The sequence below is a fragment of the Podarcis filfolensis genome (assembly GCF_964270895.1).
Source record: "Podarcis filfolensis genome assembly, chromosome: 6".
Taxonomy (NCBI): domain Eukaryota; kingdom Metazoa; phylum Chordata; class Lepidosauria; order Squamata; family Lacertidae; genus Podarcis; species Podarcis filfolensis.
In genome coordinates this window covers 19,443,590-19,555,786 of record NC_139609.1, presented here as the reverse complement: position 1 = coordinate 19,555,786, position 112,197 = coordinate 19,443,590, and the positions used below count along the sequence as shown (strand labels likewise).

At 43.5% G+C, this 112,197-nt stretch overlaps 3 protein-coding genes across 5 annotated transcripts in view; 1 reads left to right on the top strand and 2 right to left on the bottom strand.

The window, feature by feature from the left end:
- Positions 1-32,134, bottom strand: part of LOC310765435 (receptor-type tyrosine-protein phosphatase C-like) — an 86,514-nt gene extending 54,380 nt beyond the window's left edge. Inside the window, 2 exon segments of the mRNA XM_083620372.1 lie at positions 31,790-31,908; positions 31,995-32,134. Coding sequence (XP_083476498.1) covers positions 31,790-31,853 — 64 coding nt within the window. The 5' untranslated portion in view covers positions 31,854-31,908; positions 31,995-32,134.
- An 11,542-nt stretch (positions 32,135-43,676) lies between these two features.
- On the bottom strand, positions 43,677-61,973 carry LOC310765419 (receptor-type tyrosine-protein phosphatase C-like). Of its 2 annotated transcripts, none has more exons than XM_083620344.1 (11): positions 61,877-61,973; positions 61,679-61,797; positions 53,864-54,210; positions 52,842-52,967; positions 51,924-52,070; positions 48,104-48,312; positions 45,970-46,030; positions 45,669-45,786; positions 45,392-45,426; positions 44,328-44,466; positions 43,677-44,210 (listed from the first exon to the last, which is right to left on the bottom strand). In XM_083620344.1, the coding sequence occupies exons 3-11, from the start codon at positions 54,024-54,026 to the stop codon at positions 44,198-44,200; spliced, it is 1,011 nt and encodes a 336-aa protein (XP_083476470.1). In that variant the 5' UTR covers positions 54,027-54,210; positions 61,679-61,797; positions 61,877-61,973; the 3' UTR covers positions 43,677-44,197. The 2 variants fall into 2 exon arrangements, with proteins under 2 accessions (XP_083476470.1, XP_083476469.1); XM_083620343.1 differs by having other exon boundaries at positions 45,365-45,426; positions 61,877-61,936.
- Positions 61,974-77,812: 15,839 nt separating this feature from the next.
- Positions 77,813-110,748, top strand: ATP6V1G3 (ATPase H+ transporting V1 subunit G3). Of its 2 annotated transcripts, XM_083620368.1 has the most exons (4): positions 77,813-77,905; positions 90,588-90,704; positions 108,807-108,907; positions 110,107-110,748. In XM_083620368.1, the coding sequence occupies exons 2-4, from the start codon at positions 90,623-90,625 to the stop codon at positions 110,278-110,280; spliced, it is 357 nt and encodes a 118-aa protein (XP_083476494.1). In that variant the 5' UTR covers positions 77,813-77,905; positions 90,588-90,622; the 3' UTR covers positions 110,281-110,748. The 2 variants fall into 2 exon arrangements, with proteins under 2 accessions (XP_083476494.1, XP_083476493.1); XM_083620367.1 differs by lacking the exon at positions 77,813-77,905 and having other exon boundaries at positions 90,308-90,704.
- Positions 110,749-112,197: the final 1,449 nt, after the last annotated feature.

Below are 112,197 nucleotides of genomic sequence, written 5' to 3'. Positions count from 1 at the left end.
CAGTTTCAGGTTAAGTACGGACCTCCGGAACGAATTAAGTACTCAACCTGAGGTACCACTGAATTTAATTCATTCTGGAGGTCCGTTCTTAACCTGAAACTGTTCTTAACCTGAAGCACCACTTTAGCTAATGGGGCCTCCTGCTGCCGCCGCGCTGCCGGAGCGCGATTTCTGTTCTCATCCTGAAGCAAAGTTCTTTTTTTTTTTAATTATAAATTTTTATTCATATTTGCACATATATCCAGGAAAAACATAAACAAAAAATCCACCACATACCTTATACAAATTATATCCACTTCACAAATCATAAATAAAATACATAACTGAACTAGTCTCAACTGAGCCTTGGACTTCCCTCCACTCCTTTGGTAAGTATCTAATAAGTTATATAGTCGCGTACTTTTTAACTCTTTTACATAGGCCTTTCCCGCTGTTAGAGTTATTTCAACCCCGCCAGTGTCACCTGAGATTTAGATTCCATATACATTAAATATTTCTTCCAATTATCATGAAATTTCTGTTCGTCTTGGTCCCTTACTCTTCCTGATATTCTGTCAAGCTCAGCATAATTCATCATTTTAACCTGCCAATCACTTATGTTAGGTATTACTTCTAATTTCCAATTTTGTGCTAACATAATTCTTGCAGCTGTCGTAGCATATAGAAACAAGGTCTTGTCTTCTTTTTTAATTTCTTTACCGACCATTCCTAACAAAAAAGCTTCTGGCTTTTTGGGAAATGTATATTTCAAGATTTTTTTAAGTTCATTATAAACCAATTCCCAAAAGCCTCTCACTTTGCAACACGACCACCACATATGGTAGAGGTCACCTTCTACCTCTCTACATTTCCAGCATCTTTTATCCTTCAACTTATAAATCTTCGCTAATTTCACTGGTGTGTGATACCACCTGTAGATCATTTTCCACAGGTTTTCCTTTAGTGCCGTGCATGCCGTAAATCTCATATTCTTGTTCCATAGTTCCAACCACCTCTCAAAGTCGATGTTATATCCAATATCTATCGCCCACTTAGTCATAGCCTCCTTCACCTCCTCATCTTTTGTATACCACTCCAGCAAAATATCATACATCCTTGACAGTGTTTTGTTCTTACCTTCTATAACTTCTACATTAAATTTAGATTTTTTATCTTCAAATCCTACTTTCTTTTTGTCTTCTTTTAGCAGATCATTTACTTGGTGGTATTGCAACCACCCTGTAAATAAATTTTTGATCTCTTCATATGGTCTAAGTTTAATCCCTTTATCTGTCTTCCAAGTTAGTTCTTCATAGGTGGCATTCTTCCCTTCCATGTTTATTTTTTTTATAGTTAACACCTCTATTGGTGAAATCCACCAAGGTGTCTTCCTTTCCAATATATTTTTATTTCTTTCCCATACTTGGAATAGTGGTCCCCTAAAAATATGATTTAGAAAGCCTCTATGAACTTTCACCTTTTCGTACCACAGGTACGAGTGCCACCCGTACCTGTTATCGAAACCTTCCAAGTCCAAGATGTCCCTATTTTCCAATCTTATCCAATCCTTCAGCCACAATAAACACGCCGCTTCATAATATAAACTTAGATCCGGTAGAGAGAATCCCCCTCTTTCTTTTTTGTCCACCAATATTTTCATTTTTATTCGTGGTCTTTTGCCTTGCCAGATGTATCTCGCTAAGGCTCTTTGCCACTCTTTACACTGCTTTAGACCTTTTAGTACCGGAATGGTTTGGAACAAAAATAACATTCTGGGGAGAACGTTCATTTTGATAACTGCTATCCTCCCCAGAAAAGATAACCTCAATCTCTCCCAGATTTCAAGATCTTTCTTAATATTCTTCCAAGTGACTTCATAATTATCCTTATATAGGTTAATATTTTTCGCTGATATCCACACTCCAAGATATTTCACTTTCTTTGCTGTCATAATTCCCAACTTTTGTTCTAGTTCTACAATATCTTCCTTAGTTAGATTTTTAGTCAACATTTTAGTCTTATTTTTATTAATCTTGAGGCCTGATACCGCTCCAAACTCTTCAAATTTTTGCAAGGCTTCTTTCATACTATTTTTTGGGTCTTCTAGAGTTAATACAATATCATCCGCGATAGCTTTTATCTTATGTTCTTTAATCCCTACCTTAATCCCTTTCACTTCCACTGCCTCTCTCAGTCTCTTAATAAGTACTTCAAGTACTGTTATAAATAACAGAGGAGACAGGGGGCAGCCTTGTCTAGTCCCTTTAGATATGTCAAAAAATTCTGATGTTGAGTTATTTATTATTAGCTTAGCTTTTTGTTCATTATAGATAGCTTCTATACCTTTTCTAAACCTTTCACCCAGCCCCATCGTTTTTAGATTTTCTGTCAGGAAGCACCAAGAAACGTTATCAAAGGCCTTTTCGGCATCAATGAAAATCAAAGCGGCTTGTTTGTCTATTCTAGTTTCCAAATATTCAATGATATCTATCACATTTCTTACGTTGTCCTTCAATTGTCTCCCTGGAAGGAAGCCCGTTTGATCTTTATGGATTCTGTTATTTAATACTTTTTTTAATCTTTCTGCCATTACATCCGCAAACAGTTTATAGTCGTTATTTAATAATGAAATTGGCCTATAGTTTTTCACCTCTAAGGCATCCACATCTTTTTTAGGAATTAATGTAATATAGGCTTCCTTCCAGGTATTCGGGGTCTTCCCTTCTTTTAAAGTATTGTTCATCACTTCACATAGGGTTGGGCTTATTTGATCACTTAGTACTTTATAATATTTGGCTGACAGACCATCTGGCCCCGGCGCTTTACCGATTTTCATCTTTGATATTGCCTTCCTTACCTCCTCCTCTGTAATCAGCTGATTTAATAATTCTTTTTCTTCGGTTGATATCTGTTGTAAATGATGTTCTTTCAGATAGCGTTCTATATCATAGCCTGTCTCCTTACCTCTTTTATATAAATCCTTATAGTATTTCTGAAACAACCTTTTTATTTCATTTGGGTCTTCCACTATCTTATCTCCATCCCTTATCCTACAGATCATATTTTGTTTTTTCCTTTCTCTTAGTTGCCAGGCCAAATATTTCCCTATTTTATTCTGAAGCAAAGTTCTTAACCTTTGGGGCCGTTTATTTGTTCTGGCTTTGAGCATTTGATCTTAACAGCATTGTTTGCTTCGTTTGATAAGTCCGCTTTGAGATCTCTCACACCTGTTGGTTCTGTTTGAAAGACAAATAGTTGAGGCATAATAATAATAATAATACAGTGGTACCTCAGGTTAAGTACTTAATTCGTTCTGGAGAACTGCTCTTAACCTGAAGCACCACTTTAGCTAATGGGGCCTCCTGCTGCCGCTGCGCCACAGAAGCACAATTTCTATTCTTATCCTGAAGCAAAGTTCTTAACCTGAAGCACTATTTCTGGGTTAGCGGAGTCTGTAACCTGAAGCGTATGTAACCTGAAGCGTATGTAACCCGAGGTACCACTGTACACTGCAGCATCCAGTTGCGTGCAGTGAAATTTCCCGTAGGGGAACGGTTAGGGCCAGAGGTCCCAGTATGCGAGGGCAATTGGGGGAGGGGGACGTTGCGTGCGTGACATCCTGATGTCGCACACCTGAGCATGTCAGAGCATTGCACCTCCCTCCCTAAGCTGGGAAGAAGCTTCCAGGGCTTTGGGAAGGAGGCACCAAGGGAATATTAAAGGGGACTAGCCTAATTCCCCTAGTTCACTGATTGCACACCACTGCCAGTAATCTGTTGTGTTACGGAACAATGGCTTTTTGATCAGTAAAGAAACGTGTGCCAGTATATCACCCCAAATTTGATCACATGAAAACACTGCAATTTTCTGAGTTAATGGGGTTGCAAACACGTTCCTCTCCCCACCCCCACCCCCCGGAAACAACACAGAAATGAGTGCTAAACTTTCACTAAATTTTCAGAAGCGGCTGTCATGTTGCGTGAAAGATTGCACAAAATTCAGAAATTATCAGGTAAGGAAAAGGTATTTTCCAAATGCAGCCTGCCTTTGGCTTAGTTGATTTTATGTATTGATTTAGTTCATTTACATATTTGCAATCTACGCTTTCATAAAAAAATATATCCTGGTGGTCTCTAACATAGAAGGATGAAATTGGCAAAAATGTATCCAGGAAACCTTACTTTAAGAAATCAATAAAACGTCAATAAATACGGATTCATTAAAAAGAGAAAAGTTATGTTGCAAGGCCTTTTCTGAATGATATGGTTTTCCAAAAAGTTGTATGGAGAAAGGGACAATAGAGGTTCCTGCTGAACCTCTATTGGCAGGGAGTTCCACAGGCCTTCTCACCAATGCTGAACACTCCACTCCCTCATCTGTCTATTTTGGTCCTGGTATTCGGCTGGGTGTTCTGGGTGCTGATGGGGAATGCCATCAAAATTCAGTACAAAACAATTAAAAAGCAGACAAGCAAATGGCTTCAAGTTAAATAAGTGTAATCAAACAAATATTTCAATTCAGTGCCAGGCACAGAGCAATTTGAAGTATCTTTCCCGAAGGATACTTGCCTATATATTTCCTTTTCCAACTCCACAAGTAAGAGGGTTAGCAGTATAGACTACAATGTAGCCAATGTTCTTGTCTAAATCCCATTCATTTCAATGGGTTGGCTATGCCTTCTTTCTTTGAAATCAGTGGACCTTACAAGTGCTTAACTTTGGTTGGATTGCCCCTCCTCTTCTTCTTCTTCTTCTTCTTCTTCTTCTTCTTCTTCTTCTTCTTCTTCTTAGCTCAAAATTGAGAGAAGGAACAACCAAAAAATTGCCAAAGGGGCCCAGTCCCTACTCCTACTGAGATGAGTCACCTTGAGAGTTAGTCTCTTCCTCTGCCGATTAAGCTTACTAAAGAGGACAATCAAGCATTACTCAAACTTTTTAAGTTTTCAGGAAGATATTTTAAATTTTCAGTTGTCTGCTCTGCAAAGCTCTGGCCTTGCTTTGCAGAAGGAGGAGGAGAAGGAGAAGAAAGAATTCCATTGGCACGTCACCAGTGCACAAACCACTTTGCAGCTTTTGCAAATAGTTCCCGCTTGAGCACAGTACAAGGAAGTCCTGCTCCGCTGCCCAGATGTAAATAAACAGGGGAAAGGTTATGCATTTCGGTAAAAAGCAATGGGGGGGGGGAATATATCACCTGCAGGTGGGTTCTATAATCATTTAGACAACAGAAGATACACACACATTCTTACAGCTTACTTAGATTACTGTAGATATGAAATGAAAAAAATATTTGGGTAAAATATAAAGTGGGACACTCTAAAAAAAATGAAATGAGGAGCTCAAATGGAGGAATATTTCATTTTCACTGAACACCGCACCGAAGAAACAACTGTAGCTTCATATGTGTGTATGTGGTTCTTCGCATGTGAATTGGTTTTGTTTCCTGACACATGACTTCTAGCTCAAACGGCGAAGGGCTGCCGGATGTGGCTATGTTAATTTTATCTGCCGCTTGCAGACCCTACGCAGTCGTAAAGAGCATGTGTCAGCTTGCAGTCCTTAGCAAGCCGTTGTCTCATTCCCACGTTGTGCTGCTTGTAAGCTCACAAATGAATAAATATATTTGACAGCGAGACGGGTGAATTGTTGCAGTGCGCCAGCACTTTAAGGTTTCATGAGAAGGGTGTCCAGGAATAAAACAGCATGAAGCTTACAAGCTATTCACGCCATGTGATGGTTGGTATAAACACAGTGGAATTCCTGATCAATTGCACCTTCTCAACCCCTGTCCATGCAATGAAATACATAGTTCTTCTAAGAAGTGCAACACCAGAGATGGTTACATATGTAACTTAACAGTTAATTTTGAATGTGTTAAAGTCAACTAGCTAAGAGCAGAATGGCTGCTGCTTAGCAACCACGCTGAGTGGCGTGATGCTTTCTGAAGTGGCACATGCCCTGATTGGCTGCATAGTTCTGGGGGCTTCTTCCTCTCTGTGTGTTTGGCTGAATGACTTCCTGCTACGTACAAGGCCTGAAGAAAGAAAGACAAAACCTCTGTGTTCCTGTCACCTCAAATTATATACCGTTTTTGTTCAATTTACCCAATAATGTATAATCAGGTTCTTTTCTCTCTGGACTCCATCAAGTGACCATGCTAACAATTCTGACGATGTATAGTTCCTCCCTAACACAATTACCATTTTTATGGCAACCTGATACAGAAAGTAAAAAAAAGCAAAGAGGAGGAGGGGGGAGAAAGCAAAAGAAAATGTGGAAATAATGGGTGATTTTTTGGGTTCCTGGGGGCTCTAGGCATGATAAAGCAACAACTCAGGCATGCCATCAAGCTGCAAGAAAGCCCAATACAGTGGTACCTCTGGTTATGAACGCTTTTGGTTACGAACGCTTTGGGTAACGAGCTCCGCTAACCCGGAAGTAGCTGCTCCTGGTTGCGAACTTTGCCCCAGGATGTGAATGGAAATCGTGCGCTGGAGGTGCATGCGCAATGGGAGGCCCCATTAGCGAAAGTGCGCCTCAGGATAAGAATGGTTTCAGCTTAAGAATGGACCTCCAGAATGAATTAAGTTCGTAACCAGAGCTATCACTGTACTAAAATCTAAAGGGGAAGCTTTTGAAAATTGGGAAAGAAAGACAGTTTAGTTAAAGCTAAATGTTACAATTTAGGAGGGTTTATACGATGGTTTACACTGCATTTCAAGCAGAATGTGAGGGGTATTTTATAATAATATCATGAACAACTTCAGGATGTGCCATAGGCCCATTTTCACAAATGGGAGCTGAGATGGAAAACCTGTATATTGATGGTACCACTTCATATTCTAAGCGGGAGCTCACATGATTGAATCTTCCAGCATTTCAAAACAAACAAAGCTCTATCACAGGTTTCATAAATTGTATGAAATAAATAAAATAAATTCAACTAGGTGGTCTTAGGGAGACAGCTTTCTCTCAGTCTGAGCCCAGATCTTCAATATGACCCCCTTAGAGGAGTTGATGTAGCATTACAAATAAAACACTTCATGTTGTGAAGCCATTATATAAAATACTGTATTCATTTAAGTTCTCGCATGGCTTAGTTAACAAACAAATTGGCTCCCGAACGCTGAAAACCTGGAAGTAAATGTTCTGGTTTTTGAACGTTTTTCGGAAGCCAAACGTCCAACACAGCTTCCACCTGAGTGCAGGAATGGATTACGTTCGAGAACCAAGGTACCACTGTATTTTATCATTATCGTGGGATGATCACACAGTTCTGACCCTTGACAGTTCTCTAATCTGTCGCAGGAAGGATGTACTAAGAAAGGAGGAACTTCTAGGTCAGAGATCATTCTATAGTCCCTCCCTAATATAGTTGTACTTCTGGTTATGTACTTAATTTGTTCCAGAGGCCCGTTCTTAACCTGAAACCGTTCTTAACCTAAAGCACCACTTTAGCTAATGCGGCCTCCTGCTGCCGCCGCACCACCGGTGCACAATTTCTGTTCTCATCCTGAGGTAAAGTTATTAACCCGAGGTACTACTTCTGAGTTAGCGGAGTCTATAACCCAAAGTGTTTGTAACCCGAGGTACCACTGTATCATGGCGGGTGGGTGTCCCTCTTTCTAAACATTGCAGTTACTGCTTATCTGCTGAAATACTCCATCTGTGGAGACTTGCATTATGACATCTTTTCAAATGTGCCTTTTCACCAAAATAGCTCTTGTTGGACAAAGGTCGAAACTTCCAAATGTTTGCTGCATTAAAGTACATTATTGATGATTTGGGCATTGTATGGCATGTCGAAGCAGCAGCACTATGGCACATTTTGCTGAAAAGTTAAGCACAGTTGCCATGCAGAGGTCTCAGAAGGTTTCTAGATGTGCCACCTACATCCTTCCTGTATGAAAATCATAGGTGCAGGATTGTTCTACCCACACTTTCTTGAAAGCAATCATAGCTTTATTTGTCTGACATTATCACAGTATCTATCAAGTGACAAAAACAACAACCCATTATCATTCAGGTCCAAAAAAGTGCCTGACTTGATAAACCAGAGGAAGACTTTTTGATCGCAAAGTACTCAAATAGTCATGCGGGCAAACTTTTGTTATGTTTGTTGTTTTGTTAGTTTCTTGTTATTATTCACACTTCTATACTACCTAAATTGTTCTGGAATTGAGAATGGGCTCCCTCTTGTCTTTTGCTTCAGGAAGCAAAATGCCACGGACCAGTTCTGAATAAAAGATCAAATTGGTAACGATACAAAAGGAAAGAGGAATGGGGAGGGGAAAGGAGTGCAAGCCCTGTAGCAACAGCTCCTTCACTTCTCCCACTTACATCACAATATTTGAATTTTAAAACAGGTAAATGTGTTGTTGAAACAAGTTGAGAGTTAAAACAAAAATTTTTTTTCCTTCCAGTAGCACCTTAAAGACCAACTAAGTTAGTTCTTGGTGTGAGTTTTCGTGTGCATGCACACTTCTTCAGATACAACAACAAGTTGAGAGTTGTTGTTGTTGGTTTAGACACACATTCAAGGCAAATCTAGGAAAATGTGGCGTTAAGGAAGTATCTACATGAAGATGCAGCTGTCACTGCTATTTGGCAGTCCTGAGGCCATTTCAGACTCAAACACCAGGTCTGGGAAGTATTGGAGGGAGAAAAAAACATGAGGCCCTTCACGGAAGTGAATCATGAGACCCATTCATACATTGGCCGCCTGATTTTTATGTATTTATTTCCTTCTTTTATGCACTGTCATTGTCTTCTCTTGGATCCTGTGCATGTTACCATTTCTGCCTTTCCAATATTCAGTGCCACATTCCCTTCCCAGAATTCATATGGCTTCTTGGGTTTCAACTACTGAAACCAGATAATTTTGGTTGATGTATGGTCTAGAAATAGAATGTATGAATAAATGGTCCCCATACAATAAACTAGCATGTAGTGGAAACGAACCTTCCAGCCTTCATACTAGGTTTTGTTTTGTGGGGAATAATGGCTATATGGAACAGCAGTTCCCTTCTCCTACCCACTCATTGTCATCTGAAAAGATTACACCCAAGAAAAACTGTAGATCAAGATTCTGCACCGCGTGTAGTTCAGCTCTGAATTGCCAGAACTAAGAATTTTTCTAGGCCTAAATCTGCATGTTTCACCAAATAATGTATTTTTAGTTTTGCTATTTCATATTTAATACGAAACAGCCTGATTTTGAATCACTTGGCAATGGTTCAGTCTCAGATATATGCTAACAAACCATACAGATTCTTTAAGGTTTTTCCCCTCGCCTGATCTGTGTGACAAATACATCCCAATAAATCACAGTTGCTTGCTGCTTGCTTTTACGGTTACTTATGATTATCTTATGTTTTTCTTAACAGATACAGCTATGAGGAACCACACAGAAAACATTTTAAAGCCGTTTTTAGAGTTACACCACATTCCTAGGCATGTCTACTTGTAAGTAATTTCCACTGTGTTAAATGGGGGTTCTTTCCAGGCAAGTCTGCCTAGGACAGAGCCCATACATTTAAAGCATCTCTAATGCACATTTAAGGCACACAACTTCCCCAAAGAATCGTGGGAATTGTAGTTTCCCCTCACACATAATTCCTAGCACCTTTCAGAAACTACAGTTCCCATGATTCTTTGGGGGAAGCAACATGTTTTAAAAGCAAGGTGCAATGCTTTTCTCCTTTGTAAGAAAGCCAATTACATTGTATAGCTGTTGTCATATGCCAAAGACGGTGGATGGGGCAGAAATTTGATTTCACTTCAAACGTAAAGGCAAATCTACTTAATTCATACTTTCTGAAACACTCTGTGAAGCAACCTTAGAAATTTGCACTTTTATAAATTTTGCAGTGCAGATCTCCAGTCAAGTAATGTGCACATGGAAGCATATGCTAAGTTGAACTGTGCATTAAAAATCATGTATGAGTGAAAGTTAATATACACAATTGCATTATATTAGGGAAAATAGAAATATTCGGGGAAATATGCAATGTTGCGTACAAAATGTGTATATTCGGAAATTTCAGTGGATGAATTTTCATGAGGATTTATTTTTTTAAAATCACAAAGGGATGTGGAAATGTGATCTGAACTAAAGATGGGGGGGACCCCAGAAACTTAAAAGAAGCAAAAATCGACAGATTTGTCCTTCCTTGCTGAAGATGTACCTTTTACACCTGAGAGAGAAAGAGAGATTTTAGGACCAACCCTAGTCTTTTGGTTGCAAATTGTTTTCACTGTTTTAAATAATGTGTTTTTATGAACTATTGTTACCTGCTCTGAGACCCTGTACTTAAGGGTGGGTAAGAAATCTTAACAACAACATTTTTTGTGAGTAAAAAAAATAAATTAAATTTGGTGTGAGTACTTGATGAAAGCTTCATGGGCAGCAGCAGAAAATGACTGCCACAGACAACAAAAATGGAGCTGGCAGTATTCTGTACTGTTACAAAAAAGCACTGACATCACAGAGGCTGAGGCACTGCAGTTAAAGCAAGTGGGCCAAAGTTGGCAGTGCCCTCAAAATCAGGAACCTAAGGTGGAGCCGTGTTGCAGAAAGCTGAGGAGGAAGTAGGGCCCAAACGAAACTGAGCATAGGACTCAGAGACAGCAGAAGCTTGGTGCTATTTTCAGAAAGGGAAGTTTACAAAACTGAACACTGGAGCCCAGGTAGGGAACAGGGCATAGGTATGTTATATATACGTTCTATACAGAAATATTTTGCCGGTTGTTGCTTCTACTGTCCATACAACGCTACTCACAATACCGTGAGCCTGTTCTAAGGGGTCGGTGAGGGGAAAAACAATATGAGTTGTCCCACTAATCCTTTGGTTGAAAGCTTCCAGAAGCTCCTTTAGGACAATGATTCTCAAACTCTTTTGGTATGGACCCACAAGCCCAAATTTACTTCATGCAATGACCCATCGGATTTTAGTCATGTGAATTTTGGGCCTTAGGTCTTCTCTCCTGCCAACCACTGGAGAACATTCTATGGTTTTTAAAAGCTAAGGCTCGAGCCTTTCTGAGATTCGGTTACAAGTGGCAACGCAGCTTTATAATATGCCAACAAAACAAACAGTTGTAAGAGGCATTCATCCTACCGGTTTAAGATTATAGGCAATAATTATTTGGGTTTGCTTGTGACCTACAGGTTGGGAAACACTTTTTTGGGGGGGAGGGAGGAAATGGTTTTTTGCTAGTGGTGGGGATTGGGTCTGTCTGGTTACCTGGAATATTTTCCCACTTACTCCAGGTGACCAGGCAAGTGACTAATTGCATACCTGCCATATAGTTAACCCACTCAAATATGAAATATGGGCTTTTTTCATTGGGTTGTTATTAGTGCAGTATTATGTGCCCTGTAGAGGGACGCGGGTAGCACTGTGTGTTAAACCACAGAGCCTAGGACTTGCCAATCAGAAGGTCGGCGGTTCGAATCCCCGCAACGGGGCGAGCTCCCGTTGCTCGGTCCCTGCTCCTGCCAACCTAGCAGTTTGAAAGCATGTCAAAGTGCAAGTAGATAAATAGGTACTGCTCCAGCGGGAAGGTAAACGGCGTTTCCGTGCACTGTTCTGGTTCGCCAGAAGCGGCTTAGTCATGCTGGCCACATGACCCGGAAGCTGTACGCCGGCTCCCTCGGCCAATAAAGCAAGATGAGTGCTGCAACCCCAGAGTCGGTCACGACTGGACCTAATGGTCAGGGGTCCCTTTATCTATACCTATGTACCCTGTATCCCTGAGGTTATTATTGGTAGGATGAGGGCAGGAGATCCATTTGGGGTATGGTATATCGTGGTCTTCTTGAATAGATGAATAGTGCAGGGCAGAGACTTAGGAGCACAATGTGATGATAGTGGGTACTTTCCGGGGCTGCAAAAATTTCCAAAATCTAGATTTAGTACAGAAATGTCATGCCCTTAGTACTGGATAAATATATGTCTATAAGGGAAGTATGATACTCATAGGGCTGTCACCATGTTATATTAAAATAGGGGACATGGTTGAGCTGTGACAGCTCATCATTTTCTATGGAATGGTGGATTCTTTTAAATTATGGACATCTCTTAATACAGGGGGTCAGGCTGACAAAAAGGGAGACATTAGCACACGAAGCAGAAATGTGAGCGCTAAAATGGTTTCATAATACCCAGTGCAATTCATTTCTTCTTTAAAAATTCAAAGTAGCACCCTCAGCCACGAATGAGTCATTCTTTTGCATTTTAAAAATCTTAAAATGAGGACCCTTGGATGCAAAAATCACACTAGTCAGAGTGCCCTAATATGTGGGCCACTCTACTGTCAAATTAATTACTAGGCAAAAATATCTATGGAAGGTCTACCATTGCTTGGCTCTTGGCGATATCGCTCTAGTGCAGACTTTGGCAAAGTGGCAGTAGTTTTATTTCAGGAGAAGATGGGAGAGACTGGGCTTTCCCCATCTTCTCTTTGGAACATTCAGAAACAGGAAGGAACGGAAAAGAACAGGAAGTAGCATGACGTTAAAGCAGGAACAGGAAGCTCACTAGTCTGTAAGTGGGACTCTTTCGGGTTGCGTTCAGTCAGACTCACCTGATTCAGTGCTCTTATCCCATGCAAAAACCAAAAGAAACCCCTGCTTTACTATGAGCCAACTGATTTATGCAAGTCATAACTCTGTGAGGGAATTCCACAACTTAGGGGCTGCCACAGAGGATGCCATCTCCTGGGCCGCCGCCACCCCAAGTTCCTGAGGAAGGTGGAACTACCAAGAGGGTCCCCTCTACCATTCATAAAACCTAGGAAAGAAGGTGGTCTTTCCGATATTTTGGGCTTAATTGATTTAGGCTTTAAACCCTAGTGTGAACTAGATGTCAGGGAGAAGGGTTCTAGGAAGATATCGGAGGGGGGACTATGCTAATTAGGGTCAGGGAAACGAAGCGAGGGGTCATGGGCAACGGAGCATTGTCACATAGGCCAGATTACAGAAATACAGATGTTCTTTTCCTGACAAACGTATGGAAAGTTGAAAAGCTAAACCCGATAGTTGTGATACGAAAGATGGAGTCAATCCAAGCTATGCAGCTAAGTAGTGTAGATACAGTAGTTTTCTAAGGTCAGCACCGCTTTGGGGTGTTATGTAAAGCCCTACACACCCTTGCACATTACGCTTTCTCGATGTGGCTGAGGTGAAGGGTCTGGGAAGATCAGTCAGGCATGGGATGCAAAATGTTAAGCATGCCTCCTGTAAAAATAGATAGATAACACCCTGGTACCCCATCAATGACTAGACACAACTGATGGAGGCAGGCTGCTGCATGCACACCATGTCATTGAAAGCACATTTCCCCTCAAGGAATCCTGGGAACTCCAGGCTATGCTTCTCTGGGAAGCTAAAATCCTCAGCACCATTACCAAATGACATTTCCCATGATTCTTTGGGAGTGAGTGGGGATGTGCTTTGAAAGCATGGGGTGAATATAGCCAATATGACAATTGTCAAAGAAACGTATGTTATCTTGAAGAATCATTTCTGAAAGTGCTCTGCTCATGGAAACAGAAGTGAGAGTACATCTGTGGGAGTTCTAGGCAGCAAGCACACCATTCGTTTAAATCACATTCTCCCCTCCAAAACAAGAATAATGGGAGCGGTAGTTTGTTACGGGTGCTGGGAATTGTAGTACTGTGAGGGGCAAACTACTTGAGCCAGGATTCTGTTATTTAAATGTGCTTTGAATGTATGGTGAATGTATTGTTCACACAAGTCACTTCTCAATCTGATCCTTGTACATGGTAGTGATCAGGCAGGATCAAATATTATAACATTGATTTTGTAAATATTTGCTTATAAAAAGCAACACTGCAATAGCTTATTATAGAATTATAAAGCTTTATTTTCTGTATTGCTTAATTTTTGCTGGTACTATATAGATAAATTTATTCACTTATCTATTTATTTTTGGATCGATTAGTTCTATAGCAGGGCAGATAATGAAGATTCTCCTTTGCATGGACTAGATGACCCCGGGGTCTCTTCTAACTGTACAATTCTGTGATTCTATTATATACTGTACAATAGAGCATATACTGTCTCACTACCAGAGCAATCTTGAAGTCAACAATTAATCATGAAAAGAAGACAAATGGAGCTTCAGCATTTTTATTCCTTTTCTTTATTGTTTAAGAATAAAGACCTCCTGACTCTTGTAGCATTGTCTGTATCGATGTAAATGAATTTCCTGATTCTAATGCAAAGTTCCAGTGGGTTTGATATGTCCTCTGCTGCACTCAAAAGGGATGTCTGGGCCATTTTTCATTACTCAGTAAAACTGCCAACTTCCGTACCTTGAAAACAACACAATGTACATACCTCGTATAAATTCACCAAACAAGAACCTTCCCTCATTAGACTGTGTGACTGGTTGACCTGAATGTCCAAAACACTATTTTCCCTACAAAGCCATTTCGTCTTTCCTGTTGTCCATTTCAATATAAAATCATTAGATCCCCACTGCCTTGCACATATATGCTAAATCCTTATTTAAAATGTTGACATATTGTGGAGTCTATTGTGCCATGACTCTCTGTCGGGACAGCAACACTTCTCCTTCTGCGGTGCTCATCTCAAATAGCTTGAGAAGTTTACAGGAAGTGCATTAAAGGACTCAGAAGCTGGGAAGCCCACAAAGAATGACCTCATCCGAGCTCAGCAGACACTCAGCAAGTCTGAAACCACAAAGGCCTAACCTTATGGAGGCTGAGCTGGACTCAAAAATGTCTTGGTGCAAGGTCAGTTAAGACTTAACCAGCTCAAAACAACCAAGTGCTATCTATGCAATCAGTAGGCAGAGAAAAGCAAAGGAAGAAACTAAAAGACCTAAAGCTCAGAGGAAGCTATGAAGCTGTGAGTCTCCTGTGATACTATAATTAACTGCCGGGTAGCAACTTGCCCTTGGAGGAACTGAGATTACCAAACCAATCATGTGATAAGTATAGAGGGAATGCAGTTTCTCAGCAGTTGCAGTAATGGGTGGCTCCACCACACTTGATGACTTGATGGCCGTACAAAATTGCCTCCAATGATCACACAAAGTGCAAGGTTTTCTGGCTATGAGACATTATTTGATTATGCCCTCCTTGAGTCCGGTCATGCAAGTTGTTAGAGACGCAGCAACCACACACCATAACACCAGGTGTCTTCAGGCCCTGCTGAACTAGCAACGGAGGAGAAATTTCATTCAGTTCACAGGTGAATCTGCCAAATCCACGCTTTTTGAAACAGTTTGTGAGCCAAAGCACAGCCATGCCTTGAAATTTGTACTTCTCCGAATTTGGCAGTGTGCTTCTCCAGCCAAGCAGTTGTGCATAAAAATGCATATATTTGTGAAAATAGCTGCATACAAAAGTGTTTTTATGAGGAGAAATTAGCACTAAAGTGCTGGTGAATTTTCATGGGGATTTTTTTTTTAATCCACTAATTGTTACAGAATGTGAGGAACTGAAATTATGACTGGGAAAATGTGAAATTTGGGGAACCAAAATTGATGGATTAGTACACCCCATGGGAACATCAGGGACTGAGCATCCTGGACAAAACACATGAGGATTGTTGGGGAAAGTTTGCAGGCATATCCCTAGCTTCCATCCACTAGATGCAGGTACCTAAAGATAGCTTTACACACAGTTTGGCCTGGTTCTCCATATCCCCTCATATGGCTGGGAGGAAAGGAAAATCTAAAGAGACAGTCTGTGGTCTCTTCCGGCATACTCCATCCAAAATGACCATCTATTCCTTGCTTTCTATGGCCCCTTTGGACATTATCCATGCCACGCTAATCCTATGTTGGAACCAAAGGGAACAATTTTCAAATTTTGGTTTTGCGAGTGGGCTCTTGCTTCTTACAAAAGATCAGACCGAACTTGGAAGAGCCCTAAACAGAGAGCATGACACCATATCCTTCTGCGCTTCAATTTATTGACAACCCAACCAATCTCCTTCCCCCTAATTACTTCAAAACACACTTCACTACTGATGTCCATCAAAATACAACCTCCCAGAAACAGCATCATTAATATCTGTGTTCTTCTTACAAACCCATCTTGGTAGGAGCAAATTGTGTTCCCAGCATAAATTTCCCTAATAACATTTTGCTTTGTGATCCATCTAGTTCATTTAATGAACTTTAGTTGCTATAGGTAATACAGAACGTGGCTTTGATCTGCTGGCCTTCTCTCCTCACCTACCAGTTCTTCGGATGTTAGTCTGGGTTTTTTTCTTTCCCCTCCACTATTTGTCAAATAAAGCATATTTCAAAGGCGATTTAAAAAATTGCTCTGCGGAATCTATCTTTTTGTGAGAGGTTTTTTTGGTGTGGTTTTTTTTTTTTTTTTGAAAAAGAGAAGAATTCATGCCCCCTACATACAATAAAAGATATGGCTGACGCTAATAACTTTCTCTGTAGAGTTGTGAATGAGGAGCAAAAGGATTATAAGTCTTTGAATCTACAAAATAGAAGCCAAGCAAGCATTCCAACCGAGGACATGTTGACACAGAGGGAATAATGGCAACCACAGAACACTGAAAGAGGGAATTATCAAAAGGAAAGCTAGAAAATAGCTCCTTTTTCAGTATAACATTATGTACATTGTGGACTGGTCTGAAACACTCACAGCAAGTTTTTTTATTAAATCCTGATACCCAGGGCCGCAATTGGCTTTTATTTCAAAGACTGGAGAAAATGTCTGAAAATAGATAAATGGTTTAGCAGTTCTTGAAAGACCAGCAAGCATGACCTGTTTGCAAGGGTTCTGTTTTATTGATATATGCAGTTGGAACTCAGCAGACGGCACCTCTCGCTAGAAATTTATTATCCAGCTGTGCTTTCCCGTTTGTATCTTATGACAGCCTTTTCTCTTGGACTCAGAAAACCCCTTTAAAGTTAATAAACAGGATGATTTTTTAAAATGATATGGAAATCTGAGAGATACACAGGAAATCTGCCTGCATCTCCCCAACACCACCCTGCCCTTCTCCACATTTGCAAACAGTGGGCTTTTTCTGGGGGGACGCAGGGGGACGCATACCCCTAAAGATTTTGTTAATCTTTGTACTTTTGTTCATTTACTGTATTTATTTTTCCCAATTTGAAATATAAAATGGTGCGGTTTTTTATTGACTTAAGAAAATTATACAGACAGCAAAACGAAGAAGCCTAAATTAACATTGCCTTCTACCAATAAGAAATAATAATAACTATTACAATAATGAAAATACTAAAAATACATTCACTTCCCCTTTTGAACTTCTATTCAGGTTACAATAAATTACTATTCAATAAGAATCTATCATATCCTATGCTGTCCCATATATTATTTTATTTCCCAAATTCAACCTAAACCTCCCCTCCTCTTGAGTCAAAATGAGAGTACCCCTAAACATTTTTTTTAAGAAAAAAAGCACTAGTTGCAAATATAAAATTCCTAAAGCCAGAAAGGGCAGCTTTCCCATCATTTAATAATATAGATATATACACATATGCACACACCTTCTAGCAATTCTATATTTTGCTATTCCTGAGTTTCGCACCACTGCACAAAGGCGTGTGACTTTGGCATTGAAATTTGTATATTAAAAAAGAAGAAAAAGTTCTAGCTATAGGCTATTCCCCTTATTTAAGAGAAGCAAAATGTCTGAAAGTCAAATATTTCTGCTGCACATCAGAGGCAAATGCAGTAATGCAGCTCTTACCATCATAAACCCTGACAATGGTGGAGATAAGAAGGGCATTTGGTTTACTCCTTGTGATGTCATCAGGTGGTTAAGTCTGTAATCCTATGCCCATGTACCTGGGAGTAAACCCCATTGAACTGAATGGGACTCACTGGTTGAGTAGGCATGTGGAGGATTCTGCTGTAATAAAAAATGGGTGTTGGAAGTGCAAAACTTAAGCAGTGTCTACTACTTGTATATATTCTGTTCAAGTGTGTGTGTGTATGCGCGCGCATGTTAACCATTAAGATGGAAGGGTATTGGTTCCAATTTCATCTCAGCCATTGGGTTCAAAGCAAGCCGTTAGGTTTCAAAGTCCTATGTTACATCCTCAGCCACTGCTATACAATGTAGGACTAGAGAATAATGGTATAAGGACTGGTGTTAGCATTGCCATAAGATAATAATTTGAGACAAATTGTATTTCGTGTCAAGCAGGACTCCCTAAGTCTCCACTCCAGGACCTGCTTTCAGTGCCAGGGAACTAGAACAATACAGCAAATCTCTGTCTCTCATAGGGAAGAGCTTTTTGATCATAAATCACTGTTTCCAGAAACAGTGTATCTGAAGAAGTGTGCATGCACACGAAAGCTCATACCAAGAACTAACTTAGTTGGTCTTTAAGGTGCTACTGGAAAGAAATTTGTTTGTTTGTTTGTTTCCAGAAAGATTTGACCTTCTGACCCAACACTTATTTTTCTAAACGTGGATTTTGGGACTTAAACTCACGGCATGGCAACAGACATTCCAGCCTGTGCACCACAACCAAGTTAGAGGAGGGGGCCACCAGGGAAGGAGCCGGACCACCAAGGAAACCTTTTAACATCACTAGACCAGAGCAGGTATCATGCAGGGCCCCACAAATTCTAGAGGAATTGAAAGCTGGCCATTGACTCTAGGGGTTAGTCAGGCTCAGCTAACAGCAGCCAATGAAGTGGCATGGATGCAGCCCAATTGCTTTCCAAGACACTGGGTTGCTTGAGCTTACCAAGAGGGCTAGGGGCGGGGCAAGGAAAGTGATGGACTCTCCTTCATTGGAGGTTTTTAGGCAGAGGTGGGATGGCCACCTGTCATGGATGCTTTTGTTGAGATTCCTGCATTGGACTAGATGAACCTCAGGGTCCCTTGAAGCTCTACAATTCTGTTATTCTATGAGGAGCTTTGCCCTCAGGTGAGCCAATCCAATGCTCCCGCTTTCAGCTTTCTCTCTTCATGCTCCACAGAAGAGGCAAAGTATTGGGTATCTCAGTGATGCACCTATGGATCAGGAGGTGCGATACCAAGAGCAGAGGTGGCAGTAGTGTGTTTAGTTACAACTGTGGGTTAAACCACAGAGCCTAGGACTTGCCGATCAGAAGGTCAGCGGTTCGAATCACCACAACGGGGTGAGCTCCCATTGCTCGGTCCCTGCTCCTGCCAACCTAGCAGTTCAAAAGCACATCAAAGTGCAAGTAGATCAATAGGTACCACTTCGGTGGGAAGGTAAACGGCGTTTCTGTGCGCTGCTCTGGTTCGCCAGAAGCGGCTTAGTCATGCTGGCCACATGACCCGGAAGCTGTACACCGGCTCCCTCGGCCAGTAAAGCGAGATGAGTGCCACAACCCCAGAGTTGGCTACGACTGGACCTAATGGTCAGGGGTGCCTTTACCCTTTACTTTACACACCCCGACACCATTTTGAAGGATCACTTTCTTCCTTCTGCTTTTGAAAAACACATTCTTTTGGTGGAATCTGCTAGAAATATTTGTCAGAACTGCATTCCCGGTCACTATTAGTGGCTATATTTGTGGCCCTCTGATCACGAGGTCCTGTTTTGCTGTATTTGTGGCCCTCAGATTATGCCTGGTGTCTGTTTTACTCAGTATCCTGAACAATGAGGTTTCTCTCCCACTATTTCTTGTGGGACAAATGGCCTCGGCTTCTCCCTGACATAGCTCTTGTTCTCTGGTTCTCTTTTCCCCTTATTCTCTCTTGCTCTCTCACACACACACTTTACAGAAACTAGGTATGATATATAAATATTATTGCACCAGGCCCTATAGCTGCTTCAGTAGTTCTCAAGTATGCAAGCCATGAAACACAGCAAAGGGGAAGGAAATTATGCTCGACTTCCGTTTCTTCACACCCACTGCTCTTGCACCCCCCTTACCAAGGTAACCACCAATGTGGCTCAAGGGACTCTTCATTCTTTTACTGTAAACGTTCAAAAGTTCAGATCCTGCTTTTTGGCTTTCCATTGGCATCTGAGTGGCCATTGTGAGAACTGGCTCTCAGACTAGATGGGTTCTTGGACCGACCCGGCAGGCTCATACCATATTCTTATTTGAGGCCATGCTCTACTCACCCCCCTTGCCAGCCCCCTCCAACTTCCCCCTATTAACCCTCAAGTGTTTCCCCTTCCCACCCTGTGTGACAGCTAAGCTCGCTTTTCACCAACCCAACCCCATTTCTGAAGCCTCTTGTCTCGTCTATTCTACAGCCCTGTTTTCATTTCCTTTTTTTAATAATAATTTTTATTAAGTTTTCCATTTTAACAATCCAATCAAATCACATTAAATATTCCAAATTATACAAATATATATCATAAAGTCCAAATATTTTGCCAAATTATAATTTTTTTGTTGGGGGTTCCCATGCTTCAGGTTCAGTGGGGTCCAATCATCTCATATTTCTACTGCTTTGAGTGTCCACTAGTCCCTTCTTTAAATCTTCTTTGTTATTATCCTGCCATGTTTTCGCTTTCAAGCCCGTGCCCATGCCTTCGACTCACCTTCCACACAAACCACCCTCATGGAAATCTACATGTTCCTCCTCTCACAGATTGCAACTGCTAAGCAAACTTTTCACCTTCTGTCCAGTTGTGAAGCCACCATCCCCTCCTGTTCTTCAGATCCTTTGCCCCTGGTTTCCCTCTTCAACCCCCATCCCAGTGCCTCCTGCTCCCTCTTCCACAACCCCCTTTGCACTCACATTTTCACCTTTGCTCCTTCCCTCCCCCTCCGCCTGCTTTCAGCTGCCCCTTGTGCACAGACCACCTGGTTTCCATGCCTTTTCAGCACTCCTATTCTTCAGCCCCCTTTACGCACACACACACACATACACAACCCATGCTGATGTATGCAACATCATTTAAGATGAATAGACCCTTGAGAGAAAGCATGGCAGTTGGCTTGTTCAGTTAGAGAAGGTGGAGTTCAGTTAATGGACATTGTGCACGTATGTGTGCTTGGTTGTTAACAAAACATCTCTTCTAAATTACTACACTGAATCTAGAACTTCAGGTTGAAGACAAAACATGGTAACAGGAATTAAATACATTCTGAGAAGGCACTATGGACTATTTGAGGGCTCTTATCTCTCACACATGAGGCAGCTGAAGAACGAAAGGGAAAAGTTTAAAACAGTCGTTTCAGTGTGCCCCTTTTCTTGCTGTACTCAAACAACAACAGAAGTGTGAATAAAGTGAGAAGGGAGTAATACTGAGACAAAAATTGTGGCTTTAAACACCTTAAAGGTTTGAGATAAGCAGGGGTGGAGAGACACCGAGAAATTGTTTTTTTAAAAAAACAAAACACAAACCAGTTTTAACAAGGAGAAAAGCAGATATGGGTACAATGGGACTGGCAAACGATCAGTGTGTAACTGGTGTATGTGTGTGAGTGCGAGTGTGTGTATGTGAGGTATACAGAGGTATCTCACCTCCTCAATTAACTCCCTTTCCTCCATCTACACAGTGCACAGAGCTCTATAGCTGCTTCAAAAGTTCTCAAGTATGCAGGCTTTTCCCAATTCCCCTCTCACTGTATTTGGCAATTGTCGCTTCTTCATATGTCAACCCCTGCTCATTCTCTGCTCCAGCCTCTGACATTGTTTCAAATCACCACTTTTAAAATAGTAATTCATTTATAGTAGTAATTATTATAAATGTTTTCACCCACTCTGTTTAACCCACCCAAGAAAGCAAAATAGAAGGAAAGAACACAGGGCAGAATAAGTTCAGAGAGTGTGCAACTAATCTTGATTGATCTTGATTTGATTCACTTTAATTTCCAGAAAGAATTGCAGATTGACAATAAATCTCTGGCACAACCTGAAATATCTTTGATCAGGCCCAGGGAGATGTAGAATTTGTTTTACTTTCATTCGAGGATTCTGGAGATATTATCCACATTTATGCATGGATTTGGGGTGTTCTGGTACCCTGAAGTCCAGCCCAGAATGACCTCCACCGGCTTATACTGTATTCTTCTTCAATCTTCTTGGTGAATTAGTGAAAAGGAAACTTTTTTCTCCCCACATAAGGGAATGTGGCACATTATTTACATAACGAAAGAAACTGATCTGACCATGGATGGTGTAAATTCCTCCCCTTCTAGGGACTTTAATCTTAAGAGCTATAAAATTGCAGAGGTGGATGGGATTGGTTGATGCATTAAAAAAGAAAGAGAGAGGGGTTCACGAGTCTTAGCAGAACATACAAAAAGCCCTTGTGGATCAAGCCAAGGACAGATCTGGACCTCTTTCCCTACTTCTGATTCTTGGCAGCAGATTCTTAGACAGAGGCCTGCTGCTTTGGACAGTGGAAGAAGAATGTGGTTATCATGACCAGTAGCCATTGAAAGCCTTATCGTCCATGAATTTGTCCAATCCTTGTTTAAAGCTAAAGTTGGTGGTCAGTGCTACATCTTGGACTCCACAGTGTGGAGGTGCCTTGCTGGTGCATCTCAACCATAACAACACTCTATCTGTGCAGCACCCACAAGATTCTGCAACTGTGTAGCATTTTCTTTCTTTTTTTAAGGGGTTAAAGGGTCTCAGCAAATAAGCCTCTTTGTGTAATATGCTGACAATACTGCTTTCAAATGACGTTATCTCTGACCATTGTGTCTGCAAATCACTTGTACCTGACCAACCCTTCAGTTAGGTTTGCGACAAGACATCTACTGAACAAAACAAATTGGTGATCCACTCAATGAAATGTTATCTACTTAACTAAATAAACAGGATGCGGAACATCCTTTATATAATGAACGTGTCTAAATGTTAAAGAAATGAACAGCACAAAAACAATGTATGGGCAGGGCAGGGCAGGGACGGGACAGGAACAATTTTACTTTCATATATGGGACTGGACAAATTGGGAGGTTCGGGAAGGAATCCAGACTACACACAGGATGACGAAGTATGGATTTGCTCATCACTAATTGTGCATAGTTAAGCGGCTACTAAAACTGGTGGATGGGCATGGAGGATGGTGAATGATCTAGCATTGTAGCTTGATGCCTGCCTCTCTTCCCCAAACTTTCTGCTACTTTCCCCCTCACAGCTCTTCCCGCCACACACACCTCTCCATAGTCCTAACTCTTTCATCTATTCAAGGCACATCTTCTCAAATCTCACCTTCTGGATGCAGCTTCTAGAGCTGCGAACATGCTGGGTCCACCTTGCCACTTTTGGGAGAGGTTTACAATGCTAGACCACACAGTGGCCAGGAAGCCTTCATTCTCCCCTCCCAAAAGAGAGAGAGAGAGAGAGAGAGCGCAAAGGAAGGAGGAGAGTACAGAAACAAGAGAATGCCACGAATTCACACTTAGGTTCCTACTTAGGATTGCACCCTACATCAGGGAGATTCCTTAAGGGATCACTAAAGTGTTTACGAAGGTAGGCATGCTTTTGGTGTTACTTTCCATCTCTGGAAACAGTTGTGTCAGGCCCTTTTCTAAAAATAAAACCAATTTTCCCCAGCACCTTTGTATATTTTCCTTGTGGTTTTGTCAGGAAGAGAAAGTGAGGTAGCTGTGTTTGCCTTCTCCACTTCCGCCATATTTGTTGGGTTTGGAACGCAGCGTGGAGAGAGAGAAATGCAACTGGACAAGGTGAAATGACTCAGTGAAGGGCACAATACGTCTTTATCTCCCTTCCCCTCCCCTGCATCACATCTGCCACCCTAAGCACACAGAGCTTTGTGTGCTGTGTAGATGGAGGAAAGGAGTTAATTGAGGAAGTGAGATACCTCTGTAGGCCTCACTCGCACACTTACACAGATACACACTGATCATTTGCCAGTCCCATTGTGCTAAACCTGAAGCATATCAGAGTGTTTGAAGTGAGGTGCTGGCTGATATATCTATATGTATACCAGCTCCTCCACGTGTCCCTATTTTCCAGGAACGGTCCCAGATTTACAGAAGCCATCCCAGTTTCTGATTTGATCCCGGAATGTCCTTTGATCCCTTAGGGTGTCCTTATTTTCATCGGAGAACTGTTAGAGGGGATGGAGTCATGCGATCCCCCGAGCCAAGGAGATAAGTAACTATACAACCTTTAGAAGACATCTGAAGTCAGCCCTGTATAGGGACTTTTTTTAAAGGGTTTAATGTTTTATTATGTTTTTATATATGTTGGAAGCTGCCCACAGTGCCTGGGGCAACCCAGTCAGATGAGTGAGGTATAAGCAACAAAATTATTATTATTATGGAATAGGAAGTCCCTGTGTTCATCGGCGAAATGCTGGAGAGTATGATATACATGGTGAGGTGTGTGCAAATGTCCTCTTGATATAAAGGTAAAGGTAAAGGGACCCCTGACCGTTAGGTCCAGTCGTGACCTACTCTGGGGTTGTGGCGCTCATCTCGCTTTTTTGGCCGAGGGAGCTGGCATACAGCTTCCGGGTCATGTGGCCAGCATGACTAAGCCGCTTCTGGTGAACCAGAGCAGCACACGGAAACACCGTTTACCTTCCCGCCGGAGCGGTACCTATTTATTTACTTGCACTTTGACATGCTTTTGAACTGCTAGGTTGGCAGGAGCAGGGACCGAGCAATGGGAGCTCACCCTGTCGCAGGGCTTTGAACTGCCGACCTTCTGATCAGCAAGTCCTAGGCTCTGTGGTTTAACCCACAGTGCCACCCGCATCCCTTCCTCTTGATATAGGTAAAGGTAAAGGTTCCCCTGCCCGTACGGGCCAGTCGTGTCCGACTCTAGGGTTGTGCGCCCATCTCACTTAAGAGGCCGGGGGCCAGTGCTGTCCGGAGACACTTCCGGGTCACGTGGCCAGCGTGACGAAGCTGCTCTGGCGAGCCGGCACCAGCGCAGCACACGGAAACGCCGTTTACCTTCCTGCTATAAAGCGGTACCTATTTATCTACTTGCACTTAGGGGTGCTTTCGAACTGCTAGGTGGGCAGGAGCTGGGACCGAAAGATGGGAGCTCACCCCTTCGCGGGGATTCGAACCGCCGACCATACGATCAGCAAGTCCTAGGCACTGAGGTTTTACCCACAGCGCCACCCGTGTCCCTTCCTCTTGATATACTCCACCCTAATTTGTAGGCAGAGTCGCTGGCGGCACCATTTCACCAAAGCTCTCCAAGGAGAGGAGGAATTCTCCAACAGCTTATTCCCCACCACCACCTTTCTTCTTCTTTTGCTGCTGCTTCAATTGGCAACTGCAGCGAGATTTTGGGCGGCCTTTGTGCATTTTTTCCAAGGCCCCTGATCTCACGTTGCTCTGAGGCTTGGTGAGGGGTGGTGAGCTGGGAAATGGCAGCCGCCACAAAACAAATGGTGGAGAATACCTAGAGAAAATTGGCAGGTGGAAGAGTAGAAGTATCTCTCTTTTTTCTATTTCTGCTTTTTCTTCTTATTTCGTTTTTGATACTTGTAATTAATGTTCAATAATATTACTTGTAAGTATGATACGAATGACATGATATGAAGATACATATATAGAGAGAAGACTGATAGAAGAGATCTGTGTGAGAGACAAAATAGAGTGGTATTTCTCAGGGTATGAGGCTGAGAAAGATGGAAGCTGTCCCAGGTGGGAGCTGGGAAGATGGGGATCTCTGTTTGTGAATTGAAGATTAAGATAGGAGGTTGATAGAATATAAAATTGTGTGTTTGTGTAGGTGTGTTTCTTTTTCTCCTTCCCTGCCCCACTCTCTCTTTGTTTTATTATTTTCCTCTCTTTAGATATTACCTTTGTTTGGGTTTTTATTGTATTATATGTTGGAAACTTGAGTTTAAAAAGAGAATACATAAAGAAAATACTGCAAAACGGACTTCTTTTTTCTAGTTGGGGAAGTGGGGGAGGGAGATAAATCTCAGAATTTTGCTCAGGGCAGAGTCGGGGGATTGAGCTCAGCACTAATATATGATTTAGCTGAGTAATTTAGCCTGCAGTCCTAACCCCGCTTCTCTGGATGAGCTTCTACAGAATTCAGTAGGCAATCCTCTGAGTAGACCTGGTTAGGATTGAGCTGTACATCTGCAATCCTATGCAGACTGGGCTGGGAATAAGCCCTTGTGAGCGCTGTGGTGTTTACTTCTGAGTAAACACGCATAGGGTTCTGCTGTGCCAATAATTTCACACACAAGCCTCTTTTACATGAAGCTGTCTGACTGCCTGGGAAGAGGTACGAAGGGCATTATTTTTAGAGAATAAAACACACACACAGTCCCTGAAAAAAAGGCAGGTTGACCTGCTTAAGAACAAGCACACTAGGTAAAAATATTCCCTTCAAAAAAGGACTGGTAACAAAGGGGGAAAGTTACCTTCTTATCTGCTTCACAGTTGTGAAATAATGTAATGCTCTTTCAGCGCCGCAACGTTTCCTAAATCTTGGTAACTCTTAGGATTTCTATAGCAACAATTAGTTAGGATAGCACATGCCCCAGGCATCTACCTCATGCAGGCAAAGGAGATGAAAATCTGTCTTTTGAAGAAAACTATTGTCGCACACTCTCCCTTCCAGCCCCCTTCTATGCCTTCTCTGTTAGACATTGCATAAAGTAACAAAAGAGGTGAGTTGCCGAGACAGAACCTAGCCTACTCTTTCTAAAGAAAGGAGAACAGCAGTCAACTGTAGGAAGTCAGTTATAAAAATGAAGAACAGCCACAAAAAAATTCACAAGAAAAGAATCCTGTTCTTTAGCAGCTTCGCTGTTGTTTTTTATCATATGCAAGAGTTACCTACCATTTGCCGCTATTTATTGCTCTTCTAATTTTAAAAAAAGGGAGGAAATGTATGTGCATAAATCGAAGTGAGCACCCTAACTGAGAATGTGCATCCTAAGTCTGAACTTCCACTTTGCATAAATGCTCAAAAGAATAAATCCTGAGTATGAAAACGGTGACAAACCATTCCCCCCCCCGCTCACATTTGGTCTCTACGCTATTGTGGATTTCAAAAAATAAATAAATGAGAACCTTTGTTTTAAATGGATGCTGGTTCAGAGACCGCTGTAAGATTTGGCGGAGACGCAACATTTTAAAATCCGGAAAATCTAAAATATACTGCGAGTGACAGCTTCGGAAAGATAAAGCATTCCTTCTTTGTTGATAAAGGGAAAGCTGTTGCTCTGTATAGTCCTGAGCACGAATGGCAGAACCTCTTTAGTGTCTGTATGTTTTTAATATGCATATGAAACACTAAATTCTACTGCGTTTGGCAGTAGCTGCTGGACAGAACTGGGCAAAGCCTCCAGGCCAGTGTTTTCTCCATAATGTTAACTTTGGAGGCAGAGGGTAGACACGGACTTACCGGGGAGAATCCATAAGCAGAAATGCTGTGCTTAACCCTTCCTCTGCCTTGCAAACTGCCTCCCCCCCCCCCCCACAGCTAAGCTTCAAAACTGGAAGTGAACCACACTGGGGTGGGTGGGGGAAACCAGATTCAGGAAAACTAGCAGATTGTTTGCATTCTGTGCCCACTCACTGTCACTTCCCTACAAGTTGCCTTCTTGAGTTTCATTATATTAGCAAAATGCAGAATCAGGCCCATGTGTACTAATTTCCACCAGTGTTAGAAATCTCAGACTTAGAATTAGTTTCTGGACCCAATTCAAACTGCTGGTTTTGACCTATAAAGCCTTAGGTGGCTCAGGGCCACGATACCTCAAGGATTGCCTCTTCCCATATGAAGCAAACCAGACCCTGCGATCATCTTCTGAGGCCCTTCTTCATGTGCTTCCTCAGAGAGAGGTCCAGAGGGTAGCAACATGAGCATGGGCCTTTTCTGCAGTGGCTCCCCATTTGCAGAAAGCTCTCCCCAGGGAAGTTCAGCTGGCACCTTCATTATACAACTTTTGTTTTTTTTTTACATAATAGAAATATTTATTAAGATTTTACAAAAACAAGTATACAAAAACACATAATAATAAAAATTAAAATTAAAAAAATAAGTAAAACATACAGAAGAAACAAGGAAAATTAAAAACAATTATTTTTCATAACTTAAAACTCATTTGCTTGTTTCATTGACTTCCTCACACCTCCCCTTCTTGTATTCCCATTCAACTAATCAAATCAGCAAATCCTTACCCTCTTTCATTTATCTTATATATATAATATAACCTTCATTATACAACTTTAGGCACCAGGCAAAAATGCTCCTCTTCAACCAGGCCTTGGGCTGATTAATATTCTATGTCTATTTAATTGTGTTTGTGTGTGTGGGGGGGGGTGCTATTGGTTTGCTTTGTTTTTGCTCGTTTTTATTATGTAGTTCGTTTTGTATTTTTATGCTGCACACTGTCCTGAGATCTTTGGATGAAGGACGGTATACAAATTTAATTAATTAATAATAATAATAATAATAATAATAATAATAATAATAATAATACATCTCTACTACTTCCCTGCCATATATTTTGTGGTAAGCTGTGAAGGTATTTCCTAAATATCAGTATCTTTTGCCCCAGCAGAAATATCACAATCCCTTCAGGTTGGGGGGGGCAGGTGGCCTAGATGTTGAGAGACTATGAGGTCCAGTGCCGAGGGCCTTCTGGTGGTTCCCTCACTGCAAGAAGTGAGGTTACAGGGAACCAGGCAGAGGGCCTTATCGGTAGTGGTGCCTGCCCTGTGGAATGCCCTCCCAGCAGATGTCAAGGAAATAAGCAACTATCTGACTTTTAGAAGACATTTGAAGGCAGCTCTGTTTAAGGAAGTTTTAATGTTTTATTCTGTTTTTAATCTGTTGTGAGCCGCCCAGAGTGGCTGGGGAAACCCAGCCTGATGGGTGGGGTATAAATAACAAATGATGATGATGATGATGTCCCAGCCAACATGGTCAGTGATGCAGGGATGATGGAAATTGTAGTCCAGCAACATCTGGACAACCCGGAGTGGAAGGGAAAGCAATTTTGTCTCCCTTACTGGCCATTGGCTCACCAACTATGGAGGCTTAAGCATCCCCAAAGAATCACAACTCCATAGGCATTTCTGAAAGCAAAGAATAGTTTCGACATCGCCAACTATTGCAAGGCCCCTGTTGTCAAGACTAAACTATGCACTCAGCAGCAACCCAGGTCTGGAAACCTGGGCTACCATTTTTCTGCTGCAAAGCAGAGCACCGTTTCCAGGGGAGACACTTAATACATACTCCCCGCCCCCCATTGCTTTCCTCTTGCAAGCCCATCCATCAGGTAGGCATCTCCGCAGCGAAAGTTCCCCAGTGCATGTTTATTTACTTCTTCTGAATCACCCTGGGGTATTTTTGCATGGAAGACCTTAAACATCCATTAATAAAGTAGGCGAAAGAGACTGTTACTTGAACCTTGCAAATCATGCCCCTCCAACAGCTTTGCAGCAAAGAAGCAGTGCCCTGGGTTCCAGATCTGCGTTTACAAATAATTTGGTGCAGTGGAAAGGGACTAGGTAGCAAGTAATGTTGAGAAAGGTAGTGTGCATGGAGGACCATGAAAGGGGGGAAATAAGCAGCACAGGGAATATAAAGGGAGTGGGGGTTCTGTTTTGGAAAGGCACAAGGCGGAAGGTCATAAATGGAGAAAGAGGGTGCAAGACATGTCAATGATTACGAAGCTGATGATTGAATGAGGTTCCTTGAGCTCTGGGCAGCAGTACTGTTAGGACCCGACTTTAGGACAGAGGTAGTCATAGCTTTTTCCATATAGTAAAAGCTATGGTTTTCCCAGTAGTGATGTATGGAAGTGAGAGCTGGACCATAAAGAAGGCTGATCACCGAAGAATTGATGCTTTTGAATTATGGTGCTGGAGGAGACTCTTGAGAGTCCCATGGACTGCAAGAAGATCAAACCTATCCATTCTTAAGGCCTGAGTGCTCACTGGAAGGACAGATCCTGAAGCTGAGGCTCCAATACTTTGGCCACCTCATGAGAAGAGAAGACTCCCTGGAAAAGACCCTGATGTTGGGAAAGATGGAGGGCACAAGGAGAAGGGGACGACAGAGGACGAGATGGTTGGATAGTGTTCTCGAAGCTACCAGCATGAGTTTGACCAAACTGCGGGAGGCAGTGGAAGACAGGAGTGCCTGGCGTGCTCTGGTCCATGGGGTTACGAAGAGTCGGACACGACTAAACGACTAAACAACAACAACAACAAGTCATAGCTTAGTGGAAAAGCACATCGTTCGATCCACAGCATCTCTAGGTAGGGCTGTGGAAGATGCTTTGCTGAAACACTGGAGAGCTGCTGTCCATGTTCAATGTACAGTGGTACCTCGGGTTAAGAACTTAATTCGTTCTGGAGGTCCGTTCTTAACCTGAAACTGTTCTTATCCCTCTTTAGCTAATGGGGCCTCCCGCTGCCGCCGCTCAATTTCTGTTCTCACCCTGAAGCAAAGTTCTTAACCTGAGGTACTATTTCTGGGTTAGCACAGTCTGTAACCTGAAGTGTCTGTAACCTGAAGCGTCTGTAACCCGAGGTACCACTGTACCAAGCTAGATGGATGAGTGTTTTGGCTTGGGATAAGGCAGCTTCCTATGGTCCTAAGTCCAGGGCCCCACTCAGCAGAATAAGCAGGAGTCATCTTCCCGCCCTGACCGGCACACACACAAATGCAGCGTGATTGCATTACCACCATTTGAAGCACACTGTCATCTAAAAAGGGGGAACATTAAAACAATTAAATCCAGGGACTGAAATTACCTAACTGGACCACTGGCTCTGGGAATCTGCAATTATATCCAATATCGCACACCTACAATCTGATAGTATCAGTTAAACACATTAAAAAAGAAACTTTGATGCAGTAGAGCTTGAAATTTGAGGAACTGAATACAGGATCTGAGATCAGGGAGTGGCTCAGAAGTCAGTGGAGAAGTCCATTTTAAAGGGGAGGAGAGACAAACCCAGCTGTAATATCATTGCTTTAGAAAGTCTGAGAAAATTAAAAGAAAGTGTTTCCTTACGTAACGTTAAAATGCAATCCTGTTGAGTGGTATGTATTATTTGAAAGAAGTGACTTAGTGCTACGATCCTAAGCGTTCTTTATAAAGTTGTACCAGTTCTAAACATTTCCAGACTAGGGTGCTAAATGCATCTATTTATTTATTTTTTTAGATAAAAAACTATATATTGAGGCTGCAATTGTATACCCACGCACCTGGGTGCAAATCTCATTGAACTCAGTGGGACTTCTGAAATGTGAAGCATTTCAGAATTTGCATCATGGGGAATCCTTGCTCGCCACCTTCAAAAGGAGCGTTGCCTTGATTCATTGTGAATATTTTCACAACGCAGACAACCCAAACTCCAAATGAAGAGGGACACTTGGTATTACTACTTGCTTGACAACCCAAGATTCAGGATGGAAGGGAATCTGGCAATGAAAAACCAAACAGCGTGTTTGAGATTACCGTTGAGCAGGTTATCTTAAAGCAGTCATTTTCAAAGAGCTAACTCCTAACAAACTATTTCTGTGTTGAATTGTTAACCCAAGTAACTACAGAGGATTCTGTAGCCGTACTACAGGAGCTGTCAATAAGTGCTGGACAGACCTGAAGGTCTTGTCTCAATTACTCCATCCCAACTGAGTGTGGGCAAGAAACTTCTTCCTACCCAGTGGTAATGATGACTAGGTCACCATTCAGATAAATTAGTTTGCTGTAACTGATATTCTTAAGACCCTGACACACCTCAATCATCATAGGCACTCAGGCATATGAAATACACAGACCTAAGACGTTAGACCCAACCCTTAGATCTTGTCAAGATGGGTTTAGGATAGTTCTTTTAAATAAGTTTCCACGATAAGCAAAGTGAACAAACAAGGAGCGGCCACCTACCTGAGTCCTGTCCATCCACAACGAGGGCCAAGCCAAACGCCAAGAGTTTAAGCCACAAAAACATGGTTACATCCAGAGCTCATGTGTATCCTCACAAAACAGCATGTGTGTGTCAGTCTCTGGAAAGCAAAATAATGGTTATCGCCCTGTGCAAAATGACTTGCCAAGGTCCAAATCAAATGTAGAATAGGCTATGCGCACGTACATTGCAATGCGTCCTTATCATTCAGGGAGCAGCTTCCTCTGACACCCAGAGACTAAGTGCACACACACACACTTCACAGCAAAGTGATGTCACAGACAATTTTTACCGACTTCTCTAAAACCACTCTTCTCTCTCTTTCTCTCTTGACTTCAGTTTCCAGGAAGTCAGAGGTTTTTCTGAAGCTGTTGCACTTGTTGTGACTTCCTGGTTGAAAAGCAGATGCCACCAGAATTTCTGAGGAACTGAGACGGGTTTCTCTGTCAAATGCTGAAAGAGTTAAAATGCTCGTGGCTGTGGAGAAAGTCCCACCCCTACAACGATGTCGGGTAATGTTAAGAAAATTGCATGCCAGTATGCTTAACTGACGAGGCCACCGTTGATCATAGCTAATATCTCAAGTGTCCGCTGCTTTAAAACAGACCTGGAGAAGTCCCAGATGATGCAAAATGTTCTCCTTCTCCAAAAATGGCTTCATTTAAGGTTTGATCCATTGAAGTGTGATTGCAACACCAGCACACAGAGGGATGGCCATCACAGTGTACTTCCTCCACCAAGGTGCTCATGCACACACCCATGCAAAGCACTATGGGGATGGGAAGGTCCATGTGTATCTGCCATATCATGATGCAACCTTCCCTCTGCCTAGGTACAAGTGTCTTATAGTGCAATCTTATATATGCATTTTGGCTGGTAGGCATGGAACTGTAGACTTAAGCTTGGAGCATGTGTACCCAGCCTGAATGGGGAAGGCTGAATGGGGGTACAGAGAAGGCAACTATAGACCTCTCATCACCATAATGACCCATTGACCCAGCCTGCATGTAACACTAAGCCAAACTATGGCTCAAGGCAAAAAGGTAAAGGACCGCTGGACAGTTAAGTCCAGTCAAAGGTGACTATGGCGTTACGGCGCTCACCTCGCTTTCAGGATGAGGGAGCTGGTGTTTGTCCTCAGACAGTTTTCCGGGTCATCTGGCCAGCATGACTAAACTGCTTCTGGCGCAACGGAACACCGTGATGGAAATCAGAGCACATGGAAACGCCTTTACCTTCCCACTGCAGTGGTACCTATTTACCTACTTGCACTGGTGTGCTTTTGAACTGCTAGCTTGGCAGGAGCTGAGACAGAGCAACAGGAGCTCATGCTGTCACGGGGATTCAAACAGCCAACCTTCCGATTGGCAAGCCCAAGACGCTCAGTGGTTTAGACCATAGCGCCACCCGCGTCTAAACATGAATGAGCAAGTGTAACCAGAGCTACCCAGAGGGAAACCAGCCCCAACCCTAAGAAAAAAATATTGACTAGTTTCTGGTTTTTTTGGAGTGAGACAAACAGTGAGTCTGGGTGCATGTATGTAATGCTAACCCAAAACGTGGCTGAGCTCTGAGAAGTTTGGCAGCAACAGATTGGTGAGAAATGAAGCAACTGATTTTCACACCTGCTTGCCCAAACCCTTGCTCATCCATGCTTAGCCACAGTTTGGTTTAGTGTTGTGAGGAAACCTAGCCACTAGGCCATCAAAATGTGGTGAAGGAATTAGAGGTTTATTGCTTGTAAGCCACCTTGGGATTCATTTGAATGAAAAGCATTAAACTAATCAAGTGTTTTTCCAAGAAGAAAATGCAGACATATGGTATTGTAAATGAGGTATAATCCAAACAGGAGGGTTTTTTGTGTATGAAGCATCCTCGGAACATATGTGAATAAATTGATAGATTTCTGTCAGACAGGCAAAGGGAGGTGCCATTTGATACAGAAAATTCTATAGAATCAGAATTTCAGTGGTGGTACCCTCTGTGGTAAAGGTAAAGGGACCCCTGATCAGTAGGTCCAGTCGTGGCCGACTCTGGGGTTACAGTGCTCATCTCACTTTACTGGCCGAGGGAGCTGGTGTGCAGCTTCCGGGTCATGTGGCTAGCATGACTAAGCCACTGCTGGTGAACCAGAGCAGCGCACGGAAACGCCGTTTACCTTCCCGCTGGAGCGGTACCTATTTAACTACTTGCACTTTGATGTGCTTTTGAACTGCTAGGTTGGCAGGAGCTGGAACCGAGCAACGGGAGCTCACCCCGTTGTGCAGATTCGAACCGCCGACCTTCTGATCAGCAAGTCCTAGGCTCTGTGGTTTAACACACAGCGCCACCCGCTTCCCTTACCCTCTGTGGTAAAGGTAAAGGTACCCCTGCCCGTACGGGCCAGTCGTGTCCGACTCTAGGGTTGTGCGCCCATCTCACTTAAGAGGCTGGGGGCCAGCGCTGTCCGGAGACAGTTCCGGGTTACGTGGCCTGCGTGACGAAGCTGCTCTGGCGAGCCGGCACCAGCGCAGCACACGGAAACGCCGTTTACCTTCCCGCTATAAAGCGGTACCTATTTATCTACTTGCACTTAAGAGTGCTTTCGAACAGCTAGGTGGGCAGGAGCTGGGACCGAACGACGGGAGCTCACCCTGCCGCGGGGATTCGAACTGCCGACCATGCGATCGGCAAGTCCTAGGCGCTGAGGTTTTACCCACAGCGCCACCCGCGTCCCACCCTCTGTGGTAGATGTCACCAAATCAAACGGCACTTTTCTCGCCTTTCTTCCAGACACCTCCCCGCATCATGAGATTCTTACAGTGTTTAGCACACCCACAGCATTGAGTTGAGTCACAACCAGGGTTGCAAATCCAGTAAATGCTTTGCAATCCTCATTTGGACAGCAAGTGCTAACTGTAGTTGGCAGGTTCAGAAGCAATTGCAAACTGTGGTTTATGGATGGGATCCAATTAAGTTGTTGTTTGCATGACACAAGGTTCACTTCCACCATGGGACTTCCCTCTCCGCTTCCCCTGTGCCCCATCCCCTAAATTTCATTCCCAGTGCACATAGCCCACTTGGAGCTACACTGAATTCCACCCCATGGTTTGGGCCTTTGAAGCAATCCTTAACACCCACTTGGGGGTTGTGGGACCTGTAGAGGGAGTGGAACATCTCCCTGCTGACTTGAAATGGTGGCGCTTAGCTAGGGAAGAGCTACAGTGGTACCTCAGGTTACATACGCTTCAGGTTACATACGCTTCAGGTTACAGACTCCGCTAACCCAGAAATAGTGCTTCAGGTTAAGAACTTTGCTTCAGGGTGAGAACAGATATCATGCTACGGTGGCGCAGCAGCAGCAGGAGGCCCCATTAGCTAAAGTGGTGCTTCAGGTTAAGAACAGTTTCAGGTAAAGTCCAGACCTCTGGAACGAATTAAATACTTAACCCAAGGTACCACTGTATATGAAAAGTTATCCCTCACACTTGACAGAGTTGGCTCACCCACAGTTAATTATGCATCCCTCACCAGGGTTCCCTACTGAGGATCTGTTGTGTTAAATTAAAGATCGCCCAGTTCATCCAGCCTTGTGTCTTGCTTTCGCATTTCCCTGTGTGGTTGCGACAGACACTTCCAGACTCCGCTTTTTGTTTGCTTTTCAACAATTCCTATGAATTTTTACGAGTTTATTCAGCCAACAAATTGTCCACATTGGCATGTTTGGTTGCAGTTATTGTGTACGCATAGCAGCTTTATGAGTTTAGAGCATGTTGTTGATTTTCTAATCTGGAATTTTCCTTTCCTTTCCCTTTTTTTGCACTCAAAGCATCTTCTTGTAAAAGTCACAGAAAGTAACTCAGGAAGGATGGAAACAAAACTTCAAACTCTCTAGAGTTCATCCTAAACCGATCACATTCTCCTGAACAAACCCTGAAGTTCTGTAAACCAAATTTATGGAAGTACCTTCCAAGCATCATTCGAGAGAGCAAGGCTGAATTTCTATCCACACTTACTGGGCAGTAAATCCCAATGAACTGTATTCGTCAGTAGACATGTATAGGATCACACAATTAAATTATGGAATAGTGGAAAACTTCCCTCCCTCCCTCCTTCCTCGCTTCCAGTTATCAGGTGCCTCAGGAAAAGGTAGATTGCTTGATGCTGTCAACTATTCTGTTATTGACATATCTCCTGCATTTCTTCAGTGGATGTGTGTGAACAAGCTCACTACAAAAGATTACAAGCTTCCACACGTACACATTTCTTCAGCCAGCAAGTGAAACTTGAAGAACAGTATATGTCCATGCTGATTTGTTCCACCCAGAATGCTCTTTGTGGCTGCCGGAAAAGAAACTATACATTTTATATTTATATTTATATTTTAAATTTATTTATTTGGTTTTTCAGATTAAAAATTTACAGTCACATATCCAACATACAACATAAAAACAAGATTCCAATGAATCTCTTGGACTTCCCTCCTCCCCTTTGTGGGTCCTATTGTTAATCATTTCCTCCTGCATCTTCTATGATCATCCAAATCTTTTACCTCTCCATTGTGTCCAAAATTCATCCTTAAACTACAAGTGATATTCCAATCCTACTAACATTTTTAACTGTTTACAATGGTCTTTAAGATAAGTTATAAATTTTCCCCATTCCTTATTAAAATTTTGGTCTTCCTGATTTCTGATTCTTCCAGTCATTTTAGCCATTTTGGCATAATCCAGGCATAGGCAAACTCAGCCCTCCAGATGTTTTGGGACTACAACTCCCATCATCCCTAGCTAATAGGACCAGTGGTCAGGGATGATGGGAGTTGTAGTCCGAAAACATCTGGAGGGCTGAGTTTGGCATAATCCATCAACTTGATCTGCCATTCTTCTCTGGTAGGGACTTTTCCTTCTTTCCATCTCTGGGCCAATAACATCCACGCAGCCGTGGTCACATACATAAATAGTCTTTTCTGCTCCCTTGGGATTTTGACACCTGGAATTCCTTAAAGGAAGGCTTCGGTTTTTTAAAGAAAGGTTCTTCAACTCATTATATATCATTTCCCAAAATTCTTTTACTACCTTACATTTCCAACACATATGATAAAAGGTGTCTTCTTTTTCCTTACATTTCCAGCCACCTTTCAACCACCAGTCTGCTTCCATGTTGGCTCAAATAATCCATCAAATGTAAGTCAGGTTGCTATCATTCCAAAGGGGGAAGGGGCATAGCTCAGCAGTAACGCACCTGCATTGGGTTCAGTCCCATGTGTCTCCAGCTAGGCTAGGAATGCCAGTCAATGTGGAAAATACTGAACTAGGTGTACCAATGGTCTGACCTGGGGCTAATCTACACTGGTTAGTTACCGTATTTTTCCGTGTATAAGACAAGCTTTTTTGACCCAAAAATGAGGTTCAAAATTTAGGCTCCTTTTATACACGGGTAGTGCTGAGGGTTTTATACACAGGTAGTGCCTGAGTGCTCACTGGAAGGACAGATCGTGAAGCTGAGGCTCCAATACTTTGGCCACCTCATGAGAAGAGAAGACTCCCTGGAAAAGACTCTGATGCTGGGAAAGATGGAGGGCACAAGGAGAAGGGGACGACAGAGGACGAGATGGTTGGACAGTGTTCTCGAAGCTACAAACATGAGTCTGACCAAACTGCGGGAGACAGTGGAAGACAGGAGTGCCTGGCGTGCTCTGGTCCATGGGGTCACAAAGAGTCGGACACGACTAAACGACTAAACAACAACAACAGTGCTGAGGGGGGACGCATGAATGGTTTTTTGGCACGAGACCAAGACTGTAAGGGGCAATTGGCTACTTGATTGGGGGGGGGGCGATGCCCAAAATTGCTCACCCGCTGGAACGCAGCACACAACCGCTCGCATCGCAGCTGCCTGATCGTCGCCATTGGCCCTGCTATTTGCCGCTGCGGCAGCCAATAGACAACTGCCCTTGTCGCACCAAGTGGGAGTGTGATTGGTGGCCGCTAGTGGCGATTGGGGAGCTGGTAGGTGGTTTCCATTTGCCAGCAGCCACCAATCACACTCCTGCTTGCTTCAACAAGAGCAGCTGTCTATTGGCTGCCGCAGCGGCAAACAGGAGGGCCAATGGTGGCGATCAGCAGCTGTGACGCAAGCAGTTGTGTGCTGCGTTCTGGCAGGTGAGCAATTTTCGGCATTCCCCCCAAATAATCCTCCCCAAAAGCTACACCCCCTATTTTCTAAATGTTGAGGCCCCCAAAATAGGGGGCGTCTTATAGACAGGGGCGTCTTATAAATGGAAAAATACGGTATAACATCAAAAATGTGTTATGAAAATGTGACACCAAAGGCCGCTGTAGAGCAGTGATCCACCATCAATGGGAAATTACATTGAGAGCTATATTACGTTTGGGGTTTTCTTAAAGCATTTTTTTCCCACTTCAGTGTAGATCCAGCCTTCATGTGATGCAGATTCCTATGTTCCACCCTGAATCCTCTTTCTAAGACACACCGAGAGAAGACAGCTGCAGATTTAAGGAAGATGGGGAGATATCTTAGAAGAGAAGGCAAGGAGAGGAGATGGGCAGGCCAATAAGGGTCTGGAAACCAAGCCTTATGAGGAATGGTTAAAGGAGCTGGGTATATTGAGCATGGGAAAGAGGTATGATAGCCATCTTCAAACATCTCGAGGGCTGTCACATGGAAGATGGAGCAAGCTTGTTTTCTCCTGCTCCAGAGGTTAGGATTCAAAACAATGGTTTCAGTTTCCAAGAAATGAGATTCTGACTAAACATCAGGGAAAAACTTTCTGACAATAAGAGCTGTTTGACAGTGGAGTGGACTCCCTCAGGGGGTTGTGGACTCTCCTTCCTTGGAGTTTTTTAAGTAGAGGTTAGATGGCCATGGGACTCTTGAGAGTCCCATGGACTGCAAGAAGATCAAACCTATCCATTCTTAAGGAAATCAGCCCTGAGCGCTCACTGGAAGGACAGATCCTGAAGCTGAGGTTCCAATACTTTGGCCACCTCATGAGAAGAGAAGACTCCCTGGAAAAGACCCTGATGTTGGGAAGGATGGAGGGCACAAGGAGAAGGGGACGACAGAGGACGAGATGGTTGGACAGTGTTCTCGAAGCTACAAACATGAGTCTGACCAAACTGCGGGAGACAGTGGAAGACAGAAGTGCCTGGCGTGCTCTGGTCCATGGGGTCACGAAGAGTCGGACACGACTAAATGACTAAACAACAACAACAACAACAAACAGATGGCCATCTGTCAGGGATGCTTTAGCTGAGATTCCTGCATTGGAGTGGACTAGATGGCCCTTGTGGTCCCTTCCAACGATTCTGTAAGGAACTCTTGCCTGGAAAGATATTCTTTGACACGCAGTGCTCATGCCTCCTTGTCAACAACCCTCAAAGATTCTTTCTTTCCTTACTGCCTACACTTGTTCAAGGGCATAGCTGACAAGCAAGGGTAGGAAGGATATGCCGTGCCCCAGATGCCATTTCCTTTCTGCAGAAATCCTTCCCGTAATAAAATTACAGCCACCGAGGTTGCATTTCCCTTTGAATTTCACTTGGGGGAAGGAACAGATCTCTGATGCGTTCGGCAAAAGGAACGGCTGCCTTGAACAGTGAGGAAGCGGAAGATGCCAAGTTCATGCGCTCTTTGCTGTCAAGTTAGATAGATTTTGGCTCCTAATCGTTGCCAAGGGAACCCTTTTATACATATGAAAATGCACTGGAAATTTGTGTGTCGCCTCGCTAATAATGCCTCCCACACAAAACTCAAGAGGGCTAAGACAACAGAGGTCATCGCAGGTGAGATTTTAAGAGACAAAGAAATTTGACGCCACGAAGGAGTGGGGGAGATAAGGCTTTCGACTGACTAAATTCATCCTAAAGAGAGAGGCATGAGTGCAATGGAAAGTAAACATAAAAAACAGGGGGGGGGGAGACACAGAAATGAGAAACAATTCAAGGAACTAATGAGAGGGGAGCTGAAAAGAAGTGGTATCGCACACCAGTTCCAGATTTTGGGGGGCTCCTAGCAAGATGCCCTTAGCAAGCTTCCTCCCTCTCCAGGGCACTGCTGTCTACTTCCCTGTGCTCCCACTCTGCGCAAGGGATGGCAGAGAAATTCAGTTCAGTTTGCACTTAAAGGCAAACCTGCCTTCTATGCACTTTTCAAAACAGTACACAAATTTGCAACCAAGTATGTGCGGGTGGCACTGTGGGTTAAACCACAGAGCCTAGGGCTTGCAGATCAGAAGGTCGGCGGTTCGAATCCCCACGATGGGGTGAGCTCCCGTTGCTCGGTCCCAGCTCCTGCCCACCTAGCAGTTCGAAAGCATGTCAAAGTGCAAGTAGATAAATAGGTACCGCTCCGGCGGGAAGGTAAATGGCGTTTCCGTATGCTGCTCTGGTTTGCCAGAAGCAGCTTAGTCATGCTGGCCACATGACCCGGAAGCTGCACGCTGGCTTCCTCAGCCAATAAAGCGAGATGAGCGCCGCAACCCCAGAGTCGGTCACAACTGGACCTAATAGTCAGGGGTCCCTTTACCTTTATGTGTACCAAAAATGCATGTATTAGGGAAAGGTGTACACAAAAACATACGTTAGTGAAAAAAATATTTAAAAATGCATTATATTAGAGAAAGCTGCTTTGGAAAAACATATATATTAGGCCAAAGTGCGCAAAAACAATGTGTGTATTGGAATAAATTTGCACTATGACGGAGATAAAGAGCGTGGCGGTGGGCCCTCTGTAGGAGTGTGGGGCTCAGCAGATGCCTTAAAGTGCTTGCTTCTTTCTTTTTTCCGTTTTATATGCTTTATTGAAATTAAAGAAAAGTATGATGCGGGTGGCACTGTGGTCTAAACCACAGAACCTAGAGCTTGTTGATCAGAAGGTCGGCGGTTTGAATCCCTGCAACGGGGTGAGCTCTTGTTGCTCGCTCCCTGCTCCTGCCAACCTAGCAGTTCGAAAGCACGTCAAAGTGCAAGGAGATAAATAGGTATGGCTCCAACGGGAAGGTAAACGGCGTTTCTGTGCGCTGCTCTGGTTCGCCAGAAGCGGCTTAGTCATGCTGGCCACATGACCCGGAAGCTGTACGCCGGCTCCCTCAGCCAATAAAGCGAGATGAGCGCCGCAACCGCAGAGTCGGTCACAACTGGACCTAATGGTCAGGGGTCTCTTTACCTTTTTATAACAAAACAAATGTATGAAAAATCCAAGTGAAAATACAAAAGAATATTGATATTTGCTCATTCATATCACCATACATTCTTGTTAAAATTCCTATGACTTCCCGCCACCCCACCATGTATTTACCATTTTACTTATCTGATACACTATTAATCTCTATCTCTTTTTATTAATATTCGTCACTGTTATATTCTCTTATTTTTGTTCATTGTAACACAGAAGTCATTCAAATGCTGCCACTGACGTCACATTATTGCAATAGGTATTTTCTGTACATGTCCCATTTTCGAATAAAGGTCTGCTCAATATTATCTCTCAGCTTTTCTGTCATTTTTGCCATTTCGGCATACTCTAGCAGCTTATTTTGCCACTCCAGCTTTGTTGGGATTTTCTCTCCCTTCCAATTCATTGCAATCAATATTCTTGCTGCTACTGTCACATACAAGAATATTTCTTTTTAAACATAATTTTTTTATTAACAGGCCAATCATATCACATTATTTCAATTCACATTAGTTCCAAATTATACAGCCAAATTTTTCAATTTTGTTGGGGGTACCCATACATCAAGCTCCGAACGAGGATCCAAACATCACTTCTATTACTGCTTTAATTAAACAGTTCTATCCAGTTCTATCCAGATAGTCTCTTTATTACTTTCTTCATCTTCTTGTTGTTGTCATATATTCCTTTCTTTGCGATCTCTGATAATCTTCACAAGCAGGTTGGAGCAAACATCATCTGTGTGGGTTTTACACACTCCACAAGTCATATCTCATAGGGACAGCCACCATTCCCCTCCTCCTTCAAAGATTTATCTTCGGTCTGCCCTTTAGTTTTCCCAGGCTTGTAAAATATCTCATAGAGGGCTCTGCCAGGTTAAAATCAAATTCCAATCATCATTCACATTCCAATAGTCCTGGTTCTCCTCCCCCCGTCTTTCTTAAACAAGCCTGTCTTGCGAGACGCCATTTTAAACTGCGTCATAGAATTTTCCATTCTCCGATATTTACCAATCCTCTCTTCATTCATCATTAATTCATCCCACACAGTTTTTAAATTCCTGCTTATGATTAATAAAATACGGCGATTCTTCTTTCTTTGGGGTGGAGGATTATTAATACTCACATAGGGCAAAGAAAAGAAAAGTTTTTTCCTCCACCCCCCTTCTTCTTCTCTCCAGACATACCAGTCTCTTAATGGCACTTCATCGCTTGATTTATTTGTCCTCTCCCGCCGCTCTGATCCCAGAGATCCATTAATCAGCAGTCTTATTTCTCGAACTTTGCTTGATGTATGTGCTTCAGCTCCTTTCCACTTATATATTTCCAATTATATTTCCGAGCTAAAGCGAACCAGCACGCGCAGATTGGAGACAGCGTCCGGGAAGAGCCAACTTCACCGAGGGCTGTGCCAAGTGACCCATACAAGAATATTTCTTTTGCATTTTTTTGGTATGTCTGGGCCCAGAATCCCAAGGAGGAAAGCCTCTGTTTTTTTTTAGAAATGATACTTTGGTCGTTTTTTAAAGTTCATCATAAATAACATTCCAGAATTCCTTGATTGTCTTGCAGTTCCACCACATGTGTAGCATGAAACCTTCCACTTCCCCACACCTCCAAAATTTACTTGAGACATTTTTGTACATTTTAGATAATTTTAGTGGTGTCAGGTACCATCGAAATTGCATCTTCACAAAGTTTTCTTTTAGGGTATAACATGCAGTAAATTTCATATGAAATGAAATGAAAAATACAGTGCTTACTTCTGACACTGGCTCTGTTTGTATCCTTGGGCAAAGATTGGGAGGGATGCTCTAAAGGGTACAGACAGAAAACAGGATACGTACAAAGAAAAATAACCCCCAACCCGGAAAAAATTCTCATTCAGAACAAAGCTTCTGTACATGGACCTGGTGCGTATCCTCATGCTAAATGTCATAACCATCAATATATTTTGTTATAAAAGTGTTTGTAGCACTTTGGCAAGGTCTTAGACAGACAGACAGATCTCCCTGCCCACCAAGGGGATAACAATTTCAACATCAGGTGTTATGTACTGAGTTGAATAGGATCCAAACTGCAGCAGTCTGATTGGTCCTAGAACAATAGGATTCAGAATGCAGCAGTCTGATTGGTCCTAGAACAATGCAGCAGTATGATTGGTTGGCAGGAACCACCCAATCATGCTCCAGATAGAAGTGAATCCACAACCTGATTGGCTTACAGTAGAATTCCGGAATTAGCCAATCATGTGCAGCCCATTGTGTAAATAATGTATATAAAGCAGATACTTTGAGGGGACTTTCATTCATTCCTCCTCACCACTATGAGCTGAATAAAGAGCATGAAATCACTTTGCGACTCTGAGTATATTTCATCAGGGATAACAAGAGACATTGGGAATGAAAGGAAGAGGGAAGAGTAACAAATGGAGAGGTGAAGGGGGCAAGGGAGCCAAGGGGATAGAATAACAGAAGCATAGAAGGGATCACAGTGGTCTTCTAATCCGACCTTCTGCAACGTAGGTATCTTTTGCCCAACGTGGGGCTCAAATGCCTGACTCTCAAATTAAGTCTCACACAGAGTTACAGAAGCAGGGTTTGTTAGAGGTGGGAACGTGCAGGAGGACAGTATTTCCTGTGATAGCAAAGTTTACAAGGTTCTGTAACAGGAATCTGAGGCGTGAAGCCAATGAACTTTGCACGTCTCTTTGCTACTGTTTCTACAACTGATCTCAAAGCGGTTTGCAACCGACATTAAAGCATCCAGTAAAACAATCCAGAATAAATCATTACTCAAAAGTAAAGCAAGCGTTCAAAGCAACATAATCGAAATTAAACATTGCAAAATTGGTCAATGACGGAATGCACATTTACAAACCCTCCAACGTTCCACAGAAGAAAAATGAGAATAATAACGGCTAACATGCCATTCCAAACAACAACATTTACCATTTAAAAAACAACAACGTTGCACACATGTGAAAGAGGTGATGAAAAGTATCAACAATTTGTATAATATTAAAGCTGTGCTGTAGTACATTATATGGGGGGGGGGGGTGTTAGCATAAAAATGGCAGCAGATTTGGAAGCCGACTATTGCTCTTCAACTCCAGCTTGCATCCTCAAGTGGTTTATCTCTTTGTGCAACTCCAATATGTCCTCATGCAAAGAATGATAGACTTGTAGAGTTGTAAGGAATCCCGAGGGTCATCTAGTCCAACCCCCTGCAACACATGAAAAAACTCGGTAACATTGGTAACCTTCATCACTGCTGTACAATTAAAGGTGGTTATTTATTTATTTTAATGGTAAGGGTACATCTGTGGTCATTTCTCACTTACACGTTTAATTCATTTTCCTCTCTATGGTCAATACTCTTGTCTGGACTTCTTATTGATGTGCACATCTGGCTTCCTGTTAGAGGTTCTGTCTGCTCAGCCACATCCATTGTCATGTTCTGTGGCCCATAGTTTTCATAATCTAGAAATAAGTCAAAATACTTAGCATGGAGCAGTCTTATTTATTTATTTTTATTTCATAAAATTTATATGCCGCTTGGTTGTAAAAATAAAAAATAAATTCTCAAAGCAGTTTCCAAAAAGAATAAAAGAAATTAAACACAAATAATTGAAACATTCAAAAGATAATTAAAATCAATGATAAACTAAAGACAGATTAAAGCACTCTGTAAATGTGGGTAGGCTTGTCTAAAGAAAAATGTTTTCAGCAGGCACTAAAGAGTCCAGTGAAGGCGCCTGCTAATGTCAGTAGGCAGGGTTTGAAAAATCAATTTCATACAAATACATAACAAGTATTAAATGGCATCTGTAACAATGGATGGACCTACACTCGTTGTTTATAACGTTAAAGAGGCGTTATTAAAATGTGACACAAGGGGGTGCTGCAGAGCAGTGAGCCATCGGCAATGGGAAACAGCAGTGAGCTTTATATAACGTTATATTTAATAACGTTTTACAGGTCAATGTGAAATGCTGACAAAGAAGTCCATGAAAGAGCATACCGCCCAATCAAAATCTTTCAAATTACATTCAAACAATTCAAATTACTAAAATCAATACCACAATAAAAGTGATCAAACGTAAAATCAGGAAGACAGAACCTTAAGTTGCACTAAAAGAGGGGGGAGTTTCAGCAGCTCTTCCTGAAGCTTAGGAGTGAAGTCAGTGGCATATTAGCCACTTGGCAGCACAGAAGTAGCTATGGGAGGTTCATCAGGCCAATTCCCTGATTCTGCAGTGCCTGCATGGGTCTATGAGGAAAGTTTCTACCTTACGACTCCAAGAAGCATGCTTCAGGGTTCGGTACTGCTACCAAGGCATTGTCATGAGCTAGGCAGAAACATCAATTAAATACTTGCCCTTGCCAGAAGTAGGAGAATACCAACCTCTGTTAAGAGGCTGCATAGGTACATCTTGATCCCTGTAAGAAACATAAACAGTTGTGAAGGATGAGAGCAATGCTCCATGCTGGCCCCATGACCCAGAAGCTGTACGCCGGCTCCCTCGGCCAGTAAAGCGAGATGAGTGCCGCAACCCCAGAGTCGGCCACGACTGGACCTAATGGTCAGGGGTCCCTTTCCCTTTTAAGAAAAAAAAATATGTTGCGGTCTTCTCATCTAATTGCATATACTTAAGAGACGAAAGGAAGGGAAATAACCTAACCTTGAATTTTTTGTGATAAGGATGTGGATTTTATGCAGAAGAAGGAGCAAAGTCAAGGACTTCCCAGTAATGAGGAATGCCAAACACGTCACTAGGTTTCCATAATTATTTACAACATCTAAAAAAAAGAGAGGGAGAGACAAGCTACGTTCAAAAGATTTTAGAAAATGTTAGCAGAAGTTAGTTCTGGCACATCTCTTCACTTTGCTTTCTACATGTCATGTCATTTCTTACTCTGTGTTTTAACGTGTAAATTAGGTTAATCAGCAAATTAAAAGAAGCAGTTGAAACTTTCGCTTACGTGTTCTTACTGGGTCAGAGATCACAGGGTCTGAGGAATATTTCCCATTGTAGAAAATAACCTGATAAACAGAAAGAACAGGGAATGCTGTTATTTTATTTAGTCCAAAATGTATCACCACAAACAATGTTGCAGACCTTCCAAACAGTTTTCCACCTAAACCAAAGAAGTGATATCATAAAGAGAGCTACAGTGGTACCTTGGGTTACGAACTTAATTCGTCCCGGAGGTCCGTTCTTAACCCAAAACCGTTCTTAACCTGAGGCGCGCTTTCGCTAATGGGGCCTCCCACTGCTGCCGCGCCACCGGCACGCGATTTCCATTCTCATCCTGGGGCAAAGTTCTCAACTCAAGGTACTACTTCCAGGTTAGTGGAGTTTGTAACCTGAAGTGTTTGTAACCCGAAGCGTTTGTAACCTGAGGTACCACTGTAAGGTAAAGGTAAACGGACCCCTGACCATTAGGTCCAGTTGTGACCGACTCTGGGGTTGCGGCGCTCATCTCGCTGTATTGACCGAGAGAGCCAGCGTACAGCTTCCGGGTCATGTGGCCAGCTTGACTCTGGCGAACCAGAGCAGCACACGGAAATGCCGTTTACCTTCCTGCTGGAGCGGTACCTATTTATCTACTTGCACTTTGACGTGCTTTCAAACTGCTAGGTGGGCAGGAGCAGGGACCGAGCAATGGGAGCTCACCCCGTCGCAGGGATTCAAAGCGCTGACCTTCTGATCGGCAAGTCCTAGGCTCTGTGGTTTAACCCACAGCGCCACCCGCATCCCTGAGGTACCACTGTACTTTTACACAAATGTAGGATGGTAAGGAGGTCCAACAGTAGGTGGAGCCACTTTGAATGGCAGGCAGAGCAAACTAATTCTCGTTTTGTCTCCATGTTCATTTCTGCTGAGTTCTACAAGAGACAAAACTGAGACTCAAGAGCTGACTGGGGGCAGACTGAGGTTGGTGGGGCAGTGCTCCACTTCTGCTCATAGACCAGCCTCTACTGCTTCTACTTGTGGGTTGGGTAATAATGGAAAATGTTGAAGGGGAAATAAAGTCATTTTGTTTAGTTGTTTATTTCTTACAACGGGATGTGTAGTTGGAGAAGGCTAAGGGATCTAAGAAAACAGGCATTCAGGTGGGTGAGTTTGGTGAAACTAGGGCCACCCTAATGCATAGCTGTCAACGTTTTCCTTTTTTTAAGGGAAATTCTCTTATTCCAAGTAGGATTCCTCACAAGAAAAGGGAAAAGTTGACAGCTATGCCCTAATGGGTTCTACTGAAGTACCATGTCCTTTTGTAAGGCCAGGAAGAATATGGCAGCTCCAGAACAACTGATACGCATTGTGCCTCAAATTTTTGCCCCATTGCCTTTAGAGGCAAAGGAGGTAATCTCAAGGAGCTGCAATTGGCCATTCAGTAAATCCCTAGATCAATCTTATTCCCTACGATTCATCCCACAGGGGACATCAGAAAGAAGATGGAAATCTGTGTGCATTCAGCCAATCTCTTTATGAGAGGCTGCTCTAGAGAAAAATTGCCCGAAAAAGAAAAAGAAGAGCACATCATTCTGTTTAAGAAATACTCATTCAGATACAGCTAATGGTCCAGGAGTGGACCAGAACAAAGCCTGCTCCACTCCAGTCCACTCTCTGACTTCTTCCAGGTCCAAAAGGACCTGCATATCGGCGATCACACATCACTTGGACACACCTAAAATGGCCGTTGCCTGTAAGGTAAAGGTAAAGGGACCCCTGACCATTAGGTCCAGTTGTGACCGACTCTGGGGTTGCGGCGCTCATCTCACGTTATTGGCCGAGGGAGCCGGCGTACAGCTTCCGGGTCATGTGGCCAGCATGACTAAGCCGCTTCTGGCGAACCAGAGCAGCGCACGGAAACACCGTTTACCTTCCCGCCGGAGCGGTACCTATTTATCAACTTGCACTTTGACGTGCTTTCGAACTGCTAGGTTGGCAGGAGCAAGGACCAAGCAATGGGAGCTCACCCCGTTGCGTGGATTCGAACCTCCGACCTTCCGATTGGGAAGTCCTAGGCTCTGTGGTTTAACCCACAGTGCCACCCACGTCCCAGGTCGTTGCCTGTAGCTGACCGTAAAAGTTAGAATTAAGCAATTTACCTTAAACTGGTATGTTGTCGAATGACAGAGGTTTATAACTTCAAAGTAACAGCTTTCGTTAGCTTTAATCATGGTCTCTGCGCCTAAGAAGTACAAATGATATTCTTCTTGAGGACCATTTATTTGTTCTGGCTCCCTGCACTTGATCTTAACAGCACTGATTTCTTGGTTTAATGGGTCGACTTGCAGTTCTCTCACTGGTGTTGGCTCTGTTTAAAAGAGAAACGGCTGATATTCATAGTCTGCACGCTAAAGCTTTTAGATCTCATGAATAGATTAATAAAAAAATCAGTGTGGGCTCTGAAACACTAGGTTTTTAGTTTTATTTTCTTCTGAAAAAGATTGCTTTGCAGAATCTTTCATCCCTGTTTGCTGTGTTATAGGTTTGAGAGGGTGGGTAACCCTCTTTTGAAACTCAGGACCCAGACCTCTTAGACTTGGAGGGATATGATAATCGACGGGGATAGCACACGTACTTAGCCTATGGGAAAGCAAAAGTTCACAGGAACTTTTCAAACCATATTATTAGGAAATCCCTAATGAAGGTTTGGGAGAAGTATAAAAACCTGCTCAAACCCAAGGTTCCCTGGTGGATCTTGTCAATAGAGGCGAAGGCGCTTAAGAGAAAAAATACCCGGGGACCGTGGCCAACGTCTAAAGGAGGAGAATAACCAATTGAAATGAAAAAGCTTTGGGAAAATAAGAGAGTGCATTGTTGATTGGTTTCAATATCACCAATTATTTGAGACATTCAAAATTGATAGACAAAAGGGTTTCTCCACTGAGACTTCCAGATTTGAATCGGATTTGGTGAACTCCAGAATTAAAACACTTTCTAAAGTATACCGACTCGTCCTTGACTGGGAAGCCAAGGAGGAGGAGGTGACAGCAGCTATGATTAAGTGGTCACAAGATTTTGGGTACTCAATAACAATGAAGCAGTGGGAAAACCTGTGGAAAAATAAATTGGAATTTTACAGCCTGTTACTCTCTGAGAGAGAATTTTCTTAAAATGCAGCATCGGTGGTATTTAACACCCTGGAAATAGTCCAAGATGTTCAAAAATGTCCCCAATAATTGCTGGAGGTGTAAAGAAAATCCAGGTACTTTATTCCATATGTGGTGGCAGTGTAAAGAAATCAAGGTGTTTTGGGAGGATGTCCACATAGAACTGGAAAAAAATGTTTAAAATACATTTTAATAGGAAACCAGAAGCTTTCCTTTTGGGAACCACAGACTTGGATATTCCTAAAAAGGCTAAAGAGATCTTCTTCTATGCTACGGTCACAGCAAGAGTTCTCATTGCGGCAAATTGGAAAAGTGATAAAGTCCCATCAAGATTAGAATGGATTAAAAAAACAACTGAATATGTGGAATTAGATAGCATGTCAGAAAAGATGAAAAATAAACCAAAACAGGTATTTCTCTCAAAATGGAAAGTTTTTAAAATATACTTGAAAAATAATAGTGGTAGTTTAAGGTCATACGCAGCGTTCGAATAATTTCAGTAGCAATGTTAAAAATGTGGTAAAACAAATGAATGGATTAAGGGATATTGAAATTGAACAAAACTTGTTATGCAGTGGCAGTGAACAATTAATACAGATTCTGTAATAAGGAATAGACGGGAAAACTGGCACATACATATTTTATGTATTTAATGTTTTGAAGGTTGTTAGTTGATGTATTAATTCTCTTTTTTTCTTTGGTGGTTATGGAATTTATTTTCTTTTTCTGTATGGTGTGTTAATGTGAATGGTAACAATAAAAAAATTAAAAAAATAAAAAGAAAAGAAAAGAAATCTGTGCAATCAGTAAAGGATTAGGGTTTAACAGTGGCGGACCAAAGTTGTTGAGCTTTTCTTAGGGGAGCCCACAGCACCTAAGATACCCAGCAACCGCCATGCCGCCCTCCAGCTCCTCTGCCACTCAGAATCCCACCCCTGATGCCTAGCAGTGATTGTGCCACCCTACAAACCCCTTTGCTGCCCTACAGGACACACACACAGCCCGCCCATGCCTAGCTACGCTATTGGGATTTAAGAAAACCTCTCTTTTCCCCAGGTGCAGCAAGGGATGAAAATAACACAGCCCAGCTTCTCCAAGAGATCGCTCAAAATATAAGCCATCCAGGGAACAGAAGGGCAGGGAGATAAGTGATTAAAGAAACAAAAGACTATGCCAAGCAGCAGAGGGCCAAAGCCTCTCCCCGGGCCCTGGTCTTCGTTAGTAACAGGCCTACAGTTTACCTGAAGAGGGTGAGAGAAAAATCTTTGGAGTCTAGGAGTGGCAAGATGGAGGAAGCAGAGTCAGAGACTATCTGAGTTTGACTCCAACATGGCAGCTATGGCAGAGACAGGACCCTCTTGGGAGCTGCATGCTCTGAACTCCACTCTGTCTAGGTTCTATTTCTACAACAATATTAGCTTCATGTGTTTTGATTCATGAGCCTGTTACATCCTGTATTCACATCAAGCCACAATTCTTTTTTAAAGCACAATAATTTTCTTAGGAATAAAAATGAAATAAGGAGTCATTCTGCTTGCTTCCCCAAATAATATCCAGTGCCATCAGGGTCAGCTTCAAGGATCACTATCATTGGGTACCTACAGAGGCCCATGCTTCAGCAGAGCAATAACTACCAGCTTCCTCAGTCCTGTATACCTCAAGGAAGTGGTCCCGGTCCTGTATATCTGAAGGAGCATCTCCACACCCATCGTTCAGCCCAGACACTGAGATCCAGCACCAAGGGCCTTCTGGCGGTTCCCTCACTGCGAGAAGCCAAGTTACAGGGAACCAGGCAGAGGGCCTTCTCGGTAGTGGTCCCACCCTGTGGAACACCCTCCCTTCAAATGTGAAGGAAATAAGCAGCTATCCTATCTTTAGAAGACATCTGAAGGCAGCCGTGTTTAGGGAAGTTTTTAATATTTAATGCTGTACTGTTTTAACACTTGATTGGGAGCAGCCCAGAGTGGCTGGGGAAACTCAGCCAGATGGGCGGGGTATAAATAATAAATTATTATTATTATTATTATTATTATTATTATTATTATTATTATTATTATTATATATTCCAGAAGTCTGGGATTTGCTACTCCTCTTTCTTGTTGTATCTGCCTGCTAGGGATAGAGGGGGAATTGGTTCCGCGTGCTCTTTGCTGCTGTGTGACCCAATTCCATGGTCCCAATCTTGCTTTTGGATCAGAATGCAACTTCCAATCTGACAGTGCGCATCACCCGATTTTGCAATGCACTCCCAGAGTGCAAACAGGGCACATGAAATGAAGTATTGTTGTGGTTAGGTATAAAAGACATGCTTCTTGGGAAACCATGTTGTAAAGCCTTGAAAAAATATGCACTCTGGGGAAATATGTGCCATAATGTAGATTATTTAAATGGTAACCTTTTAGGCATTCTTTCAAAAAAAAAAAAAAAATCCACGCAAAATGGGTGGGATGGACTTATGATCGAGTGCCAGTGAAAATGTCCTCTGAGTGAATGTGTAGTGATAGGAGTAAGGAGAAAGAGGAGGAGACTCTGCTTGTATTGTCTTAAATCAGAAAGGCCATAAAATAAACAGTGGGGAGAAGAAGGTGGACCCAGCTGGAGAAGGGGCCCACAATGGACATCTTACCCAAGGGCCTCCAAACTTGGATCAGGCACTCCTGCCCAGATTATAATTTGTCACAGTAATACATTAAATCCTATTTGTATGCTTTTATTTATATGTGCACAAAGATACCCTTCTTCGTTGTAAAAGTTTAGTTTCTGGGATGAAGGCAAGTTCATAAGTGACTAAGCATCATGTTGTCATACTCACTTCCATAATCTGTTGTTAGCTGTTTGTTGCCAGTTTTCACATTTTTGCCATTAAACGATATTTCTGATTTACAACTGTAGTTCTTGTTGGGTGATAAACCTGTCACTATACAACCATTCTGCTCTTCAGTGGTCCGAAAATTCTTACCTATAAGAAATTGCAAAACATCATTGCTCCGTACTTCAGGCATCTAGAAGCATCTATGCCATGGGTGGGGAATTTGTGGCCCTCAAGATTCCCAACATCCCTTACCATTGGCTATGCTGTTGAGGCTGTTGGGAGATGAGTCCAAGAAGATATGACTCCCAACATCTCTTACCATTTGCTGTGGTGTTGAGGCTGTTGAGAGATGAGTCCAAGAAGATATGGAGGGTTGTGTAGGTTAGCTCTGGTTGACAAAAAAATCAAGAACATGCTACCCACTTTCTTGCTTCTTTCCCCTGACCTCACCTCCACTTGAGCTGTTTTTGACTGTAGCTATGTGTTTTAGGTCCACCCTAGCCAGCAGTTCTTTGGCACCATCCATATCTAATTCTTCACACAAAATATTGCACCCTTGTTATCTACAGTAATCAAACCTGGAGTAGTTATCAACAACTTGTGGTTTTTTTAGGGACTTACAGCCACTCGTGTAGAGTAAGATCCTTCTGGATTTCATATTACCTATTGCAGGAGGTATTTCTTCTTGCTATTTCATTAAGGAGAGAGAGAGAGAGAGAGAGAGAGAGAGAGAGAGAGAGAGAGAGAGAGAGAGAGAGACTCATGCCTTTACCAGACTTGCTTGCCTTTCCACCTCTCTACACTTATTTCTAAATACATAGGACATACATAGGACACAAAAACAAAGGTCCCCAATAAAGTGCATTTAATTCTCCAGCCAATAAAGACAGAAATGCAAAAACTTCCAAAATCTCCTACCATGAGGAAGACAGCGACAGTAATATCTTAAATGGCAACGATGCTTATCATATTCACGATTGTTCCAAGATAAAGTCACACTGGTGTTACTTTTTTTGGGTTCTTCCAGTTTCCACTTATCGGTTTCTTCCAAATAAAGAAAAAGGAGAAAAATATCACAATGACATTCTGTTCAGTATTTCTTTTTCACTTTTAAAAGCATGCTGGATAATATATTGCTTAATGGGTTGCATCATTTTACCCCCAAATGAGTATCTAACTCAGTTTTCAGTGTTCATCTATTCATTTTGAATTAGCGTACTTTTATGTGTTACATGACTATGAGATACGATGGAAGGAGAAATAAAAACATTGCTCAGCTTTAGTCTGTTATTGTGAGAAATCTAGTGAATTATCAATCATCTAGACTTGAACCAAGAGCACTGGGCACAACTCAGCCACAGTTGAGCATTTTAAAATCCCAATAGATTTCAAAGGTTTAAAATTTCCCTCTTTGATATATGGGATTTAGTGGTGCTTATGGATTATGTCCAGCACTTAACTCTAATCATTACAGCATCATTCGAGAATCACCACAGTCCTTCACCTCTTGCCAGCTTCATGCATTCACTTAGTTGGCATTGCTCATGACTCAAGGGGCATAACTGCTTGCTGTTTTCAATATAAAACCAATACAAATCTGAACACAATAACTTGAAAGAAAATCTCCTTGATTTTGGTGGAGCATGACAACGGCACTTCCGATTATTAGTTGCACATTCTTTTATTCTAAATAACATAGAGAAGCCATCAGAGTTACTATGCGATTAACAGTGGTTGGAAACCATCAAAAACTGAAAACCAGTATATTAGTTGACACCAAAAAAATTAAAACTGACTTCCCGCACCCTCTCTAGTCCCTGACATACCCCCAGGTTACGTTCTCCCAATAGCTTAGCACTGGGGGGAGGACAGCTCATCCGAGTGGCTGAAAAACAATAAGGCAGATTTTGCTTAAATAAATGAGAAGTATCTGATCTTACCAGGGGGGACATGAACTGATAATGTGAAATCATCACATCCATTAAAAGATGCTACTATCTTGTATTTGTCACATTCTTGAAGTCCAGCAAGTGTGTTTTGGTCCTTGTCCCAAGTACAGTGGGCATTTTCACAGCTAACATTTTGCAGCTCTGCCTTTTTCATAACTGCAAGTTCTGCAGTGACGCCTTCTGAATTGTATTTATAACGATTCACTGAAATGGTTATACGACCTAAGAGATGAGAGATATGTTTAAATGCTTGTTGCACTGAAACATGTTAAAAACAAGCAAACCACAAACAATGTTTAATGTGCATTAACATTTTAAAAAGAGGCACAGTATGTGCACTACAGGTGAGACAAACTGTTCTTCTGCTGATCACTTAGATCTGCAGCTGCCTGTTTTCCTTCAGTTCATACTGGTAATATTTCAGTTCATTAACCAGATCTGTCCAACCTGTGTGACTCACCAAGCCAAGCGCAGCTCATCAGCAATATATATAGTGGCCTATCAGAACACCTTGGCATCAGGCTGGGGTGGTGGTGGGATGTGATTGGGCAGAGCTTACAGTGGAGGCTCAGGTTGCGAATGTGATCCATGTGGGAAGCACGTTTGCAACCCGCAGCGTTCACAACCCACAGCGCTACGTGTGTGCACACGCGGGTTGCAATCCGGCACTTCTGCACGTGATTTAGCGCTTCTGCTGTTGTTTATTGCCTTGACATCTGCTGGAAGGGCGTTCCACAGGGCAGGCGCCACTACCAAGAAGACCCTCTCAGCCAGGGAACCGCCAGAAGGCCCTCGGTGCCAGTGGCGTAGCGTGGGTTGTCAGCACCCGGGGCAAGGCAAGTAATTTGCGTCCCATAACCCGTGGATTTGCGCCCCCTAACCCGTGGATTTGCGCCCCCTAACCCGTGGATTTGCCCTAACCCCAGATGTTGCGCCCGGTGCGGCCGGCCCCCCCTGCACCCCCCACGCTACGCCACTGCTCGGTGCTGGACCTCAGTGTCCGGGCTGGATGATGGGGGTGGAGACGCTCCTTCAGGTATACAGGACTGAGGCTGTTTAGGGCTTTAAAGGCCAGCACCAACACTTTGAATTGTGCTCGGAAATGTACTGGGAACCAATGAAGATCTTTCAGGACCGGTGTTATATGGTCTCGGTGGCCACTCCCAGTCACCAGTCTAGCTGCCGCATTCTGGATTAATTGCAGTTTCCGAGTCACCTTCAAGGTAGCCCCACATAGAGTGCATTGCAGTAGTCCAAGCAGGACAAGGTTGGTTTGCATTTCTAATCAGAAGCCAAAAGCTGCATTTCAGCTGGATGAAGATCTTGTTAAAGTTCATTGTATTTCACAAGTTGGATGTATTCCATTAATAGCAGACCCATTGAAATGAATAGATACGAGTAACAGTGCAATCCTAACATAGCTGTCAACTTTTCCCTTTTCTTGCGAGGAATCCTATTCAGAATAAGGGAATTTCCCTTTAAAAAGGGGAAACTTTGACAGCTAGGTATCCTAACTGTGTCTATTGAGACACAAGTACTACTGAATTCAATGGCACATACTCCCAGGTAAGTGAGGTGAGAATTGCAGCCCGCTCTTGTTTTTGTTTGTTACTATGGGATGTATTTTTGTGTTTATATATTGTAAGCTGCCCTGTAATTAAGGGCAGTATGAACTTTAATAACAAATAAAAGCAAATAATGCTAGGTTTGTTCATTTCAGTGGGTATACTTCTGAGTATGACTTAGTTGAATACAACTCCTATGCTATTGCTGTCAGCTGCTCCTAAAATATTTATTATTAATATTATTATTATTATTATTATTATTATTATTATTATTATTATTTATTCCCCGCCTATCTGGCTGGGTTTCCCCAGCCGCTCTGGGCAGCTTCCAGCAGAATATTAAAATACAATGATTCTTCAAATAGTAAAAGCTTCCCTAAACAGGGCTGCCTTCAGATGTCTTCTGAATGTCAGGTAGTTGTTTATGTCCTTGACATCTGATGGGAGGGTGTTCCTCAGGGTGGGCGCCACTACAGAGAAGACCCTCCGTCTAGTTCCCTGTAACTTTGCTTCTTACAATGAGGGAACCACCAGAAGGCCCTCGGCATATTGATTATTTCATGTTCCACTGCTTTTGGGGTGATATATGTAAATATGTGGATATGTGGATCAACACAGCTCCTGAGTAACCGGGGGAGAAACTTAATAAAATTAGAGTCACATTCCATCTTCAAGGAAATGATAAACTTACTGCAGTCCATGGGAAAATCGAAGCCCCCGCCTTTTGTCAAAGAATAATCCCAAAAACCCTCAGACATCGGAGGCAAAGGTGGCCCTGAAATTACATCCGCAACATCCTTTAGTGCCCTTGAATGCAGCCATGAAGATTCGAATTCATTTAAAGTAGCTAGCAGCTGAGGGGTCCAGAGGAGCTGGTGTACCTTGCCTGACCACCAGAAGAATGGGCTATGTAGCTCACACAATTTTTGCACCCCCCTGGGCCAACCTGACCAATTGCTAAGTCAACCCCTGGTTATCAGCATCATGCCCTAACCAACTGAGCTATACAGAGGTTTTCAAACATCCAATTCCCAATAAACTCTTTCCACATGTAAGTATTTGTTCGGGAAGGCAGAGAATTCTGTGGTCCCGTCTATCGGTGCTCTCAATTTAAAAGAGTGCTGGCCAGACCTGAAGGCCTTATCTCAATTATTCCACCCCAGCTGAATATGGTCCAGAAATTGTTTCCCACCCACTGGTAACGATGAATATTTCACCCTTAAAAGAATTACTGGTGCTCTTCTTTTCAGAAAAACCCTCACTAAGATTTTGACACACCTCGGACCTAAGATTTCAGACCCAACCCTTAGATCTTTTTAAAGTGATTTGGGCCCTGTAAGAAAAAGGACACCGTTTTATAAGCTGATTTGTTATAAAAGTATTGAAGAGAAAATTATCATACAATGTTGCACGCAGACAATTTATATACTGCTTAATACCAATATAGGCTGCAAAGTGTTTTACAAAATATAAAAACCAATCAGAAACTCATAAAGATATAAACATCCATAATTAAATACACATTACAGCAATCTCATTAATGTATTAAAGACTAGTTAAAATTCCCTATGGTCCCTATAGAAATTCATTTTGTTAGCTTGTGCCCAATGCCCTAGTCATTTTGAATTTTGATTCTGCCTTATGTTGTATTAGTTACCCCTCCTAGTTTTGTTTCAACTACAAATTTCATGACCATTCCCTCAATTCCTTCAACCAAGTCATTTATAAAGAGGTTGAACAACAACGGGGCCCGAGTCAGAACCCTGTGGCACCCCACATCACTTTTTTCCAGGATGAAAAAGGAACCATTAATGAGTACTCTTTGGGTTCAGTCAGTCAACCAGCTACAAATCCATCTAACCATTACCTCGTTCAACCCACACTTTACCAGCTTCCTTGAGATAACATAAAGGGGGACTTTGTCAAAAGCCTTACTGAAATCAGCATTTCTCTGATGCAGCAAGTTTGTAATTCCATCAAAAAAAGAAATCAGATTGGTCTGGCATGACTTATTTTTGAGAAACCCATGCTGGGTCTTCGTAATCACAGCATCCTTTTCTAAATGCTCACAGACTGATGTTGAATTATCTGTTCTAGGACCTTCCCTGGTATTGATGCCAAGGTCACTGGCTGGTACTTACCTGTGTATTCGAAGTCACTTGTCTTGACCATGTCTGTAGGGAATTACAGTACAGCAAGACAACAATCTCATTAAAATATAACCATCCATAATTAAAATACATATGTAACATCAGACCTTTTGTTCTATGGTTGATTGATTCTTTTTCATGGTATTTGAACATAAATACAGATTACTATACATTACACTGAATACTGTTGACTCAGAACTTGTTGTGTTTTGGGGGGGGGTCAGGTTCAGAGATTGTGCATAAAGCTGAAATCATGTATATCTGGAAGAATCCTGGAAACACTCCCACCCAGCACAACCGTCTGTATCCTTCTGGAGACGGTGTGCTGCTTGGTCCCCTACCCTCACCAAGCATGGCAGAAAGCCTTAAAGCTGCTGATATTTTTCAAAGGCTACTACCATCATGGGCAGTCCTGTTCTGGTTTTTCCAGAGTGTGAGTTCACCAGATAAAAATCCCTGAAATCAGTGGTCCAAGCTTCACCTGGCAGAGGTAAAAGGCCACACTACTAGTTAACTCATGGCAGCATTGGGTCTCCAAAGGATCCCAACTCCTGTTTGATTGCTGGAAGTGAAGGATGGTTTTGGTGTCCCTGGTTGTTGCAGGGTCTTTGGGGCCAACAGTATGCTCAGCAACGACATTCGTCTGGAAACCTAGGCTATCATTTTTCTGCTCCACAGTGGAGCAAGGTATGGTTTCCAGGGGAGAGGAATCAGATGGAGATTTAATCTTTTTCACACCTAATGACTTGAAAGCCCATCCTTCAGGTAGGCCTATTGCCCCTACTGGAATTCCCCAACGCCTGCTTGTTTCATCAAACTTTTTTTAACTTCTTGTGAATCATAGAATCACAGAATTGTAGAGTTGGAGGGTACCACAAGGGCCATCTAGTCTAACTTCCTGCAATGCTGAGATCTCACCAAAGCATACCTGACAGATGGCCATCCAACCTCAGCCTTAAAACCTCCAAGGAAGGAGAGTCTGCAACCTCCTGAGGGAGACAGTTCCACTGTCAAATAGCACTTACTGTCAGAAAGTTTTCCCTGATGAATAATCACAATCTCCTTTCTTGGAGCTTGGAGCCATTAGTTTGAGTCCTACCTCAGTGGTGGAGCTTCATGCTCTGGCACCGAGGGGTGGAGAGCAGGCAGGGACAGGGCTCCTGTGAGTCCCAGGGGTGTGGTGCTCATCCTGGGGGTGTGGTGTGCTGCCCATAGGGGCATAGCACCCAGCACAGGCAGGGGAGAGCCATGATGGCACCTCGCCAGGATCACGCTGCCAGGGGCGGTGCACTCCCCCCGCACGCCTCTTCCTCTGCTAGTGTCCTACCTTCCAGAGCAGGAGAAAACAAGCTTGCTCCACCTTGCTCCACCTTCCATGTGACAGCCCTTGAAATATTTGAAGATAGCTATCATATCTCCTCTCAATCTCCTCTTTTCCAAGCTAAACATACCCAATTCCTTCAAGCGCTCCTCATAAGGCTTATTTTCCAGACCCTTGATCATCTTGGTAGCTCTCCCGTGCGCACCTTCCAGCTTGTCAACATCCTTCTTAAATTGAAGTGCTCAGAATTGGACAAAGTATTCCAGGTGTGGTCTGACCAAGGCTGAACAGAGTGGTACTACAACTTCCCCTCATCTGGACACTATAGGTCTGTTGCTAGAGCCTGGAATAGCAGTCACTATTTTTTCTGCTGCATCACGCTGTGGACTCATGCTAAGCTCGTGGTCCACCAAGACCCCTAGACTTTTTTCACAGGTACTGATAGTAAGCCAAATGTCACCCATCCTATACTTGTGCATCTGGTTCTTCCAGCCTAAGTGCAGAAGCTAGTTGAAATCCCTTATTGTACTTATAGAAATTCATTTTCTTAGCTTGTGCCCAATTCCCTAGTCATTTTGAATTTTGATTCTGTCTTCTGTGGTATTAGCTACCCCTCCCAGTTTTGTTTCAACTACAAATTTCATGAGCATCCCCTCAATTCCTTCAACCAAGTCATTTATAAAGACGTTGAACAACAACGGGCCATGTCTGAACCCTGCGGCACCCCACTTGTCACTTTTTTCCAGGGTGCCACAGGGTTCTTTTTTTTAATTCCATTAAAAAAAGAAGTCTGCCATGACTTATTTTTGAGAAACCCATGCTGGGTCTTCGTAATCACAGCATCCTTTTCTAAATGCTCATGACTGACTGTTGAATTATCTGTTCTAGGACCTTCCCTGGTATTGATGTCAAGGTCACTGGCTGGTACTTACCAGGGTCAACATTTGTCTGGACCCAGTCTGTAGGGAATTACAGTACAGCAATACAACAATCTCATTAAAATATAACCATCCATAATTAAAATAAATATATAACATCAGACCTTTTGTTCTATGGCTGATTGATTCTTTTTCATGGTATTTGAACATAAATAGAGCTTACTATACATCGCATTGAATACTGTTGACTCAGAACTGGGGAGGGGGGCGGGTACAGGTTCAGAGATTGTGCATAAAGCTGAAATCATGTATATCTGGAAGAATCCTGGAAACACTCACGCCTAGCACAACCATCCGTATCCTTCTGGAGACGGTGTGCTGCTTGGTGCCCTACCCTCACCAAGCATGGCAGAAAGCCTTAAAACTGGTGACATTTTTCAAAGGCTACTACCATCATGGGCAGTCCTGTTCTGGTTTTTCCAGAGTGTGAGTTCACCAGATAAAAATCCCTGAAATCAGTGTTCCAAGCTTCACCTGGCAGAGGTAAAAGGCCACACTACTAGTTAACTCATGGCAGCATTGGGTCTCCAAAGGATCTCCAATTCCAGTGGGATTGCTGGAAGTGAAGGATGGTTTGGGTGTTCCTGGACTTATTTTTGAGAAACCCATGCTGGGTCTTCGTAATCACAGCATCCTTTTCTAAATGCTCATGATTGACTGTTGAATTATCTGTTCTAGGTATTGATGTCAAGGTCACTGGCTGGTACTTACCTAGGTCTTCGAAGTCGGGGTCAAGAGGTGTCTGGACCCAGTCTGTAGGGAATTGCAGTACAGCAATACAACAATCTCATTAAAATATAACCATCCATAATTAAAATACATATATAACATCAGACCTTTTGTTCTATGGTTGATTGATTCTTTTTCATGGTATTTGAACATTAACACAGCTTACTATACATTGCATTGAATACTGTTGACTCATAACTTGGGGGGGTCAGGTTCAGAGATTGTGTATAAAGCTAAAATTGTGTATAGCTGGAACCCCCCCCCAACCTGGCACAACCATCCGTCTCCTTCTGGAGATGGCACATTGAATGGTGCCCTACCCTCACCAAGCATGACAGAAAGCCTTAAAGGTCACTGGCTGGTACTTACCTGGGTCTTCAAAGTTGGGGTCAACATTTGTCTGGTTCCAGTCCATGGGAGCCCCACCTTCTGTTGAAGAATTCCCAAAGATAATTAAAAAAGGATCTGAAATTACATCCACAAGATCCTTTAGTACCCTTGGATGCAGTTTATCATGCCATGAAGATTTGATTTAATTTAAAGTAATGTAGGTAGCAGCTGCATTCCTCTGCTGAGAAGTCCAAAGGAGCCAGCATGCCTTGCCTGACCACCCAGAGCAGTCTAGGGAACACTCACAATTTTTGCACCCCCCTGGGCCAACTTGACCAATTGCTAAGTCAACCCCTGGTTATCAACATCATGCTCTAACCAAGTGAGCTATACAGAGATTTTCAAACATCCAATTCCCAATAAACTCTTTCCACATGTTAAGCATTTGTTTGGGAAGGTGGAGGATTCTGTGGTCCCATCTATTGGTGCTCTCAATCTAAAAGAGTGCTGGCCAGACCTGAAGGCCTTATCACAATTATTCCACCCCAACCGAATGTGGTCCAGGAATTGTTTCCAAGCTGCTGGTAATTATGAATATGTCATCCTTTAAAGAATTACTGGTGCTCTTCTTTTCATGAAACCTAAGATTTTGACACACCTCAGGCCTAAGATTTCAGACCCAACCCTTAGATCTTTTCAAAATGAGTTTGGATAGTTCTTTTAAAGAAGATTCCAAGATATGCAAATTGAACTAATAAATAGTTGCCACCCACCTGTGTTTTGTGCATCCACAATAAGGGCGAAGCCAAACACCAGGAGTTCAATCCACAAAAACATGGTTACATCCAGGTCTCATGTGTATCCTCACAAAACAGCATGTGTGTGTCAGTCTCTGGAAAGCAAAATAATGGTTATTGCCCTGTGTAAATGCCTCACCAAGGTCCAAATCAAATGTAGAATAGGCTGTGCACATATATAATGCAATGTGTCCTTATCATTCAGGAATCAGCTTCCTCTGATACCCAGAAACTAACCACACAGATACACTGCACAGCTAAGGGCTGTCACGTATAATTTTTACCAACTTCTCTAAAGGCACTCTTTCTCTCTCTCTTCTATCTTTAGTTTCCATAAATCCACAAAAAGTTGTTTTGTTTTTTGCAATTCTTGTGGCTTTCTTGTTGAAAAGTCTGGGAACTAGGAACTGTGAAGGGTTTCTCTTTCCATAACTGAAATAGTTGAAGCGCTCATGGCTGTGGAGGAAACCACACTTCAACAATAAAGCAGGATAATGTTCAGAAAATGTTATAGGATGCACGTACAAACAGCTTTTCATGGGCTCTCCCTCCAAATGGCTCTAGAATGTGTGTTTTGCCCTGGGGCATCCTGGGTTCTCTACCATCTGGATAATCATTAATATGTTCATCCTCATTCCTGAGTGATGATTTATCCCAAACCTGACATTCCTCAACAACTGTTGAATTTCCCCCCTTGATCAGTTTTTCAGCTGCTCCGCTATCACCTTACAGCCACCAGTCTGGTTCCATTTTGGTTCAAGCGATCCATCAGTTCTTAGATGTAAAGCAGCTTTCTGTCCTTCCAGTGGAAGAAGATCATAGCTAAGGGGTAGAACACTTGCATCTTCTAGTAGGGCTAGGAATATCCTTTCTCCCAAAACTTGGAAATCCACTGCCAGGTAGTGTAAAGAAACTGACCTGGATGGACCAATGTCTGGCAGATTCCTATGTTGCATCATGAATCCTCTATCTAAGACAGAGCGAAAAGGCACCTGTTGAAGTTTTTATGGAAGATGGGGAAATATGTTGAAAAAGAAGAGAACACAAAGAGAGGAGATGGATGGGTGAAGAAAGAAACATCATCTGCAGAAACATTCCTTGACATACAGTGCTCACGCCCTCAAAGAGTCTTTTTTTCTTTACCTAGAACTAGTTGTCCCAGCACTTGTTCAAGTGCATATTTAGGCAGTATTCAAACAGTGCTACACGTGCCATATCCTTTCTGCTGTAATCTTCTCTGTAATAAAATTTCAGCCATTTCCCTTTGGATTTCAATTGGGGGAAGGAATATATCTCTGGTGCATTTTGCAAAAGGAGTTGAACAATGCTTTGAACAGTGGGGAAACGGAAGATGCCAAGTTCATGCACTCTCTGCTGTCACGTTAGACAGATTTTGGCTCCCAGTTGTCGCCAAAGGAACACTTTATACAAATGAAAATGCATTACAACTTGTATATTGCCTCCCTAATAATGCCCCCCACAAAACTTAAGAGGACTAAGAGAACAAAGATCATTGCAGGTGATATTTTAAGGGACAAAGAAACTCTGTGTCCTAAAAGAGTGGGGAAAGAAAGATTTCACTTGACAAAATCTGTCTTTATGAAATAGGCAGGAATACAACTGAAGCTAAAGACTAAAGATCAAAAACCGAGGGAAAAGGAGGCACAGAGAGATGAGAAACCTGCCCTACCACTCTAGGCAACTCACCTACTATGCACTTCCCAAAACCTAAACACAATACGCAAACCAGAACACAAAGTTGCACTTCTCTGAATTTTGCAACCAAGAAATGTTTACAAAAAATTCATCTACGGGGGTAAAGTGTGCTTGAAAATGCATATATAACTGCAAATGATATACAAAAATGCATTGTGATAGAGTAAATTGCTTTGGAAAATGTGCATATTAGGCAAAATCGCATACAAAAATGTGTATATTGGGAGAAATTTGCATTGGCTGGAGAGCTGCATTGCAAAAATCAGAGAAGTGCAAAATTCAAAAGATGTCTGTTTCAGTTCGCTTATTGTTGTGCCGCATGAACTGAATCAAACTTCTTCCTCTCCCTCTCTCTACCCAAGTTTGCAATGTTTCCAATGCTGGATTTACTGTCAGATAGCATTTATTTTCGCCCTAGTTTTCCAGATAGTTTCTAATCTGCCATATGACTGATCTCACTATATCTGAAAACTCTCCCCCCGCCCCCGCCGGAGCATGATTTCATTTGGGTTTATGGAAACTCCTTATTCATATGGACTGTGAACTGTGGATAGGAATGTGTTCCCCATGGCAGTTTCCAGCCATTACAGAATAGAGGCAGAAAATGCCTTTTAGCAACTGTACTCGTAAGCATAAATCCTAGCATTTACATGGACGATCAGCTTGCAGTGATGCTTCCTAGCTGGCATGTGAGATCCCTTCTTCTGTTGACATGATCATTCTCTCTGGGGATATCCATTTGAGTTAGACAGATGTCAGTGAAGATGGGCATGGGGGAGGCATTGCTTCTTGCTCAGTGCTTTGTCAAAGATGTATCATTAGTTAAGGGATGACAACGCAGAGGTTGCCCAGGAGCTTGTCCGGATCTGAATCCCGGAAAACTGAAATTATAAGGCTGCAGTGCTTTCGTAAGAAAAGCATTCTAATGGCTAGTTCAGAAACTCACATTTGTTACTAAAAACATACTGTATCAGGTGAAAACCTGCACATGTGAACACCACACATTCAATGCCATATAACCGCAAATATGTTGTTTTTAAATGGATTCAGCTGCCAGTTATGAAGTGTAGAACAAGCAATTAATGCATGGATCAGCTAAGAAACTGCATTGTGTCTTTCACTGCGGTCATCCCATCATTTAATTCAAGGCTCCTGAAGGTTATATTCCTTGGCTGAAAAGACTCCTAAATGCATAAGTTATTTAACCTTATGTGCTGAAACCGGCCAACAGCTGATAGAAACCAAAGCATGGCTCTCTGCAATCAGGGCCTGGCTGAAAGTCCACTTTAGAACAACATCTAACTCCTTTTTAACCTCTATGCTTGAAGACCACATCTCATCCAAATGGTATAGAGCAATTCAAGACAAAATCCGTAGTTTGGGCATTTTTCTTGAGAGTCTTGAAGAATGTGGTGAAAATCACATACAATGGTACCTCGGGTTACAGACGCTTCAGGTTACAGATGCTTCAGGTTACAGACTCCACTAACTCAGAAATAGTACCTTGGGTTAAGAACTTTGCTTCAGGATGAGAACAGAAATTGCGCAGCGGCGGTGCGGTAGCAGCTGGAGGCCCCATTAGCTAAAGTGGTACCTCAGGTTAAGAACAGTTTCAGGTTAAGAACGGACCTGCAAAACAAATTAAGTTCTTAACCCGAGGTACCACTGTATTCCAATTAATCAAGCACCAGCTCTACGACCACAAAAGACAGCGCTTGTTACCTCACACTCCGAGATCTTGTTCTCCAGAGGCCTTAGGTATCACAACACTCTACGGAACTTGTGCATATCCTAAAGGATGATGTCAGGGGTTCAGGAGCAGAGGGAACGGATGGCGAGGAATCGGAAGGAGAGGTTAGCGATGATAGCCGTCCGAGATCTCTAAGTCTGTCCAGCGAATCGGAGGATTCACAGAAAGGGGCTCCCGTGGGCAGAGCTGGGGGGTTACCAAGAGGGGCACCCCAGGAAGAAGGGACCAGAGGGGATTCAGAGAGCAGCAGCTGGAAATCCGGACCAGCTACTCCACCAGAGAGCAGCAGGGGGGAGGAGTTCCAGGCACCAGCGACAGGCAGCTCTCCGGCAGCAGCCACGCCTGCGTCAGAGAGCGAGGAAACGGTAGAGAGGAGGGTCGGAGACAGCGCGCGCGCGCCAAGTTCAAATGTACCAGAGGGAGGCGCAATGAGCAGCCCGGAAAGGGAGCCAGGTCCTAAAGCCCGCCGAAGGGAGGGGGAGGAATCCGAAGGGTCCGCATCCGAGGCATCCAGGAAGGAAGGAACCCCGGGGGGTGGTAGGACCCAGAGGCGAAAGGAGAGACGCAAAAGGTGGAGCAAGGCTAGGGTCTTGAACTGGTGTACAGGAGGCGGAGATTCAGATGGGACTTCGCCGATCTAGGGAATAGACGTAGAGACGCACGCTAAGATGTGGAAATGGAAACTATACTTCAATAAAGACTTTATTCCGTTCTACCGGCTAGCGTTGGTCCTTTGTGAGCCGGGACCTAGAGGCAGTCTCTGACAGATATGCTCACGAGATTAAATGCTTTCCCTTCTGCAGTGACTAAAGGCAGATTCTCACACACTCCATATCAAGTCCGTTTGTATGCCTTCAGCCAAGAAGTACCAGATTCAATGGACCACATTCTCCTAGATTGCCTTTTACATAGCAGACCTTGGCAACTAATGCTGAGCAAAATGTTGGATCTCTGGCCCACAACTCTGAGAAGAAATCAAATGAGGTTTCCCCTGGCAGATCGGGACAAAGATACCACTGCTCTAGTAGTTCCCTTTTTAGCCAAAATTTTACCTGAAAGGGCTCCCAATGAACCATCACTTTGGGAAATAGACTGGGCGTAGCAGAACATCTAAGTGCACACAACCACAGTGTGACCCTATATCCCCTTGACAGCTTCACCCTTGTCCTTTTAATTATCCCAGTGATTTGAAACGTATTATCTTGTGATGCCAATAAATCTATTTGACTTGACTTGACTTGACTCCTAAATAATTTGATAGAACACTAATCATCTTGGATGCCTTCCTGCAGATAAGATCTTCCAGATTTCTGTCTGGTTTGCAATGTGTCATGGTTTCACAGTCATGCTCTTGGGCAATAGCTGATACCAACCACCTACTAAAACCAGGATGTGTTTGTCTTTGTGCCTTGGGATCTCCATCTGACAATACTGACAAGCGGTCTGAGGTTTAATCAGGATTGGGGAACCTTTTGCCTTCCCTACCACAGTCAATCTTTCGAGAACCACATGCCAGTGGAGGGTGGGTCAGAGGCCAAAATGGTTTGAGAACAGTGGCAAAAGTGGGTGGAGCAACTGATGTGGTCTTTTCTTTGGACAGTAGGGTGTGTTCCAGCCATACACAAAAGCCAGGAGCATTATTCAAGACACAGGCCAGCTGGGCAGAAGCACCCAAGGGGGCAATAAATCAGGGTGGATAAGTGTGGTGGTCTGGGGAGAGAGGTTGTGGCCTAGAGACCGTCCTGAGGGTCGGAGAGGTCCAGAAAACCACATTTAGGCCTGAGGCTCCCACCCTTCAGTTAATGTTTCCACTGTATGTTGCCATCTTTTCATGGCAGGCCATACCTTTTCTAAATCCCTGCTCTTCCTTAAGGCATTCTGCTGGTGAGGTCTCTATAGCTTGACTTATTTTTAGATCAAATAAGTGAAGATTACTGCCATTACTGATACCTAGTAAGCGGCAAGCACTCCTCACCCTTTGAACCACCTCACCATTACCTTGAGTTCTACCATCTGTTAAAGGTACGTGGAAAAATAATCATCTGCAGTTGGCTTAGGCCAGGCATAGGCAAACTCCGCCCTCCTGATGTTTTGGGACTACAGTTCCCATAATCCCTAACCACTGGTCCTGTTAGCTAGGGATCATGGGAGTTGTAGTCCCAAAACATCTGGAGGGCTGAGTTTGCCTATGCCTGGCTTAGGCTTTGAACCTGAAAAATCCCCTTTAAAATCTGCCTTAAGAATCTGGTAGACAGGTCTTACTAGCCAAGATTTCTGAGTATAACATCATATTGTATAAAGATCCACTTAAGCAATAGGGCTTTAACAAAGAGCATGTAAACCATATATTGTGCAATCGTGACATCATTATTTAGCTGTTGGTGGTTTCTGATCATATGCTGATTGCCTAAACACTGGGGGAAAACAATCTTTTTTAAAAAGATAATAGAATGGATAAGAAAGCTCTTGCATACGACAAGCTTGCAAAACAAGGAAGAGTCAAATTAGCAAGTGGAGGAAAATATCTAATATTAGTGGCCCACTAATAAGAAACTTGGATAGGATGCACTCTTGCTATTCAACCAGATGTTTACAACTATATTTATTATGCTGATGGATAACTTGTCATTTGTTTGTTTGTTTATTTGTTAGCTGCATTTTTTCTAGCTGTCCCATAATAGGAGGGCAGTCTACAAAGCAAAAAAAACCCCAAACAACATGATAATACAGCATAGAAGAATAAAAATTATAACAAATGATGTTTCCCTTTGGGTGTGAATCTGTGGTGGTTTCTTTTTTCTTTTGCACAATGAGATGAGCTCCCGTTGCTCTGTCCCAGCTTCTGCCAACCTAGCAGTTCAAAAGCATACCAGTGCAAGTAGATAAATAGGTACCACTGCGGCGGGAAGGTAAACAGCATTTCCATGCTCTCTGACTTCTGTCACAGTGTTCAGTTGTGCCAGAAGCGGTTTAGTCATGCTGGCCACATGACCCGGAAAGCTGTCTGTGGACAAACGCCAGTTCCCTCGGCCTGAAGTGAGATGAGCACCACAACCCCATGGTCGCCTTTGACTGGACTTAACCGTCCAGGGGACTTTTACCTCTTACCTTTTTTATTTTGACTGTGCTAGAAAGGTATTCACCTGGAACCAGAAAGGTCACGAAAATGGCACCAGGCGAATCTCTCTGGGAAGCCTATTCCATAACTAGGATCCCACTTCTGAAAGTGCCCCCTCCCTGATGATCACTGCCATGCATCATTTGCCAAAGGAATCATGAAAAGGAGATGTAAATCTGGGTGTCTTATGCATTTTGATAGCACCTGTGACCAAATCTCTGGATAACCTTTTACCACTGACAGATGTGAAAAAGTATGAGGAAAAGAATGGAACACCACAGAACTCCAAAGCATGACTGCCAAGGGGTCAAACAATATCCCACCCCAGTGCTATGTGGTGGAATTGGCCATCCAAACAAGAGGGAACCATGACCAAATTGTGCCTCCCACATCCAACCCGATAAGCCTATCTAGAAGGATACAATAGTTGATGATATTGAAAGCTGCCAAGAGAATCAACAACTCAAACACCCCCTGTCTTTTTCCCAGCAAAGGTCATCCCACAGGACAATCAAGGCAGTTTCTGTTCCAAACTAGGTCTGCAAACCAACTGAAATGGATCTAGATTATCTGTTTCATCCGAGAGTGACAGGAAATGGCTGATCACCACTTTCTCGATCACTTTGGCCAGGAAGGGAATGTGAGCCACTGAAGTCTGTTGACATCTTCTGGGTCCAGGCTACTTAAGTTTCTGCAGAGGTGGCTGAATTCACAACCCTCAACCTAGTGCCACCGCTATATATTTTGGGGCTCCATCTCCCATCAGTCCCAGCTATCCTGGCCAATAGTCAGGGGTGATGGGAGTTGTAGTTATTCTTCTGGATGGCAAGAAGTTGGCGAAGGCTGGTCAGGTTATGACTTATTTCCACCTTTCTCAACAAAGCATTTACAACGTCCTGATCGATATGTACTGAAGTGGGAAGGGATGATATTCTTGTTTTGCCATTTGAAATTTGCACACAAAAATGACAAAACTGTTCTTTTTTTCAAAAGTGTGCTTAGAAGTATAAGAAAAATGTCTATTTAAAAGCTTCCTCAAGTGGCAGAACCCTCACAGCCTTGCTCTGGAGTATCAAAGTCTGATTTATCTAGTGTTCCACATGCAGGCTGATATGTGTGTTGTGCCCCCATTTCCTTCCTCTCTTTCAGCAATCAGAGCTTTGCACGAAGTTCCCCTGCCTTGTAGTGCAGGCCATCTCAAATAAGCTTGGTTTGACTGCATGAGTTTCAGAACACAGAGCAGAAATGGGAGGAAAAATACCCACTTGATGACGTACAAGGCCCCAGTACATCAGCAGCTTATTTCCTCTTCACTTAAGATGTGGCTCCTCAGTCAAACTCTTCGCTGAAGCTAAGAGTCATTATAGCCAACCAGCTGTAAACTTGTGAAATGAAAGCCGCAGGGTTTCGGTTAAGCCTCAGTTGGGACTCCTGTGGGCCAATTCAGAAGGGCACGGGGGCAGCAGACTCGGCATGCTTCTGCCTTTGCATCAATCCCCTTATAGCTGGGATGGAGAATCTGTGGCCCTCTAGAAGGTGGTGGACTGCAGCTTCCATCTTCCCTGACCATTAATTGGTCACACATAAATACAACCCGAGTCTGCTTATGGATTGGCTCACAGCACCAGAACGCATCATTTATTCCACAGTAGTAGCATCAGCATCCTTTCTCTGCAGCTTCTCCAGCTCTGCAGGGCAAATCCTAGCTTAACTGTTCCCAGATGCATAGTGTGGGGAGTGCTGGGGTGCCGTAGCCCTGGGTGTAGGTTTTTTTTGGGTGGTGTAGGGCGTCTTGGGTCACTGCATCCTTCTCGGCTGAGGGGGACACGGCAGGCCAGGCACCCTGTGAGCCCCACACCGCTCGCAGTGTGGGGCTGGGCTTTCAGCGCACCTGAGCCAATGTGTCCCTCCAGGGGGACCGGGAGGGAAGCGGTGGCTTGGGCACTGCCCCTGTGCTTCTTTTGCATAAAATGCAAAATTAATGCAAAATTAATTAAATGCAAAATTAAATGCAAAATTCAGTGTAGGGCTCCACAAATATTAACAGATATTGAATTAAAGGTAGGGTTTCACAAATATTAACAGATATTGAATTAAATGCAGGGTTTCACAAATATTACTCTAGAGTAGTACCCTATGGGCTGTGATTCTGAATTCTTTACCGCTGGTGAAACCAGTGTTGAGAAACACTGTCCCTGCTGAAATACAAGTCAACTCATCAACATTGTAATTATTCCAGCTCCTGAAAACACACCTGTTTGAGGAAGTGTTTTCCTGAACTGAACTTGTGATTCCATTGTTATAACCGTTTTAAGCTTTTTTAAAATTGTTATGCTTTTCAATTGATTCTTTTATTGTTCATTTTAATTAAGGATGTTTTAAAGTCCCAGTGGATCTGTTATTGTGTATTGATTTGATAGTTGTTGTGCATGTATTGATTTTGCAGTTGTAAACCACTTGGAGGCCATTTCTGCATATACAGTTGTACCTCGGTTTCCGAACTGCTTAGTTCTCAAACGTTTTGGCTCTTGGACACTGCAGACCCGGAAGTGACTGTTCCAGTTTGCAAACTATTTTTGGAAGCCGAACATCCAACAGGGCTTCCGCAGCTTCCTGCAGCCAATCAGAAGCCATACTTTGGTTTCCTAACGTTTTGGAAGTCGAACGGACTTCTGGAATGGATTCCGTTTGACTTCCAAAGTACGACTGTAAGTAGTATATTAATTAATTAATATCTGCGGTTATTAATCTGTCGTGGCTCAAGCACACATACAAGGCAACAGCTGATGCCATCATCGAGAAATAATGAAGACACACATAAGCACATCTTTCTTTTTTGTCTGTTGGGCTGAATGTAGATTGAATATGATAGGCAGGAACATAGCTACTAATGTGTAGGTTGTTGGTTTTTTTTTTACAAAGTGGTGGCAGAGAGCCAGGATAGTAAAAGGCTATTTAAAATGATGTGTAGTGGGGAAAAGCAAACCAGAAACTGGGAAATGAAACACTTGGAAACTGCAGGCTGTGCTTCTTGAATGCTGTGATTTTATGCTCTCCTATCATTTCATTTCATTTTATTTTTTGCAATAAATTCTCAAAGAGCTCTGGCACAAAGCAGTCCATTTCTTTGCAACTGAGAGAGATGCATTTAGAGATCCGTAACAGTGGAATCCTGTATAATTGCAAGAGAGAGTTTGGGTGGATCACAATTAAACGGGCGAAAAGGAACACAATTAAGCATGTTTTAAAAAAGGGTTGGGTTTTTAATTTTTTTTACCAAATGCAAAATTATGAAGATGGTCAGAATATTATTGTGATTTGCATGCAGATTAAATCATCAGTATCTTCAGGCAGGGCTGGGAAAGACTTTCATCTGAAATCCTGGAGAACTGTGGTCAGTCTGTTTAGACATCGCTTAGCTAAGAACATAAGAACTCTTTCCATCCCAGGTGGTTGTTTTAAGAACTGCAACTAATGCTTGAGCTGTTTTTCCCCAACCACATCCTTCTTCTCCTCCTCCTCCTTCACCATCCCTTTTTCCTTGTGTGTCATGACATTCAGATTGAATCACAGAATCATAGAGTTGGAAGAGACCACAAGGGCCATCGAGTCCAACCCCCTGCCAAGCAGGAAACACCATCAGAGCACTCCTGACATATGGTTGTCAAGCCTCTGCTTAAAGACCTCCAAAGAAGGAGACTCCACCACACTCCTTGGCAGCAAATCCCACTGTCGAACAGCTCTTACTGTCAGGAAGTTCTTCCTAATGTTTAGGTGGAATCTTCTTTCTTGTAGTTTGGAACCATTGCTCCGTGTCCGCTTCTCTGGAGCAGCAGAAAACAACCTTTCTCCCTCCTCTATGTGACATCCTTTTATATATTTGAACATGGCTATCATATCACCCCTTAACCTCCTCTTCTCCAGGCTAAACATGCCCAGCTCCCTTAGCCGTTCCTCATAAGGCATCGTTTCCAGGCCTTTGACCATTTTGGTTGCCCTCCTCTGGACACGTTCCAGCTTGTCAGTGTCCTTCTTGAACTGTGGTGCCCAGAACTGGACACAGTACTCCAGGTGAGGTCTGACCAGAGAAGAATACAGTGGCACTATTACTTCCCTTGATCTAGATACTATACTCCTATTGATGCAGCCCAGAATTGCATTGGCTTTTTTAGCTGCCACGTCACACTGTTGGCTCATGTCAAGTTTGTGGTCAACCAAGACTTCTAGATCCTTTTCACATGTACTGCTCTCAAGCCAATCACCTGAAGAACAGGGGCTGTCATATTACTGAACCTAGTAAGCCCCTGGGAGCTCTTTTCGGCTAGAGCAAGGTAAAAAGACTGATGCTAATGTAGGAACTGGGGGCTATGTGTAGTATAGAAACCATGTTTGAGAGAGGTGGCTTAAACAGTTTCCCCCTGAAACTGTTCCCAGGGTCAATTGAAAGCAGGTGTGGGGAAACTTTTGCCCTCCAAATGTTACTGAACTTCCATCATCCCTAGTCAGTGGCCATACTTGTGGGGCTGCTGGGGGGGGGATAGCTTTGTGGGGCAATACATTTTCAGGGAGGGTTGTTTGACACAAAGAATCATAGAACTGTAGAGTTGGAAGGGACCCTGAGGGCCATGTAGTTCAAACTCCTGCAATAAGGAGTTAATCATCCCAGCCACCAACCAACACACACATCCCCTGTTAGTTTTGTTGATGTGGACTGGAACTGAACAATACTTATTTTGGAGTTGGCTGCACTGGGAGCATTTAGTTTGGTCTTTACACTTAGACACTTAGAGCGCTGCTTTTTTCTTTTCTTTTCTTGGTAAGAAAATGAGGTGCCAGCACTTGTATATCGGTAAGAGTGCCAGCACAAAATGGCTGCCATGGGCAGCAAAAGATAAATAAATAAGTGCCAGTACTTTATACTGGTGAGCAGGGCTGGCTCACCCATGAGGAAATTGAGGCAACTGCCTCAGGCAGAAAGATCCTCAGGGGCAGCAGATTCTGATGTAGATCTTTTTCTCCCCTTGTTCCTGGTGTAGGTCTTCACTCACCCTTCTTCGCTGGTGGGGAGTGGGGCACCATTCTGTGGTTTGCCTCAAGTGTCAAATTATCCTGGTCTGAACCTGCTGGTGAGTATTATTACAAAAAAAACAACCCACAAACCCCTTCCTGCTTATGAGTAAGATAAGGGATGACTGCTTAAGTCTGAGATGCATCATCATTCCCATTGGTTCCTACCCACAAGCATCAGGAAGCACTATTTGCATATCTCACTATGTTTCCTGTTTCTGCTAGTCTAGCGGTGCTATACTTCAAAAGATGTACAGCATCAATTTTCTGTCTCTGTTACTTGGGGTACGAATACTGGTTCTTCAGCCGGGAGAAAATATTTACTGGCAGTGGCAAACACTTGTAAGAGGGTGAGAAAAGCAGGGTGAGGCGAACGTCCCCTTTAACCTTTGCAGCAGCAAAATTGTTATCAAAGTCACTTAAATCACACAAATGGAGTCCACAGAAAAAAGAAACTTATAATATTTCGCTGGGTGAACTGAACAAAAGCAGTACACAATATAATAAGCAGGGAGGTGTTGTCTTAGTAGTTCAGGCCTTGTTCATAACAGAAAGATATCCAGCATCACATACAGAGGGGAAATTCCCTCAGAACTAGCAACCAATCAGAACTCAAGTCAAGGATTATACAGTTCTGGCTGGTTGCTTGGCAACATCTACACCTACCTACCTACGTATCTACCCACACCTCTCTCTTGGTTGGTTGACCAACTGTAAACAGAATTAGCCCTTGGGTTACTATAGGAAAGATCCCTGTTGTTGTACTTCCAACAAAAATGGCTTTACTTTGATATTGATATTGATATTGATAGGATATTGCTTTTTGAAAAACAGTTTGCTTAAGAAACTTGTCAGTGCAAAACCTCAAGCAGCTTAGACCAGGGGTGGGGAAACCGTTTCAGCTCAAGCACTGCATTTCCTTCAAGGAACCTTTTGGAGTTGATGGTGTACAGAGTCACAATGCAAGAAGCATGGTTAGAGTTCACATTCCAGCCAGGCAAGGACAGGGCAAAGCTGGGTTGGTGATGGGTTTGACAGGGAGGGATGTGTGTCCTGCAGACAGTTCCACGGCCATATAGACAGCTCTGGGGGCAGTGGCAGACATTGAGCTCTCAAATTTCAGCAGCACCTTGTGAGACATTAAAATCTGGTGCCCACACCTCTCACAGCATTATTCTATAGCGTTGTTATGGTGCCCCCTGCAGCGCAGCCGAACCGATTGTGCTACCGTAAAACCGCCTCTGCTGTAGGGTTTCCTCTCCCTGTTTTAGACCAATGAACCGCCCAACAACAAAATAATTGCATGTTTGCTTGTTACTGAGACAATGGGAAAACACCTTTTCCAGTCCATCACCAGCTCTAATGCTAATGCTGATCTTACAAGCATCCCCCTTCATGTCGACCCAAACCCTATGGCCCTGTCCCCAGTTAATCCTTCCAAACTGGAGCATAATTCCGTTTGTGGCATTAGAAATAAAGTCATCCCAGAAGGCAACATACAATTTTGCTTATCCTTTGACCACATGGATCTCATAGGTAAGCTTCTATAGCTACTGCTGCCTTCCAAACCTTTTTGGACCAACAGCCTATGGGCAGCTCAACAGAACTTTCCCAGTGCCTAGCAGCATTCAAGGAAAATCATACAAACAGAATTACCAAGTTTGTCTTTTGTTTACAATTGTCTTTCTTGCTCCTGGGGCCAAGGCATGAGAAGAGGGCCTGCATCTCTTGCCGGTGTGTTTTCTGGTTTTCTTTAAAGAGCCACGAGGTACTGATATTGATACTTCCGTTACAGCTTTCGGCTGAGGCAAATGAAACCTGACTTGTGTGGTAGTAGCTCAGACAAGGAAAGTCAGTGCCTCTTTGATAACTGGAGGTTCAGCATTATTATAGTCTGTGGAAACTGGGTTCAATCAGAAGCAAGCCGTTAAACAGTCGCTTGAACAAATATATGAATAAACAACTGTTGGCAGAGCCTTACCAGTGCCTGGGACCAGAGCTGCATCTTAACTGATTTACGATAAAATCAGGTCTGTGAATTACCCATTCTTAAATTGTTTCTCTGCCGCTCTGTTGGGAAAACAAAAGATACATTGAAGGGCTCCTGCTACCAACACCTTCATTTAAAATTGTCAGACATCATGGAGCCAAATTTGCACTTTTGTTAAAGAAACACCCTTCCTGTCAGAGCAACTGCCCTGTGGCTCCTCAAGGTGTGACAAGGAGAATTGTCCTCCTGTATATTGTTTTAAAGAAGAATAAGTTATTGATGGTGGTGTATGTAAGTCTGGCTCCAAAACTCATAAACACCTCATGAGAATCTTGAGAATCCTGCCAGGTGCTGAAACAGTTCCTTATTTATTTAATTATTATATTTGTTAACCACCCTATAACATGGTTTTGGGGGCACTGTTCAATAAAATTTTAAAAAGAATTTTAAAAAGGCAAGAATACATCTAAATACCACAATAAACAGCACAGTGTGGCAGTGTTGTTGTTGTTGTTTTAAAAAAAATCATAATAACAATGGCTCTCGGATTCACTTAGTTGTAGGGAGAGCTGAAATAAACTCGTAAGAACTAAAAATATAAGAGCAGCACAGCCATGAAAAAAGCCAAGTCAAAATATCAATATCAGTCTTACACAGTGCTAATTAAGAGTGAGAGGATGTTAAAAGAAGCCAAATATGCCCAGAGGAGGAGGAAAGTATTTGCCTGTTAATAAACATGGGTTTTATCCAACTCAATTCTACTCAGAGTTTCATGGGTTTCCCCTGAGCATGACTAATGCTGGATGCAACCCCAAGATCGCAATCCAAACTAACCATATCCACTCAGAAGTAAGTTCCACTGAATTCACGAGGGCATATTCCCAGGTAAGTAGGGTTAGGATTACACCCTAAGAGACATAACCAAGTGAGTTCTAGTCAGAGTAGGCCCACTGAAATGAATGGACCTAAGATAGTTATGTCCATTAATAGCAACAGGTCTACTCTGACCAATTGGATACAATTTAACTTAGAAGCAGCAGCGGAATTTATATAGCATATGTCAGACTTTCAAAGTGCGTCACATATGAAGTATTACAGCTGTGTGTCATCTCCATCCTGAAGTCCCCTCACTCCGTATCCATGGATGACATCCCCCAACACCTTCGAATACATAAGGGATGGGGTACTTCAGGTCCAGGAGCCAAGTAAGACTCTCCAGGCCTCTCTTGGAACTTCTCTGGGCCACACAACCTCACCAGCCCCACTTTGCTCCCTCCTTGAATATTGTGATAGGAATTTTGAGGTCTTAGATATATGGTAATGTTCATCAGTGTACCAGCCAAGCACGTACATAGATCAGCACAGGAAGACCAACCTGGAAACATTTTGATTCCTTAACTGAGCACATGTTTTCTCTGCAAGGTCAAAGTGGGAAACCTCCCCATTGTCTCTTTCCTCACAAATCCTGTCTTAAGGGCACATTTAAGATATGAATAGGGTGTGAGCCTGTGACCTGGCCCAGGAACTAAGTATTTATCATTACAAAAGACTGGCCAGGCTTCCCAGGCAATCCAATCAAGCAACCTGTCAGACAGGAGATAAACAATGACAGGAGAAAAACAACATTCACATTTCTGTTGTAGACCATCTTTTCTGTGATGTAGGTGTGATGTTTGTGGGGGTGGTGGTCTTGGGTTACACCCCTTCTGTGATGCATGTATGATGTATGGAGGGGTGGTCTTGAGCTCCAGGGCAGGGAATTAAAAATGTCTATATAGGAGCAGGCACACCTTGGTTCTGGGTTCCTCCTCCTTTCCTGTGGGTGAGGGGAGCACCTTGTTGCAACAGATCAACAAAGATCAAGCTTACTAGCTGCTTTGCTTCTCAATATTCTATGGTTGGCCTCTGCTATTTTCTCCTACCAATAGGGAACCTACATAAGGACTCTATATGGGCTCTTGGATACCCCATAAGGGAAGGGGGCAGTTTTTGTTTACAACAGTGTTTGCTTCGACTGGCTGGATGAAGAACAGTGGTGGGAACTTGCCTCCCAAGGAGGGCTCAGAAGATGACGTGTGGAGCCTGGTGGTGGGACAGTGAGGAGCAGTCAGCAGAAAGGATGAGATGGGAGCTGATAGAAGCAGGAGACTTCAGCAATGAAGGAGGGCCTTCTGGGACAGGATTAGAAGCTGAGAGTTGCAGCGTGTGTGCAAGCAAGCCAACGAATGGCCTACAGGTCCATGATGCAGTTCCACTGCTGAAACTAAGCAGGTTGGGTCCTGTAATCTCTCTGAAAGGGATTGAACCTGAGATACATATATAAGGCACCCTGAACTCTGACTTTCCCCAACCTGTTGCCTTCCAGGTGTTGTTGAACTATGACTCCCATCATGTCTTGCACTGGCTGGCTGGAACTGATGGAAGTTGGGATCCAAAACATCTAGAGGACACCAGGTTGAAGAAGCCTGATGGAATCAAATCAGTGACAGGCCAGCCACTCTCATATCTGCGTCAGAGACAAAGGAGCATGAATGATGTGCACCTCTGCTGATTCAAGCAGCCGTGAGTAGCCATAAATTTCTTTTTCCCCGATTATAAAAGAAAGGAGAGGAAAGAGAAAGGGGACATTTCAAGCATGCCGATTCAAACAAATAACAAAGATTAGCTCTTTTGATTTCAATCGTAGTAGTGACAAACTATCTTTTGGCACAATCACGAGGCGTTAGCTCTTTGTGGTTTCTGCCCATGGTGTGTTTTGTTATCTGCTTTTTGAGCACATTTAAAATAGTATCTCCAGGAGGAGTGGGGTGGTGGTGGGGAAGAGATAAAAGAAGCGGATGAACAGGTAGCTCCGTTTAAGCAGTTCACAAAGATGATCGCTGCACAGACAAAATTCTGTTCCTGTTGAAATCAATGGGAGCTTGGCTCCCGACTTCAAAAGATGCACAATTTTGCTCGGATTCTTTTTTGTGTGTGTGCTTTTTTTGTTTTGTTTTAAAGCAACCAAATCTTTATTTATCCCACAATACTTGTGGACGATGGCACTGTTCGCTATTTTTATGTTTCTCATTTTATGCAGGAACGGCCTGAGGATGTTTTAGAAAGAGAACAGGGGAGAGGTGGAAGAGAGGCTTTGAAGTCATTGTTCCAGGACTCAGCAGGGAGCTCAGAATACTATCAGCAACCCCAACCGCCAGCAACACGCGCTCACATACTGACGGTATAATGGACAAATCTGGGGTCTCTTCCCTGATGTGAAACTGCCTCTAAGGAGTGAATAAAGAATATTTCACTAGGGCAGGGGGGGCGGAAAACAAGTCAGAACAAATGCATCCAAAGTTTTATATTAAAGCCACAGCTTTAAATTTTGTTTGGTGGTGATGAGGGATGTCTTCCAGTGAACGGTTTGCAGTGTCGTGCATAGAATCAAGTCTATACTCAACTTGAAATAATGTAACAAGAATTTTAGATGGGGGGGAGGGCAAAATGCCACGTCTATTGAATTCAGCTCTGAGGGGCAGGTGAAGGGCAGGGCCGTCCTGGGTGGGAAGAAAGGGGGAACACAGCACAAGGAGTCTTGATTAAAAATAAAAATGCTTTGCACATCCATGTCTAATCTTGCCCCTTTCTAAAATTTATTTATTGGGGTGTTTTTATTTTTTCAACCAATGATTAAAATAAAATCAAGATTAAGGGGTTTTCTGAAGAAAGAAGAAGAAGAAGAAGAAGAAGAAGAAGAAGAAGAGGAGGAGGAGGAGGAGTTTGGATTTGATATCCCGCTTTATCACTACCCGAAGGAGTCTCAAAGCAGCTAACATTCTCCTTTCCCTTCCTCCCCTACAACAAACACTCTGTGAGGTGAGTGGGGCTGAGAGACTTCAAAGAAGTGTGACAAGCCGAAGGCCACCCAGCAGCTGCATGTGGAGGAACGGGGAAGTGAAGCTGGTTCACCAGATTACGAGTCTACCGCTCTTAACCACCACACCACACGGTGGAGGGCATGTGTGCTGTGTCCCATTGGTGTGGTTGTGGCGCCACTCACCTTTCTTCTGCTCTATGGTGGGGATGACAAAAAATGGAAAGGTCAGGGAGGGGGAGTTGGGGGGGAGTGAGAAATGTCCCTATTTTCATTTGAAGAATGTTGGAGGGGATAATGGCTCCATGGCACATTCTCACACTTTTGCCCAAAAAGTTTGGCCAGCTCTGCCATACAGCAATTCTATAATGCAGTCAATTTTACCCCTCAAATTACAGCTGAGTGTCAAGGACTGAGAGTGAAAGTTGTTTGCCTAAGGCCCCCTTGTGTGTCCACAACGAAGGTGAAATCTGAACCTGTGACTTCCCAATTCATTATTCAGCGGACCGCACTATACCATTTCCCTTTAATGCACTATGAAGGTCACATCTGGACCCCGGTTTTTTAGAAGTGGCATTTACAAATTGATTCACAGATGCTTTTAACTTGGTTATCACATTGCTTGAGTGCCTAACAGCACTTGACTGCTCACAGTTGAATGTGTGGGATTACTCCATTGAAAAGCATTCTGACAGGGAGGGTGTGAAGCGTCAGACCCTTCTCATGGTGCTTGACCTGCAACAGCTTGTTTACATGTGCAAAGTTGCCATTGGAACCTGCAGTCAAGTGGTGAACCAGTCCTCAGGCATGGTAGCTGCATTTAGACATATGTGGTTACATTGAGGATCCAAAATGGCTGCCGAATGCTTGAAGCAGGGTTTTGAGCTCTAAGGCCCACTCTAAGGCAAGTTTCTGCTCTATAACCAACCTTAGCATTTGTTTTTATCCTCTCTCCCAATTTATTTCTTAACTCCTTTTAGTGCTTCACTTTGTTGTTTTAATTTATTGTTTCATCTCATTGTTTTGTTGTTCTAACTCCCCTAAACTGTGAGGCTGTATGAAGCTGGGCTGGGCTGAGCACTTTGCTAGGCAGTGCCAAATGCAAGGTCGAGCCAAAGTTTACAAGATACTAGTTATAAATTTCAAGGGACGCAGGTGGCACTGTGGGTTAAACCACAGAGCCTAGGGCTTGCCGATCAGAAGGTCGGCGGTTCGAATCCCCACAACGGGGTGAGCTCCCGTTGCTCGGTCCCTGCTCCTGCCAACCTAGCAGTTTGAAAGCACGTCAAAGTGCAAGTAGATAAATAGGTACCGCTCCAGCGGGAAGGTAAACGGAGTTTCCATGAGCTGCTCTGGTTTGCCAGAAGCGGCTTAGTCATACTGGCCACATGGTCCGGAAGCTGTCTGCGGACAAACGCCGGATCCCTCAGCCTATAGAGCGAGATGAGCATGCAACCCCAGAGTCGGTCACGACTGGACCTAATGGTCAGGGGTCCCTTTACCTTTAGTTATAAATTTAGACATATGCTGTCCTTCAGTCCTTCTACGACTATGTACAGGCCCGTCCCTGTCATTAGGCAGAATCAGGCACCCATTTCAAGCAGCAGATGTTGGGGAATATTGGGAAGCAATCGTAGACATTCCTCTTCAAGCCCAAAGGCATTTCCCAAGTTGCAGAACAGCTGTATATGCCACATGGCAGGCCCTACTCTCACTAAGGTAGTCTTTGCTATCACATATGGTGGAGGATGCTGTCCCGTCAGCAGTGCTGAAGTCAGATTCAATAGCTGCTCCAGTTGACAGCTATTGCAGCTATCCGTACCAGGGTTGGCTCAAGACATTTTGCTGCCTGAGGCAAAGGATGAGATGGTACCCTCCCCCCAGGCACACACAGAAGCCAAGTGGATTGCCAGTTGAATCTTACTCTGAGAATGGTGAAAGGAAAGTCTCTCGCACTGCTAGCCTACTAGCATAGGGGGTACAGGGCAGGCCACGTGGCACTCACAGCTCTGTCCTCTCCCTGTCCCTCAGCACCTGCCGCCTGAGGCAGCTGCCTTACTCTGCCTCATTGTAGGGCCGGCCCTGTTCTGTACATTGAATCCTGTCCTTTACCTCGGGAAACAAAATGTCTTGGGCTGGTCCTGAAAGAAAATGATTCTAGGCTGCAGGATTCTCCTGGTTAATTCCAAGAGCTGGAGTCCGTAGCTTCAAGCAATTGTTAAAAGGAGTTTAGCATTACATTTGTAAAAGAGAGTCTTTCTTGAATAGGGAAAAACATAGAGAACACAAGCAAAAATTACACTTCTGAAAAGCGGGACTGTTTGGCAGTTGCGTGTCGAGGTCCCCAGGGCCACCCCAATAACTCACACATCACACAGAATTTTTTGTTTAAGGTTTTTGGCATAATTTTGGCCACAACTTTATTAAAATACAAAAATGTGAGTGGTTGCTTAGGCATTGGTTGTGACTATCTGCCCCCCAGTGGGGGACAGACTGACATTCCGCACAATGCGAAAGTCAGAAAAGGGGAATACACTTGGGGGTAGCAACGGAGCAGGGAACCTGCCCTCAGCCCTCCCCAAATGCAACCAGGAGCTCATTGCTATAGCCCGAGCCCCCTTGACAGAGTGGACAAGCAATAGTTAGCCCCCAATTCCTTTAACGGAATCCCTTGCAGCAGCAGCATTAGAGGGGCAGGCACAGCCAATCCACACCCCTCAACCAACCAAACCATAAACCAATGCCTAACCGCAACCTTACAAGTTGTGACGATTTGCTACGCAGTAGGCAAAAACCAAATGGCCCCAGCCAATCAGCCAGATGGACAAAATTCCTACCGGGCCCCTGCCCCAAGAGCAGACGACCCCATGACAGGCATAGCAAGGTCAAAGTGAACAACCCTAATTCTAGGGAGGGGGGGACGGGCAATCCGATGCACGGGTGAAAAGAGGAAGCCCTAGCCTCGTGCAAGGAGTTTTAGCATTTCTGGCTGTCAATCAACAAATGGCAACATCAACTTCTTCCCAACAACAAGGGAAGCCCCAATCACATCAGTGGCCAATGATCAATTAGCCCGCCCCCAACTTTGGAGTGTCCTGGCAGTCCCCACCGCAACACGTGCTCTCCATGAAGGAGAACGCGCTATACATCGCCTCTTGGGATATAATAGGGCACCAGTTTCCTCCACACCCTGTGATAATCCCAATCAGCGTTGTTTCCATTCTGCTGCAGTTTGTCTTCTACCAAACACTATGCTATTCGTCTTGCTGTTGACTGTGGCAGCACTACAGAGTTTACATAATTACAATGCCAGTGTGTTATTCCACTCCATTTATTTCAATGCAAGGGAGATGCAGTGCAAACAGAGGGAGAATTTAATCAAGGAAGTATCATTTGCAGACTGAAAGCAACAACAACAGTGAATACCACTTATATTTGCTGGATTGACTTCTCTTCTGGACGTGGGGTGAATAGGCTAACATTGGCAGTTTCTGCTTCCATTTCTGTTTTTATTGGAATTCTTCAACAACCCTAATTACTTCAGAAAACCTGAGATTGGCGAGTTATCCTGTTAGCTCATTCTAAAATATTATTTAAGGCAGGTTTACAACCACCTGCATTAGGAGCCGAGACTTGGAAGAGGGAAGAATATCATCATCAAAGTTAAAGAGTAAGGTTCCCTTCAGGGCAAATGCATGTAATTGAAAGATCTTCCATTTGAAGACTTGCCATGGAGAAGAGTCAATGGGGTTTCGTTTAATTTTGCAGAAATTTCAAGTGCTACCATTGTGCAGTCTTTTTTTATGAGGAATTACTTTGTCATAGGCACAAAGCTTCCTTTAAATATAGATGTAATCTTTTGAGCTTTTCAAAGCAACCCATTTCCCTTTGTGAGACTTCCATTATCACCTGTCATGCCCTGTATGAGAAAAGATTTAATATCCATGATTGCTGCTACCTTTGACTGCTAAGGCAGAGCAATGCAAATACTAATGATGTTCCAAAATGGTTATGCAGCACAGACAAAAGATTCATGGGTGACACATAGGTGGATAGTGTCATTAAGCCAGTTAGTCACTAGGTGGCACTGGACTCAGAGGAGTGGATGGGCTCTGGGTAGAATCAGGATGTTCCTACTACAGTTCTCTTCTTGTCAGTTTTTCCTATCAGATTGCATTATTATTATTATTATTATTATTATTATTATTATTATTATTATTTTGAAAGGATGTACAAAAGGGTCATATACACAGTTCTCCTAAGATATGAGTACCAGCTGCAGTTTCTGAACCATCTTCAAAGGCAGTCCCATATATGAGGAATTGCAGCAATTACTGAGCACCATGAAACGGACCCCCCCCCATTTCACCACCTGTGAATTTTGGGTGCAACTGCAGATCCAGTTTTAATATTCCTTAAAATTATTTTAATAAGAAAGCAATGCAATTGATCCTTCCAGTTCTCCTTTTCTTAGCCCAATGTTTCCTTCATCCGCTAATAAGAACTAAAAAAAAAATAAATAGTTTCATCCAGTATGAAAGCAAGCAAAAATAGTTTCCTAACCAATGTTCAAAAATTCTCTTTTCTGAGCTCCTCCTTAACTGTTAGAAAATGTCGATCCTCTCCCTGGAGAATATTTGGCAAATTTCATCACCCACAAATGATGCATTCTGAGAAACAATTTTAATTAGCCCTACATTTTAGTGGGGCTAGATTGGAGGCCGAGCAATCCAAACTCCCTTTGTGCCAGGCTGGGTGGGTGTCTGTCTGCCCAGCCCTGCCAGCCTCCCACTGGCTTCTGCCCACAGAGTGATGCCAGCGTTACTCTGCTGGTGAGGAGGTTCCCCTTCTGCCCACTGAACATACAGGTAAGCAGAAGTGTTGCCCAAATGATTATCCAGGGTGAGCCTCCACCTGCTCATCACTTTAGTGTTGTGGGTTAAGCCACAGAGCCTAGGGTTTGCCAATCAGAAGGTTGGTGGTTCAAATCCCCGCGATGGGGTGAGCTCCCGTTGCTCTGTCCCAGCTCCTGCCAACCTAGCAGTTCAAAAGTATACCAGTGCAAGTAGATGAATAGGTACCGCACCTGAGGCATTTTTGTTGGGGATTGTAGGAAAAGACCTGCCAAAAAAGTTGAAAAACATCTTCATGTATGCGACAACGGCCGCGAGAGTTCTGGTAGCACCAGCATGGAAGACTGAAGAAACCCCAACTAAAGAATCATGGCAAGAAAAATTGATGGACTATGCAGAACTGGCAAAACTGACATATATGCTATGGGACAAGGATAACTGTGACTTTAAGGATGAATGTGAACCCTTTACAAAGTATCTGAAGACGCAACAAAGCAAACTGTGTGGGTTTTGTGTGGGAGGGGAGAGGGAGGGAAAATGGGGGGGAACAAGGATGATATGTTTTTGGATAATATGTCTTGTTATAATTTTGAATTTAAAAAAATTAAAAGAAAAAAGAAAAAAACATAAATAGGTACCGCTGCAGCAGGAAGGTAAACAGCATTTCCGTGTGCTGCTCTGGTTCGCCAGAAGCAGATTAGTCATGCTGGCCACATGACCCAGAAGCTGTACGCTGGCTCCCTCGGCCAATAAAGCGAGATGAGCATCGCAACCCCAGAGTCATCCGCGACTAGACTTAATGGTCAGGGGTCCCTTTACCCTTTACCTCTGCCCACAGGGAAATGATATTTATTTCCCTTTCCTCCTCCTGTGCTGTCCCCCCCCCCCTTGAGCTATCCTTCCTCACAGCTTCAGTACCTTCAACCTCCCATCCCCACTCCCCAAGCTTATGATGTTCTGGAGTCTGCCCTCAATGTTCAGCTGTTTGTTTGGTTTCTCTTTTAGCAATACTTATTACAGGTCAATTTGCAATAACATCTACACCCAGAGAGACAAACAAACACACACACACTTTCTTGGAAACACTGCAGTTTTTGCCAAGCACAGCTTTTCTGTCTATTGAAACTTTTTTATTATTATACTGTAACTATCAACTTTTATATTAAATGGCAGTAAGGTCCCACAAGGCCAATGATATGCTGGTTGTTTGTTAAAGTCACCATCTGGTGGGCGAACCCTGCTGCAAGTGAATTTCATTTAGTAAGAATAAAAAGGCAGCGCTGAAATTTCAATTTCGTTGCACAAACTGCTGTTCTCCCTATGCTGGGAGCTGCAAAATCAGATCCAGCCTTATCGTGTCTCTCACATTTGGGATACTGTCGGTCCCACCTCAACAATCTTACAACTATTGTATGCCCCTCACAGATCTAGAGTCTACCCAAAAGAGCAGAGCAATTTTAACCCCTGATTTCAGCATATCAAGCTATGGAAGTACCTTAACTAGGCTGATATCACTGTGACGCAGAAACAGAGAGAGAGAGATGTAGTTATATCTGCTTTGTGTGTACATAAAGCACTGTAAGGCAGAGACACAAACGGCAAGGTCAGCCAATCCAGTGCCCTTCAGATATTGTTAGACTCCACTTCCCATCAGCTTGCATGGCCTACGACCAAGGATGAGGGGCGCTGTAGTCCCACAAAATCTGGAGGGCATCATGTCTCTTAGCTATGCACCGAACTGTTATTGTGCTTGTGTGGAAGAAGAAGAGGAGGAGTAGTTTGGATTTGATATCCCGCCTTTCACTCCCTTTAAGGAGTCCCAAAGTGGCTAACCATCTCCTTTCCCTTCCTCCCCCACAACAAACACTCTGTGAGGTGAGTGAGGCTGAGAGACTTCAGAGAAGTGTGACTGGCCCAAGGTCATCCAGCAGCTGCATGTGGAGGAGCAGGGAAGTGAACCCGGTTCACCAGATTACAACTGGACCTTCCTGAGAGTTTCAGCTTTCCTTATACAGTGGACGCTCGGGTTGCAAACATTATCCATGCGGGATGCACGTTCGCAACCCACAGTGTTCACAACCCGCAGCAGTGCGTCTGCACACGCACGGGTTGCGATTTGGCGCTTCTGTGTATGCGCAAAGCGTGATTTAGTGCTTCTGCGCATGCACGACCGCCAAAACCCAGAAGTAACCCATTCCAGTACTTCTGGGTTTCGGTGGTCCGTAACCCCAAAAAAACGCAACCTGAAGCGTCTGTAACCCGAGGTATGACTGTACTGGTTTTGTCAAGGAAAGCACGGCAATGTAAAATATACCCATATCTCTGCTACTAACTAGGGAGAACTGTCCATGCTTGTAGATTTAGGATGGTAATGGGGGAAGCACTTGTGGTCTAATTAGGTTAGATATGGCCCTTCTGCAAATGACCCCAGAAATCCTCAAAGGTATCATACTCAAATGGAAATTCAAAATGAACGCAACAACCCTGTATAGCTCATGTAAAAGAGGGAAATAGGGAGACTCCTACAGTGACAAAGCTAACACTTCATCTCCAGCTCTGATCGAATCCAGAGCTAGAGGCAAATGCAAGGCTTTCTAAGGGTACTGTTTCCTAGGAGGTGGGCTTTCATCCACTGACGTTCTTTGCCAAGCATCCAAGAAAGTGATTTCGTCGCACCACTGTAAGGGTAAGGGTGATAAGGAAATGTCTTGCACATTCCAGAGAAGGAAGTCTGGAAACCTGAAACCCTGCTTTGCAACAACAAACCAGTGCAACTGTGTTCAGATCTGCAAGTGCATTCATATTTGAAACACACAGGGACTGGGGCATTTTTCAAGGCATGCTATCAAATCCCAAGCCTTGCACCTCCTGGCAACATCTTTTTGATAGCCAATCCTGCTCTTCAGTTCATTGCCCTAAGTCTTCCAGGCCTCTTGCCATGGTGGTGGCATCCACAGCTCACAGGGACTCCAAAGTCAAGTTCCTATCAACAGTGATGTTCCCACTCTTGTGGGAATGGCAAGGAACGCAGGCCTCCCCTCTGCAACCTTCCTGCGACCGTGGCGGCATTATAGGACACTGTTGTACTGCCAGGCTTCCTTAGCACTGACCTGAAGGGGAGAGGGTGGAGTAGCGTGTTGCTCCCTTGTGGTCGCTGCAATCTACAGCCTCTATGTTTCCCTTCCACCACCCAGATGCTGAGAGAAAAGACTATAAAGGCCTCAGAGGAGCTCAGCCCCATGCTAAGAAACACAAAAGAATTTTTTCTTCCAAGAATCAAACAGGATGTGGTTAGAAGTTAAAGTGAGAAAAAGCCTCTGCGAATAGGAGGAGAAACAGGACGCAGTAGGAGTCCGGTGTTGCAGAAAAGCAGCCTTAGTCGATGTGAAACTTCGAGACTTTTGCATTTCTGAGGTTCATACCTTTATCTGTTTGAAGAAGTTCTCTTGGTTAAAACAATAGCGATGGTTGGCCTCGTTTTGATAGCATTAAACACACACACACACACACACACACACACACACACACATGCAGGTGTTTGCACAACCTTTTTCTTTTGGCTTTGATAACTTGCACTCAAAACAAAAAGAAAGCACATACAAACACCCCCCTCAGCTGGCATCCTGTTGTTTTGACCCATTCATCGTTGTATGAAGTCTGAACTGTTGCATCTGTATTTGGAACAAAGGCTGCCTCTACTAACGACTGCCAATTTATGAACTTGCTAATGCAGCACACCTGCAAATTACTTAAGACCTGATAAGGCTGTGGTGGTTTCAGAGTGAAAGACTCACTTCCATTTGCCTGCCTGTCCCTAGACTTGACATCTGAGGTGCATAAGTCCTGGTAAAGTATCTGCCACTTTTCAGACATGCCGGATGGGAATTAGTTAAAGAGCTCTTGGTGCTTCACTTGTGTGTGGTCAGGAAATGGCTGTGGTGCATAATAAGAGGAACCTGCCGTTGTGATCTGGAGTTCTGGTTATATGGGAATTCCTTGAGGGGGTCAGGCTAAACCCCTGGGCGGTACTGGTCAGCAATTGACTGGGAAAATATGCAAAGTGGCTATTCTCCCGTTTTAGGCTTTCATTTTCTCTTTTACATTTTTATCCCCAAGGGAGGTAACTGGGAGGGCCGCATTCTGCTGTATAAACCATTTTCTCCAGCTGGCCTGCACTTCCCCTTTTTCTATCATAAAATGCGGCCTTTGTTATTTTTTAAAGAAATGTGACAGTAAGTCCTCCAAAAATAGAGGCTGCTGTGTGGTCTCTCGCGTCTGTGAGAGTCGCAGGATCCAGACCTCTGAGGGAGGCCCTGGCCTTGCTTGACAGCTTTGCAGTGGTGTTCTTGGTCTCTTGGCAAAAGGTCTCGCTGCTGAGGTGCATGTGTCATAGCTGTCAACCGTCCCTTATTTGGCAGGAAACTCCCTTATCCCAGCTCTGTGTTCCGCTGCTGTCCCTTATTGATGATGTCCCGAGTTGCTGTGTCTCCATCTCTCCCTTTTCCCCCTCAGGGGCGCGTCATGAGGAGATGGGCGGCAGCAGGTGGGCAGGCAGCCCCTCTCTTGCGAGACTTCCGCCGCGCTGCCAAGGGAAGCTGGAGGCAGCAGCAGTGGCAGCGGCGGCTGAGGAGGCGGCCTGAGGGAGGAGGAAGAGGAGGGGATGGGGAGGGCGGCGCTTCAGTGGCTGCCGCGGCGCCACAACCGCCTTATGCTGGGCTCGCGGGCGGCATGGGCAAGAGTCTCTCTCCCTCCCCCCCTCTCTCGGGCGGGGAAGGGCTGATGGAACTCCTCGCGCCAGGACAACGGCAGCCCCGACGTGCTGCTTTGCATACCCTCCAACCAGTGCAGCATCTTAATGTAGTGATTTCCCCCTCTGCATCCCTTTCATAGCTCTATCTTTATAAATCATTTGTCCATCCATAGTTCAAATTTTTACTACAAGTTTTCTGTCAATCCTACCAATGTATGTAACTCTTTACAATAGCTTTTCAACTAAATTATACTTTCCCCATTCTTTATTAAAGAGGTCCTCTTCCTGGTTTCTAATTCTGCCTGTAAGCATTGCCATCTCAATGTCATTCATCAGTTTTGTCTGCCACTCTTCTTTGGTCGGGGTTCTAGACCCGTAGGATTATCTAGTCCAACCCCCTGCAAAACACAGTCAGTGGCAGCGAAAGCAGCATGGCTCCATCAGTGCCATATTTCTGTATAAGCTAAGTCAATATCCCTTATTTTGGCTGCTGATCCTTTATTTTCGAGGCTGCTGGTCCCTTATTTTCAAATCTGTAAGTTGACAGCTATGGCATGAGTTCTCACCTAGCATGGAAGAACGAAGGCCTCTAAGAGGAGGCACCACATGCATGGGTCACCCATGAAGCTGACTTGTCTGACTTGTCCTTCTTCTTTTACAGTGTTTTATAATGATGTGATTCATGCATTGCACGCATCGAAGAACCTCAGGCATTGAGTCCAGGCCTTGCTCTCTGGTCCCCCCCCCCACTCCCCAAGCCATGCTCCCGCCTCAGCCACAATGCTCTTTCACAGACCATGTTTCACACCCTTTTCCTGTGGTTTGGCCTGGCAGGAGAGGGTCAATTCACACCCCCTTGTCCCTAGTATATATATTTTTATTTATTTGTTGTCTCTGAACCTCAGGGGAAAAAATGTGACTGTGGGGATAGCCTGAAATATGTGACGGGCAATTATGCCACCACAGAGCACATTTTGTAACCCCCACATCCCAGGAATCACTTTGTAGGTGATGGCATTTCACATCTTTCACATAAATTCTACTTTAGGCAGGGTTTTGGTCAGCCCTCCTCAGTGCGGTGCTCTTCGGATGTTTTGCGCTATAAGTCCCATCATCTGCCCCTGCCAGCACAACATCTGGATGGCACGAAGTCTAGATAGTAGCAGTGCTTGGCATGTTGCCACTGGTTCTGGCACAGAAAGGTAGATTCAACACATGCAGCAAATATAGGATAACACTGATGGGGGTTGAATTTGTTTAAAATCTAAGGGTACTTCTAGACAATCAGTGTTCCCTGAGCATTCATCCTAATATGCTTGTGCAGAGCTTATGTGATATTGTGTCATGTTAATGTCATCCTGTGCTTTCCAGTGGTTTCACCTTATTGCAAAAAAAAAAAAAGTCTGATCTCTTGGGGAAGCGGGTTCATTGCACAATCAAGGAACCGGCTGTACTTGTATTACCAGAATTTGCTGGTGTGTTAATTTCCCACTTGAAAATAGCAATGGTCTGAAAGTGTCCTGGGATCTGCTGGTACTCTAATTACTTTTGCTCTTAAAAGAAAAAAAGGTCCACAAATATTATGGACAAACACAGGCACCAGATTTTCAAAACATTTCCGTGATCCTGTATAAACCAGAGGAGAAAAGAACTGGTCTGCGCGTCTCCCTTACAGCCACCTCCCAGAGCATGAATCTCGCTTCAGCAGGCTTGGGCAGGGCAAAGTGAATCCTCTTAATGTTGACACAACAAGACACGGCATAAAGTCCCCTTCCTCTTTCCCAGTCACCACACAGCACCTCTGAAATCAAGGAGTCAGAATGACGAGCCAGTCTCAGGGAATTCAACAGCTTTTGCAGGCTGAAAAACGTGCCAAGGACAAGCTTGAGGAAGCCAAAAAAAGTAAGTTGTGCAGCCCCTGGGCTGACTGCATTTCTTTGATGAATGTCAATGGAAAAAGCACAGGAATTTTTATTTAATGTATTTTTTTTTTAGCTTTAAATAATTCATTTACACATAAAGAGGCATAGGCAGAAAGGCATAACAAATCTATCCGTTTAGCATAAATTATACCAAGTGAGTAACTAAATTTGTAGTATTGTTATAAGTAAAGTTATTTCCTCGTCATATTATTCCTGTAGATTACTTCCAACACATATTTTATATCATTCTGATCATTTGTTTTCTCATTCCAGTAGCAAATTAACTTATACCGACAATTCACAGATTTTTATTTTTGCCCACATATTCTTCCTGTCATTTCTTATAATAGTTTGCCGTATGTATATTAGTCCAATATATATATATATATACACACACACACACACACACACACACACACACACACACACACACAAATATATATTCTAGTCCTCAAATGATGGGTTATTTTTGTTCCAACTAATGGCCACTAATATTTGCACTGTAACTAACATATTTCCCATGTTTATTTTTATATTGGATCAATATTAACCCAAAATTAACCCATATTGTGTTTTAATTTGTTGGAAGCCGCCCAGAAAGACTGGGGTAACCCAGTCACATGGGTGGCATATAAATGTTGTTTTTGTTGTTGTTCCAATCCACCCAAGAACAAAACTGTGGGCTTTTCCAATTGCCCTCAGTTGCATTGATCACATTAATACAGAATAGCTTTGCTACTTTACATTCCCACCCAAATGTGGTTAAAATCTTGACATCTTGCTTCTTTCTCCAGATTGCCTGTATTACAGTAGCTAGTACATTTTTCTTCACTTATAAGGAGTATGTAGTCATAAATATAAAATCATATGCCTTTTTGTTTTGCAGCAACATCTGTAGAATAAGCATAGGAATTCTGGCGCTAGTTTATCTTTACTCAACATTTTAACTTCTGCTTCCATTTCTCTCTTAAACTCTTTCTCCTTACTGTCTTGGGACATATCTGAGGCTGGGCCTTCAACCAATGAAATTGGCTTCAAGTCCATGAAATGAGAGTTTTGCTTGCAGTGTTTTTTGTGTGTGGTGTGGCTTTTTTAACCCATTCAGAGCTATGCTCCTTCTCCCTTCATTCACTTGCATTAAGTACTACTGTAGTTGACCGTAACCCACTTGCGGCCTTGGTTGGACTCCCAAGTCCCATCTTCCTCAACCAGCATGGCCAGCGATGATGGGAGCTGTAGTCCAACAACACAGGGCTGGGTGTCTGCATTGAACCAAAGGCAAACTCTTCTGGAAGCACTGCGGACGCCATCTTGGTAGTCAAGAAAACCCCACAATTAATTGGTAGCTGTTATAGCAACGAGCTCATGTATATTTATATTCACTTGCTTTGAAAATTGGCTTGCTTTGATACTATCCTTATATGGGGGCTTGGGGTGCTGAGCTCTGAGTCCAGAAAGGGGAACTATCTGTAAGATCTGGGTATTTGCCACCTATGCCCTCACCTGGTCAGGCGGAGAGATGGGAAATCCAGGCCAAAGTGGTGTATGCTGCTTTGTGTATAAAGAATGCATGAATGTTTGCTTGGGTGCAGATAAGCCATCTTCTTGCTGCTGCATCCATCCTGCGTCAGTAAACCCTGGGGGACCTGGCAGGCTGATTTGCTGTAAGTCTACACCTTTCCTTCATAAGGCACTAGAACTGATCACTCTGGTGTTTTGGATCTCCTTCTTTGGTATCCCTGCACCCAGCCACTCCCACAAGCCCTCCTTTGGACCAGCAGTTCAGAACAGTGTCGCACAGGTTGGCCATCTCCACTGCAGTTGGTACGGTTGACTCAGTTGGATTAACCAGATTAGCTGCAGACCACTCACCCGAACGGGCGAGATGGTTTGCGAACTGCTTATACAGCCCCAGAGGTTTTTATGTTGCATTGTGGCCTGCAGAGTGTGTACAATCCAGAATTGCTTCCTCTCTGAGTGCTGGGCTTTTAATTAGTAACCTGCAGACCTGTGGCACCCACCTCCATAAGCCCTTCCTTCAGAAAGCACCAGTTCCGAGGCAATCTGTTCCAGCCGGTTGCAGTCCGCCCTTGTTGGTGCTGGATTCAGTTGTCAAGCAAAACATTGAGCTTGCCCTTTCTCAACAGAGAAGGGCCTGACATGTTAAACTGGAAAACATGACCTTCGTTTTCTTGCAAAGAGATTGTTGTGTGTTGAGTTTTTACAAGCTTCACCGATTGCTGCTTTTCTGTTCTGGGGAAGGAGGCAAGAAAAGGTATTTCTGAAGCCTCTTTTAAAGGCTTATGATCTTGCTGTTCAGCTAAGAGCTAGTAGATTGGAGGAAAGTTGGGATATGAACGCCATGCTAAACATGTAATACTAACAGGCCAGGGAGGCCAAGTCATAGTAATAACAACAACTTATTATTTGTACCCTGCCCAACTGACTGGGTTGCCCCAGCCACTCTGTGCAGCTTCCAAGATATATAAGAACATAATAAAGCATTAAACCTTAAGAAGCTCCCCCATACAGGGCTGCCGTCAGATGCCCTCTCAAGGTTATGTAGTTACTCATCTCCTTGACATCCTTCCCTTATCTAATTTGGGTTGCACTGTGAGTAAGCCATGAGACCTTGTGCGCAGGCCAGTGGGACATCCCTGCTGGCCTGTCATTGTGGAGTCAGCTCCCAGATGGCTCATACCTTCCATCAAACCAAAGCACTAGGATATTCCAGTGAACAGAACAGGCCGAACCATTCCCCACTGGTTCTGTTGTTCACTAGCACCGCCTCCTCCCTACCCACTAGTGCTGTTATCTTCTCTAACTGGGTCAATCCTCAGGCACCTAGTGGTGTGTGCTTCTGCCACATGGAGGATGAAAAGGAGGAGGCAATAGCAAACAACGTGTGGATGCAGAGGTACTTGGTGATCATTGGGGCCAGCAGGAAGGAGAAAGGCTTTAGAGGCTTCAGCCAGCATCGATGTTGCTGGCATAGCTATCAATGCAAGCTTGAAGTTTAGATCACATCTGGAGAACACACGCGGAGATATATTTTGATTTTATGTCCACAGACCCGAAGAGGGGATTTGTTGAGCTAAATGCAGCTTTCCCCTCAAATTTTATGCCCAAACTGACAACACTGCAGGCCCCAGATTGCATCCACATTAGATATATGTAAAAAAAAACCTCTTATGCTTGTGGGTCGAGAGCCAGTGTGGTGTAGTGGTTAAGAGCGGTAGACTCGTAATCTGGTGAACCAGCTTCGCTTCCTCGCTCCTCCACATGCAGCTGCTGGGTGACCTTGGGCTAGTCACACTTCTCTGAAGTCTCTCAGCCCCACTCACCTCACAGAGTGTTTGTTGTGGGGGAGGAAGGGAAAGGAGAATGTTAGCTGCTTTGAGACTCCTTCGGGTAGTGATAAAGCTCCAAACTCTTCTTCTTCTTCCTTCCTTCCTAGATTGAGATCCTGCTGTTACATTTCTTCTCCATCATTCCCAGAGCTTTCTCCTAGTAATATGGTAAAGCAATACATTGTGATCTGCGCTCTCAGAGAATGTGTGCAAACGCAGTGTATACATGAAGCTTCCATGCTTCCGCATTGCTTTGTCCCACACTTTTGCAGTAATGTTCAGAAACCTCCACCATAGTGACAGGACTGGTCATATAGGCCCTTCCCAGCCAATCAATGCCTAGCAGGAAGAGAGGACAAGATCAGCCCAAAGGAAGCCACCCTATTGCCAGCAGTGTAGGATTAAGTGAGGCAACTCCTGTGCAACGTTGTTAAGGGATTTTTCTCACCCATTCAACACGTTAGCAGAAACTATGATTGGGTGGGAAAGGCAAGCTTGAATTGTCCCACATACACGGGTGCTTAATTGACACACACGCTCCCAACTAATGGGGTAGCAGTCCCTTCCCACAATGTGGGTTTATGTGATGGGGACTGCTATACCTCATTATTGGGCTTCTACCCTGACACTAGGGGACGCGGGTGGCGCTGTGGGTTAAACCACAGAGCCTAGGGCTTGCTGATCAGAAGGTCGCGGTTCGAATCCCCATGACGGGGTGAGGTCCTGTTGCTCAGTCCCTGCTCCTGCCAACCTAGCAGTTCGAAAGCACGAAGTGCAAGTGGATAAATAGGTACCGCTCCAGCGGGAAGCTAAACGGTGTTTCCGTGCACTGCTCTGGTTCGCCAGAAGCAGCTTAGGCATGCTGGCCACATGACCCAGGAGCTGTACGCGAGCTCCCTCAGCCAGTAAAGCGAGATGAGCGCCGCAACCCCAGAGTCATCAGTCAGGGGTCCCTTTACCTTTACCTTTTCCCCAGACACTAGTGATTGGAGTATTTGTGTGAACTTATTCCTGTGGGGCAAAATATTCTACCCTCTGTGTGTACCTAGATAAGGAAAAGGGAGGAGGAACCCTGGAAGAAAACTATTCTGTTGTTAGAAATGTATTGACTACATGATTATTATTTTTTGCATGATTGTAATATATAGAGCAATCATCATCTGGCATTCAGCCTACTCACTTTCACCTATTGCCATATTAAAGCTCAGAAGGCACTGAACCTAAATTCATATCTCTGCCACCACCTCTTGTGTGATGAGATCTACACATCTGGTATGAATCAAACGTCTGCTATATCCCGACCCTTGATGTCAGCTGTGTCCTTGAGTGACCAAACAACAGGCCCTTGTTTGTGCCGCTTAGTGCGTAAAAGAAAAGGTTAATGTGATCCAAACCTTTCATTAATTTTCGCTTTGCCTTGTGTAAAACAGCAGGTTTAGATCTAGGTCCTGTCATGAGACGCAATCAGGTGTAACACAGCCCAAGCCAGAGAGAGACAGTGGTTGAATCCATCCACAGCGCTGCAGTGCCGCTGCCAATTTACTCACAGTGTCCAAATTCAGTGAAATAAGAAACAGCAGGTCGCTGGTGTGACTGGACCAATGGCCGTGTGGGAAACCTTAGAGGCTGCCGTGCTAGCATGACATCCAGAACTTCGTAATATACACACCGTGCGTCAAGCACACCTTTTTTCATTTTGCAGGGTTAAAAACGGAAGCAATGTCATGAGACTACAGCTGAGAGTGCCCAGCGCTGCTTCAGTAGTTTATTAGACAATGTCGAAATGACTTATTTCTCTTAATATTTTTGAGGTGTTTTAAGAGGTCACATACTGAGGCCCCATCAAAATGGTCAAAGACTTAAGGCCTAGATTAGATGTGATGTTACAGCACATAAAGCACTTGTCTCTTTCGGCAAACCATGAATCTTTGCACCATGTGCAAAAGGCATTTCCCATAATCAGTGGTGTAGCGTGGGGGAAGGGGTGCTGTGGCCCCGGGGCAGAATGCTGAGGGGGCGCAACCCAGTGCCCCCATGATGGATTCCCTCACCGAGGCCACGTGACGGCCACCTTCCAAAGATGTGAGTTGCTCCTGGGCCAGGCCTTTGGGGCTGTGGCAGCGCCTTCTTCTCCTCACAGAGAAAGGATGCCCACCAAGCAGAGCCAGGACTAATCCTAGGCCTGCTGTGGCTACAGCACTGCTGGGATGCCACTAGGCCAACTAAGGAGTGCCAGGTGCTGCTTTCACTGGGAGCTCACCAAGCTGAGTGGGCAAATGCGGCAACCAGCAGGTGACCTCCGTGAGGAGCAACCACCACAGGGGCACAGCGAATGACCGCAAGGAGGTTAGGGGATGCAATCCTTGCCTTGCCCCGGGGGCTCCCAATGCATGCTATGCCATTGCCCATAATAGTGTCTCTTCTAGGCCCATGAAATGCACTCTGAAAATTTGTCTCCTATATTAAGTCTGAGGCGTGTTTCCACTGATTGTATGAATGATGAATAGCTTTATGTCATGATAATATTCACATCCACCTCCTTCTGTTCCCATTCCTTGGTGTGACTCTGGTTATCTTACTTCCTTCTCTGAAACCAGAAGCTTTTAAATCTCAAGGGAAAAGATAGCATATTCTCTCCGATTCTACAGCTTGCCATGGCCCCACAGCAGCCAGCTTGTGTTATGCCGCATTACCACGTAGCAAAACGTCTATGTCCAATAAGAACACACTGCCCTCATATTGAGCTTTGATAGATAGCATGAGCCTGAATCAAAATGTTTGATTTCAGGCATCATGAAGCATTTGCAGTGAGTCAGCCCAACTTCCAGGCCAGCGGCTGCTGGAGGCTTCGGCACAGTTGCTGAGCACATAGAAGCTCAGTCATATTCAATGAATGTTAACCCTGGGAAAACATGCACTTCGGGCTCTTTGCAGAGGGGGGGAGGGTGGAATAACTCTTTAAAATAGTTTGTGCCCATCTGTACATAATGCGAGAGATCACCCTAACATATAGAGTCTGGCAACTGCAATTAAATAACATGGGGTAGGCAGAAGAATGGGCATCCCAGAAGTTGAAACGATATTCAATAAATCCACATGGTTCCTTGCCAGATTGTTTCTGCACTGGCGAGGCTTTGTATAATCACACTTGATCTCTCTTTGAATCCTGCAATAAGCAGAGTCAGCAAGACAAATGCCCGTAAATCGACTCAAGGCCTCCAAAGGTTTTCCTTTCGTTTGGTGTTCCCCGCAGCTTAAATCTACTCACAGAGAGGCAGGTACTGACATGGGACTGCGCTGCCCACCGAGCGGATAATTTACCGCTGGATCAGTCAGTTCCATCCAGAGTCGTCTCAAGTCGCAGAACCACGGACAAGACTAGTTTTTCCAAGCGTCATCTTCATCGCTGTGCCGTGCCCAGAGGAGTTCCATTGCTACGTGTCACTTCCAATACAGCTTCACATGGGCGCTGCAACCTCATGCAATCCAATGTGGCGTGGCAAGCCAGAGAAAAACAGGGTGGGGGTGCGCAATTGCCTCGAGTCTAAAAACTAAGCATTCATCAAATGTGGCTTTGTTAGGGTCTGAGTCTGATCCTTCTTACAGTGCTTCCACCCTCCTGATATTCGCCAAGAAACCCTGAGAGTTACACCAGTGGAACAGATACAGAAATGAAAGGCTGCCATTTCTCATAAGATTCTTGTAGACAAGAAACAGCATTGTGTGTGAGGTGATTTCAGTGAGCTGGGCTCAGATAACAGAATGGCTTTCCTCTGGATACAGGGGAGAATTCCAATATCAGAGGCAGGATGATTGAGTGCGGCTGGAAGGAGGAGAAGCTGTACTCCAGCTCTAACATATTTCAGACCCTCCAAGAGTCCCTGTTTTCCAGGGACAGTCCCAGATTTACAGAAGCCATCTCGGTTTCTGGTTTGATCCCGGAATGCCCCGCTTTTCCTTAGGACGTCCCTGTTTTCATTGGAGTAATGTTGGAGGGTATGGAGATATGTGACTCCCGAGCCAAGGAGGTAAGTAACTAACTATACAACCTTTAGAAGACATCTGAAGGCAACCCTGTATAGGGAAGTTTTATAATGTTTAATGTTTGATTATTATTTTTATTTTGGAAGCCGTCCAGAGTGGCTGGGGCAACCCAGTCAGATGGGTGGGGTTTAAATAGTATTATAATATAGTTGTAGTGTAGTATAGTATAGTCTAATAATAATAATAATAATAATAATAATAATAAAAAAAAAATAGAATAGGATGTCACTATTTTCATCAGATAAATGTTAGAGGGTATGCATATTTTCAATCATTGGAAGGCTAAGAGCATGGGTAGGCAAACTAAGGCCCAGGGGTCATATCCAGCCCAATTGCCTTCTAAATCCGGCCCACGGCCTACTCATTCTACATGAGTAGAATGTGTCCTTTTATTTAAAATGCATCTCTGGATTATTTGTGGGGCATAGGAATTCGTTCATTACCCCCCCAAAAAAATATAGTCCGGCCCCCCCACAAGGTCTGAGGGACAGTGGACCGGCCCCCTGCTGAAGAAGTTTGCTGACCCCTGGCTAAGAGGATGAAGTCTTTAAAACAGATAAAAAATTGGGCTTTGGAAGTCAAACCTCCCAATAAGAGATAAACCTGCTAGAAGGCAATTTTAATGTGTTGTCGAAAATATATAAGATGCTGTTGGAATGGGGAACAAAAAATGAACAAGTGAAATCTTCAATGATACATTGGGCAGTGGGTATTGGTAATAATATTGAGATAAGTGCATGGGAGAAATTGTGGTATAATGATACAAAATAACTTTTTAATGCACATATATCCACATGCATACATGCACACATAAAAAGGAAAGTGATCCGTTTTGGCAGATGGGGCAGTATCCTGCTAACTTCAGTCTCAACTCAGCCAGCACCACCTGCCTCTCTTTTTATTTACATCCGGTCCAGAGAAACGGCCCTGGCTGTCAGCGCCCTCCTCCTTAGTTTCTGTGTTGTACCGTATTGTTTGCTCTCTAAGACGCCCTTTTTCCCCTCCTAAAAAGTAAGGGGAACTGTGTGTGCAACTTATGGAGTGAATGCAGGCTGCGCGGCTATCCCAGAAGCTAGAACAGCTAGAGGGAGTGCTGCGCAGTGTTCCCTCTAGCTGTTCTAGCTTCTGGCTTAGCTGCGCGAAGCCTCTGCAGGGCACAGGAAGCCTTCACCCCCATGCCCTGCAAAGGCTTCGCGGGGCTATCCCTGGCTTTTCCAGGAGGTGCACAGCTTTGTCCCTTCCCCCATGTCCCAGAAAAGCCCCCAAGAGCCACACTTCCTTTAAAGAGCTGCGCGGAGTGTGTGTGAGGCTCTTGGGGGCTTTTCCCTGAGGTCACCTTGAAGCTGCAGCGGCAACAGTTTCACCCCCAGTAATCTGGTAGCAATCCTGTGGCAATATTTACGTTCCCTTTCATCAATAGCTGGACTATTGTACTAGCAGGATTCACTTTGTACCCTCTAAGTATTTGAAGCAGCCAAGAAGGCTGCGGGGAATCAAAGGCTGTCTTGGAATCAATATATGCTGCCGAGAGATTGTGCTTTCCCATTTACGAGTTCACCAAGATCACAGCATCCACAGCGAGCTGATCAGCGAACCAAAACGCATAAGAGCGTGCTCTCATTAGGGGATTTGGGTCTCTGCTGCTCTTCTTGCGCCTCCTTTGTGCTCCCATGTCATATTAGATGGCTTTTAAACATCAGTTGTACATAGAGTTGACATGGGTGGGAGGCAATTGTGCCAGCCTCCAAGCATTGATCCTAAATCTGCTGTTTATATAAACCGTGTGCACATATACATTCTCCATTTGATCAGGAACTGATCTCCGCCAAAACAGCTTGGGAACGGGATATCTTAAGGAGCACCTGAGCCAATTCCAGATTATCAATGGTGCACCTGGAGCAGTTACACCAGGGCCCTGCCTCCACAGGGGGCAAGACTCTGAGCTTTCCTTTTAAAAAAGCAACCATAAGTTAAGGAGCCTCCTATTAAGAAACTTAGGAAGCAAAATGTGCAGATAGATGAGCTAGCCTGGTTTCTTCCCCTTTCAGTGACGCGGGTGGCGCTGTGGGTTAAACCACAGAGCCTAGGACTTGCCAATCAGAAGGTCAGCGGTTCGAATCCCTGTGACGGGGTGAGCTCCCGTTGCTCGGTCCCTGCTCCTGCCAACCTAGCAGTTCGAAAGCACACCAAAAAGTGCAAGTAGATAAATAGGTACCGCTCCGGCGGGAAGGTAAACGGCGTTTCCGTGCGCTGCTCTGGTTCACCAGAAGTGGCTTAGTCATGCTGGCCACATGAACTGGAAGCTGTACGCCGGATCCCTCGGCCAATAAAGCGAGATGAGCACTGCAACCCCAGAGTCGGTCACGACTGGACCTAATGGTCAGGGGTCCCTTTACCTTTACTATCATAGAATTGTAGAGTTGGAAGGGTCCCTGAGGGTCATGTAATCCAACCCCCTGCAATGCAGGACTCCTGCCCACAACTGTCCTTGGGTGGGCTCGAATAATAATTTAATAATAATAATTTATTATTTATACCCGCCCATCTGGCTGGGCTTCCCCAGCCACTGGGTGGCTTCCAACAAAATATTAAAATACAGTACAGTCATACCTCGGGTTGAATGTGCTTCAGGTTGAGCGCTTTCAGGTTGCGCTCCGCTGCAACTCGGAAGTAACGGAGCATGTTACTTCCGGGTTTTGCTGCTCCCACATGCGCAGACTCTCTTTTTTTAAAAAAAAAAATATTTATTACTTTTAAAGATTACAGAAAAGGAAAAGAAAAAGAAAAAAGACAAGAGAGAAAAAACAAAAAAAGAAAAGAAACAATACAATACAATATATAAACAATACAAAACACAACCTAAACACATTAAACTAAACACATTAAACTAAACTAAACAAAACCCTAACCCACCCTGACCCTAAACAAAACAAAACAAAAACCATTTAAAAACATACATCACACCTTTTCCATGCTCTATCTTTCATTCCCTTGTTTCAGCAAATCCTTTCCATCTTTCTCTATTTTCTATCATATTATAAATATCTTAACATATTTTTTAACCTTATTTTTCATTAAAGCTAAAATACTTATATATGCTTAACTCCTTATAACATTTCTGCTAAGGCCATAAAATTTCTTTCCACCATTTTTCTGTCACTCATTAATTTTACAGTATTTCTATATATAAACTTTAAATTCTCCAATCTTCTTCCACCATCTCCTCTCCCTGGTTTCGGATTCTGCCAGTCCTTTCCGTCAATTCCATATAGTCCATCAACCTGGAGATCTTCAACCTTTCTCCCTCCTCTATGTGACATCCTTTTATATATTTGAACATGGCTATCATATCACACCCTTGAAGAGTGAATTGTTTCAGCACATGGAGAAAGGAATCCCTTCGTCCTAATGAGCTGCTCTTTTCTCCCTTCCCTTTAGTATAATTTCTTATTTCCCAGTCCATGGAATCTTTGCAGTTTGCCCAGGCCCAGTGACAGTGGTCAGTCAGGTCAAAGGAAACGTTATTCATTAGTAATTAATATAGTATAGCCTTGTTTATCTGAGGTATCTCTCCCCGCCAGCTACTCCGCCCCACAAACAAAGTAATTAATACATGGGGCGAAAGTTTGGAGGTTTGGGAGCATGAAGTGATTTGTAGTGTTCTGTGTGAACGAAGTAGAGTCTTTGATAAAGTATAATGTGAACAGGCGTTGCATGTTAAGGTTTGTGTTGGACTTCTGTGCAAAGCAACGATGGTCACATGGATGAGGAAAATAGATGGGTGATTTTAAAACACTGAGGTTTTATTATTGGTTACTGATCTTTGTAAACCACTTGTGTTTTGCTGGAATCTCTGAAACACCAGAGGCCCATAGTATTCCTTGTAGTCTGCAAAAATTATACCATTATTATTATTTAGTCTTTAAGATACCACAAGACTTAATCTGCCCAAGCAAGCCTTTATATCCAAGCCTGATCACTGATATTGTCCGGAGGAGTGCAGACAGTTGTCCCCTGTATTAAAAGCCTAGCTAGCCTCAATCACTCTCAGGCATTTCTTGATGACATTTTTAAGCTCACAGGTCTATGTCACTGTTTAAAATCTTCATGAGTAGCCAGTCATTTTGATGGTTATTTTGTTCTATTTTTAATGGTTTACTTTTCATGTTTTATTGTTGTATGCTGCCCTGGTATTTTATGAGACGGTGGAATAGGAATTCTTTTATAATTAGCTGTTTGCAGTGTTCCCAATAGCATATATAGAGCTCATGGGTAGCACAAGGAGAAGACAGGAAGCAAGGTCCACATGGCTGCCTCCGCTGTGAGAGACCAGCTCCATTGGTCTTTCCATCCAAGCTTGTACTTAAAGGAGCTTTGTGATTTTAAGAATAGGTGCCTTGAGTTTGATTCTTTCCCTCATGCTCTCCTCATCCTCCTTTTGTGTGAGAGAGACTTTTTGATAGCTGTACCGACTTTCAGTGTATCTGAAGAAGTGTGCATGCACACGAAAGCTCATACCAAGAACTAACTTAGTTGGTCTTTAAGGTGCTACTGGAAGGAAAAATTTTTTTTTTGTTTTGACTATGGCAGACCAACACGGCTACCTATCTGTAACTGTACCGACTTTTGTTATCTTTTCGGTTTCCATAACATGGAAAATTTTACTTCTAGTGAGGTGATAAAAAGTCGCATAGCACTTTCAGGGTGAGTCACTACTGTAGACCCGATCTCCCCCACCACCACCCCAGTAAGTTTTGCTTTCTATTTCTTCTTTGTGCTCTTTCCGTGGTGCTATTTTTGTTTCTTCCTTTGCATTTGACGGGCATTTTGTTGTTGTTGCAGTTCTGCGTGTGTACATATACAATGTACACGTGTACATCTGTACATCGACTGCACAACTGCAACAACAAAAAAATGCCCGTCAAATGCAAAGGAAGAAACAAAAATAGCACCAAGAAAATGAAGGCCCTCCTTCCCCCTGACAGGATGGCCACGTCTCCTACTTTCCAGAGGAATGAAATGCAATATGCAAGTCATGGGAGCCAACTCCTACGAGCCAAGGTCCCTTTGCCCACCCACCCCCTAAAATATTTGAGGAGACCATCCCTTCTAAGTTGATGGGCACTGCCATTCAAATGGTGTGTGTGCATCGCATCATGTGATCATTAGGGATGGGGCTTACCTGCCCCCCCCCCCATATTTTATTCAAGTTGGCATCCCTGTTGCAAGCGATATGCAACTGGCCACCCTAAACCCTAAGGAGCTTACAGCCTGAATTCCGACAGGGGGAGGCAAATAAAAGTTGCAGGAAAAAAGGGATGAATGTGAGTGGGTGCACATGGGCCTCATTTTAATTATACACTACTTAATTCATGTCGTCAGTTTGCATTTCTTAGTGCAGAAAGTATTGATCTGATGTGTAGAGATCTTTCCTGTTCTAACTGATTCAGGAGAGTTCTGGAAGCTTCTAGAAGCTTCTCTGTGTGAGGGAAACAAGCAGAAGGTTCCTGATGTTTGGGTTATTCCTTCAGAGAAGCTGGGTACAGCTGGTTTAAACTGGTTCTGTTATCTCTTTCCATCAAGATCATGCTTACTATAAAAATAAGGCCAGAAGGAGCCTGGGTTTCACTTTCTCTTCCTATCTCTTTTCCTTCTGGTGCGGCGTTCTGTATATAGTGTTAAGTTTCATTTCATTTCATTTTTTATTTGTATGCCGCCTTTCCACAGTTAAAAACAATGGTCAAGGCGGCTTACAGCATGACAAGATTTACATGTTGCAAGTCTAAAATAAGTTTTAGACTTATTATAAGTTATTGTAAGTTTAAGTTAAGTCAGCTTGAAACTGGATTTCTTGTGGACAGGGCCAATCCTGAATGTATCGGATTTGTGACCATTATGCTCATTTGCCTTCAGCAGCAGTAGAGCTCTGCTGGAAGAAATATTAATTGCCTCTGGTCTATTTTGAGGGGAATCCGGCAACATGTTTAAGTTTTTATTCTGCTAACTATACGTTTGAGTTCTACTCTGGATCAATATTGAGTAGACTTTCAATGACACATGTCACATTTTCAACGAAAAGATACACTATCTGAGCAGTCCTTAGAGTAGCCCTGTGAGCTGTGACTGAGAAAATAGTGGCTTTCTTTACATCCTTTGGGCTGAGGTGAGATTCAAACTGGTGACTTCATAGCTCACTGTCTTCAGCCACAACAACAGCTCTCAACATCCACCTGCGACTTGCTCCTCTAAGCTGATACATTACAAAGATATGTGTGCAGCGCTGCACCTTAAAATCACATCCTGTGTGAAGCAAGCTGTGCGGTTTGAACTTGCTTGCCTCTCCACGCAAGTGGGAACCACCCTGCTACAGCTCTTAGCTGCTGTCGTGTTGCACCCCTTTTATGAACTACAGGACTGTGCCATGAGTGGACTGACTTATGGGATCAACTTTGTGTTTTTGCTTAAACTCCAAGATCCACCAACGAGGTACAAAATGGTGGCTGTGAGGGTGGAACCAATCATCTACTGCATCCTATAAGCCAGGAATAGCCAATGTGGTGCCTTCTAGTTGTTGTTGTTGTTGGACTACAGTTATCGTCACTGACTATTGGCTGTGTTGGCTGGGGCTGATGGGCGTTGGAGTCCAACAACCCTGGAAGATCAGCCCGTTGTCTATTTGTGCCATAAGCCATACACTGGAGGAGCCTGCATGCATGTGTACAATTCTGCAAGGGTTTTGAATTCTAAAAACTGAAGGAAAAAACCAATCCACAAAAACCAAGCAATATTACTTCATATTACTAAATTATTAGGAGTCATAAACTCAGCAAGTCACCGAAAGGCTGATTTGTAGAACATGTTCTGTCTCTTGCCATCCCCAATCTGTGCTACTCCTAATGTTAAGAGGAATGCAAGAGGCTGCCATGAATTGTCAATCACTTTTAGCCCACAGAAGCAAACTTCATATTAGTAAACAATCCAGTTTTCCCTCCTGGCTATTATGTCCTGTCCTGGGCATGTCTCTGCCTTTCGCAAATGGATGGGTTCTCCCCTCCCTGCTTTCAGTATATAGCTTTTATTAAAGGGATCTTACCCAGTAAGATGGAGCACCCAACTCTCCACTAGGGATGGGGGAAGAAATTCGATTTAGTCCTCATTCGAAGGTGAACAGATTTGCAGTATCAGAAATAATATGCAAACCGAAACACAGCTATCCTTTGAAATTCACACTTCTCTGAAGTTTGCCGTGCAGGTCTCCAGTCAAGTGATGTGTTCAAAATTGCATATACTGGGGTAAAATGTACATATAATTGTGTGTATTAGCAAAGAGTAGCATATATCAACACATTATACTGGTGAAAATCACTTTACACAAAAATAAATAAATCATGGAGACTTTTTTTAAAATCGCAACTGATGTAGAAATGTGGAGAACTGAATTTCAGATTGAAAAAATGAGAAACTGAAATGGACATATTTTTCCATAACACAGATTTCCCTCCTTTGCTGAAGAGGCCATGGAAATGGTTAACTCTCACCAGGGAGCCAGAGGTCCATTTACTAGATGATAGATTGATAGACAGATGATAGATGATAGATAGATAGATAGATAGATAGATAGATAGATAGATATATATAGATAGATAATAGATACAGACAGATAGATAGCCACGCATCTGACTGGGTTGGCCCAGCTATTTTGGGTGGCTTCCAACAAATTATAAAACCCCAGTAAAATATGAAAGGAATCCCTGAGCGCTATGCTCTCAGATTCCAAAAAAGTCATAGGATTTATTTTTAAGATTTCAACCTACAGATCCAAGTAAACAAATAAATGCGATTCACTCAGGAATGTGGGCACTTACCTGAGGCTGACCCATGATAGTTTGCTGCCTCAGATAAAGGACACAATGGTCTCCCCCACCCCAGTTCGGCACACAGAACCAGTTGAACCTTACATCGACACCAGTGGAGGAATAGCATCTTCCACTACACCTGAGGCATCAAACCAGATTAGGGGGCTCAGGACGGGCAACGTGGCAACAGAGTGAAATGTCTGGAGAGGCCAGGAGGAATGGTGGCCTGGGAATGCTGTTACTGCATCACCAGCATCTGTTGCCTGAAGCATGTGCTTCATTTTGCCTAACGGTAGGGCCGGTCCTGTAGTAACCCGGGTCTTTGCAAAATTTACAGTGCAATCCTTTTTAGAAGTAAGTCCTACTGAGTTCAATGGAATTTGTTTGCAGGTAAGTGGGCATGGGATTGTGGCCTTGTTTTTAATGTTCCCTAAAGATTACCTCTAAGACCGTCACTTTCCCCTCCTTCATTTCGTGATTTGTTCCGCCCATTCTCGACTTTACCTTCGCTTTCATGTCGGCGGCATATTTGTGCTAGAAACCTCCTTTGATGTTCCCACCCACCTTTGCATTTAGCAAGTGTTGAGAAAAGGGAGGGGGGAACCCCATAAAATGTAAATGTTGCAACTCAGCGAGTGGCTGAACTGTATCTTTGTAGTACCTTGGAAATCTGCCAGCATTAAATAGAATCCAGTTGGTGTTGACTGAAAGGCTCCTGGCTGCAAATCAATATGGCAAATCTTGCAGAATAATGTCTTTTCTCATCAGCGACAACTAAAATCTGTTCTCTGGCTGTGCCTGTTGGAAATTGGGGGGGGGGGGGAGAGAGAGAAGAAATGTTTGATTTGAAGCTGAAAGCATGATAGGGAGTCATCAACGGTTGCACCAAGGAACGCATTGTGACAGTGCCCAGTGCCTTTTTGGTTAGGGAGCCTGGGAACATTTGAGTTGCTGATGTGAGAGCTAGTAAATAAAGTGGTCCTGATCATGGAGTCAGCACATAATCAAAATGCCCAGTAAACTCCATACGAGTTTCCTTCCTGTAGGCAGCAGGTGGAGAACAGAGGAAGAAGACAGGCTCAGTGACAATGGACGCAATTGTGCTTCCTCTCAGAAGTTTATATACATTGTTGAAAAGGCAGACTCTAATAATAATAATAATAATAATAATAATAATAATAATAATAATAATATCCTCCCTTTAAATAAATGAAAGAAATAAGATACTATTCGCTGCCTCAATAGCTGACCTCAAGATGAAAGAGTCACACAGTTCAACAGGCTGAGAACCTGTACTCCGCCAGACATTATTGGACTACAAATCCCATCATCCCTGGAGTCACAGGATCAGGTGTAATACAATCTGGAGACACGTTAAATTAATTAATGAAAAGCCATTTTGGACTTTTTGAGTGACAAAAGAGGGAGGTTGGGCCTGGAAGGGAAACATGAAAAAAAATACCACTTAGCAGAATAGCACGGAAACTGTCATTTTTATCACAGCCAGAAATTTTCTCGGAGTGTTTATATTAAATCATATAAAGAATGGTAGTACTAACAATGGACAGAGAAAGTGTTGTAGAAGTACCTTTCTTTTATCGCTATTTCACCCAGCGTTATTGGAACTCTTATTATTTACATAAACTAGAGATTATATCCACAGACAAATGCCAATTAAGGGATTGGTGCCACTGGACAGAATCACTATGTGATCTGCAAGGATCAAATTCTCTAAATGCTCTCCTTGGTTCCCCCTGCTAAAAATGGTCCATTTTAGAGCCAGTTACCTGTCAAATCTCCAGCCAGCTTCACTTAAGATTTGCTTATACTGAGCTGTGTTTTCAAGCTTTTACTAGCTGTGTGCAGCCTGTTTTTGTGCCTTCTGTTTCATTATTTGCTTGGTTTGGGGCATCAGGGGGGAGGGGAGCCTGCCATAGCAGGAGGGAGGAGACACCCATGACTGTTGACCAGCCTAACTCATCTCTACCTCTTGGCCTCCTTCCTCTCACTCACCAGCTTCTGCCTCCGATTCTTGACTTCTCTCTGCCACAGATTCTCCCCGCTCACTAAGCCAAGTTACCCCGTCAGCATCCAACACTTCTCTTCCCAGTCTTCTCCCTGCAACCGCTTGTCATTGCCCTACCACTGCTCCCTGGGTTCTGAGCCTTCTTCCCTTCGTGGTTCCTAAGCTGGTTCCTCCCACCACTCCTCTGTTGTCCAACCAGCCCACGACAACACCTTGCCTAATCTGCCAGAGATTCTACTGCGGCTCAGACTCATCTCCTGTCCTATAGCCATCCCAGTTTCACCAAGGGAAACAGTGTTTTTGAAATCAAAAGTTAGCAACCCTGGGTTGTCGGCGTGTGCACACCAGGCAGAGGAGCAGGAGAGCTGGAGGACATGCTCCCATGTCATGCAGATACGAAATACCAGGAGGCTCTGTGAAACAGCCCTGATGAACTAATGCGGGTGGGGAATCTCATTCCTTATCTCTACACTGGGAGCAAAGATAACTTGTAGGAGAACTGTTGTGTTGCCCGTTTAACTCCAGCCATTGAATCCATTCTTCACAGGGTGGTTGGTAACCTAACAGGTTTATTTGCAGGGTTATAAACTCTGCAAGCCCGCAGCAGAGTTTCTTCTAGGCTAATGCTCAGCTTAAGGGGGTGGCGGGCAGCAAGTTCGCTGTGTTTGAAGACAAGGATGGTGCTCTCTGTGCCCTTTCTAAGCCGCAGACTTGAGATTTCCAGGCATGAAAGAAAGGCTATGTAGAAATAATATTAACTTGTACTGTAATGCCAGCTGAATCACCTCTCCTTTTCGTTTTCCCAGGAAAGGGAAAGAGACTGAAGCAAGCCAAAGAAGAAGCTACAGCAGAGATTGACCACTACAGGCTACAAAGGGAAAAGGATTTCAGACATAAGCAGTCCAATGTGAGCAAGAGTACCAAGGGAAGATTGGATAAATTAAGGGTTGCTTCTCACACTTACTTGGCTGAGGATAGTCTCTCTGTGGAATGTCAATGAGCATGTGTATTTCACCTCTATGCGTGAATGGTTACATGCATCCCAGATGCTTAGATGCATAGGTCCAGTTCCTACAGTGCTTCCTGTTCAAAGACCCAACTCACATGCTTGCAGCTAAAGATACTTTCCATTTGTTTCCAGACACACTACATAAGCTAGAGCATGGGTAGGCAAACTAAGGCCCAATAGCCTTCTAAATCCAGCCCACAGACAGTCTGGGAATCAGCGTGTTTTTACATGAGTAGAATGTGTCCTTTTATTTAAAATGCGTCTCTGGGTTATTTGTGTGGCATAGGAATTCGTTCATTATTATTCTTTTTTCAAAATATAGTCCGGCCCCCCACAAGGTCTGAGGGACAGTGGACCAGCCCCCTGCTGAAAAAGTTTGCTGACCCCTGAACTAGAGTAATAACTTTAAATACATCTTCCATGCACATCAAACCATTGTGGGTGTTTCAATTCAGGGGTGCCTGATGTCTGACATTCCTTCTGCATGAAAGTGAGAGACCATGGATGGAATTCCAGTCATTATTTGTAGTCTACCAGAAATTCCTCCCCTCTTCCAATTCTTTTCATGTGTGAAACCTTGGTAGGCTGAGATAAGGGACCGAACTCAACTAACACAGTGCGCTAGTACTCCCACTAGAGCAGCAGAGGTCCCACCTCTCCTCCCTCTGCACCTACCCCAAATCTTCTCTGGTTGGAAGAAGCCCCAGAACAGCATAAAGGGATGCGAGAGGGGAGACCATTTCTTCTGGCAAACAGAAATGCTTTTACTGGTGGAATGACCAACTAGCACAACCTTGAATTCCACCCATGGTCTCTCACTTTCATGCTGGGCTTTGCAGAAGCAACATCATACATCACTGTACACTACGTGTTATGGAAAGGGGAAGCACTGGGAGAGATTTGTGATGCTTCTTTCCATAGCTTGGTTTGTAGCGAGAGAAGATATCTGCAACTCGCTTCCTCCATGTTGAGTGTATGTGCAGAAGACTAAGGGAGGAGGTTTCTCTTGTTTTGGGCCTGGCTTTCAAGAAAGTGGCACAAGCTTGTTCATTTCTTCCTGTTTCGTTCACGGGACATGTCTTGTTTTGCCTTTGTAGATCATGGGCTCTCAAGGGAACCTATCGACAAAAATAGATGAAGAAACCACAGCAAAGATCCGGGACCTCACTAGTAACTATCATAAGAACATGGAGAGTGTGATTGGACGCCTCTTGAACGAGGTGTATCACATCGACCCTGAACTCCACGCAAATTATGCATACACCATTTAAATCTTTCCATGGAAAAGTTTCCAAAGGAGCAATGCCAGCCCTACTATTTGGCAGAGTGAATATTTCCAATTCAGGTGGCAGATTTGCGGGTACCGTTCCAGGGCAGTGTGCTGTCAATCGTTACATTTTAAGCACTGGTGAGAATTGGGCAGGAGCCATTTGGATTTTCTGCCTCTGACACCACAGCTGTCTTGAGCTGCCTTTGATCAGAAAGCATAATTTCCCTGCCTTTATTGTTTTCTGTTTTCCATTGTGCATGCGATATACACAAAAACCCAAAGCATGTAGATGTTTCTAAGACATGTGATGTGACCAGTTCCTGCAAGGTTTCACGCAAACATTTGGTCGGATGGATTCTCCCCCACCTTCTCCTCCACCACCCGTCCACACATACCCTTTTTTTGGTAGCAAAGAATGTGTCACTTAAATATGGGCAATGGCAGAATAAAGAATTGTTTGACACCAGCAGCTTTTCAGTGGGTGTATTTTACTTCTGTACTTATGTTCCCCACTACTTAAAACGTGTTTGCTTTGCATGACTTGGCCTGTTGCAGGAAATCTGTTTGTCACAATATGTGGAGGGTTTAAAATAACCGAGTGTGCCATCAATATTATAGATATATAATTAGTTTTAAAATTAAAAACATTTGTTTCAAGTGTGGCTGTAGTGCATATGGAGAGGCAACAATCATCTACACTAGGTAGCCTTACAGACCAGACAAAATTGTGTAGAAATGATGTAGGACAAGGAAGTCGTGTTTGTGGCTTTATTGGTAGTTGGAGTAATTGCCCCTTCCCCTTTTATTGTTCTAAGACAGGAATCTCATAAGACCTAACATTGGTAGGCTTCATACTAGGGATAGATGGATCATCCCGCTCCAATTTGGTTCCCAGATGAATGTGTGAATTGGCCAGGCTGGTCAGCAAGCTAGTTTAGGCCTTTCCAGGTGCAGCTTTAAAACTATGTTCTGAAACAGGAAGCATTCCAGCAATGCCAGCGAGCCATCCAGTTTTATGTTCTGATGTAAATATAATGTTGAATATCTGGGTATAGGCTTTCTGATTTTGCACCCCCATTGCTCCTTTAAAGGGAGTCTTCTGCGGCAGTTATGGATTATCCATGTTATTGATCAAAGCAGGCTTTGTTCTCCTGCACTACAATGCATAGCAGCTGGTCTTTCCACATTTAGTCATTATTTTGTGGTTTTCATAAGCTGCCTAAAACGGCATATATGCATGAGTAGCCAACGTGATGCCCACCAGATGTTGGACTACAGCTCCCATCATCCCTTGCTTTTGGCCATGCTAGTTGGGCTGATGGGATTTGTAGTCCCAGATTTGTATTACGTTGGCTACTCCTGCTGCTAAAAGTAAGATTTTTACATTGGCAAGACAAGGAAGAAGGAAAAGGGGTCAGTTGGGAAAGGTTTTGAGGGAGGGCAAGTTTGGTGCTGCCAAAAGAACAGAGATTATGGTGTTGATGCTGATAATCTCTTGCAGACTACATAATCTAATATGTCACTTGCTATTCTAAAAAGGAGCAGCCATCTCTCAGACCCACTCGTGCAACACAAAGTTAATAGTAGTGGATTACATTCGTCTAAGAAGCACCAACAAAGAGATCATTATTATTTTCATAATGTTATGTTTTGCTAATATCAGAAGGAGAACAGGTTAGTCCCAAGCCCCAAGGCATGATGATACAAGTCACCTTTGATAAAAGATCCCAGTAAAAAGGGGGAGCAATGGACATGCATGTGTGAAGCTACAGGATAATGCAGCAGCCAAAAAAAGCTCAAAAGAAGTCTAGTGCCCCAATCAAGGGAAGTCAAAATCCCATTCTGTTCTGTCTTAGTCGGACCACACCTGGAGTACTGTGTCCAGTTCTGGGTGCCACAATTTTGAAAGGGCTTTGAG

Coding starts and splice junctions, on each gene's coding strand:
- LOC310765419 (XM_083620343.1), bottom strand. CDS start 54,026: ATGAAAAAGGCAGAGCTGCAAAATGTTAGCTGTGAAAATGCCCACTGT. Junction 46,031..48,103: donor CGACAACATACCAGTTTAAG/GTAAATTGCTTA, acceptor TCTGTTTATCAG/GTTATTTTCTACAATGGGAA. Junction 44,467..45,364: donor TTCTCCTACTTCTGGCAAGG/GCAAGTATTTAA, acceptor ACTTATTTCTAG/ATTATGAAAACTATGGGCCA.
- ATP6V1G3 (XM_083620368.1), top strand. CDS start 90,623: ATGACGAGCCAGTCTCAGGGAATTCAACAGCTTTTGCAGGCTGAAAAA. Junction 90,705..108,806: donor GCTTGAGGAAGCCAAAAAAA/GTAAGTTGTGCA, acceptor TCGTTTTCCCAG/GAAAGGGAAAGAGACTGAAG. Junction 108,908..110,106: donor TCAGACATAAGCAGTCCAAT/GTGAGCAAGAGT, acceptor TTGCCTTTGTAG/ATCATGGGCTCTCAAGGGAA.